The 128171-nt window shown below is 49.4% G+C and overlaps 33 protein-coding genes across 33 annotated transcripts in view; 15 read left to right on the top strand and 18 right to left on the bottom strand.

The window, feature by feature from the left end:
- Positions 1-260, bottom strand: part of BC939DRAFT_288477 (uncharacterized protein) — a 2829-nt gene extending 2569 nt beyond the window's left edge. The window contains exon 1 of the mRNA XM_051551273.1: positions 1-260. This exon is cut by the window's left edge and continues 244 nt beyond it. Within this exon, the coding sequence (XP_051408632.1) occupies positions 1-79 (79 nt within the window). The 5' untranslated portion in view covers positions 80-260.
- Positions 261-3779: 3519 nt separating this feature from the next.
- On the bottom strand, positions 3780-5258 carry BC939DRAFT_462392 (uncharacterized protein). The gene is made up of 5 exons (XM_051557127.1): positions 5136-5258; positions 4909-5013; positions 4367-4803; positions 4157-4269; positions 3780-4031 (listed from the first exon to the last, which is right to left on the bottom strand). Exons 1-5 carry the CDS (start codon positions 5150-5152, stop codon positions 3882-3884), a joined length of 822 nt encoding a protein of 273 aa, XP_051408631.1. The 5' UTR covers positions 5153-5258; the 3' UTR covers positions 3780-3881.
- A 1250-nt stretch (positions 5259-6508) lies between these two features.
- BC939DRAFT_462388 (uncharacterized protein) lies at positions 6509-10282 on the top strand. Its single transcript, XM_051557126.1, has 6 exons — positions 6509-6970; positions 7095-7471; positions 7566-7946; positions 8075-8355; positions 8498-8776; positions 8939-10282. The coding sequence occupies exons 1-6, from the start codon at positions 6835-6837 to the stop codon at positions 10212-10214; spliced, it is 2730 nt and encodes a 909-aa protein (XP_051408630.1). The 5' UTR covers positions 6509-6834; the 3' UTR covers positions 10215-10282.
- A 557-nt stretch (positions 10283-10839) lies between these two features.
- BC939DRAFT_462384 (acyl-CoA N-acyltransferase) lies at positions 10840-12548 on the bottom strand. Its single transcript, XM_051557125.1, has 3 exons — positions 11984-12548; positions 11686-11747; positions 10840-11436 (listed from the first exon to the last, which is right to left on the bottom strand). The coding sequence occupies exons 1-3, from the start codon at positions 12290-12292 to the stop codon at positions 10878-10880; spliced, it is 930 nt and encodes a 309-aa protein (XP_051408629.1). The 5' UTR covers positions 12293-12548; the 3' UTR covers positions 10840-10877.
- A 1322-nt stretch (positions 12549-13870) lies between these two features.
- On the top strand, positions 13871-15168 carry BC939DRAFT_288254 (uncharacterized protein). The gene is made up of 3 exons (XM_051551271.1): positions 13871-14482; positions 14599-14717; positions 14868-15168. The coding sequence occupies exons 1-3, from the start codon at positions 13906-13908 to the stop codon at positions 14907-14909; spliced, it is 738 nt and encodes a 245-aa protein (XP_051408628.1). The 5' UTR covers positions 13871-13905; the 3' UTR covers positions 14910-15168.
- Position 15169: 1 nt separating this feature from the next.
- On the top strand, positions 15170-16986 carry BC939DRAFT_288255 (uncharacterized protein). Its single transcript, XM_051551272.1, has 4 exons — positions 15170-15212; positions 15354-15825; positions 15973-16507; positions 16683-16986. The coding sequence occupies exons 2-4, from the start codon at positions 15360-15362 to the stop codon at positions 16933-16935; spliced, it is 1254 nt and encodes a 417-aa protein (XP_051408627.1). The 5' UTR covers positions 15170-15212; positions 15354-15359; the 3' UTR covers positions 16936-16986.
- A 41-nt stretch (positions 16987-17027) lies between these two features.
- BC939DRAFT_462378 (uncharacterized protein) lies at positions 17028-17670 on the bottom strand. Its single transcript, XM_051557124.1, has 2 exons — positions 17458-17670; positions 17028-17347 (listed from the first exon to the last, which is right to left on the bottom strand). The coding sequence occupies exons 1-2, from the start codon at positions 17663-17665 to the stop codon at positions 17037-17039; spliced, it is 519 nt and encodes a 172-aa protein (XP_051408626.1). The 5' UTR covers positions 17666-17670; the 3' UTR covers positions 17028-17036.
- On the top strand, positions 17671-19970 carry BC939DRAFT_462375 (PRP38 family-domain-containing protein). Its single transcript, XM_051557123.1, has 7 exons — positions 17671-17935; positions 18033-18079; positions 18417-18428; positions 18893-19007; positions 19123-19254; positions 19363-19521; positions 19625-19970. Exons 1-7 carry the CDS (start codon positions 17832-17834, stop codon positions 19863-19865), a joined length of 810 nt encoding a protein of 269 aa, XP_051408625.1. The 5' UTR covers positions 17671-17831; the 3' UTR covers positions 19866-19970.
- Positions 19971-21033, bottom strand: BC939DRAFT_462373 (uncharacterized protein). The gene is made up of 3 exons (XM_051557122.1): positions 20426-21033; positions 20204-20304; positions 19971-20094 (listed from the first exon to the last, which is right to left on the bottom strand). Exons 1-3 carry the CDS (start codon positions 20997-20999, stop codon positions 19978-19980), a joined length of 792 nt encoding a protein of 263 aa, XP_051408624.1. The 5' UTR covers positions 21000-21033; the 3' UTR covers positions 19971-19977.
- Positions 21034-21544: 511 nt separating this feature from the next.
- On the top strand, positions 21545-23500 carry BC939DRAFT_506389 (uncharacterized protein; the record flags this gene model as incomplete). The annotated part of the gene is made up of 4 exons (XM_051560779.1): positions 21545-21751; positions 21854-22251; positions 22432-22824; positions 22960-23500. 4 exons carry the CDS (start codon positions 21545-21547, stop codon positions 23498-23500), a joined length of 1539 nt encoding a protein of 512 aa, XP_051408623.1.
- A 1233-nt stretch (positions 23501-24733) lies between these two features.
- On the bottom strand, positions 24734-25205 carry BC939DRAFT_401187 (protein FAM72; the record flags this gene model as incomplete). The annotated part of the gene is made up of 2 exons (XM_051552593.1): positions 24734-24920; positions 25051-25205. Coding segments are annotated over 2 exons (342 nt in total), but the record flags the coding sequence as incomplete, so codon positions are not given.
- A 3594-nt stretch (positions 25206-28799) lies between these two features.
- BC939DRAFT_288013 (uncharacterized protein) lies at positions 28800-29400 on the bottom strand. Its single transcript, XM_051551270.1, has one exon. The coding sequence runs from the start codon at positions 29307-29309 to the stop codon at positions 28989-28991; it is 321 nt and encodes a 106-aa protein (XP_051408621.1). The 5' UTR covers positions 29310-29400; the 3' UTR covers positions 28800-28988.
- BC939DRAFT_462361 (uncharacterized protein) lies at positions 29366-30206 on the bottom strand. Its single transcript, XM_051557121.1, has one exon. The coding sequence runs from the start codon at positions 30043-30045 to the stop codon at positions 29566-29568; it is 480 nt and encodes a 159-aa protein (XP_051408620.1). The 5' UTR covers positions 30046-30206; the 3' UTR covers positions 29366-29565.
- Positions 30207-34559: 4353 nt separating this feature from the next.
- BC939DRAFT_287984 (uncharacterized protein) lies at positions 34560-35266 on the bottom strand. Its single transcript, XM_051551269.1, has one exon. It carries the CDS (start codon positions 35113-35115, stop codon positions 34678-34680), a length of 438 nt encoding a protein of 145 aa, XP_051408619.1. The 5' UTR covers positions 35116-35266; the 3' UTR covers positions 34560-34677.
- Positions 35267-45027: 9761 nt separating this feature from the next.
- Positions 45028-45450, top strand: BC939DRAFT_480196 (OPT oligopeptide transporter protein-domain-containing protein; the record flags this gene model as incomplete). The annotated part of the gene is made up of 1 exon (XM_051558916.1): positions 45028-45450. The coding sequence occupies one exon, from the start codon at positions 45028-45030 to the stop codon at positions 45448-45450; it is 423 nt and encodes a 140-aa protein (XP_051408618.1).
- Positions 45168-54681, bottom strand: BC939DRAFT_287965 (armadillo-type protein). The gene is made up of 9 exons (XM_051551268.1): positions 54308-54681; positions 54001-54199; positions 53706-53919; positions 53381-53605; positions 53181-53292; positions 52565-53086; positions 46883-52472; positions 46446-46774; positions 45168-46354 (listed from the first exon to the last, which is right to left on the bottom strand). Exons 1-9 carry the CDS (start codon positions 54459-54461, stop codon positions 45600-45602), a joined length of 8100 nt encoding a protein of 2699 aa, XP_051408617.1. The 5' UTR covers positions 54462-54681; the 3' UTR covers positions 45168-45599.
- Positions 54682-55269: 588 nt separating this feature from the next.
- On the top strand, positions 55270-61215 carry BC939DRAFT_287954 (secretory pathway protein Sec39-domain-containing protein). The gene is made up of 4 exons (XM_051551267.1): positions 55270-56423; positions 56511-59684; positions 59769-59928; positions 60034-61215. Exons 1-4 carry the CDS (start codon positions 55388-55390, stop codon positions 61139-61141), a joined length of 5478 nt encoding a protein of 1825 aa, XP_051408616.1. The 5' UTR covers positions 55270-55387; the 3' UTR covers positions 61142-61215.
- Positions 61216-66900: 5685 nt separating this feature from the next.
- On the top strand, positions 66901-69184 carry BC939DRAFT_462334 (uncharacterized protein). The gene is made up of 6 exons (XM_051557120.1): positions 66901-67320; positions 67424-67470; positions 67573-67779; positions 67863-68357; positions 68441-68556; positions 68635-69184. Exons 1-6 carry the CDS (start codon positions 66939-66941, stop codon positions 68789-68791), a joined length of 1404 nt encoding a protein of 467 aa, XP_051408615.1. The 5' UTR covers positions 66901-66938; the 3' UTR covers positions 68792-69184.
- Positions 69185-69685: 501 nt separating this feature from the next.
- Positions 69686-74266, top strand: BC939DRAFT_521930 (P-loop containing nucleoside triphosphate hydrolase protein). The gene is made up of 5 exons (XM_051561221.1): positions 69686-69979; positions 70083-70273; positions 70380-70719; positions 70791-71344; positions 71432-74266. The coding sequence occupies exons 1-5, from the start codon at positions 69692-69694 to the stop codon at positions 74244-74246; spliced, it is 4188 nt and encodes a 1395-aa protein (XP_051408614.1). The 5' UTR covers positions 69686-69691; the 3' UTR covers positions 74247-74266.
- A 10247-nt stretch (positions 74267-84513) lies between these two features.
- On the bottom strand, positions 84514-86461 carry BC939DRAFT_495784 (P-loop containing nucleoside triphosphate hydrolase protein). The gene is made up of 2 exons (XM_051559660.1): positions 85955-86461; positions 84514-85307 (listed from the first exon to the last, which is right to left on the bottom strand). The coding sequence occupies exons 1-2, from the start codon at positions 86399-86401 to the stop codon at positions 84522-84524; spliced, it is 1233 nt and encodes a 410-aa protein (XP_051408613.1). The 5' UTR covers positions 86402-86461; the 3' UTR covers positions 84514-84521.
- A 387-nt stretch (positions 86462-86848) lies between these two features.
- BC939DRAFT_480190 (ATP synthase regulation protein NCA2-domain-containing protein) lies at positions 86849-89445 on the top strand (the record flags this gene model as incomplete). Its single annotated transcript, XM_051558915.1, has 4 exons — positions 86849-87380; positions 87486-88381; positions 88477-88611; positions 88699-89445. The coding sequence occupies 4 exons, from the start codon at positions 86849-86851 to the stop codon at positions 89443-89445; spliced, it is 2310 nt and encodes a 769-aa protein (XP_051408612.1).
- Positions 89446-89898: 453 nt separating this feature from the next.
- BC939DRAFT_401222 (ubiquitin-conjugating enzyme/RWD-like protein) lies at positions 89899-91213 on the bottom strand (the record flags this gene model as incomplete). Its single annotated transcript, XM_051552595.1, has 4 exons — positions 89899-90048; positions 90173-90447; positions 90766-90836; positions 90948-91213. The coding sequence occupies 4 exons, from the start codon at positions 91211-91213 to the stop codon at positions 89899-89901; spliced, it is 762 nt and encodes a 253-aa protein (XP_051408611.1).
- Positions 91214-91486: 273 nt separating this feature from the next.
- Positions 91487-93162, bottom strand: BC939DRAFT_287858 (uncharacterized protein). Its single transcript, XM_051551266.1, has 4 exons — positions 93036-93162; positions 92844-92920; positions 92448-92745; positions 91487-92350 (listed from the first exon to the last, which is right to left on the bottom strand). Exons 1-4 carry the CDS (start codon positions 93048-93050, stop codon positions 91697-91699), a joined length of 1044 nt encoding a protein of 347 aa, XP_051408610.1. The 5' UTR covers positions 93051-93162; the 3' UTR covers positions 91487-91696.
- Positions 93163-93458: 296 nt separating this feature from the next.
- Positions 93459-96143, top strand: BC939DRAFT_414795 (gamma-glutamyltranspeptidase). The gene is made up of 5 exons (XM_051552985.1): positions 93459-93895; positions 94004-94093; positions 94250-95029; positions 95122-95603; positions 95688-96143. Exons 1-5 carry the CDS (start codon positions 93619-93621, stop codon positions 95955-95957), a joined length of 1899 nt encoding a protein of 632 aa, XP_051408609.1. The 5' UTR covers positions 93459-93618; the 3' UTR covers positions 95958-96143.
- Positions 96144-96481: 338 nt separating this feature from the next.
- On the top strand, positions 96482-99805 carry BC939DRAFT_462314 (uncharacterized protein). The gene is made up of 2 exons (XM_051557119.1): positions 96482-98468; positions 98570-99805. Exons 1-2 carry the CDS (start codon positions 96663-96665, stop codon positions 99686-99688), a joined length of 2925 nt encoding a protein of 974 aa, XP_051408608.1. The 5' UTR covers positions 96482-96662; the 3' UTR covers positions 99689-99805.
- Positions 99806-100701: 896 nt separating this feature from the next.
- BC939DRAFT_462312 (uncharacterized protein) lies at positions 100702-101224 on the bottom strand. Its single transcript, XM_051557118.1, has one exon. The coding sequence runs from the start codon at positions 101021-101023 to the stop codon at positions 100715-100717; it is 309 nt and encodes a 102-aa protein (XP_051408607.1). The 5' UTR covers positions 101024-101224; the 3' UTR covers positions 100702-100714.
- A 143-nt stretch (positions 101225-101367) lies between these two features.
- On the top strand, positions 101368-105099 carry BC939DRAFT_462309 (uncharacterized protein). Its single transcript, XM_051557117.1, has 10 exons — positions 101368-101579; positions 101696-101738; positions 101844-101906; positions 102033-102116; positions 102218-102332; positions 102444-102550; positions 102641-102750; positions 102854-104037; positions 104131-104243; positions 104332-105099. The coding sequence occupies exons 1-10, from the start codon at positions 101521-101523 to the stop codon at positions 105061-105063; spliced, it is 2610 nt and encodes an 869-aa protein (XP_051408606.1). The 5' UTR covers positions 101368-101520; the 3' UTR covers positions 105064-105099.
- Positions 105100-105146: 47 nt separating this feature from the next.
- Positions 105147-106454, top strand: BC939DRAFT_462307 (Metallo-dependent phosphatase-like protein). The gene is made up of 5 exons (XM_051557116.1): positions 105147-105290; positions 105417-105491; positions 105625-105741; positions 105894-106129; positions 106227-106454. Exons 1-5 carry the CDS (start codon positions 105288-105290, stop codon positions 106360-106362), a joined length of 567 nt encoding a protein of 188 aa, XP_051408605.1. The 5' UTR covers positions 105147-105287; the 3' UTR covers positions 106363-106454.
- A 101-nt stretch (positions 106455-106555) lies between these two features.
- On the bottom strand, positions 106556-114272 carry BC939DRAFT_506368 (uncharacterized protein; the record flags this gene model as incomplete). The annotated part of the gene is made up of 10 exons (XM_051560778.1): positions 106556-111496; positions 111587-111859; positions 111953-112315; positions 112416-112550; positions 112650-112760; positions 112867-113060; positions 113173-113449; positions 113551-113646; positions 113766-113891; positions 113994-114272. The coding sequence occupies 10 exons, from the start codon at positions 114270-114272 to the stop codon at positions 106556-106558; spliced, it is 6795 nt and encodes a 2264-aa protein (XP_051408604.1).
- Positions 114273-114515: 243 nt separating this feature from the next.
- On the bottom strand, positions 114516-118954 carry BC939DRAFT_462303 (Spc98 family-domain-containing protein). Its single transcript, XM_051557115.1, has 10 exons — positions 118789-118954; positions 117737-118696; positions 117413-117656; positions 117225-117332; positions 116927-117146; positions 116645-116849; positions 116145-116564; positions 115867-116061; positions 115545-115772; positions 114516-115447 (listed from the first exon to the last, which is right to left on the bottom strand). Exons 1-10 carry the CDS (start codon positions 118918-118920, stop codon positions 114584-114586), a joined length of 3576 nt encoding a protein of 1191 aa, XP_051408603.1. The 5' UTR covers positions 118921-118954; the 3' UTR covers positions 114516-114583.
- BC939DRAFT_462301 (cytosolic Fe-S cluster assembly factor nubp2) lies at positions 118955-120671 on the bottom strand. Its single transcript, XM_051557114.1, has 5 exons — positions 120063-120671; positions 119857-119966; positions 119685-119756; positions 119391-119584; positions 118955-119269 (listed from the first exon to the last, which is right to left on the bottom strand). The coding sequence occupies exons 1-5, from the start codon at positions 120284-120286 to the stop codon at positions 119066-119068; spliced, it is 804 nt and encodes a 267-aa protein (XP_051408602.1). The 5' UTR covers positions 120287-120671; the 3' UTR covers positions 118955-119065.
- Positions 120672-121608: 937 nt separating this feature from the next.
- On the bottom strand, positions 121609-122038 carry BC939DRAFT_287691 (uncharacterized protein; the record flags this gene model as incomplete). The annotated part of the gene is made up of 1 exon (XM_051551265.1): positions 121609-122038. A coding segment is annotated over one exon (381 nt), but the record flags the coding sequence as incomplete, so codon positions are not given.
- A 2114-nt stretch (positions 122039-124152) lies between these two features.
- On the top strand, positions 124153-127145 carry BC939DRAFT_462297 (Pre-mRNA splicing factor PRP21 like protein-domain-containing protein). The gene is made up of 6 exons (XM_051557113.1): positions 124153-124408; positions 124519-124689; positions 124793-124919; positions 125019-125332; positions 125429-125962; positions 126073-127145. Exons 1-6 carry the CDS (start codon positions 124162-124164, stop codon positions 127083-127085), a joined length of 2406 nt encoding a protein of 801 aa, XP_051408600.1. The 5' UTR covers positions 124153-124161; the 3' UTR covers positions 127086-127145.
- The last annotated feature ends 1026 nt before the right edge of the window (positions 127146-128171 follow it).

The raw sequence follows: 128171 nt of genomic DNA, 5'->3' as shown, positions 1-128171 counted from the left end.
TACTGCTGCTGCTGCTGCTGTTGCTACCCTGCTCGAAATGTGTTTGATCCATCTGATATTCAAAAGATAAGGCTGACATATACGTTCTTACTGTATTGTTGTTGCTTTTTTGCTTTTTTTCTTTTTCTTTTCTTTTTTGTTATAGTTATTGTTATTGTTACAAGTTTCGGTGGTTCTTTCTTCTTGTTGTCGCTGTTGGTTTCGATGTTTCGATAGGAGGGGGAGCGCTGTTTTCTGATCTTATATGGGTTCGACTCGAGATTCCGCTGCTGGCTGCCTATTTTTGATAGAGTGCGATTGGGGGGAGGGGGAAGGACGAAGGGTGATGGCAAAAGTGATTGGCAAAGCAGTGGGGGGGGGGGGGGGAGAGTATGTGGTGACAAAAGAAGAAGAAAAAAAAAAAAAAAAAAAGGCGAACGAAGCAGCGTAGATGATTGTAAAATGGGCGGTTAGTGAGCAATTCGACAGATACTAGGAGGGTGTGCAGGGTTCGATGGTACAAACAATGGCCCAAGTGGAGCAAAAGTCTAGAGGCATAGCCATCCAATTCATTCATTTACGTTTGTGTGCAGAGTCTGCTTAGCGTCCTTTTTGACCGGTAATGAAAATGGAAAATGAAAAATGAAAATGAAGATGACGGTTGCTGGTGATACAAAGAAAAGCGAAGATCGTAGGTCGGTGGGTGGCGACTGGAAGGGAAAGGGGGGGGGGGAATGAAATTGGACAAGACAAGAGTGAGAGAGAGTGTGTTGTTAGAAGATCAGAGCAGACAAAACGAGAGTTATAAAAAAAAAGTCAGGTGCATAGGACAGAAACAGGAACAGGAACAAAAAGTTCAGGTACTGGAGGAGGAGGGGGGGAGAGAGGGAAACTCAAGTGAGGGAAGAACCACAGAAAAGAAAAGAAACGAATAAGAAAAAGGAGGAACAGAAGAAGCGTATGAGAGGTGCGACGCAAGCATACAACAACAAAAAACAAAAAAAAAAATAGGTGGTTCCTGAAAAAAACACAAAAAAGGGATACACGCACGAACATGTTCCTGACAAAAGTCAATGTCTCTTCAATGACCACCCTCAACTCCCGCCATCATCATCATCACCACTCACCATCACCGCCATCTTTGATATTTAATTATTTTTTTTTTTTTTTTTTTTTGTCCTACAGCACGTCCAACAATTGACCCAAGGGGGGGCACACAGAAAACCAGGGAACAAGTGCATAGGGGAGGGAGGGAAAAAAAGGCCTGCATAAGCACAAAAGCATAGAAAGCATATAAGCAACCCCCGATCTGCTCGATATCCTCCTACTCCACACTGATTTGTGCGTGCGTGTGCGTGTGTGTGTGTGTGTGTGTGTGTGTGTGTGTTGGCAGTGGTAACAAAAACAGAGCCCAGGGGACGCGCGCGGTACACAACACAACACAACACACGTACCCTCCGTTGTCAGATCAACAACACTCGACGCATAGGGCACAGGGGAAGAATGTGGACCCACTTCACGACAAGCTACATATGGCTGCAAACCAGACAGGGAAGAAAGAAGGAAGGGTGAGGGGGGGAGGAATACCAGAGAGAGAGAGAGAGAGAGAGAGGAAGGGAGAGAACGAAAACAGGAGAGGACAAGGCAGGACAGGGTAGAAGACAAAAAAAAAAAAAAAAAAGGGTTGCCTGGTCAGATCGCACACTGACACCATAGGCACCATGGTTGTAGAAGGACATCTTTTTCCGTAAACTCTTTTTTTGGGACCGAAATCAAGGGGTGGAACAACAGACAAACAGCGTCAAGGTAAGGTATTATAGACAGGAAGACAGTGCAGTGCACACAGGCAGAAGGGGGGGGAATAGCTGTCGATGGACCATCTGGTCCTGTCCATTGTCTATGGTCCATTGTCCATTATCCAATTGTCGCTCTAAGGTTCCTGTGTGTATGTGCGGGAAAAAAAGGGGGACTTGAACGAGACTGGAAGACGAGACTATGATGAACGAACGACTACGCCATCAAGACGAAAGGCACGATTGACTGTTCTTCTCGCCTCTTTGGTCCCTGGATGTATGCGTGTATGCGTGTATGCGTACATGTGTATGCTAGTGGGCGTTGTATGTGTTTAGTGTGAAGTGTGTAAAGTGCGTGCCTGAATTTGAGGGATGATGTGCCCATTTTTCTTTCTTTGCCATGGATAGGTAGGTACCTGAAAAAGTGTATTTTGCGGGGGAGGGGGGGGTCAAAAAAAAAAAAAAAAACCGACAAAGACGGCCGATTTGCTTTGTTCGTCTTGTCTTGGTTTCGTTCGATTCGCCCGTCCTGGGTCAAAGGATCAGTCGTCAATGCGCAACCTCACCGTCAAAAAAGAGGGTTTGGGCGCGTGAAGAAAATATCTGGCCCAGAAGGTGCAGGTGCGCGCTGCATTCGTGCGTATTACATGCATCGGTTGGGATACAGGGGCATAACAAAAAATATGATGCTGTTGTTTGGTCAGAGTACTTCAATTCCATAGACTATTCAACCCTCTCTCTTACTTCTACTCTATCTCTTTCTGTTGGGCGGATATCTTTCGCGTCAACAGGGGGTATCGCACACACAGAGACACACAGACACACAAAAAAAAAAGAGCTAGGTACGAACTCATCTGGGGCTAGGATCAGGGGCGAAGGCGCCTTCCCGCCTCGACCGTTGTCCAACAAACAATTAAAGCACACCGGCAAGATGGCCGTATGATAGGGTGTGCAGCGCAGGCGAATTTAAAGGAAATCGAAATGGGAAGGATGGGTATCCAGGGCGGCTGCCGTGTTGAGTTTGGACAGAGTTGGATTCAGGGTTGGATTGGATTGGACTCTATTGCACTGTGTTGTGCTGCATTAACTTACTTGGATGGATTGATCCGAGTGTGCAAACTAACCAGGCGGAAGAGGGGTTCCACACGTTTAAAATAATCCGACTGCGGGCAGGGCAGTTCCTGGTTTTTTTGTGTGAGGAGAATGCGGGCGGGAGGTGTGCCCTGGAGGTCCGGTCGTAGGGGTAGGAGAGGTGATGATTTTGATAGTGGTTGGCGGTGGATGGGTGATGATGATGGTGCCTTGCAGGGCCGGGTTAACCTGGTAAATCAAAAAAGGGGCGTGTGTGAAAGAACAAGGACAGGAAGAAAGGAGGAGGAGGAGGAGGAGGAGGAGGAGGAGCAGTTGGAACACAACGCAACAGCAGACCGGAAATGAAAAACGAAAAACGAAAAACGAAAAACGAAACAGCGGGACAACCACAGCTGCCTTTTCTCTTGTGTTCTTGTGTGCTTCTCACAGACAGACAGACAGACAGACAGACAGACAGACAGACCGGTAAAGAAAGAGGAGGCAGTAGAAAGGACGCCTAGCATTCAAAATGGACTGTGCAGCAGGGGGAGCAAAAAGAGTAAAAGAAGAAAATAAAGGGCCGTCCTCCGCCCACGTACTTCCTCGCCGACTTTTTAGTCCGTGTGTGTGTGTGTGTGTGTGCGCGTGTGTAATGTAATCCTTTCCTCCTTTCCTCTTCAACGGGCCCGGTCTGGTCCAATACCGAACTGGCAAAGAAAAAAGTCTCCTCTCTCTCTCTGAGACATGGCCAGTAGCATTGCGAAAGAAAGACATACAACAGTCACCGCATCCTTGCATCCTTCCTGCAAACACCAACAGCGCACAATGCAAACTCTCTTTCTCGTTTTTTTTTTTTTTTGTACCTGAACAGTTGAGGTCATTTACGCGGGAAAACATATTAGTCCGCTATTCAACAACAACATCATCATCACCACCATCATCATCATCGTCGTCGATAGAGGGGGAACTATAGGCTTGGTCCATATCTTTACGTTATCTTTATGTCTGTTCCTTGCATAAAAGAGTCCTCGCTACTTCTCACTTGTCTTTCGCAGTCAAGACAATAGCATCGTCTGCCCCTCGGAACATGTCTCCCGTCTTGCGCGTATACTGCTTCGTGTTCACGGGTATGGTCTTTGATCCATTGAACCGACCCAGGCTGAGCTCTTCAGGCACATCGTCAATCTCCTGTCATGCACATGAATGAGAAAAAGAAACGAACTATTAACATTTGTCTTGTTTATCTTGTATATCAGGCGCATTCAGGAACCAAAAAAAAAAAAAAAAAAAGAAAAGAAAAGAAAAAAGCCCACCTCCTTGATCAACTCGATTGTCCTTTCGATTGTGTCCTCGACATTCACAAAAATGGCGCCAAGTAAGTTTTCGTCTGCTACAGACCGGCTGTAGACTAAAATCTCCTTGGCAACTATTTTCAATGATATAACTCTCGTTAGTCAATCGAAGATCAGTCGTCACTGCTGGTAATTGACTGCATACTAATTTAACCTCCGCATTCCTCTTACCATGGGTATCATTTGTAGCAGCAGCAGGCTGAGTTGGAGTACCTGTCGATACTTTGGGTGTCGTAGCAGGATTTGGCTGAGGGACCGGGGTTGAGACTGGAAGTCGTGGGTTGGACAGCACAAATGCCTCCTGGTTCAATTTAGCATCATCTGTCGAACCCTCAGGCAAGGACCATAGCTTTGAGAGGTCTGGTTGAGCAAGATACGCTGGTACAAATGTTGGTTTTTTGGAGCCCTCGCTCCCCTGTTCCTGTTCCTGCTGATCGAGTCCTGCTTCTGAGGGGGTTTTGCCATAGAGCTCAAGAATCTCTGGTTTCTTGGCTAGTTCGACGGGGGTCTGTCCCTTGTTGTTTTTCACATCTACACGGGCACCTCGCATCAGCAGTGCGCGGACAACGGGTTCATGGCCACGGTGAGTCGCCCAGTGTAGTGCGGTCCTATGAGACGAGATGTATATGATATGTGCCTGAATGATTAGTAAAGAAGTCCATTTGTCCTGACTTTGCGAAACATTGGTGTGAGATAGATAATGCGTCGCTTACCATCCGTTCATGGAATTCTGTGCATTGACGTTAACTCCACTCTGACAATAGTGCAGCACCGCCTTCAGGTTGCCGATCGCGGCCATTTCATGCAAGTCGTTCACTCTGTGGGATGTCAAGGAATAGTCAATCAGATCAGATTAGATCAGATCGAATCAGATCAGATCCATCCTTAGCCATGCTGCGGCAATTTCTCTTGGGCCGATCAGTATACTGTCTGTCTGTACCTTGCATCGAACTCCATGGTGGTTATGGTCGCTGTGTTGCTGTTTGTGAGTGTCCGTGTGGTGTCGCTGTGCTATGCTTGCTATGTTTGGAGGATATGAAACAGTGGGAATAGAAAGTCAACCTTCTTCTTGAGGAACCACTCAGGTGGGGGGGCTCTCAAACTGGCTACCGGGTTTGTGCGCACAAGCCACCTCCCCCCCGCAGCGTCTATTCGTCCTATTCGTCCCCTACGTGACCGCGAAGAAGCCCGTCCAACAGCTAGGGGCCAGGTCGTGGGACCAGGTTGCGCAACCAGCCGCAGCACTCACTGCAGGCAGATTACCAGCATTACCAGCATTACCAGCCAGCAGCAGCTACAAATCCTCTGCCGCTTTGTTTTTGCCCTTCACATCCTGTCTTCCCTTTCCTTCCCTTCCCTTCCTTTCTTCCCTTTCCTCCCTTTCCCTTTCCTTTGATTTTCACTTCACCTCTTCCTCCTCTACTCCCTCTCTCATTCTTACAGCCTGCTCCGCCGCCTCCACTTCCTCTTATTCCTCTTCCCTCCCCCTCCTCTCCTGCCCTGCCTCGCAATTGCTTCTCCTCCCATTGCTCCAAGGACGTTCTCCTCTGTCGTTTGCTTGCGCCACCAACCACCCTTTAACCCTTTTAGTCTTTAGCTCTCTTGACCCTTTCAACTCCTTGAACCCTTCCTGCCAAGTGTGTCATTTTCATTTCCTCCACCAGCTAGGCTGCACAGAATCCGCAGCGTAGCACACACAACAAATACCAAAAGGAACAGCTCATTTCCTCATTTCTACCTTGTCTTTGTCTTTCCTCCCTTCCTTTTTGCCCCCCCCCCCCTCCCCCCCATATCCCAATCCACTCACACCCCACTCCTTCTCTTCCCTACTAGTCCTCCTTCTCCCGTCCCTCTTTCTCATCCATCCACTGCCACTACCCGCTACCGCTACCGTCTACACCACCACTACCGCCCGTAAACTCTCTCTTCTTTCACTCTCTCTCTTACACACACACTCTCTTCTCTACTGCCTCACTAACTTCCATCCCTCCCTCCCAACAGTCTTCTCCATCGCATATACGGGCCACACCATCAGTCAGCCATGAACAGAATGGCTGCAAAGCTGCTGGAGCGGGTCTTTGTCAAGGTCCACATCCGAGCTGCCTGGAACAAGCTCCACAACATGACTGAACATAACGAGCTCTCCTCAGCTCTCGAGTCATTGATCCACCTGACCGCAACCGGTAGGTACATGCACTGCAGCATCCTCTGAAACCCCCTTCCCCCCCCCACGCAGGATGCACAATGATACACCCTTTCAATGCAATGCAATGCTCCCGCCATTTTTATAATCATCACTGTTATTATATCCACCTGCTCCCTATCTCCTTCCAGCCTACAAAACACACGAATCGATTGCTCTCTCCTTCTCCTTCTCCTTCTCAGGAACGCATTCAGCACACACGCCTCTATATCAGGGGCGGGGTACATCAGCTGGTCCTCCTTCTTCCCTTGAATACACACTCTTCGGCGTGGTAAAAATTCGATTCAAGCAACTGATACTGACAAATCATACGTCTGATTTACTGGGCCCCTTTTTTTCGTACTCCATTTTGTCAAAAAATATGACAATTCCATGATGCTATTGCCATGTTTGCTATGCTTATCCAGAATCATCATTCTGCGAACTACTGGGCGTCATGGTCGATATGATCTCAACGGACAGTCTTGGAATCGCAGCGCCGTTCTTATGCCACATCATCGACATGGCCGCATTACCCTCGCAGCAGACCACCAGGCGGTTATCTCAGCAGCTGCTGTCCAAGTGTGATCCAGGCAAGACATCATCGATTACTTCAGTGGCGTTCGCAATTCCGCTGCTTCTTTTCGCGGCCAGGAACTTACCTCTCGCCTTTTGCTCATATACTCTTGTCGCTCGTTTTATCTTGCGCATTTCTAGGTGGATTGGCTCGTTTGCGTTCAAAAAAGAAAAACAAGCCCGCGGCAGCATTGATCTGGAGTGTACTTGCAAACCGTTTGGCTGGAGAGATGAGCTCGACCTTATTCTCGGAGGCTGTATGCGAATGTCTACTCAACAACATCGAACATGACCCAGATATGTCTTGCAAAGTGTTCTCGATCATTGCGCTGGAAAAATTCAGTCTGACAGGACCCTGCAAGGCGCGCATCATGCAGACACCTATACGTAGACTACTGAGGGATGTCGCAAATATGTCTACCAATGGGCTGACAGACCAGAACGAGATCTCGGGAGTGCTACAGGCAAAATTCTGTGCAGAGTGGTCTCTTCGAAACATCTTTCGGGACATGACGGAGGTAAGGGTTCTTGTATTTGGCGTGCCAAGGAAAAAAAAAAATACAGTAAAGGCTCACGAGGCAAGCGCTTTGAACAACAATCGCTTTTCTATAGGACACTAAGGGTATCGCAGGGATGGACCAACGGGGCGATCTGAGCCCAACGATCTCTCAGGCAGTGGACGATCTTGCAGCCAGGATATCTCGGCCCCCCACACCAAAAGACAGCGTCATTAAAGCAGGTTCTTCAACACCGACAATCAACGTGATGCTCAACACACTGGATGCGACCATGCACTGGAAAATCTCTGGGGACGGACTATCGATTCGAAACGACGGCTCTACGTTTGAATCCATTCGCGCGACCAAGAGTATCTCTCAAGGAAAGTGGTTCTATGAGGTGACCCTTGTCACCGCAGGCATTATGCAGCTGGGATGGGCCACCGTCCACTGTCAGTTCTCGCCAGAGGATGGCACAGGTGTCGGCGATGACATTGTAAGTTGCAGCAAGAACCGAGACGTGAACAAACGCTCGGACCTGCTCTGGTATCATTGATAGGGATAGTGAAATAGGGGGAAGATGCTGATATATTCAACCATTGTTTATTTCTTTTCTTTCTCCAGTTCGGATTTGCATACGACGGATGCAGGAATCTAATTTGGTCCGACGGCGAGTCTGAGTCGTACGGTGGATCGGAGGCATGGAGGCCGGGGGACGTGGTTGGGTTCTATCTAGACATTGACAACGCCATCATGGAATGTTTCTTGAATGGCAGGAGTCTTGGAAAGGTGACCCCGTTTGAGATGGACCACTTTGGAGCCCAGGCCGTTTCGGGATACTATCCTGCGCTCTCGTTCACGTCCTTCCAGCAAGCGACCGTCAACTTTGGTGCAACGCCCTTCAGGTATGTTTGATGTTTGGGGATATCAATTTATTTCGGAGGGGTTTGGAAGGGATAACTAGACGACTAGATTTTGGTACTGACTTTTGTGAACTGTGGTTTGTGGTTCATGATTTGCTGTTTTTGTTATGGGTTATATCCTTAGGTACCCACCAGCACTTCCATGGAGGAACTTGAACGATCATGGAGCGATCACACCGGAAATGCGAGCGGCGATTGTGCGGCCAAAGAACGATAGTGTTTATGGGCGGATCCACGTCGACCCTGTCACTGGAATCCGGTTGCCGTCAATGCCAGAGGGCGATACCGAGATTGATTACAGTCTATTGTGTACGATCTGTTGTGACCATACAGCGACGGTGACCCTCCAGCCCTGTGGACATGATGGGCTCTGTGTCGAATGCGCGTATTCCTTGGATATGTGGTAAGTTGTTGGGTTGGTTTTGGAATGTTCTGTTCACGTATTGCTTGGCATTTGCTCCTCCTCCCCCCCCCCCCCCTTTTTTTTTTTTTTTTTTACTGTGTTGCGGTGTACTAAGATGAGATTGTTCTTTCTTTCGCTTCCACTTTCCTCGTTGTGCTATAGCCCGTTGTGCCGATCCCGTATTTTCCAGCGACAAATGTTTCCAAGCAGTGAATCCAAGGACGCAGGCTCGTCCGTGATCAATTGTATTGATGGGCTTGGAATATCGGGTTTGGGATCCAGCGATGAGAGCAGCGTCAACACCTCGGCCCTGGGCCTTTCGGCTTCGAGCACATTGACTTCTACGTGGTCTGCCGAGTACTGTGGCCCCGCACCGCCTGTCGTGAACTTGGGCCGAGCTTCTATGCCCTCATCAAGCAATACGACCACGACTACGACTACGACTGAGGATGTGACTACTGGTGACTCTAATGCTCATTCGGATACAGAGGCGGCGGCCTCTGTGGCAGCGGTGGTAATGGCCGCAACAGCGGCGCCGAACAGCGATCCACTACTGCCCCAACGTCAATCTCAACACCAACAGCATCAACAGCATCAGCCGCGACAGAGTGCCCCTTTTCCTTATACTCGTTCTCCATCGACAGAATCATTGTCTTCACGTCGGAGGTACACACTTGCGGGATCGTTACCGTCACCATCACCGGGACTGGCGGCGAATCGGGTTGCGTTGGAGGATGAGTGTCTTCAGGACCCGTTCTCGCCACCGTCAACGGCGTACTTTGCATTCTTGAATCGGCCACCGAGGATGCAGCGGAGCCAGTTACATCCGATGGATTTGGATGGGGATGTGGATCCGTTGGAAGGGCCCGTACGACAGTTACATTCACGGCATCCGTTGTCGTCGTCGGAGGGGAACGACCAGGCGAACCTGCGGTTCCGGGCGACATCAGGATTGTTGACAGGGAATAATAGGAGTGCGCCATCAGTGCCGTCGGTGGGGTTGGGTTTGGAACTGAATCCGTCTGGACCGGTTACGGATGATCCGATCTTTGCTTCAGCTGCCATGAGGCAGGAGGATTCGCTGGAGTCAGAGTCAGAGTCAGAGGAGGACGTGGTGTTGGTGGAGGAAGGACGGGAGGCGTCGGATAGTGAGGTGATGGAGCAGAGCGCGTTGGATTTCCAGGATGGACACTCGATCCATTCTCGAAGGAACAGTGTGCAGATCACGGCGGGAGCGTCTTTGGCACCGGCGCCTTTGTTTCCTCCGGCTATTCCTTCGTCTTTGACTGGGACGCATACTGGTGTGGGCGGGGCGATGATGCTGCCACCTGGGCTGATGATGTCGTCGGCGATGGCTGGAGGGGGTAGTGGGTCAGGTACGACGATGCGGTTTGGAGGACGACGGGCGTCGATGCCCAGTAATCGATTGGAGATGTAGTTGAAGGGGGAGGGGGGTCCCCCCATGAAACAGCACCACCGCAGAAAAAGAAAAGAAAAGAAAAGAAAAAAAGTTCTCGTTGCCTCATTATTATTTTTATTATTGTTATTATTATTATTTTTTTTGCTATGTTAGCTTTTCTTTCTCTTTCTCTTTCTCTTTTTTTTTTTTTTTTTTTTTTTTTTGTATGTATACACACCTGTAATTTGTAGATTCGCTTAGATCTTTTTTTTTATTCTTTTTCATTTACAATACTCGCAAACAAAGAAAGAAAGAAAGAAAGAAAAGAAAGAAAAAAAAAAAAAGACTCCACTTCAAGATACTTTCATGAACATTATTCCCATCTTACCCCTAACAGAGAAACAAAAAAAGACGATGAAAACTTGGGGCGGTTTATTTGCTGTGATATGAAACCAAAATAGACTAAAAAAAAAAGCAAAGCAAAAAGATAACAAGTTGGGGAGAGTGGAGAGAGAGAGAGAGAGAGAGAGAGAGAGAGAGAGAGAGAGAGAGAGAGAGAAAAAATCGACCCCAGGCCTTTGGGGGTCGAGTATGTGTGTGTGTGTGTGTGTGTGTGTGTATGAGAGAGTGTGTGTATGTATTTTGAGTATCTGAGGAGGGGGGGGGGGGGGGGGCGGAAGAGGAGGGGAGGGGTGTTTGTTTCTACTTGACGTAGATGGATTCCATGGAGGCGCCTAGTGCCTCCAGGGGCACACCATGGCCGTTTATAGATTTGGAGGACGATAATGGCGATGCTGATGCTGACACGGATGCGGATGCGGATGCGGATGCTGGCGCGGGTGCTGACGCGGGTCCTTTGCTGCCGTGACTGGTGGTGCTGTTGAAGCTGTTGGAGCTGGAGCTGGAGCTGGTGGTGATGGCTACGAGTGTGTTTTCGAGGAGACTGCAGTCCACGTTTGTTGTGTTGCAGATGGGTTCTGAAGCAGGCATGGCCATGTATTGCTTTGGTGTGTTGGAGATACTGGTGGTGGTGGTGGCGGTAGTAGTGGTGGCGTTGGATGTTGTGGAGAGTGAGAAGGCCTGGATCACTTCCTGTGAGGGTTGTGGCTGTGGCTGCTGCTGGTTGAAGTAGAGGGACATGTGGAGGTCCTTGCGGTGGAAGCCCGACTTCTCGTAGAAGGCTTCATTGGATTCGGAGCAGGTGAGGAGTAGTTTGTAGCAGCCGACGGTCGCACCGATGTGTCGCAGCTGGTCGATCAGTCTATGGGGGAAGGGGGAAAGCCAGAGACAAAGAGACAAAAGAACAAGAAAAGAAATATATAGATAGGGTCAGGAACGGAGTGGTCTGCTTACGATAATAAGAATAAGAATGGATATGGCAGCGCAGTGTATGTGTGTGGCATAGCGATTATGGGAAAGCTAATTTTTTTGCTTTTTGGGCAAAGCAGGTCGAGTGTGTGCTTTTTTTTTTGTTTGTTCCTTGTAGGACAAAAAAAAAAAGACGTTATACCTGATGCCAAACTTCTTTCCGCGCTGGGAATCGTGTACGACAATGTCCTCGATATGTCCAGCCTAACATGTTTCGAAAGGGAACCGAATAGGTAATGGTCAGTGACGGATTCAAGCGCCCTCCTCTCGTTCGGTATTACTCATGAAAACCAACCAACCCCCCACCTCCCTTAAGGATGTACTCATCCCATCTCCTTCCTTCCCTCCTCCATCTTTGGTCTCGTTTCGTTTCGTTTCGTTTTTTTTTTTTTTTTTTTTTTTTTTTGTTTCTTCTGCCTGATGGTGTTTTTCTCTCTTACCTTTGCACATCCTCTCAAGAACTTTTGTTCGACGATCAAGGTTCCTGTGGCAACAATCCGACTCTTTGCAAGCTCTTCGATCACGACCACATGATACACAGTCCGGCAACGGAGCATGGCCTCGAAGGCCTCACAGAAGGACTGTTCAGAGACCTTGCCGACGACGGTCAGGCCTGCCAGACAGTCATAGTAGCCTTTGGCGTAATCTGTGATCTCGAGTGGGCGCATCAGGTAGCCCTCGGGGAGCTGGGCCTGAACCTCGGGGGAGATGAGGGAGGAACTGAAAAGGGCTTGTGGTCTGGGGCTCATTATTTGTTCTGGGATGTGTGGGGTGTGTGTGTGTGCTTGTGGTGGGAGAGTGGGATGTATGAGTTTGCGTGGAGCCTTTGTGAGAAAGAAAGAGATAGAGAGTGAATGAGTAACTAGGAGATAGCGGCAAGAATGGCAATGGTAATAGCGGTGAAGAAAAGAATGAAGAAAGGTGTGAAGAAAAAAAAAGAGGTGTTTTAAAAGGCTATCGTTATTATGGTGACATACTTCACTCTACATGTAATATGACCTCGACGTCGATTCTATATTTATCGCGCTTTCGTCAATTGAGGATCTGACCGACTTGAGGATCTGAAATGGACAAGACAAGACAGGGCAAGACCCGCTTCGAGGACGGAAACACACACACGCACACACACACACACACACAGCCCATCTTTTCTTTTCTTTGCTTTACTTGTGTGGGCCACATACGAAACACGCTCAGTAGATTGGATTGGACCATCCCAGAATGCACCGGTGTGGACTGCGATCAGGACGAAACTTGTCCTCTCTCTCTCTCTCTCTCTCTCTCTCTCTCTCTCGCGCGCGCGCGCGTTGACGCTCCTTTCCCTCTTTCTTCCCTCTACCTCTTTTTTCTTTCTTTTGTACGCTCCTAGTTCGCTCTCTCTATTACTGTCCTGTGATGATCTTGGGTCGCGTTCAACTGCATGTCCAGATTAAATATATGTTTGTATTTCTCTCCGTCTTTGATCTCCTTCGACCCATGAAGAACTACTGGGTACTCGTTGAGCTGGTCGGCGGACAGAATCAAGGCATTGAACATACATACGCCATTGTCTCGTCTCAACGGAGATATAGCCACTTTATCATGTTACCCAATCATGGGCTTGGGTTGCATTGTTCGACGGATAAAAAAAGGATTTTTTTTCCAGCATGATTGAGTGAGCGATCAGAGTCCTTAGCCGTTTCTCCTCCTCTCCTTCCTCGCCCCTTGCTGCGTCAGTTAATATCTCCTGGGACGACATGCTTTCGCACGAGTGAAAAGTCAGAGACCGATGAGTGCAAAAGAGAAAGAGAGCACTAAGGAAGTAGGGGTGTGCAGGGAATAACAAATAGAATAGGCTAAACACATGGGCAACAGATCCACCTATTTTTTTTTTCATAACACAGAACCTTATTCAAGCAATTTGCGTGCCTGAGTCCGTGGGCAGGATTCGTGCAGCGAAACCCTTGTAATCCGATGGAACACACACATACATCAAACTCAATTGCGAGTCTGCCCTCCTTATTCTCATTGGACGGTATTTTGTATACAAACCTCATTCCTCCTCCTCCTCCCCCGCCTGTGATTCCAAGCATCGATCCCATGGACCAGAACCATCCCTCCATCTCGAAGCAGACGCGATTCGTCAACTGGCTGACAGAGAACAATGCCCGCTTTCCGAAATTAGAATTCCGTGATGGTAAAATAAAAAAAGAAATCTTCTCCCCCGCCTTCTTTTTTTTTGGGATCTATGGAGTTTTGTCCGCACTTGGCTCTTTTTTTTTTTTTTTTTTTTTTTTTTTTGTGGAGAAACCAAAAAAGACAGACCAGAGCCCTCCCTCTTGGACCATATCCATCATGGGACACACATACATGTACTAAAGAAATGAGGAGAATGACCTCACATTCGTTCAATTACGCTCTAAAAAAAATAATAAAAATAAAACCACCCCAATGTATCCTAGACGTCCAAGGCTGTGGAAGTGTCTACTGCTCCGAGGACATTGCCGAGGACGAGGTCTTTCTCTCGGTCCCATCCTCACCTCTCGTGCTCACGGAGGCCATCGCCCGTGACAGCCTGCCTCCCTCGGCCCATGCACTCGACGGCCGCACAGTCTTCATCCTCTTCTTGATCCAGCAGTCGCTCCTCAAAGAGAAATCGTTCTATCATCCGTACCTGGATATGATTCCGGAACGCATCTATACGGCCCTGGATTTTGATGAGCGCGACATGGAGCAATTGAGGGGAACGAATGCATTCCTGGTGGTTCAGGAGCGAAAGTCGGACTTGAGACAGAAGTATGAGAAGACTATGGGGATTGTTGGAGAGGACTTGAGGAAGGAACAGGGATACACGTGGGAGAGGTTCTTGTGGGCAGAGACCGTGCTCTCGTCGAGGGCTTTCCCGGCAACCTTGTTTGGAGGCGGAGCTGAAGGCGAGATTGTGTTGATTCCACTTGGAGGTAAGAATAACTATGTGCTTTGCAGGGATGATATAAAGGTAGGATTTGTCAAAATATAGGAAAAAGAGGATCTCACTGGTTGGTTTTGTCCTTTCATGTCTGGTTGCTGTGAGTAGACATGTTGAACCACAAAGGCCGACAAAAGCTGACGTGGATGAAGACGCCCCAAGGATTGGAAATGTCTGGCAGTGCCGTCAGTAAAGGAAACCAAGTCTTTAACAACTATGGTCCCAAGGTCAGTTTTTTTTTTTTTTTTTTTTACAGATGTCTTTGGTCATTTCTATTTTCTTTTTTGTACGTTCCAGCAAAAACGATCCGCCCCAAATCTCAAATTCGCGTGCTAATATGGGAAAGTGTATCATTGACCTTCTTTTTTCTCATACAGTCCAATGAAGAATGTAGGCATATCTCTTGTTCGATGCCCTGATACTGCACATTCATACTGTTCTGTTCTACATGACATGTATATTTTCGACCGCAACAAGAGACAATGAACGAAAATCTTCAGGATGGACTGGACATAAACTCGACGCTTTTTTTTTTCTTTTTCTTGTGTGAAAAAAAGTCTTGAATGGAGCACTGCGCATTCTTGCAGGAGGCAGCACGCGCGCTCTTAATGCTTTCTGATATCTCGTAGGAAAAACAACAACAACAACAACATTTGTTCACTCTTTTACGAATATGATTTTGACATTCTTTAGTACTCGTCGGCTACGGATTCTGCATAGAGGTAAGCACCACTCTCGATGGTTTACAAAAAGCTGTTCTCGTCGTCATATAAAAGTGCTGGTGAATATGCATATGTTTAACAATACCGTTTTTTGTTTTTTCGTCTCTCTCTTTTTTTTTTTTTTTTTTTTTTTTTACTTAGAATAATATGGATGATCTAGTGATGTTAAAGACGAACTTCTCGCGGGACCCGGAGCAGGAGCGCAAGACCGAGATCCTCAAGCATGTCGGGATCACAACACAGACGGTCCACTATCTTCGACACGACTCTATCCCCACCCCATTGCTCGTCACTATGCGCGTCATGGCCATGAATCCTATGGAAATCGACCATTGTTTCCAGCTTATCCAACAACAAGAACAGCAACACCAGGTGGAAGAGCAGGAAATGGAGCAAGAGGAGGAGCTGGAGAACAGGCTGGAGCAGACAGAAAGGGCTATCGCCATGGCTCTGAAGCAGGAACTCGAGTTTTTAGGTCTCCGTAATGAGTTTGCGATGTTGGATCTGTTGGATATGTTGTTGGGCGTGAAGTTGCAGGGGATTCTGGAGTGGGATGACAAATTGGATAAGCCTCAGAATCAGGCCCAGGAGTTTGCAAGGATCTATCGTCAAGGTACTCCATGGACATCCCAGTGAACAATCGGGATATGTCTATTCATATATGTCTCTCTCAGGTTCTGATGGTTAAAAAAAGAAAAAAAGAAAAAAGAAAGAAAAAAAAGTACTGACAGAAGTCTGCCTCTTTTCTACGTCGATATAGGCCAATCGCAAGTCCTGCAGGCGTGTGAGGACATCTGCCGGGGAATGTTCTCGGTACTCCTGCATGAATCCAGCTCTGCAACCCTCTCCTTGGCACAGGCGGTCTTTCTCGACACCTCAGGTGAGCGCGAGCAACAGCTTGAGCAGACTGCCCAGAACAGGGTCCTTTCAGGTCTTGAGCGTAGAATCGAATCCCCCGAGACATATGATACGCCATATTTCAAGGCCAAGGCACAGGAGGAAATCAGGACCATGTCAGAACTGAAACGCGATGCGGTGCAGCAGGTGCTTCTGACAGCCAGAGGTGTCATGATGGAGCACAGGGATGGTGTGTTTGGCGAGGCCCTGGGCTCTGCATTCCCTGAGCACGGCTGGGGGGATGAGACCTGGGTAGAGGAAGACCAGGACGAGGAAGAGGAGATGGCGATCCAGATGGAACAGGATGCGATCTTGACATGCTTCCTTGTCTTTGAGAACCAGCGACCGGTTCGGTTCTGCAATTATATCACTGCGGCCAAAAAAATGGATTACTCCAGGTATGAAGATAAAAAAGGTGTCTTGCGCAAGCGGTCGCTTTTATTTGAGAGAAAATCAACCTTTTTTTTTTTTTTTTTTTTTTTTTTTGGATACTGTGGTATTCAATGGCTGACAGTGTTTTTGCTTCGTTTTTTTTTTTACTTTTTGTGTGATATGGCCGTCCCGGGTTACAAGTCTGCTAGAGGAGGATATGAAGGAGGATGTGGAGGATCTGCGCCAATCACTTCAGGAGCCATTGGAGGCAGTCAATCCGGAGGCGTTTAATTTCAGCAAGACGTTTACGAGAAAGGCCTTTGTCTGGGCAACAGGCATCTTGGAGGCATTGTCGCTGAGTCTTCATATTGATGGTGAAGTCGTTACTGGCGTCCTTGCACCACGGGATGTCACAGCGATGGAAAGTGGTCGAACCAAACGAAAACATGAATAGCACCATTCGACTTTGCAGTAACCACACTATTCTAACCACAGAATGTAATGCGATGAAGTTACTGGTGTAATATCGCCTTGGAAAAATAATAAATAGCTTATTTATTGAAAGGCCTTATGCTCAGGCGTGTATGATGAAGCGACGGATGGTGCAACGGAGTTGGGAGGCGCTCTTAGCGAAGAGATTTTCCGTGCTTCTGTGGGCAAGTCAAGCGAATCCTCAGCGTCCGATGTTGATGAATTGGATGTGGGCGCAGCGTCGTCGTAGTCGATGTCATCGTCTTCCTGGTTCAGGTCCAGGTCCAAGTCCAGCTCCAGCTCCAGGGAGTTAGCTTCGGTGTTGGCGTATGGGTTAGGTTGAGACTGGGCCTTGAGCAGTGACATGATGCTTTCCCTCAGCTTATCGGCGCGTCCTACAGATATTTATTGAGGAAGAAAGGATGTCAGAAAGAGCTCTCAAAGGTAGTTTTTGACCATTTAGTTTCTTTTTGCGCCCCCAGGTCCTGTTATTTTTAGTCTTTACCGTCCATGACGTCGAGAGCGAGGTTGGCGGAATCGATGTCCTTCAGGATGGTGGAGATGTCCTTGACATCAAAGTCGCCGGCGTCCTCAAAGTCAGGGTCGGTCATGGTGGTTTGAAATGCAAAAGGGAAGGGGGGCGAGCAAAAGAGAAAGAAAGAAAGGGTTGTCAGGCAGCTTGAAAAGGCCAAGGCTCCCTGCCGACTGGACATCACGGGACATTGCCGCCAATAATGTGGGTTCGTTTCTGTCTGGGGCTGATCAGCATGTTCAGCATCCATCCCACTTCTCCTTCTCAGCCCATCAGCACCATCGAATCGAATCACAAAGAACAAATAGAAAAGGAACAACGGAAGCAAGCAAGCAGGATACACAACCATGAGTAGCAACCAGTTGGCAACCCATGGCAACCAGAGGACCATGAACCTCAATTCGATCATCTTTCAGAACATCGTGGAATCGCCCTACCTCAAGACACTCGGGTATGGACATATCACGTCCTTGTTCAACTGCAGTGGTCATTTTGTTCCACGATATCCATATCAAATACTGATATCAGTTCATAAATGAATCTAATAGCGAATTGTCGAACTTTCAAGAGATCGTGAACGAGGCACAACGAAACGGTAAGTTCCTGCGTTGCCCCTGCCAATGTTTTTTTTCAATGGCTCCATGCCCAAAGAAAAAAAAAAAGTGCGATATGATTGCTGTGCTGCTTCTGCTTCCACCCCTCCTCGTCTCTAGTCTCGATGGATATTTCGCAGGAGGGACGAAAGATCGGGCGGACGCATCCTGGCTGTACAATCTTGCTTGTTTCATTTTAAGCTGGAGATGTCTTATCTTTCTCTCTCTCTCTCTCTCTCTCTCTCTCTCTCTCCCTCTCCCTCTCCCTCTCCCTCTCTCTTTTTTTTTTCTTTTTCCTTTACTGATGCTAATATGACATTGCTCATTTATATGATTTAGTGAAATCCATGGGTAAGCAACGGACTTGATTCAAGAAAAGACGGGAACGACAAAAGACAGCTTTTCTCGAACACAGGAACTCCAAAAGAAAATATTGGGCGCACACGGATATCAACGGAAAGGAAAGAATGCGACCAATGCGATATGTCTCTAGCCACAGCTCCCATCTCAGCAACAGCGACAGCAAAGAGATAAAAAAACCGACACAGGAGCTGATGGTGTTTGCGACGACAGATACTCAGTAATGTTCACAAACCCTTTTGTTTCCACACTATTTTTTTTTTTCTTTTGCCCATGTTGCACTGCTTGGACAGGTCCTTGCGGCTTAATGATTGATCGCGAAAACATTAACGTTAATAACAAGTGATTTTTGTAATACCATTTTCCAGATTCTTATTAACTTTTTTTCTCTCACCTCGTTTCGACTCTTATTTGTTTCTGTCGCGACAAAAAAAATAAAAAAAATAAAAAAATAGAGCCGTATCTGAAAGGAAGCACTCCGTCAACCGCTTGGGTGGTCATGTACAAGTTCTGGACGTTGCCTCTGACGGTCCGACAGCTTGAAAACTTGATTGACCATCCTCACTCGGTGTAAGGATACAGTTTTTTCCACGTTAAATCAAGGAAAAGTATTTGGACCGCATTTATGACAGCAAAGAGTCATGGAACTCACATTATTCCTGTTTCGTTCTGCGATGGCTTTTAGATACCTGAGAGGCATTGGGTTCCTGTACTTGAGATTCGTCTGCAAGCCAGATCAGCTGTGGGACTGGCTCGGAGCGTACCTCGAAGACGATCAGGAGATTATGCTCCAGAGCGGCGTCAAGCCCGTTTATTCGTAAGTCGGGACCCCCTGGTATCAGTTGAGTTGCTTGCTGCATGGATTGAAGAATCCCAAATATTAATCCTGCTTCCTTTTTCCCTCTTAATCTATATGTGTCTGCAGAACCATTGGTAAGATGTGCTACATGCTGCTGCACGACCAAAAGTTCCTAGGTCAAATCCTGCCAAGAATCCCTGTCCTAGTAATGCGGGATCTAGAAGTAAAGCTGGAACCGTATGCCGATGCTGGACGCGCTAAAACTGGCCAGCGCGACCACCTCAAGTAGGTGCACAATTGCATAATGTGACAAACATGAACGTCCCAGCCTTGGCTTTAAGTCCTACTTGTTCCACGGGTGCTAACCGTTGATGTGATCTGTCAATAGAAAAGAAAGGCCCGATCGAGACCGTGGATCAGGCAGAGGTAGGGATCGCGAGAGGGATGATAACTATCGTGGTCCCAGATACGATCGCGATCGATCAAGATCAAGAGAACGAAGCAGGGATCGAGGCGGTCGTGGTCGGCGCAGCTACAGCAAAAGTCGCAGTCGCAGCCGTGATCGCTACCGCGACCGCCGTGATGATTACCGTCGTCGCAGTCGCAGTCGAAGCCCAGCCAGACGTTGAAGTTGAGCAAGTGGACCAACTTCAATGAGTTACCATCCTGGTAGAGATTTACCTTTGTGACCTCCAACGTTTGTTTCGTGCATCGTATTAAATTTCTGATGGTGTTTTTTTATTAATGATGATTGCTGTTGTGGATGGTTTGAACTGTTGATGGCTCGAGTGGTAAGAGGGCAGCAGCGACCTCGCGACCTTCTTCTGCAAGCATGTTATATGTTGCTGCTGCGTTGGCCTAAGCGCGTCAATGTCAGATCAGATCAAAATTGAATATTCAGAATGTCAGTAAGGACGAAAAATCCATAGAAGAATCATTCATGAGAGTTTTGGTTATAGCTACTTACGGTGCTCATCATATCGACCTGCAGACCTAATCTGCGGATGACGGATCGGACAGCAGGACTCAATGGTGCAAAAGACTTTCCGGTACCGATAATTAAGATCTCTGATGGTTGAAAATGAAAATGCGAATGCAAAAAAAGCATCAGTTACGGTCCTCTTCTTTTGCCCTGACAAGTCCAGGGACAATTTCTCAACTAAATGGTTGATCCATGCTTCTTGATTACCTGGGCGTGGGTTCATGAGCTCAAAGACCTTGAAGATCTCTTTTGCTGTGTCTTCGTCCATGGTCTCAAATACAGAGCGTGTGGGCAGAGTGGTGGCTCCAGTTCCTGATGCTCCTGATGCTGATTTTAATGCGTCTGTGTTCTTATTCAGTGCCTTTCTCACCGCTCCGGAGTCTCTGAAGATATCCCAGAGAAAGACCTGCCCACCGATACAGAGGACAGGGCCTTGGAGGGTGATGGCCTCCGTAGTGACAAAGCCATGTTTGGTGCAAACACTGATGGATACGGTTCGGGATTCTTTGTCGTTGAACATATTCATGAACCCAGATATGGCGCTGTCGGCATCGTCGTTCGTGCCAGCGAGAGGGACATTCCTCTGGCGGAGGCCTTGTACGGCTTCACGCTGGGATGGTGGCTGTTGGAGGTTATGTTGTGAAGGGGAGCAAAAGGAGGTGTGCAAGTGGCGGGAAAGGAGTGGTGAAGCGAGTCTACCGGGGGAGAAGGATGAAGGAATGGCGGTGGCGAGTGTCGAGAGCCGTGGGAGGGCTGTCCTCCGAAGAGTTGATGCGAGCATGGTAGTGAAGATGTGGAGGTGAAGAGGTGTGAATCAAAAACTTATTGATGTGTGGGTTCGGAGCAGTCGCGAGCTGCTTTTTGATCTGCATGCTGATCTAATATGGATTTCCTGTAAATCCGGACACTGGGAGCAGATCGGGTGTCACATGTTCTTTCCCATCGGTACCATCGAGCATCGATAAGGGCAACACGACCAAATGCATATGGGGGAGGGGGGACGAGGCCAGCCAACTCCTCCCTCGCTTTGATCACTCTCACTCGACCACTCGACCAAGTTCGTCCGCACCATTGAACAAGACTCCTCTCCCTTCACATCTCCACATCTCCACACCTCCACACCTCCATCGCCTCCATCGCCGTTTCTTTTTCTTTCTTTTCTTTTCTGTTCTTTTTCTGTTTACTGTCAACAACGCAGCAAGGAGGGTTGTATTCTTCTTTCGGCCAAGGTCTCGGACAAGTGCTTCGCTCCATCAGCCTCGCTTTTTTGCATTTGACCGCTCAGCAAACACAGTACATCAAACTACAAACAACTCCTCTTTCATCATGGACTCGCTAACGGTGATCATCAGCTCGCCTGGCCACAGTCCACACAAGTTCTCGCTCTCGCTCGGCCGCGAGTGCTCCATACTTGAGCTCAAGGAGATTATCACCTCCCGACTTGACACCAACCCAGGGATCGCAGACCAGCGCCTTATCTACGGCGGACGCATCCTCGACGACAAGGATACCCTCGACCAGGTCTTTGAGAAGGTATGAGAGCAGAAGAGAAGCCCTTTGATGATGCTGTCTCTTGCTGTCTTGCTGGGCGCACTTTCTTTCCCACTAACCCCCTTTTTCTTTCCTTGATGTCAGGTCGACTGCTCTGACAGTGCACCGACTATCCACTTGGTAGTGTCACAGCGACAGCACACGAGCACACCACCATCACCCTCACCACTCCGTTTCCGCTTCACTCCAGAGTCCACAGCTCCACCCGCTGCTAGTGCGACTAGCACAACAGCAGCAACGACAGGAACTGCGCTGAACACACGTAACACCATCACAGCATTCACTGCCAGCACAGCAACCGAACAGGACCGGACCGGGAGCAACACAACCACCACTGGGACCAGCACCATGACCCCAAGTGCGAATGACGCCACTTCGGCTCCATTTCCCGCCACGGGCATGGGGATGGCTCCAGCGTTTGCACCTTTTGCTGCCGCACAGTCCCCAGTCCAGTATCAGCCCCTGCAATACGTGTTTGTCAAGTAAGTTATTCCCGTCTTTTGACTTTGACTTTGACTCTATTTCTCCGTCATAGGGATGAAAGAGGGAGAGAACGAGCCCTTGCTAATATTAAAGAGATAACAAATAGAATTTGAGCACGTCGCATAAAAGGATTCTACTGGACTGACAAATGCCTGTTCTGTGCTTTTTAATGTAACTAGTGGCATGCCGTATCTTGTGCCAGCAGCATATCTACCGATGCTGCAACATCAACACTGCATGCAGCAAGCACACCAATTCTCAACGCCTCATCCTTACTTTGGGGCTGTTATGATGAACCCTGATGGAACACCCTATTTCCAGCATATACCAACCGTCATGATGGGTGCTGCAGGGATCGGGGCGGGTGCGCAGCAAGGCAATACAGCAGCAGCAGGACCAGGAGTAGCAGGAGCGGTGGATGGAAATGCACAGGACAATGCGGCCAGGGACCAGCGCAGAGCTGCATCGCTTTGGTTGCTGATGAAGCTGGCGTTTGGAGTGTATCTATTCAGTCAGAACGGAAGTATTGAGCGCATTGTGCTCCTTCATATTGCTGCACTCATTATCTTTTTGTAAGTTGCGATGATGGAGAGGCTATTTTTTTTTTCTTTATGGGCGGGGACGATTGTCGCTTGAGTGTATCTTGGATCATGATCGGGCTTATCGATACTAACTGACTATTGTCCATTTCATTCTTTTTCGCATAGACATCAAACGGGGCGGCTCCGGATTGTGCGCAGGATTGGTCACCCTCCAGGTGACACACCACAGGATGGTGCTCCAAATGCGGGGGGACGGCAACAGAATCCAGCAGGACCTGCTGCAGCGCAGACCCAGCAGACGACAACAACGACCACCACGACCACCTTCACATCCTCAGACAACAACAATAACACATCAGACGAAAACAGGCAAGAGTCATCATCTAGCTCTAGTAACATTACGACCATGAACAGCAGTGGTAACAGCAGCAATGGCAGCAACAATACTCAATCTGCACAGGAACAGAGCCATTTGACTGGCGCCGGTGCAATTCCTTCTGCAGACGGACAAGGAGCGCAGTCAGCACAGACTCAGGAGGGTGCATCGCAACAGCAGCAGCAGCAGCAGCAACAGCCAAGACTGTCGACATGGCGAAGCATAGAGCATGCGTTGTTGACGTTTGTGACATCACTCGTTCCGGCGCCTCCACCCGAGATCGATCCCGCAGTTGCGAATGCGGCAGCAGCAGGCGAGCGGGGCATGTGATGGGCACGACCCTTTGCCTCCGCCTCCTCTGTCTGTCTCTTCCACCTCCCTTTTGTTCTTTTTTTGTTTGACAACAAACAGGCCGGCTACGTTGGACCTGATCTGCACATAACATATTTTATATAAATATATCCTTCCCTTCCTTTTCCTGTCTTCAACGCACACACACACACACACACATTTTATTTTATTTTTTTATTTTTTTTTCCCCTTTCAAATGTTCTCGGGAAAAATACAGATACAAGTAGCGTTTTACCTTGAATTCAAATATTCAAATATCAACTGTTGTTGAGGCAAAATATCTCTGAGTACCAGTAAAAGAAAGATAACAACAACAACAAACGAACGAACGAACGAACGAACAGAAAGTAATGAAATGCTTTTGGGGGTGTGGAAGAGAGTTTCCTTTTATCAGGATTGAGGGCGATAATCTGCAGTGGGTCCAGCTTTGTGGGTTGACGGATTGATTGTCTGCATAAAATGTGCGGGCCCATGATCGTGGTCCGGCTAGATGGGCTTTCTGTCGTCGATGGTTCAGCGACATAATCGTTCGTACTGGTTTAGCGACCGGTCCTCGTCCCAAAGCATCATGCTGGCGTTATTGATGGCGGAGGAGATCATGCTATGGTAGGGGGAGCCGACCGTTGGTGGGCTGATAGTCATGGCTGACGATATGGGCTGTTCGTGTTCTCGTTGTTCTTGTTGTTGCTGTTGCTGTTGTTGGATCATGAACTGATGCTGCATTTGTTGCAGGTATCGCTCTTCTTGGGTGTGCAGTGCAGCCCAGAGCATCACCTGAGGCTCCTCCTCGTCTTCTTCAGAGTCTTCTTCATTATTATCGAGGAAGGAAGATGAAGAGTTGGGATGTTCGCCAGATGCAGAAGAAGAGAAACGCGTAGTAGGAGCGTGTGGACCGGCACTGACGGCGGTGTTGTACTCGATATCGTGGATACTCGTGCGTCGCCTGAACGAGAGATCTGGGTCCTGGATGGTTGTGTCTCCTGTCCTTCGTGCTCCTGCCCCTGCTCCTTCTGTCACTGCTGCTGCTAATGATGACGACGATGACGATGATAATGCCGATGATGCTGGTGCCGATGGTGCTGATGCCGATGATGCTGATGCCGATGGTGATGATGATGATGGTGGTGATGATGGTCGATAAGAACTTGACGCGTCCCTCGCTCCCCTAGTTCTGCTTTTCCTCTGCGCGGCCGAGGAGGTCTTGGGGATGTACCGCTCAGTGCACGATACACCATCCGAATGAAACATCCAAAAATGTCCATTGTTACAGGCCTCGAGGCACGATTCGCAAGGCTGGGTGACGTGGTATCCGAGGGTGCTTCCGCAGCCGAGACAGGCGATATCGCGGATCCGGCATTTGCAGTTCCGGGTCCTGTAGTCATCATATACCAGCTGCACTCTATCGATTTTTTTTTTTTTTTTTTTTTTTGATGCGAAGAACATGAAGGGTTATTTTGCGTTCGGGATCGGTCTGGTTTGGGTTTTGGGTTCTGGGTTCTGGTTTTTTGGTCTAGTTATTTTTTTTTTACCCTTTCGGTGGTCGATCTGTGGAGTAGAGCTCAATTCTCGCGTCGGCCAGGAGGATGGCTTTCATCCCACGCATGCATACGTCCGAGAGACAACTCTTGCACGTTAGCCTGCACACGGCCTTTGCCCGGAATTGTGGATGTAGCGATGGTGACATATTATTTCTGCTGTTACCGTTGCTGTTACTGCTGCTGCTGCTGCTGCTGCTGGTGTTTGGAAACTGACCATGCCGCGTCGGCTGCATCGGCTGCGGCTGCAGTTGTGGATGTTGCTGTTGGTGGTAGTGGAAACGCGCTTGCTGCGACGCGAAATTCGAAGGCGGTGGGGCACTAAGACCGGGCACTGGTGCACTAAGACCGGGCGCTGGTGCAATCGGTCGTAATCTCTGTGTTTGATGCTGCTGTTGCTGTTGCTGTGGTTGCTGATAGTGGCGCTGGAGATGCTGGGGTTGGGGCTGTGGCAGGTTGGCGTGATAACTTGTCGAGGCCACGATCAGATGCCGATACGAAGCATCAGCAGCTGCCGCAGCCGCAGATCTCGACCCTTGCTGGTGTCCAGTGGATTGGTACTGGACCCTCGAATCGTACCCTGCGCTGTGATACTGCTGCTGTTGCGGGGGATACTGGTGCATATGCATCTGAACATTGTTTACGGGCAAGGGCCCGCCTAGTTGGTGCTCGCTCGCGATAAGGGATTGTGGCCGCGGGCGAGGGTCTTCTGTAGATGGTGAGGTGTGGAGGTGTGAGGATGGTGCGTTGTTGTTGGAGTGGCGGCGCTGAGGAGGTTGCGAGAGGTGATGAGAAGGCGGAGTGCTTATGGTTGATGAGAAGGAGGAGGAAGAGGGAGGGAATGGTGATGAACCATGGAGAATGGCGGGGTCTTCAAAATGTCGCGGGGAAGGCATGGGTGCGACGGTAGGATAGGTGGAAGCGGGCATGGCACGATCGGCTAGAGATGGTAAATGTGGTGGACGGGATGGTTCAAGGTGGAGCGGGGGACAAGGAAGTAGCAGCTTTTGTTGACGAAACAGGTGTCTGAACAGCAAACGCGAAGAGGGGACAAGCAAAGTTGGTCAAGCGATGGAGGCGAGCAGGTGTGAAGAAAGGAAGGAGAGCGGGGATGGGCCGACAGCTTTAAAGGACGACAGCGGTAAGGTGGAGGATTGAGAGCGAGGGAGAGAGAAGGTCTGGATCACTATGTTTTGCTGCAGCTCGAAAGCAAACGAAAAGTAAAGGTCCGAACTAGAAGTGTTTTGGTGCTTCGAACAGCATTTGTGGGCGAAGCACAGCGCGCTCACCTTCAGTTGACGCGTCCTATGCAATAAGGAAATTGCAGCACAGGCCGACCTATGACAACGGTGCATGAGCAAATCGGGCTGTATGTAACTGGATATGACATACAGGTCGTATACTGCTTCAACCCCGGCTCCACTTCATGGGCTTTTGTGTGCCCTTCTCGTCTAGCGGCCCGTCAAGGATTCCCAAATGAGTGCGTCTTGGACTTGGACAACAGCGGCGCGACGGAGAATATGCAATGTGTGTCGCGTGCGCGTGCGTGTGTACGAATGCACAAATATGCATGCGAACTATGTATTATGTCTGTGAGGAATGAAGATAACCTAAGGGCAATCATCGTCAACGGCTGTTTTGAATTGAGCGAAAGACAGAATATGGAATCGATGGACGTCATGGGAAAGAAGAGTGTACCTGGTTTTTTTTTTTTTTTTTTTTTTTTCAGGCCGTTCGTATTCGGATGCCCATGTTGGAATAAACGTTTCCAACGGGGTGCAAGGAAATCGACGAGCTCACACTGCTTGCTCGCGTGGCATTCCTCATCTTTTCATCTTTTAAAAAGATCGATCATTTAGCCGGCCAAGTACGAGAAATCTAGGACACAGGTATCGCGTGCGTTGCTGACCACACATATCTAGTCTGGAACCAACATTTTGGAGATCGACACGGCTGTCCTTGAATTGTAATCCATCGGCACCTGAAGCAGAACTAATACAGTAGGAGGTGAGGTGAGGGCTCCCAAGAGGAATGATTTCTGAATGAACCTTGTTTCACCCATCGGCGGACCAAAGTCGTAACCGAGCAGAGGATATCAGAGCGAATGTACCTCCACATCCGCCATGCGCGGATGATCACCGTTCATTCTAAGGTTTTTTGCCTACGTAGGCAGGGTCGGCTTCCGATTGGATGTGAAATTGGTGCTTGAAATGAAAACTGCCCTCGGTAAGGCTAGCATCGAACTATCGTATTGAGCTTTAAGGAAAACATGAGGTCTTGTACCGCGGTTTTCTACGCATCATCCCTTCATTCCATCCCGCTTTTCCCTAGAAACGTCCAGAGAAAAAAAAAACAATTTGTCTCCAGTCAGAGTTACTCAATCGGATGTGTTTCCTTGCCGTCTCTCGGGATTCTGTCATCCTCGAATACAAAGAGAACGAGGCGGTGTAAAATGTTTTCGCGGCGCCTCCTCAGAAAAAAAAAAGTGTGTACAACTGACCATGACATTGCAGTCAATTTACTATGACGGGTAAGAACTTGACATAAGCAAAATGATTTAGACAAAGATATGAAGCATATTCTTGTTTACCGCATGAGGTCCAAGGACTGAGTCTCTTGCATGAGAGAGAATTATGGCGCCTTAACCGTAAACATCTGCCACTGTCTAATAAAGCTTTATATTGCAAAGCCTTGCATGGACGAACTAATAGGGCGCAGTTTGTGTTTGTGCCCAGGTACGCCTGAGAAAGGAAGGCCAAAGATTGGACCGGACTCTCCACGGACAAAGGGTTACTCAGTATACCCTTGCCCAGGCCCACAGTTCGTCCATGCAACCTTGGCCGACGTGCTTGTGGTTTGCTTTTGAGCACATACTACACTGAAGTAGAGCGGGAGCCAAATAAGTTCAAGGTTGATGGAGGAAGAGGGGAAAAAAGAAGCCTTCAAATAACGCAGGTCTCATGTATCTCTGTTTTCCACAGTGGAGAATACCACCACCAAGGCTAGCTACCCCTGCCGAGAATGTTTGTGGGCTCAGAAGACAAGAGTGCAGCCATACTCTAACGGAGAATATTTGCGCCATTCAATCGCATCGACATTCTTAGACTAAATGCACTAAGCACCTTTTTGTTTATTTTTTTTTATTAGCATCTTTGAGGATCTCTTTCTGCTGTTTGTTTGGGAAAGCTGACCATCTCTCAAGAGAGCTGCAGAAGCAAGCGTACATGAACGGATACCCCTCCGTACTCTGTAAATGGCATCTGCTCTTGGCTATTAGTTGTTCTTCCAACCAATCGGTAGTCTTTTTCTTTTAACGTTTACAGAAAAGAAGAGTACACAAACAAACACCTAACAGCAATGCGAACGAAGGGTAGTCGTAAAGAATCACTACGAACGAATTCTCCCGGGATTCGTTGTCTCGCTAGCACATCGAAGACACAAACACTGTGAGCCTCGGTACAGTCACCAATGCTGCTGAGCTGATCGAATGGTCTGTTCTTCCCTTGTTCCCGGGTTGAATGCCACAAACGCCATGCTCACTTGTGCTCTTTCCCTCGCTTACTGAATTCTGCTCCCCATGCCCTTGTTGGCTGAGTTTGTCACATTTACAATTGCAGCTGGAAGGTGAATACAAAAGGGAGCCAAAAGAACTTAATCCACAGAATCCTGTGGTTGTGTACCCGTCCCTCCCTTCCTATTTGTGATTACCGGGGACAGGGATAGGTGATAAGAACGGTACTAAGTCATGCTACATATCATGGAAACTGTATTTTTCGTCCCTCAAAGCGCATAGACTAAGCGCCCTCGCTGACCCCCTCGCTAGGCCACACTTGTCCTCGCTTCAATCGAACCACCCAGGCCTTGAGAAACAATGATTTTCAGGACACTGCAGCCTGCACCTGCCTGAACATCCACGGCGTTGTGCACTCTATCTATCGCTTGTTGTTTGTTGCATGCAACTGTATGCATATGCCACCGGCACTAGTCCTGCCATCAATCAAAACAATAGATACACGCGCAAGAGCTTTCCACTTTCTGTGGTCAAAGTGTATAAAGACCTCGCTATCGCCAGCACCCTGCCGCCCTTTTCTTTCTTTTTTCTTTCTTCTTTGTCGTGAACCAAAGTCCGCTCGCACCACCACCATTTCCCCTTCCTTTCCCTCACACCTTCTCCCCTGGACCTCCCTATTCCCAACATGGATAAGGAAGAAGCTACCCACGAGAAATACGAGTACGAATCCGAGAAGCCCCATCACGATGATGTCGAGGGTCAGCTTGAATTGAACGAGGAGGATGACTCCCCTATTGAGGAAGTCCGTGTTACCGTCCCCAGTAAGTACCACTCTAGTCCTCCACCTCCTATCCCCATATTCCTGTCATCCACAGCTATCGCAGCCCATCCTCCCTCTTCTACTCTGTCTGTTTTCTGGCGACGTTCATATCATAATGCCTGTTTCCCCAGCCATGTTCACTTTTCACATCCATCAATATCTGCACATTCCACACCATCTAACATAACACCTCCCTTCTACAAAATGTTATACAGACACGGATGACCCATTGATACCATGTAACACCTTCCGCATGTGGTTCCTTGGTCTTCTCTTCACGGCCGCCGTCTCCTTCGTCAACCAGTTCTTTTATCTCCGTCAGACCCAGATCTCTATTGGTTATTCTGTCGTTGCCCTGATTTCCCTCCCACTGGGCCACTTCATGGCCAGTGTCCTGCCTATGGGTGAGTTCAGCCTCTTTGGCTGGAAATTCTCTCTCAATCCTGGTCCCTTCTCGATCAAGGAACATGTCCTCATTGGAACCATGACTGCCTGCAACACCAGTACCGCTTATGCCGTCGACATTGTTATCTTGCAGAAGGTGTTCTACAACGCCGAGAAGCCCTTCATCGCCGGTCTTCTCTTGGTTCTCACAACCCAGGTCACCGGTTTTGCCCTTGCTGGTGCCCTTCGCAAGGTCCTCATTCGCCCCGCACATATGATCTGGCCCTCGACCTTGGTCACGGCCTCGCTCTTCCGCTCGTTACATCACGTTGTCGATCGTGCAGAGGACCATGGACGCATGTCGCGCATGAAATACTTCCTGCTTGTCACACTCGGATCCTTCATCTACTACTGGTTCCCTGGCTTCATCTTCCCCACCATCGGTGTGATTTCCTGGATCTGCTGGATTAACCCCAAGAGCGTCATCCTTTCCCAGTTGACCGGCTCCAACGGTCTTGGAATCGGTACCATCGCCTTGGACTGGTCTGCGGCCTCGTATTATGTTGGGCCCTTGGTCACTCCCTGGTTCGCCCAGGTCAACATCTTGGTCGGTTTCATTCTCGTTGCCTGGATCATGGTTCCTTGGGCCTACTACGCCAACCTCTGGGATTCAAAGAACTACCCCATCTTGTCAGCTGGGCTTTACAGGGGCGACGGTACTCCTTACAACAAGTCTATGATCTTGACCAATAACATTCTGGATCAGCAAAAGTACATCGATTATGGCCCCATGCGCATGGATTCCTTCTTCGCCCTGACCTACGGTGTCGGCTTCGCTGGTCTTACTGCTACCATCGTTCACGTCGTTCTGTACAACGGCAAGGAGATGCTTCAGCGCTGGAGATCTGCTCGTGAGGAGAACGAGGATATCCACTCTCGTCTGATGCGCATCTACCCTGAGGTTCCTAACTGGTGGTATATCTCCCTGTTCGTCCTCTCCTTTGGTCTCAGCTTTGTCACCTGCATTGTCTGGGACTACATGCCTTGGTGGGCTGTCCTCCTCGCCATGGGTATCGCCATCGTCTTCGTTCTCCCAGTTGGTATCGTTCAGGCTGTCACTAACCAGCAGCCCGGATTGAACATCGTCACTGAGTACGTTATCGGTTATATGCTCCCTGGACATGCCATCACCAATGTTACCTTCAAGACCTACGGTTATATCGTCAACGTCCAGGCATTGACCTTCACATCGGACTTGAAGCTCGGTCACTACATGAAGATTCCCCCACGCATCATGTTCATGGCCCAGATCATCTCGACTATCATCGCCGGTGTCATCAACCTTGCGACCGCCACCTGGTTGCTCAACACCCGCCCCAATATCTGTACCCCAGAGGGACACCCCTTCACCTGCCGTTCGACCAACACCTTCTACTCTGCCTCCATTATCTGGGGCGCTGTCGCTCCCGCGCGTGTGTTCGGTAGCAAGGATGGTGCGTTGTACTCTCCTGTCCAGTGGGGCTTCCTCGTTGGTGCCGCACTCCCCATCCCATTCTGGTACGCCGCAAAGAAGTTCCCCCACATCACATGGTTGAAGTACGTCCACTGGCCCGTGTTGTTGGCTGCGACCTCCAACATGCCCCCAGCTCTCCCTTACTTCTACACCAACGGTCTCTTCCTCGGATTCATCTTCATGTTCATCCTGAGACGTTACCGCTACAACTGGTGGGCCCGTTACAACTACCTGACTTCGGCTGCATTGGATTCAGGAGTGGCTATCTGTGGATTGGTCATCTTCTTCTGCATCCAGTCGTGGAATGGTGAGATGCCATACTGGTGGGGTAACCCTGAGGACGGCAACTACGACCACTGTGAGTTGGGTTATGCCAACTACTATGGAGAGCTGTACTAAGGAGACAGGATCTTTTCGTTGTATGTATCATTATTTTTATCCTATCTATCGTAATAAATAGTCTATAGCCGTCCTTCTGCAATGGAAGCATGGCTCTTCCAACAGGATGACAAAGAAGAAGAAAAAAAAAGCTATATTGCTGCGTATTCTAGTCTTTCTATGTGAGACGAAATATCGTGAGAAATATATATAGACATGTAAGGCATTCTTCCAGAGTTGCCACGCGACAGAGAGTGAGAAATCCCACATGGCCGACTTTCACATCGATATTTCTGTGCATCCGCGAATTCAGCCATGACGATGCATCCTGGACAGTCTACCATTCGCTCGTGCAGGCAGGAGGAGCCTGCCTGGAATACAAAAACAAGGTTAAGCACTAGACTAAAACTGTTGCTGTAGGCACATTTGTATGTACTTCGACAAGTAAATTTGATGGCTGGCAAGCTCCCGGCCAATAGGAAGGTTTCCATGCCGTTTTGAGCTTGTGTTCATTGTTCTTTTAATCACACCACTCACCATCCACACAAACATCTTTTAAGGTCCAGCCTAGTTTCCCAAGCCAAGCGCTCGGGATGTAGGCTGGGTTCCGTAGGAGCTCGTCGCTGCTCATTGGACGCCATCCGTCCATATGACTCTACACAACGCTGACTAGCGGATGAGTAATGTTGGTAAGAGAAATAGAGGAGGACGTGTGGGATTCTATCATTAGTAGCTATCCGAGGATGGTGCCTTTCATTGGCTACTTGGGTAAAAAAAAAAAAAAAAAAAGAAAGGCGAGAGGGCTCTGCTGCCTGTCCGTCCTCCGCTAGACTATCTCTCACTGTCCTTGGTCGTTATCTCACCCTTTCGATACTTACCAGCTCTTGGGCGCTCATCACGACCTGTAACAAAACACTGCTGGCCGAGTGAAGGAGGAGAAATGGGGGACACTCTGCGCAGGTGCGCGCGGGTGAAATTCAGTATATTGTAAAAACTGACAGACAAGGGTTGTATAAATTGGATACTACTTTCCCTTCGCATGTAAACGACGAATGTCATGGTTTTGCTCTTCGAATTCGCAGCATCAACAATAAACAAAGAAGCAGACAGGAAACAGAGCCAACGAACAGAGCGAACGGAACATGTACCAGTGTAATGAAATGAGAAGTACTTACTGCATGTAGACTATGCCAAAAAGAAAACAGAAGGCGAGAGGCGGCGACCTGCTTTGAGTTCGCCTCCTCCTTCTGTTGTATTTTGTACAACAACAATTCACCAGAGTTCAGTTGCCTGCACATAAACAAACAGACACCAGTTGGAGTGGAGGTACTTTCTCAAAGTAATTCGGATGGAAATTAACAAAAAGTGCATAAAGGACATGGGAGGGCGGGGTTCGAGATCTGCCATTGGCCCTACGTTTTCTCACGGAGTCCTGAGAACCTCAGAGACGAACGTGGGTGAGGTGAAGGGGATATATAGTCCAACCTTGGGGCCGCTCATTGTTTCGCTAGACCGCGTACCATATACACAATCTATGGAAAGATCTGTAAGCCCCCGGAAAGGGACAGTGGATTGTACTGACCCACCCAGCAACAGTTTATGAAAATAACTCTGTAAGCTCACATTGCAATCCTAGTTGGGCAGCAAAAAATCGAGAGGAGACGATGTGCGGGACAGACCTGCGAGAGAGAAAGTGCGCGTCGTGTAGATGTCGGCTTAGTAGTCTGTAGAAATATAACCCAACATTATGCCAGAAAGTGATAGTGTGTAGCAATTCCGTAGACAGCGAGCGGTATAGCTAAGAGGGATGTTATGGGGGGACTTTGTCAAAATCAAAGAGGAGGGCCACATTCAAACATCTCGACTAGTCTCATCCGCACAGTGTGGATAAAACCTAAACCGCGTCGGGGCTTCACGCGGAAATAGGTCCGAGGAGGAAATTGGAGGGATTCACCTGTTTCCTGTTTTGTCTTTGATATAATCGTAACGCCGCGATCACATTTCATAGTTCGTAAGCATTATTTACTTCACACATACTCCCCCCACCACTGGGTCAGCATCAAAGAGCTATCGGTTTGCTCGATCACTGCTACCAGTCATTTGCCTGAAGTGGATCATTGCCGTAGAGCAGGTTTACGCGCGGCTGAATTTAGCGGCCTAAATGTTGGTGTACCAAACGGTTGCTTATCTTATTCCTTTGCCATCCATGGTCTTGTGCTCCAAATGCAAAGTGAAGACAGAGAGTCGGTTCCCTGTGCTGCGCCTGCGTATTTTAAAGCGTGGGTCCCTGATGTGGAAATGAATGTACTGTACAAGGAAAGGAGAGGTTGGTTGCTACGTCCATGCCACAATGTTCGTTCCCTTATTTTTCTCATGCTGCGTTTGGCGAATGGGCGCTGAGCGTCGAGAAGCAGGAGGGATTGCGTCTGGCGAATGGCAATGAGGTAGCCCCTCTATCATACCAGGGCTCGGTGGGGCTGTGCAGGACAGGGCACTCTTTCACAGGAGACGGTACTCATCCAGACGCTGCACCTCATAAAGCAAAGGCTGGTCGAGAACTCTTTGAATAATAAAACGCTTAACATCCCCCCTTTGCTCCCGTTCCTGATTGGGTCGAATTAAAGTTCAAGAGCGCATGTCCTCGCCCTTCCTCTTTTGCTTATTAAAGTTTCGAGCGCACGCCTTCGAGGCACCCTTCTGCTTTATTTCTGTTTCCCTGTTTCCCTGTTTATCCAGATTTGACGAAGACGCACCGTATGGACAGCGAAGGACGGGCTAGAAATAGTAATGACGGAGGTCAAGTGGAGTCGCTGAATAGAAGCTCATTGTTTGTCTCCCACGCTTCCTCTAGTAGAAGCATCTCTCTGCATTGACGATAATTCGGCGTTACATCCGTTCACAGGACGGGCCCATTTATCCAATGGAGGTACTCCGGCATTGTTCGCTATTGCATCTACAGCGTGGGCAAAGATGAGATGCAGGACAAGGACAGCGATTTAGCGAGCACATGTACTTCTAGGTCCAGTATTCTATTAAAAGCATGGAGTGCGATAAATCAAATGTCATTTGTGCTGATACACTCACGATTGGAGACAGGCAAGGCAGTTCCGAGAACTCAAGTTTCCACATAAGCATTGGCCTCACACACGCTTTACGTAAAAATCCGTTCCTTCGAGAAACAATGAAATGAGGCAGAAGGTCCTTACCGGATAACGCTTTCGTAACCTGCCCTATGAATGCATCCAAGCTACCAACGACAATGAAATGAATCCAGCAGGAATCCTCCTGTAGTATGATGCTTCCATAACCCGCTTTTTCTTTCGGACACATGAACAGTGGCGGGGTCTGAGGGGTGGTGTTCGGACAAAGGGCCGGCTTGATAAGCAGAGCGAGCAGGTCAAGAGCGCATGCTGTTGGATTGGAAGCGTTCCTATTCGTGGACAATACAAACATACAAACGACTCTTTAAGCACGCAAGGCCTTCTTATGTTTGCGTCTGAGTTCCATGCCACGAGCGGATTAGCATCCGCGGTGGTGTGTGTCTTCGAGTGTTGGTGTCCCTCTCATTGGCCAGCCTTGGATTACATTCTGGGACAAATTGAGTCCAGACGGAGTGGTCCAACTGAACAACATGAGCCCGATGCGCATAGTGAGGAGCAATGCAAGGGTGAAATAGCGTATCAGTAGCAGCGGTGCTAGGGTTAGGGTTAGGGTTGAGGAGGGGGACGACAGGAGAACACCTAATTGGGCGAAAGATGTTCTTCCGCAGATGCTCGTTCCAGCCATTTGTGGTCCATGGCCCTGCGGTCCACCTGTTTACCCATTGTTCTGTTTGGATTCCTGACACCTCATCCAGGCGTCCTTGGCCAGTAAGGAGGCGCTTTCAAAGATACCACCCTGCCGACTCTTCCCATCAGCACCTCGGCGACTTGGCATAAATACGGGGCACTTCTCGGGAGCAACACCCTCTCTTCTTTCTTCTTTTTCCCCTCGTGCCATTTCTGTGAATCCACCCTAGACCCTCCCTCCCCTCGCCCCATCTCTGTCTTCGGACTATATCCTTCCCTCCTCTTTTCCCTCCCTTCCGCCCCCTTCCTTCCCTCCTGAAGACAACCCACAATGGAGAAAGAAGAATACGCCAACGAGAAGCTGGAAGAAAAGCGCTATGACGATGTCGAGCACCAGGTGGACCTCGTCGAGGAGGACGACTCTCCGATCGAGGAAGTCCGTGTCACCATCTCCAGTAAGCGATTCGTTGTCCATTCCCCAAAGTGCCATCCTGTCCTTTCCCGCTCGTCTTCATATCACTGATCGCTGCTCTCCTTTTGTTCCGATCGTTCTTTTACCCCATGAATAGACATCGATGATCCCTCCATCCCATATAACACCTTCCGCATGTGGTTCCTGGGTTTGTTCTGGACCTGCATCATTTCATTTGTGAACCAGTTCTTCTACCTTCGTCAGACCCAAATCTCGATCGGCTACTCCGTCGTCGCCCTGCTGTCCTTGCCCATGGGTCATTTCATGGCCCGTGTCCTGCCCACGAGTGAGTTCAGCCTCTTTGGCTGGAAATTCTCTCTCAACCCCGGTCCCTTCTCGATCAAGGAGCACGTCCTCATCGGAACCATGGTTGCCTGCAACAGTGGTACCGCTTACGCCGTCGATATCGTTATCCTGCAGAAGATCTGGTACAACTCTGAGAAGTCCTTCGTCGCCGGCATGTTCCTGGTCCTGACCACCCAGATCACTGGTTTCGCCATCGCTGGTGCTATCCGTCGCTTCCTGGTCCGCCCAGCCCACATGGTCTGGCCTTCGACCCTCGTCGTTGCCTCGCTCTTCCGCTCGCTCCATGCTCAGCAAAGCGAGGATGACCATGGCCGCATGTCTAGGATGAGATACTTCCTGCTCGTCTCCGGTGGTATGTTCATCTACTACTGGTTCCCCGGATTCATCTTCCCTACCATTGGAACAATCGCCTGGATCTGCTGGATCAACCCCAACAACGTCGTCCTGTCCCAGATCACCGGTTCCAACGGTCTCGGTGTTGGTGTCATCGCCCTCGACTGGGCCGCCGCCTCTGCCTACGTCGGACCCTTGGTCACCCCTTGGTTCGCCCAGGTCAACATCTTGGTCGGTTTCGTCCTCGTCGCCTGGATCATGGTTCCATGGGCCTACTACAGCAACTTGTGGAACTCCAAGAACTATCCCATCGTCACCGCTGTCCTGTATCGAGAGAACGGTAGTTCTTACGACAAGTCCCAGGTCTTGGATGCCAGTGGTCTCCTGGATGAGGCTGCTTACCTCGCCTACGGTCCTCTTCGCATGGATTCCTTCTTCGCCTTGACCTACGGTGTTGGTTTCGCTGGTCTCACTGCCACTGTCGTCCACGTCCTCTTGTACAACGGAAGGGAGATTGTCGAGCGCTGGAAGTCTGCACGCGCCGAGAATGAGGATATCCACTCTCGCCTGATGAGCGTCTACCCTGAAGTTCCTGACTGGTGGTACGGCCTCCTCTTCATCGTCACCTTGGCTCTCAGCTTCGTCACCTGTGTGGTCTGGGACTATATGCCTTGGTGGGCCTTGATTTTGGCTTTGGCCATCGCTCTGTTCTTCGTCCTCCCTGTTGGTATCGTTCAGGCTGTCACTAACCAGCAGCCTGGATTGAACATCGTCACTGAGTACGTTATCGGTTATATGCTTCCTGGCCATGCTATTGCCAACGTTACCTTCAAGACCTATGGTTACATCGTCAACGTCCAGGCACTCAACTTCGTCTCGGATTTGAAGCTCGGTCACTACATGAAGATTCCTCCAAGAGTCATGTTCATGGCCCAGCTGATCTCGGCCGTCATCTCCTGCATCATCAACTTGGGCACTGCCACCTGGTTGATCAACACTCGTCCCAATGTCTGCACCCAGAAGGGATACCCCTTCACGTGCCGTTCGACAAAGACCTTCTACTCTGCCTCGGTCATTTGGGGAGCCATCGGACCTGCTCGTGTGTTCGGTGACAAGGATGGTGCGTTGTACTCTCCTGTCCAATGGGGATTCCTCGTTGGTGCTCTCCTTCCCGCAATCTTCTGGGCCCTTAGCAGGAAGTTCCCCAACGTCAGCTGGTTGAAGTACGTTCACTGGCCCGTGTTGTTGGCTGCGACCTCCAACATGCCTCCTGCCCTACCCTACATGTACACCAACGGTCTCTTCCTCGGATTCATCTTTGCCTTCATCCTGAGACGTTACCGCTATGACTGGTGGGCCCGTTACAACTACCTGACCTCGGCTGCATTGGATACTGGTGTCGCCATCTCTGGTCTGCTCATCTTTTTCTGTATCCAGTCCTGGGACGGTGCATTCCCCTTCTGGTGGGGCAACCCCGAGGATGAGAACTTTGACCACTGCGCTCTTGGCTCTGCCAACTATTTCGGCGAGTCCCTGTAGAGGCATGTTCTTGTGCGCAATGCATTGAATATAGTGTGTTTCTTCCAAACTACAAATAAAAACGCTTAATCATTATCTTTCATGATGAATGGGAAAGAATGTCTGTTACCTTTCGGAAATGGCGTTCCTTAGAGTAAAGGAGGTCTATTTGAAATTATCTGGTGGAATTGATGTGTTAGACTATCCTGTGCTGAGCTATGCATTTTTTTTTTTTTTTTTTTGTGTCGCGTGTTTTGAGATTGAGGAGTATGTGGATCTCAGAGAGAGCTAATCGGTCTAGAAGAATGAAGAATTGCTGTGCTGGTGAACAGGAACGACGTGATTAAAGACCGAGGTATGTATGGGTGGGCTGGAAAAAATCGTGGCGAGATGCCTTGCGTACTTTGCGGATGCTTTTTATATCACAGATGAAAAAAGTAATTAGCGCAAAAAAAGCTTCGCGTACATAGTGCATGGACAACATGGATGTATGTATGCCGCTCCAATGTAAATAATCTCTCAGTCCGTGGAGACGGATTCTGTACGTGAAGTACCTATACGTCGTATGATTGGCCGATCTAGGGAAATATCAGGTCGCACGATCTACTGGCTGGGACGGAGGACATGTCCGAGGGCGACCTGCAGACCCGGAAGAGTGTCCGATTGAGTGTTGATATACACCTACGGGTTCAACGCCTTGATGGGACTATCGGCGGGGACAGAATGGGGTGAGGCTGTCGTTTCTGCTTAGAGTTCCCTTCATTTTAGGGTTAGTTTATTGTTCGCGCATTATGAGAGGAATATACATTTTTTGTTTAAGGGAAGAAAATGGCGCATGGACAATATGTAACCAATACAACACGTAAAAAATGAGAGTCGACAAACTATATAGCCTGTTCCATAGACGACCAAAAGTAGGCAATGCGCCCTCCGCCCTTTCCGGTCATGGAAAGAGATCCCATTCGTTCAGACCCCTGGCTTAGCGGTATTCGCTTCCGGGTCCACTTGCACACGGTCTGATATGAAAGGCAAGAGCACACCGCCGTACCTTGTGCTGGCGTCCTGGGAATGACCTTCCGTCGCCTCAAACACACACGCATACGGTATTCGTATTCTTCAATGGAATTGCAACTATTATAAATACCATGGCCTATCCCCAAATCGTTTTTTTTTTCTGTGTGCATTTTTCACCAGATCCATCCTTCACCTACCTTTTGCCCATTGGACAGCCGCTCTCCGTCTTCATCCATCCTCCCTTCCTATACCCATCTTCCACCCACAATCGTCCCTGCATAGTGTGCCAGTATACTCTCGCACCATGGAGAAAGAATTGTACGACAACAAGCTCGCGCTCGACGACGAGAAGCGGACCGACGAGGAGAATTCTCAGCTCCACCTTGATGAGGAGGATGATTCCCCTATTGAGGAAGTCCGTGTTACTGTCCAGAGTAAGTAGAGCCAGACAATTTCCCATCGCACATTTTCGCACCCTCTTTTGCCATCGACGTGGACAGATCTTTAATTACTGCTACTCTTTCACAGACACGGATGATACTTCGCTCCCATACAACACCTTCCGCATGTGGTCCATCGGTCTCTTCTTCACGGCCGTGATCTCATTCGTCAACGAGTTCTTCTACCTCCGTCAAACGAGCGTTACCATCGGATACTCTGTCGTCGCCTTGCTCGCCCTTCCCATCGGTCACTTCATGGCCCGTATCCTGCCCACGCGCCAGTTCAGCCTCTTTGGCTGGAAATTCTCGCTCAACCCCGGTCCCTTCTCGATCAAGGAGCACGTCCTCATCGGTACCATGGCTGCTTGTAACACTAGCACAGCCTATGCCGTCGATATCGTCATCCTGCAGAACGTCTTCTATGGAGACGAGAAGCCATTCATTGCTGGTCTCTGTCTGGTCCTGACCACCCAAATCACAGGTTTCGCCATCGCTGGTGCTATCCGTCGCTTCCTGGTCCGCCCAGCCCATATGATTTGGCCCTCAACTTTGGTCTCTGCATCCCTGTTCCGTTCGCTCCATGCTGGTGTAGAGGAAGGCGACCACGGCCGCATGTCTAGGATGAGATACTTCATGCTGGTGACCGGCGGAATGTTTATCTACTACTGGCTTCCCGGTTTCATCTTCCCTACCATCGGAGTAATCTCCTGGATCTGCTGGATTAGTCCCAACAACATCGTTCTTGCCCAGTTGACCGGTTCCAACGGTCTTGGAATCGGCACCATCGCTCTTGATTGGGCTGCCGCTACGACCTATGTGGCACCCTTGGTCACACCGTGGTTCGCCCAGCTCAACATTTTGGTTGGTTTCATTGCTGTTGCCTACATCATCGTTCCATGGGCCTATTACACCAACCTCTGGGATTCCAAGAACTACCCTATCATCAGCGCTGGGTTGTTCTTGTCCAACGGTACCGCTTACGACAAGTCCAAGGTCTTGGATGCTAGAGGCGTTTTGGATGAGGCTTCTTACCTCGCCTACGGTCCTCTTCGCATGGATTCCTTCTTCGCCTTGACCTATGGTATTGGTTTCGCTGGTCTCACTGCCACTGTCGTCCACGTCCTCTTGTACCACGGAAGGGAGATCGTCGAGCGCTGGAAGTCTGCACGTGCCGAGAATGAGGATATCCACTCTCGCCTGATGAGCGTCTACCCTGAAGTTCCTGACTGGTGGTACGGCCTCCTCTTCATCGTCACCTTGGCTCTCAGCTTCGTCACCTGTGTGGTCTGGGACTATATGCCTTGGTGGGCCTTGATTTTGGCTTTGGCCATCGCTCTGTTCTTCGTCCTCCCTGTTGGTATCGTTCAGGCTGTCACTAACCAGCAGCCTGGATTGAACATCGTCACTGAGTACGTTATCGGTTATATGCTTCCTGGCCATGCTATTGCCAACGTTACCTTCAAGACCTATGGTTACATCGTCAATACCCAGGCACTCAACTTCGTCTCGGATTTGAAGCTCGGTCACTACATGAAGATTCCTCCAAGAGTCATGTTCATGGCCCAGCTGGTCTCGGCCATCATCTCCTGCATCATCAACTTGGGCACTGCCACTTGGTTGATCAACACTCGTCCCGATGTCTGCACCCCGAAGGGATACCCCTTCACATGCCGTATCACAAAGACCTTCTACTCTGCCTCGGTCATTTGGGGAGCCATCGGACCTGCTCGTGTGTTCGGTAACAAGGATGGTGCGTTGTACTCTCCTGTCCAATGGGGATTCCTTATCGGCGTCGCCCTACCTTTGATCTTCTGGGCTCTTAGCAGGAAGTTCCCCAAAGTCGGCTGGTTGAAACTCGTTCACTGGCCCGTGTTGTTGGCTGCGACCTCCAACATGCCTCCTGCCCTCCCCTACATGTACACCAACGGTCTCTTCCTCGGATTCATCTTTGCCTTCCTCCTGAGACGTTACCGCTATGACTGGTGGGCCCGTTACAACTACTTGACTTCAGCTGCGTTGGACTCGGGTGTTGCAGTGGCGGCGCTGGTCATCTTTTTCTGTATCCAGTCCTGGGACGGTGCCATGCCATTCTGGTGGGGCAATCCCGATTCAGATAACCCGGACCTCAATGCTGGCGCTCAGGACCACTGCTACTACGGTGGCACGAACTACTACGGCAAGTAAAGAGCCGAGCAATGCCTGGTTATTTAGTTTTAGATCTGTGTGCGTCGTAATTGAGATTTATTTGACAATTAAATATTGAAAGCGTCAGCTTTTGGGCCGTGTTCTTATGATTGAAATCTATTTGCTGAGTGCACGATGACATTTTTAGCAATAACTGCAAACAGGAAGCGTGTTAAGTAGTTCAGCGAGAGGCGTAGCTGGATATATGTTTGCGATTGAAGGTGCTTATGTTTAAACTCAGATAAACGCGTGGGCGGTGGTGTGTGTGCGCCGAAAAAAAAAAGGAATGTTGCGTAGAAAGAGAGAGTTCGATTCTTGTAATAAAGTGTGTTCGCCAAAGGGGGAGACCGTACTTTTTCCTCAAACACCGACTGGATGCCTTGCAGATTCGACCAGCGAGCCTCGCACTCTAGTGTAAATGGACTCTTCTTCAGCGAGGGGCTTGTGAGAACGCACACACGTTTCTCCATGCGTGGCTCGAGTGTCCCCACATTATTGCCGATTATGTTTGTTATTGGATGAATGGGAGTTGCCCACAGGGCACAGGGGAGCACTGAGGAAACGCTCCTTCATCGCTCAATGAGCGTGGGGACAGATTTTGAGGCGCTATTTATTCTATTGGCTGCAGATTGTCGTTGTGCACCCTGACTCAGCTTAGCCAATAGGAAGCATGCCCCGTTCCTGAATTTGGATACCAAAACCAGGTACGCACACAATGACAGGGGAGCAAAGGAGACCGGCAGTAGTCATCGAAGTGTGCTGACATGGATGCTTGCGAAGAAAAGGGAGAAGCATGCCAAGGTGTTAAAGGACCAGGCCCATCATCCTAACCGGGATCTATGCTTTCTATTTCCTAAAAAAAAATTGGTTCTTTCCTCATCGGCAACCGCTTCCGAGGCCAACTCTAATTCGTTATTTCTCGATACAATTTGTTTGTTGTTGTGCGCATGCATTGTACTGTACAGCCATTCCCAAGTGCGGCTGTCGGGAGTGCGACCACACGGCTGTCTATCCGTAGGACACTAAGGGGGGTCTGCTTTCTTTTCCTATAAAGGATTCGTCCTTGTGCATCCCTCCCCAGTTCTCTTTTCCGCCTCTCTACCTCTTTCTACATTCTTCTTCCTCCTTGTCGTCCTCTTCTCACCATACCCCATGCTCTTTGTGCAGTTGTAGTCGGAGGTTCCTTCTACACTCGGACCGTCGTCGATTGATTGCCAACCACTGTTCAATTTCGTCTGTTCTCCCTTCCACATCCTGTACTCCATCACACATCCTCATCAACACACTCGCAAGAAATGGCCAAAGTAGACGGGTACCATACCCAGCGGTCGCCTGTATTACCACCGCAATGCCTGTCATCAGAGCAATACATCTCAGACGAAAAGCACGGCATCGACGACTTGGAATGGCCCCCCATAAACCTCGCTGAGCTGGAGAGCGACTCGCCCATTGAGGAAGTCCGTATCACAGTGTCAAGTAAGGCTATCAAAACACATTGACGACAAAACGGCATACTTTCCCATGAAGAAATAGTGTGTGTTTCACAAGCACACTGGGCCCAAAAAACAAAAAAAAAAGACGCTCTCTAAATCCCCCCTTTTTTTTAATATTTTCTGCTGCAGACCACGACGACCCAACAGTGCCCTACAACACCTTCCGGATGTGGTTCCTGGGCCTGCTCTTCACCGCCATCATTGCCTTCGTCAACGAGTTCTTCTACCTTCGGCAGACCAATATCTCGATCGGATACCCCATCGTCGCCCTCATCTCCTTACCCCTCGGACATTTTCTCGCCAAAATCCTCCCCACGCGGGAGTACAGGATCTCCCTCTTCCCTGGATCACGGCATGGATTCTCATTCACCCTCAATCCAGGACCCTTTTCTATCAAGGAGCATGTCCTCATCGGAACTATGGCAGCCTGTAACACCAGCACAGCCTATGCCATCGACATCGTTATCCTCCAAAAGATCTATTACCATGCAGAGAGACCCTTTCTGGGAGGGATGTTGTTAGTGCTCACAACACAGATCACTGGCTTTGCAATGGCGGGAGCAGTAAGGAGGTTTCTGGTAACACCTGCTCAGATGGTTTGGCCCTCAACTCTGGTTACGGCGTCGCTTTACAGGGGTCTGCATGCGCAGGCGAGCGAGGATGATCAGGGACGGATGCCGAGGATGAAGTACTTCTTGTTGGTCATGCTCGCATCCTTCATCTACTACTGGTTTCCTGGTTTCATCTTCCCGACCATCGGCGTGCTTTCATGGGTTTGCTGGATTAAACCCGACAACGTGGTTCTGGCGCAGTTGACGGGATCGAATGGACTAGGCATCGGGACAATTGCTTTGGACTGGTCGGCAATCTCGGCCTACTTTTCCCCATTGATCACGCCGTGGTTCGCGCAGGTCAACATGCTCATCGGGTTCGTGTTCCTGGTCTACTTTTTGATCCCGCTGGTGTACTATACCGATCTGTGGGGCTCCAAACGGTTTCCCATCATCTCGGCGGGCTTGTTCAGGGAAGATGGCGGCAGTTACGACATTTTGAAAGTGTTGAACCAGGATGGTATCCTGGATGAGGAATTATACGGGGCCTATGGACCGCTTCGAATGTCCTCGTTCCTGGCGCTTTCGTACGGCATCGGATTCGCAGCCATGACGGCGACCGTCGTGCACATGATTCTTTATCACGGCAAAGACATGATCACCCGGTGGAAGAAGTCCTTCGCGGGCGGCGGCGATGTGCACTCGAGACTGATGTGCGCGTATCCAGAGGTGCCCAACTGGTGGTACGGCTTGCTCTTCGTGACCATGGTCACTCTCAGCTTCATCACTTGCACCGTCTATGACTACATGCCCTGGTGGGCCCTGATCCTGGCGCTCCTCATCGCGATATTCTTCATCCTCCCCGTCGGTATCGTCCAGGCGATCACGAACCAGCAGCCAGGACTGAACATCATTACGGAATACATCATCGGATCGCTCCTTCCAGGCCACCCCATCGCCAATGTCACATTTAAGACCTACGGATATATCGTCAATGTCCAGGCCCTGAACTTTGCGGCAGATCTAAAGCTTGGCCATTATATGAAGGTTCCCCCACGGATCATGTTCCTCGTTCAGTTGGTCTCTAGTATTCTTGGATGCATTATCAACCTCGTCACCGCAACCTGGCTGCTCAACACTCGCCCGGATATATGCACCCCTGCAGGCTATCCCTTCACCTGCCGCTCGACTAATACCTTCTACTCCGCGTCTGTGATCTGGGGCGCCATCGGCCCAGCTCGCGTCTTTGGTGACAGGATCGGAGCCATGTACTCTCCTGTGCAGTGGGGCTCTCTCATCGGCGTGTTCTTGCCCCTTATCTTCTGGGCATTCAGCAAGCAATTCCCCAAGATCGCCTGGCTCAAGCTTGTTCACTGGCCCGTCTTGCTCACCGCCACATCCTGCATGCCTCCCGCACTGCCTTATTTCTTCAGCAACGGCCTTTTTGTCGGCTTCATCTTTGCGTATCTGCTGAGACGCTACCGCTACCGCTGGTGGTCGCGGTACATCTATCTGACGAGCAGCGCACTTGACACCGGCGTCGCGCTTGCAGGCATGGTGATATTTTTCGGGATCCAGTCATGGGGTGGCCGGATGCCTCACTGGTGGGGAAATCCTGACATTGAGAACGGCGACGTAAACGCCCGGGCATGGGATCATTGCGGACTCTCTGCAGCCAGCTTTTCTTAGGTGCAGTCGGTACCTGCACCTCCTCTTCATTATATACCAAATAGTGCCACATGTAAAATAATATCAAGTACAGCATACACCAAACGTGCGTTTTGAATTGTCAAATTTAACGAAAACTATCTACGCCCATATCTTTCTGACGCCTACTCCTACTCGTCGTCATTCGTCCCGAGATTCAAACCGCCAACAGCATACACCTCCGCATCCTCTTCAATCGCCTCTGCGTCCTCCTGTCCATGCAGCTGTTCCACTCGCGCTCTCTCGTTGGCCGCCAACTTGGACAAGATACGACGGTTGTAATCCGTCAGCGCCTTACTGGCCGCCATATCGATCGTTCCCAGATACTTCTGGTATACAGAGTCGTCTTTCTGCAGTTGCAGAGTAAACAGCAAGGCTCTCTCCGCAGCCAATTTGATAGGAATGACGCGTTCCCGAACCGATGCCATCATTAGTGGAACAAGCTGGCTCAAATGAGGCTCCACCAGCCATGGCGACTGTCTCGCCACGGCGCGAATACACACCAAGATTAACCGCTTGGACTCGAGGTTAATATCCTGGGACAAGTGTAAAGCCAGCTTTTTGATTAGCTCGCCAATCAGTTCCTGGTCCACCTGATAGGCCTCGTTGGTGATCATCTTACCGATCACCAACACGGCCGCCGTGGAACTGCTCTCAACGGAGTTGGAGATCGCAGTCAGTGCGGCGTTGGCAACCTCCTGGACATGACCAGTCTCAATGATGAGCTGAGGCGACTCAACAAGCACAGAATTCATAGCAAGCATCGACGCACTCAGAGGCACAGTATCACCCAAGATCTGGGTCTGGATTAGGTAAGAGGCCTCCTCTGTGCTCTGGTGCTTGCAGAACGCGCCCAGCAGCTTAGCAGAGGTCAACCACATGGATTCTATGGAAGAAAGGGTTGAAGGAGGAGCTGTGTTAGAAGAGTGTCCATAGAGACAAGGCAACTGAGGTAACTAAGATGAAAAGTTCCTTACCGGTGTTGCTGGCTTCCATGCCCTCTATAACAACGCCAATAACAGCGCGCTTGGCGGCGTCGCTCATGCCAGCACCGATCTTGCTGACGACGTTCTCCAAGGCACTCATGACAGTTTCCTTGACACCGGGCTCGCTCGATTTGATACCTGCCACCAACTCCGTGACCAAAGGATCAACTCTGGACTGAAGCGAGATCAGGATCGACAGTGCAGCCGCAGCGCGAACACGAACAGTTGTAGACGTGGGGTCCGTCAACGACTTAATAAACGTACGCTGCAACTGAGGCAAGAAGGGTTTCAGATGAGCAGGGACTTTCTGGAGAAGTAGGCTGTAGATTTGTGAGTAATAATAAAAACATATTAAGAGGTTAAGAGGTTAGTAAATTGCACATAATAACAAAAGTGAAGAAGCCATTAACAGGATCCGATAGATGTACCTGAGAGTGCTCAAGATAGCGCTCTTGACCTCGCCAGGATGGCGATCACCAACAATACGAATCAGAGGACCGGTAATCTGCGTGACAAAGGGCTTGAGAGCGTCGGCGGATGTGCGCTGTATCAGGTCGCTAATACCCAAAGCAGAGGCTTCACGGATCGAATTGGAGCCGTTCATTAGACCCTGCAAGAAGATAGGCAGCAGGGGAGCAATACCTTTGGGCAGACAGAAACCAGGCAAGTCCACGCCAGGAGTGCCAACAGCACGGACCGAGCGACGTACGGACTGAACCAGACCCTCCAGCTCATCCTTGCGGACAGTGCGCGTAACAGCGTTCAAGGCAGCTAAGGCACTCACGACCACAGATTGAGTACGGTCATCCAGCAAGTTGATCAGGACACGAATCCAGTCAGAGACATAGCGAGAGATATCCTGGGTCGACTCGGCGCAGAAGGTCGCCAAAATGTTGCATCCAGAGGAGCGCTTCGAAGGATCTTCGGACTTGACGAGCTCGAACAGCATCATCATCAGGGTATGAGCACCATCCGCATTGTCGATCGACTGTAGCAGAGCACAAATAGTCGTCTCCAAAGCCTCGAGAGTGTCTGGATCCGTTTCGCTGACCTGCGACTGAATAAGGGCAGCCAAAATGTTTGTCAGACGGCGATTTAAGGCCGTACCGGCAACAGAGACCAGGGACCCCAAAGCACGAGCGTTGAAAGCAGTAATTGGCTGAGCAATCAACGTGGGAATCAGCACAGGGAAAACAACATTCGACCGGACGGCCATAATCTCCTTGAGACCCTCCAAAGCGTACTCGGACTTGTCGCCAGTATGAAGGTTGGCCAACAAGGAGGGTAGAATCTCGTCGATGGCCTTGGGTCCGACGCACTGGTGCAAAGTATCGAAAGCCTGAGCAGCAGCCTCTCGGACGTCGGGAGACTCGTCCAAAAGTGCCTTGCGGACAGCGGGAATAATTGAGTCGACATAGTCCGTAACGTGAACTTTTCCAGCAGTGGCCATGATCTCTGAGAGACCGATACAGACACCCTGACGAGTATCGCTTTCGGAGCTCTCGAGACCAGCTTCGAGAATGGGGATAATCTCTGAAAGAACTGCTTCGCCCAGCTTGCGAACCAGGTCTCCCAAGGTGCGGGCTGCGACCATACGGCGATCGTACGATGTGGAGGCCAAGTTGCGAATAATCATCGACATGATCGTGGGCAGAATCTCTCTCAATGTACGAGGAGTATTGGTGACCAGTGACTTCCAGACGGTGAGTGTGGCCTGGCGAACAATGGCCGAGTTGTCGGCACGAACAATGTACAGCGATGACAGAACACGGTCTCTGCGTTCGCGGCCAAGGACCTCCAACAGCTGTTTGCGAATGTTATCGGACCGACCGAACTCTTCAGGTTCATCTTCCTCACCCTCGTCATCAACACCAGCCTGCTTGCTGGTGCCAGTGATACGGAACAACAAGTCGCCCATGAGTTGAACAGAGGACTGACGAATACGCCAGTTGTCATCAAAGAGACCACGCTCCAACTCGGGCAGGAGCAAGTCGACAGCCTTGGTGGCATAGTTGTTGATGATCATCTGACCGGCCTTCAACGAAGCCTCTCTAACGTATTCAGACTCGTCCGCAAGTCCCATCAGGATGGGTGGGATAATGCGACCTAGGTAGGGCTGGAAGCGCTGACCAAACGTAGCGGGAAGATATACAAGCAACGAAATGAAGCCTTCGCGAATGTAAGACTTGGGTGAATCTGTGTTGACAATGATCTCAGGGAGCAGGCCTTCCAAGCGCTCTAAACCAAGGCCAGCGAGAACTTCCGAGAGACCCTGGGCTGCTCCTTGGCGATCGACACCAGAAGTATCGGATTTGAGAGTATCCAAGAGCTCATGGACTAGGTCGGGGAAATTGGATTCGCCCAGTTTCTCAACCAATGTACCAAGGGCCTTAGCAGCGGTCGCACGCGCATCGGGAACAGGATCGATCAGAACCTCCTTGACTCCAGGCAAGAGACGTGGAAGGTAAGGAATGAGGTCCTTCTGGTCAGTCAAAGAGGCCATGTTTCCGACAATCTGAGAGGCCTTCTTCTTGATATCAGTAGCACGCTCGCGGAGACCACGCTCCAAAATAGGCATGACCAAGGCCAGAGAAGGCGAATCAATATAGTGGACAAACGAGGTGCCCAATAGAGCGGTCAAAGCAGGATGGGTCTTGGTGTTTGGATCACAGAGAGCAGCCATCATGATAGGGACAAGGTCCTGGATCTCAGGATTAGAGATGACTTCACCGAATTGTGTCAGAGCAAGGCGGGCGGCATCTTGGACAGCAGTATGAGAGTCGGTCAAGACATCCGAAAGGCGAGGAATGATGGTCGGCAGAGAAATCGATAGCTGCTTGGGAGCACAGAAGGCCATGGATCCCAAGAGTTCGACAGATCCTTTCTTAGTGCGCCACTGGCGGTCGTCCAGACCAGCGAGGAGCGAGGGCATGATCAGCTTGACGCAGTGTCCCGAAAGTTTGCCCATGATGGCACGCGCGGTATCCGAGGTCGCCTGACGGACATCCATTACAGGGTCACCAAAGCAGACCAGCAAAAGCGGTAAGATCTGGATGACATACGGCTCGAAGAGACGACCGAGAGTTTGCGACAATGTCTCGAATGCAATCATGGCACCTTCACGCGCATGTGCATCCTTCTTATCATCGACAGCGGCCTTGAGAGAAGCCATGACGGAGAATTCCTTGAGAGCAGAGATACCACGACCTTTGATAACACCAGCGAGACCATAAGCAGCGCCACGGCGCTCCGAGTACTTCTTGGAGTGGAAAGCTTTGTCCATCAAAGACTTGAGAAGATCCGGGACCTGGTTGGGAATGCACTTCACCAAACCAGGCAAGCAGTTGGCGACAGCAACCTGGACAGGCTCCGAGGGTGTGCTCAGTGTTTCGATCAGTTTCTGCACAGCGGAAGGAATCTTGGGAGAGGAAGGATCTAAGTGACGGGCAAGAGCACCGAACAGGATAACGGCGGATTCACGGATACGGTCATGGGTCTCCGAGTTGCGGGCAGGTTCAGAGAGGTAGTTCTCAAAGACGGGGATCAGAGTGTGGACGTTCTCAGCGCCGTGGGCAGTGATCATAGCTAAGCCAGCATCCAGCATGCCCTGACGAACATCTGCGCTTCGATCACCTAAAGCATCCTGGTGGATCAAAAACTCGGCAAAAGGCTGAAGGTCACTGGCTGTCATCAGGGGAGCAATATTCTTCAGCGCCATTGACAAGCCAAAGCGCTGGTCAGAGGGATCCTGTCGGTTCAAGGACTCCTGGATGACGAGGCCGTACTCGTTATACTGAGGAACGATTGGCTGGGCCTTCTCGTGGTACAGAATGTAAATGGCGTTCAAAGTCGCAGTAACAGTGTCGGGATACAGCTTGACGGCACCAGCGATGGCCTTGGCAGCGGCCTGGCGAACGAAGCCATTCTGGTGAACAACATAGGGTAGCAGGGCATTCGCATACGTGGGCTCAACTTCCATTCCGTTGTCTTCCCAGAGTTCAAAGGCAAGCTTGGCATTGGTGGGATCCTCGTCATAGCAGGCCGTCCAAAGTTCGCGCGAGAAGTCAATGACGGTCAGTTCCAAGGATTCAAGAGCGGCAAGGGCAGCTTGTCGAACCAGAGTCTCGTTGTAGAGCAGACCTCCAAGAAGGGTGTTGATCTCGTCCAAGGAAGCAGTGTCACCCATAGAATGTGTCAGGTCTCCAAGCGAAGTCCTGGCTATCTTGGCAAGTTGAGGATACTCCTTAATGATCGACAGTAAAGAATGGATCATCTCCTTCCGGGGCAGCGAGTCCGAAGCTCCTGAAAGAGCATGGAACGAGACAATGTCGACAGCGATCTGTACTTGTTCCTGCGATGCTTCCTTGGCATCTGCAGCTGACTTGTCAGAGCTGACAATGCCGCCGTTTTGAAGAATGTTGTGGATCAAAGGGAAGCAGTATGCAAAGCTCGATGGAAGCAGAGGCTGCTTCTCAGTGACAAAACGAAGACGGTAAAGGACACGGGAAACAAGTCCGTCTAAAGGCTCCTCCAACCAGTTCTCGGGCACTTCCTTAACATCCAAGCTGCGGAGCGTAGCCAATGCCAACGGCTCACGAATGGAGTCGAGACGATCCGACACACAGCGACCCAGCGCCAAGTAGGTATCCACGGCAACGGTTCCAACCAAAGGACCTCCGCGTTTCACAACGCCGTTCAGCAAGAGTCTCACAAGCTCCACCAGTCTAGCTGTCAGCTCGTCCGAGTTGCCGTTAATGAGTGCACGAATCGTTGCCAAACCGCGCATCAAATGGTTGTAGGTGTTCTGGACAGATTTGCGGATCTTGGACTCCTTTGTGAGTTGTGCGTCGACAGATGCCTGTTCATCCCTGGTCAATTTTGATGCAGAGGCAGCAGCAGAGGCAGCAGAGGCAGTAGGGGCTCTCTTTGTTGAGGAGAGTGCCTTCTTAACATCACGGTTGAACTTTTGCTCGTCAAAAGCAGGACGACCGCGCTCGGCTCCTCCTTGCTTCTTCATGCCCTTGAGGACATCAACAAACAGTTCACCTTCGGGATGCTTCCAGATACCGATCTCCTGTTCGCCGATGTTGTCCAGCAGCTTGGCATCCAGGTCTTCCTCAACATGGCTCAGAAAGATAGGAATCATGGTTGAGGGAGCGATAAAGACAAGACTTGAGATGGTAGACATAGCGGCCTTGTACATCTGTGGCGAAGTCGATTCCAAGCTGGCAGCATCCATGACGAGTTGCTCGATACGGTTCTGGTAGTCTGAGACAAGGCGTCCGGGATCCAGTCTCGCGCGTTGCACCATGCTCATCCAGTCGTACTTCTTAGTGGGCGAAGCAATGGCCTGGTGGTGAGACAGCACGATCAGCTCAGTTGCAACCTCGGCCATGACGGTCTGATCGCCTTCTGCGTTGTGTGTTGTGATGGCGGATAAAATTTCTGAAAGACGGTATGCAGAAATATGAGGGTCGGTGGAGATAGTAGAAGCGGCGAGGGCGGGGGTAGAGTCTTTTACAGGGGTCTCAATAAGCGAGACCCATCGTAGGAGAGCCTCCCTAATAATGGTACCAATCTTCCTAGCATCATTCTTTGCACTGCGCTGTAGAGCATGGAACGCCTCCTTACGTGCATCCGCGTATGGTGACGCTGCGGCAGAGTAAATGAATCCTGTACCGATAGCCATCCTTGCGTCCTCTTCGATGGTCTCCTCCGCCACCAGTGCCTCGAGTGCATGTACGAACCACACGCCCTCTTCGGCCGTGGTCAATTTTGTGTAGACCTTATCAAACAACACAAGGGAAGGCTTTGGCGATGCTACGAGTGCTGACTTGAGAAGTTGACGGGCAGAGCCATCACCACTCTGAGCAAGGCGATAGGCGGCGCTCACTGCAACATAGCCCTCCAATGGTCCGTCCTTGTAAGTCAGTGGTGCCTTCTGAATGTTGTTGTAGGCGGTAATCAAAGGAGCCATGAACAAAGAAACGTTTTTGACAGATTCTGAAGAATATTCCGCTAAAAGAAGTAGAAACGAAAGAAGTTGTTAGCCATCTTAAGTGGTAACTGGTGAAAGTGCAGAGAGTAAATTAAATGTATAGCCAACTTACAGTTCCAGATCAATGCACCCATGCCACGTGCCCATGTCTTGCGGAGGGAGGCACGGGGGCTGGCAAGAGCAGTAACGCCAGCTTTGATGCTTGTCGCGACCTCAGGAGTGTCCTTTCCAGCTGCCAGGAGAACCTGAAGATGCAGGATGGTGGCGTCAATACCAAAGGTAACAGCAGTCTCGTTCGACTCCTTGCCAGTCATGGTGATCAATCCCTGAAGAGCTTTAGTTGAAACAGCCTCTGACTTCGTTGCTGCTGTCCTTCCAATGCAGTCGTAGAAGATGCCACGGTGGTCAGGGGACGACACCTTTCCTGTGGTGAGCTGCTTTGTCATCTCTGTTACCACCTTCAGAACGTGCTCCTCCTCCTTGGTACGCTGGGCGAATTCTCTGAAAAGAGCGATGGCCGATGTCCTGACCGATTCTGAACTCGAGCGCAATCCGTTCAATAAGGGGTCCTGAAGTGAAGAGCTGAAAATGGAGGAAGGATCAACCGAGAGAGCCTTAACGAGGTGGACTAGCACTGTTCATATGAAGAAAAAAGTGTATCCTATTCAGCCGGTTTTGCTCAAACTTCTTACGTCCAGACCCAACAATATACGTGCATGGTTTCTTACAGGCAAAGACAATTTCTGGCGCACGAAGGCAAAGACGCTCAATAGTTGGTAAGAAATCCGTTTTGAATAGCTCGAGGGTCACATAGTGGTGAATGAAATCGTTAAAGGCCACCTAGTTGAATGCAAGTTAAAAAATGATGAGATGTCAATCCACGATCAGCGTGCAGATATTATCGCAAGTGACTGAGTTGGCCACTTACAGCGCATCGTGTAGGCACGGGTTGCTTTGATGAGATCAGGTTGGTAAGGTAGAATTTGACGATGGCATCCCGATGAGCAGCAATATATCCCTTTCCAGCCTCAGCGTTATGTCTCAATCGAAGAGCGACATCCACCACGGTGCCCATTAATACAGAGTTCAGATATGTGGGTGCGGTCGTTCCTGTCGTCAGATATTCCAGAAACATGGGGATCGAATCCGCGTTCTGTGTGTAAAAAAATTAATTAGACATCAGAATTGATGGTCAGTTGGCGCTTCGAAGAGACAGGTGAAGGCGACGTTGTGCGGCGCAGGCGTTCAGTTACCTTGCGAATGCAACGACGAACATCTGCAACGGCTCCGTGGGCAATGCTCTTCTTTTCCGTATCCACCAGTCCATCAATGAGAACAGCCTGCGATCCAACAAGAGGTTTGATATATGGCGATGGGCTGTCTCCTGAAACAGTCAACGTGCAGTTGAGCAACACGTTGATCCAGTTCAGGACCACAAAGCGATGAGCAGCTGCTGTAATATAAACGCTGATCAATTAAAAGAGACAGATTGTGTTAATGGTATCGCTTTGGGTGCCTGGTGTCATCCAGACCTTGCACTATGCTTACCCATCCGTGCTCTTGGCTGAGAGTCGTTCGGTCTCCTTTTGCATCGCGGGCACCATGACCTTCAAGAACTCTTCCGAGTTCCAGGCATTGAGTTCCGTGAGGATCTCAAGGACCGTCAAGCGCGATGATCTGTCATTATAGCGCGGGTATGAGATGAACAGGATATGGACCAGCGCTGGTAGTAGCTCCACCGGCAAGTCTATAGACGACAATACATTTTCGTTGTTAACTGATGATAATCCTCTGAAGGCGTTCAAAGTGCAAGTTGATCAACGCACACACACAGACAAAATCTAAGCTATCCTACCTTTGCGTTTAACACGAACAAGGAGCAGGTGAAGAAGCTGCGTGCGCTCGTTGATAGACGCGGTTGTAATGGAGGGCAGCAAGGTCTCCTTGATGTACTCTTGCCAGGTGTTTTCAGAGGGGTCGTGCGACCCCATAGAGTTGTCAGCCTGCATCAGTAAGTAGATCACCGACTGTTGACTTCCTGCTCGGCGAATGTCCTGTGAAGAGTCGTGAGGGAAGGGAGAGGACGATGACACCTTTTGTGGGGGAGGCGGAGAGAAGGAAGGGGCGGTGGAGAGTATGGAAGGAAGCAGCAGGGTGGGATGGGTGATCGAGATTCACCTTTGCTGCGTCTTTTTGTCTGTCTTTGTTTTTTTCTCTCCAATAGCTCCAACTGGCACTCATTCAATTGAATTGTCAATTTAAATATTTGAATGGACCTCAGAACTCACTCAGCCACGAGAGAACGCGTCACTCCGTCATTTATGCAGCAAAAAAATGAAGCTGTTTGGAGCATTGGAGCCGCAACTCGTCGCTTCAGACTACGCCTCCCAAGACCATGAGTGTGAGATTGGCAGTTCCAGGCGGTCTCTGCGTTGGCTCCCGGAAGGAGAAGCCAATTTGCTGCTCAATGGATAATAAGCTGACCTCTCTCGCGGAGCAATTAAGTTCGCGGTGTTAGCTATCTTCACGTACTGAAGGAAAAAGTACCGAAATTGGCGGTATTCCATTTACTAGGTGGTTCTTCTTCAAAGATTTCTTTGCCGACTTTTTAGTGAACCTCCATGGTGTCAACATCTCTTCGATTTAATGGAGTAGCTTCATATATATTTATAGTGCCGTCCTTGTACTACTGGTTGATGCCATAGATATCGTGACGGAAAGGAGCATGGTACAGCGTGGGCCGGTGGTAACAGTGACAAGTGGTTTGGTCAAGTTGAAGGCCGGTCACAGTGCATGGCTCTACTCTTGGTTCCATGGTCCCAGAGCGCTTTCTAGTCAACTTTCATCCCATTCATCTTGCAACAACAACAGACTGTCTTGAGATCGAATGAACTGCCAGCGGACACAACAAGAGTGAATAGATCAATACCCCGACATGGAGAAACAACGGCAGCTGTACGACGTCGACACCATCGCTATCTGGACGCCTAACGACAATGCAGACGCGTCGCTGACCTCCTCATCAAATGCCTCCTTCCCGACTTCGGGCAACCTGCAGCAACAGCTTGACGAGTTTGACAAGGACGCTAAGCGAAAACTTGCTCGATGGAAGCAGTGGTTCCTTCGACGCGTTGCCGCCAATATTTCGCCCCTCTTCCTTACCACCACTGTTCCCTCTGGGATTGCCTCCACGCTCACTCCGATAAAGTCGCCGTGGCAGATCGCGCTAAGTCCTGACAGTCATTTCCTAGCAGTCAATCATGAGGACAAGATCGAATTCAGAACACTTAACTCAAGTTATCAAATCGTTCACTCTGTCTGGGGAGCAACCAGCCAACAAGACCTGTACCCAAAGTGGAGGAGGATCGCGTGGAGTTTCGATTCGAAGCTAGTGGCAAGAAGTTTCAGCAACGGTACAGTGGAAATTATTGATACGAAAGGAAGGCTCATCGGGTCGATTCTGCCCAAGATTCAGCAACAGGATGCACCAGTAGAGGACGAAGGGGTCTCGAGCGGTGGCACCAGTCAATTGTTTGTCGAACCCCTGTGTTATCTTGGATTCGTCAATACGAGGAAGAGCAAGAATGAAGATGGTTTTGGAGTCAAATTCAACGGACACAACTATGCATACGAACTCATCACGATCACATACGACGGCGCCCTCAGGAGCTATCTCTTCAACACGCCTGAGGCATTAGGCCAGTCCGACTCCACGCCAACGTCGCCGTTAGAGGATTATCCTAAAAGAAAAAACCTCCAGCACCGAAGGTCGTTGCTCGCAACGCAATCGCTACTGACACCAAGGCAGAGCTCATGGGCAAGAGAGGGCTATTCAGACCCAGGTTTTTTTTGTCCCTACCACACATTCACCTTTAAGGATACTTTCAGGACAGTAGCATGCGCCAGCATTGATGAACATAACGGCATTCTGTGCGTCGGAGGTACTCCGCACCAGAGTAAAGAACCAGCAGGTAAGTCGGACACGATGTTTATGTTGATTATGTTGTATGGGTCGTTCAAAGGTAAATCTACTAATCCGGATAATTCACATATTATAGACAATTCTGGCACACAGGCGGGTGTACAGTTCTGGACGATTGAGCGAGACTCGCCATACTATCAGAGGTATAACACAGATGGTCAACTCCAAAGTTCAGTCGATAGTGTCTTGGACAGAACGCCTCAAGCATCGGACGCAATAAGATACCCAACAGGTCTCTCCGCGATCGGCCCGACTCTTCAAAAACTGTTCGAGCGCGATGTCTATCTCACGAACCATTCCGTTCATACGATTGTTGTCCACGAAAAGTACGGAGCGCTTTCATTGGACAGCTCAGGGTCTCTCACCAGTTGGACATTATCCAAGGAGCGCGGCGGGGTGTTGAAGATGACATGGAACAGCGAGCATTTAAACTACTATGCCAGATCCGAAGAGCACAGCACGCTTTCCTTTCAAGAGTTTCAGGAACTGGTGAAGGAATACCAGTCCAACGGAACATCGACACATTTGATCGGAGTGGCCAATGGACGGTGTGTCTCGATGCGGTTTTGGGCTGAGGATGCCATTCTACTGGGGTACGAGAGTGGAGCCATGATCGTCCTTCAAATCCCAGAGTTGATCAATATTTTGGGTCAGGAGCCCAAGGTGTTTGCCTCATGCCTCGAGTTCACTAATTCTGGATTCAGCGCGCACGATGAGCAGGTATTTGTCATTGAGGAGATCACCAGGATGATTCGTGCTCGTGTGGTGGGGGACCGGTGGATCATGATGACGGACCAGGAGGATAAGGCCATGGGCGAACCAACCGAGCAGGAGATCGCACAGATGATGGGTAATGAGCGCCTTCTCTTCAAGTGGATTGCACAGCTGACAAAATATTTTGGGTCCAAGGACGCCGACGAGCGCCGAGCCAAGCTCCAAAGACTGATCCTTGTCCCCAAGCGGACCTTGAGCCTATACCGGATGCTTCGCGTGCCACCGGAGGAGCTGCTATATCGCAAGTTGGAAGGCAGGGACTACTCTTCCGCACTAGCCATCGCTACAACTTATGAGCTGGACACAGATGTTGTCTACCAGTATCAGTGGAAGCAACTCTCTCATATCAGTGCAGACGTCGTGTCGAACTTGCTGGACAAGATCACGGATAAGCAATGGGTTCTCGCCAACTGTCTTGAAAGCGTTACGGAGGACCACGAAGGCATCAGGACGCTTCTTGAATACGGTTTGCAGCTCACCGATAGCCTTATGGACGACATTATCAGACGATACGAGCTAGGTACAGAGGTTAAGATTGACTGGATTCGAGCCGCCGCCTCAGGAGAGCCCATGAGAGCCAAAACAAGCGAACTACTACTCGCGGTTCAGTTAGCCGAACGGGAAATGTTGTGGTGCAAGTATCGGTGGTATTTTCTGAAGTACCTTAATCGGCTCTCAACTTTTACTGAGTTAACCATCATGGAAAAGCAGTGGAGGACGCGTGAGGAAGCCAGGATTTCAAGGCTGCTATCAAAACATCCCAAGACTAAAGATCCGTTGGACCCACTCGGTATTCTATACGATGACGCCGCGGACCAGAGAACTCCTCCATTACCGCTTCTCACTGGGTCGTACAACACGTTTAAGGACATGGATCTATCTGCTCTGGCTCGAATTTATGCAGAAGCAGAGTTCATTGAAGGCGTCAGGATCCTCTTTACTCGGCACAACCGGGAGACGTGGCCGTGGAGGATGACTACGCTTAACCGCATTCCAGAGACATGTCCGACGGAGGCGTACAGGGGCCTTTTGCCGCGACTCGACCCAGCAACGAGAGTGGAAAAGCCATGGGCGCCGGATCATCCATGGAGAGAACTTGACTGGGCGGAAATTCCAGAGTTAAGGACACTGGTCTTTGGATCAGCAGATCACGAAATGGATGCATATCTACACCAGCAGGCGTTAGCTCTGGAAGAGCGCAAGGCCGCCCACGGAGGGAATGAGGCAGTATCGCTGGATATGGTGGCCATCAAGCAGGAAGCCGAGGAGATTCTGCCGTCACCTCTCCCATTTCCTGCTTCGGGTGAGGACCTCTCGCACTGGTATATTGATCGAGCACTGGAGATCGACAGGAATGCAGGACAAATCATCGAGCAGCGACGCCTTATCCAGTACGGCACCGACAACTATATCCCACTACTGGAGACGATCAGCGAGGATCTGGAGATTCTTTACAAATTGCTGTACGAGATTAAGCCTGATAACCGCCGACCAGAGGCAAAGGCAATGTGGGCGGATACGGTTCAGGATCTTTCGCTCGAGCAATTTTCGCTTATGAACCCGATGGAGGTGGTTCAGCTCTGTCTAGGCATGAGTGATGAGCATACAATCGTGCAGGACATTCGACGTCTTGTACTGCCCTATCTCACAGTTGTTATCCCACGACGCTGGCAGCGAAGCGACCCCGTCCATGTTCCTGGGCAGGGCCTACCCGCTGGACAAGACTCTCAGAACCCCATGTCGTATCTGTATGCCTTTCTTCTGAGACAGAGCCCAAATCACCTTTCATGGGTTGGTGCTGTCATTCAAGCCTCGAAGCCAGTGTACGAACCGGATGAGCGTATTATCAGCAACGATATGGAGTTGTCTTGGCTGACGATGTCGTGCATGTACGGCTGCAGAACCGTGGACGAATGGAAAGTGATGAGCGACATGATCGTCTGTTTGCCAATGTTTGAGCAGACGGAGGACGTGGACGAGACCATTGACAAGGTCCGCCGAGCAGAGCTTCGCAAAAACATCTTTGTTACCTTTGGAAGCGATCTCAACACCTCTTCGGCGCCGGCTCAGGATCGCTCTCGGATATCCCAACAGTTGGATCCCCTCAATATGTATCCTGCCTTTGTCAAGTATGCGCCAACGCAGGGACTGATGCAGCACGCTCTCGATACCCTTGAGCAAAATTTGACTGCTGCAGAGACACTGGCGCGATACGACCTTCCTGTGCAGCTCTCCTGGTTCCTGGAGAACTCGGACTCGGAGGCAAGCCAGCTGCAGATGGTCACCAAGATGGCAAGACTCGCTAGTGGAGGACCGGAGAGAATGGGTGAGCGCTTTGAGAGCGACGACGAGTGGATGTTGCTTTTGGAGGATTTGATCCGATTACGCGGAGGCGAAAAGGGAGGTGGGGTGTTGGGTCGGGTTTCCGAACAAGATATTTACAGAGAGTACCTGGCTGGTGTTTTGAGCTGCGGAAGTAAGTCTTTGAAAGTTCTGCTTATTTTGATGTATCATATTTTTAAATCGACACTGACAGCATCAAACTTGATGACCCTGCTAGAATTCGAGCTCGCAAGGGCGATTTTGTTCCCACCAGGAATGCTCCCACCGGTCCGGCTGGCGACAGCTGAAAAGCTGGTCATCGATTGCTCGAATGAGATGTTTAACAATGCGACCTCTGGCAACAGACATCAGGGACTTATGAAGATGGCATACGATTGGTAAGGGCTTTAGTTCCTCACTTGGATTTTTTAAGTTCGTAGGCGGCGCACGAGCAATTTGGGCATTAACAGAATTTGGAATATTTTATTTATCATCTGTTGTAGCTTGAAAGTTCTTCCAGAGACCACAAATATTCGGAAGGAGATGGATCTGATCGAGGCCACCAACTTCATGACTTCGACGTACAACCTCACTGCCCCAGGAAGTAGCACTACGATTCTCCCGTTCCAGATCCGTGCGACTGAGAATCGACTCTCGTTGGTGCGACGGTTGATTATGAGCCAGGAGAACGCCTACCGTGATCACGCTGCAATGCTCGAGCTAGCCATCAAGGTCACCGGTATCGGTCAAAAGAAAACATTACGGCAGCAAATCGAGATCCAAGTTGTGGGCATGCTCATCGAGGCAGCTCTCAAAGAGAAGAATCACGTTTTTGCGATCCAACAAGCCGAACGACTGATGGAGCTGCTCAGAACCTCAGGAGCGCTCGATATGAATGCAGATGGATCTCCAAGGATGAGGCGGGTTGTGAAGAGCAACAGCTTCGTTACTGGTGGTGGGGGCAACAGTGAGGACAGCGCATCGACACCTTCGCGACCAGATTCTCCTTCGTCGTTATCTTCCCGGCCAGGATCAAGAGCTGGGACGTCATCTGGGCCCTCTACCGCGGCACATGGGCCGTCATTGCAAGGACTTGGTGATCCTGATGCCAGGAACCCATGGGAAATATTTGTCCAAGTCGCAACGGAATCTGTAGGACGAGAGTATTCTAAGCGAATGGCTGTTGCTGGATACGCGCTTGCTTGTTGTCCTGCCGACAAGATTGAGAGCGTGTTGGAGTTGTGGAGATCACTCGAGATGGAATCTGTACACGCGCCGGTACCGGAAGTCGATCCTCGTCGTGGTGTGGCTGGGTTCATGTCGACCATGATAGACAGGTCATCGTCTGGATCCAATGGTATGTCAGCGCCAGGGCTGGGCTATGGGACTGGGTATAATCCCAATAATGTTATTGTCAGTGGAGCCGGAACGCTGGGCGGAGGTGGGGGTCCGTTGGCCGAGATCATTGGACGAGTAGGCACAAACAAATCGAACAGCACGTACCATGACCATACTCGGAGAGAACAGAGTATGAACAGCCATGCTGAGCAAGAGGGGGGACGGAAGCGGGACAAGCTCAAGTCGCTGGTAAGCTCTATCTGGGCACAATAATATCAATATAAAAAAAGCAATCTAGGGCTCTGGAGCCAGAAAAGTATAAAATAAAAAAATAAAAAATCTTTTTTCTGTCTTTCTCTCTCATTCACTCTCTCTCTGTCTGTCTCTATCACCGATGCCTACCACCATCCTACTCTGAACTCCCTACAACATGCCCAAGCGTGAAAAGTGCAAGAAAAGCCACGACCGCCAGACCTACTACGCATGCCCGAAAAGGTATTTCATGTCACGCTCATTTCACACCGCAGCAGCCAGAGTGGGTGCTACAGTGGGTGCTTAGTCTAAGGTATACTCATCTCATTCTTCCTTTTCTTTTGTTTGCACCTTACGAACCCAGCCGTGCTCTATCAAGTGCAGTCCTTGAGATTGGCCAGCCAACAATCTCGTTTCCGGCGGTTCGTGCATCTCGAACCAAGCGACGTCCCGGAGGAGAAGAGGAGCCCTGTTGTTCGTGTTTCCCCAAGGACGCAACAGAGGGCTGTCATTTCCGAAGAGAAGGATCGTCTAGTCCGCACATATACAAGAAAGCGCAAGAACATTGACGCCATCCCGGAAGTGGAGGAGATTAAGCCCTGGAAGTCGGATAAGCGCAAGCGCCAGAAGGTGGATAAAGGCAAGGGTCGGATGGTCGAACTCCACCCTATCCCTGAGATCCACGGCCCCGTTCCTCCACTGCCGAGTCTATTTGGATCTGCCTATAACATCCAAATACACATGCAGGTCTTGGGAATGGGGATTGCCTCTCGAGGTGAACCAGCCAATGGAGGATGATATAAGTATCCCTGCGGATGACTCTGGCCTGGATAACATCGATGAAAGTATTTTCACAGATGATTTTGCCACTGCATGGGACCACAAGATGAGGCAGCCAGTAGAGGACGCCGTGAGCATCTCTGCGGATGAGTTTGATAGCCTGGGTAACATCGACGAAAGCGTCTGCACGGATCGGTCGTGGTTCGAGGACTTTGATAATAATTTTCAGTGCTGATAAGATGGCAATGCTCTTTCTTTTCGAACAGTAAGCTCTCGATGGCATTGCACTCTCTTTATTGTCAACACAACTTTTGCTTTGTTCAAAATAAGCTTCTCTCACATCCACCATAGCCAAACACCCTTTATCCTTACACGTTCACTGCTTGACCCTTATCACTCAAAGTCATTCCCCTTGCTTCTCCCCAACCGCTCCATCCCTCTTGAATTGACTATCAAGAACATAGATACAACGTGGAGACAAGCGTATGTGAAGTGTGCCCATAGTTCTTACTACATCGACATTAGTCTCCATGCTGACTCGACACGAATTATCGAATCTATAGACCTGCTGCTGGACCTGTTAGGGCACCTCGAGTATGTAAATGTGGTCAATTTGGCCACTCCAGAATCACCTTCAAGGACTGCCCTGAGAATCCCAATAGCACGCCCGAAAGGGAGGTTCTTTTTATTCCTCTCACCAGACGCGCTGATTTAATTGCCGCTTACAATCGCCAGCATAACGCATTGGATTTAGATGCTTTACCCCTTGCATGGTGGCCTTTCAATGAAGATTTGGTGACAGGCGTTGATGTCAAAAATAACCTAAATGCAGATATTGTATGGCCCAAGGTATGAATGCAGGAGCGGCGCAAAGATACTTCCAAGGGAAACCCCAAGTTCACGCTTTACTGCTCGGAGGGTCGCATTGTACTGCTCCCGGTATATCCATGCAAAGAACTACTCTTAATCATCCTGTCTAATCACCGTTCTTCAAATCTATTATTACCATAGAAGAGGAAGGCTTCGGAGGAGGATGCACGGCCACCGAAGCGCGTCAGTCCTTGTCCAACCGATGGTGATAAGGGAATTCATGCACAGACTACAGGGAAGGAGGAGGATGAGGGAAGCGAGGCAAATTCTTTATCTGTCTCCAGCATTAGCCTCTACGGCGAAAGCAAGGTTAAAACCAAGTTGGATCTGAAGGTTCGTCAGCTTAGAGTGGAGGAGGCGCGAATCGCTATGGAGCGGGTAAAATGGGAGGCCAAAGTGAAGAGGGCGCAGCTCGGTCTAGAGCGGACAAAATGGAAGGCGAAAATGAAAAAGGTCGAGCTTGAGAAAGCAAAATTACTTTTTCACATATTAATCAGCTTTCAGTGGACTAGGATTATAATTGTGATTGCGAGAAATGTAAGGATATCTCCCATCTTAAACCCCACCACTATGGGAAGTATATCAAAAAAGACGTAGCATTGATAGATACAGATCATAATTTGAATAGCATTGAAAACCGATATTTGCATATTCTTGTTCTATATGGCTATCGCGAAATGTTGCTATTTTTGTGTGTTGTTTCTTGGGACTTGAAGACTTCTGTTATACTGGGCAAGAGAGCTAGCGCGTTCCATAGCATTATTAACTATCAATATGCCAGAGAGAATCCTCTCTTCCAGTGTTGCTTCTTTAGCTCCTAATATCTCGCTCAGAACCTTGTAAATCAACCATTTTTTGAACACATAATGGTTCCTCAGCACCGGGTTCCGTTCGTTGCGTCAGGATTTCCTGTAAGGTTTGTTCATACTCCAGATAGATGGTTTGTCGGGCAGCTCTTCAGAGAACCACTTCTCCCAATGTGTATCAAGGTCAACACTGCGAGGTTACGTTCCAAAGACAGTGCTAGTCGGTGTGATTTGAAGCCTAGCGCGTGCTATTTCGTCTGCAAGACGTTCCAGCTCCAGCTTTTCGTTCTTTGGCGCCGCAGACGTCGGTTATCCATGCATCTATGGAATTGACTCGGGTAACTGCAACAAATGTCCCTGCTGCTGTAGCCCTTCCTCTAGCTCCTCGTACAATTCTTGTTGTGGCTCCTACTGCTGCTGCTGTCGTTGCAGATCTCGCAGATAATGCTGCATTTACTGCTCCTGTTGTCGATGCTCGAGTGACGCCTGAGTCTCCGCATTGCCAAAGACCAGGCTGGCATTCTTTGTGATATCGTGGAACGCGTGTGTTATGAATATCATCTGGTGGCCGAGTCCTTGATTTGGCCTCTATATTTGGCGTTTGACTGATCGAATCTCATTCGAATATGTACCTCCAGAGATGCTAGGGCAGTTTTTATGGTGCGAAACTCTTGCTGGATAGCTGGCGCATTAGCGGTTAGATTGTCTGATAGAGGTGATTTTGCCATTCGCATGCTCTCCTGTAACCGCGAGCTGAATTCCTGGAGCAACGTGGACGTGAAGGCCGGCATCTTGGTGAAGGCATTATGTTGACCACATAGACATAATGGGTTGTCTGTAATATACATCAGAGCAACTGCATCCTGCAGAGTGTTCTTGCGTAAGTGAGCCAAGATAAGCATGAGTTGCATGGCGGAAAATTACGCAGTAGGGTAGTCGATTTGATGGGACTCTGGCCTGTTGAACTCTTCAAGGTTATTTAGCATAACGTTGTCGACCCATCTAGCCCAATCGCTGTTTCTTGGAAACAGGTTCTCAATGAAGGGAAAGCTTTTCCTCTGGAGTTCAACTTTCGGGATGATGGTGTTGCGTTTAGCCAAAACTCTCCGTTTGAAAGGGTAAAACCGGCCATCCTATACGGAACCTCCTTTGGGACTGAGCTCAAGTAATGTGTAACAAGACGACGATGGTTATACCACTTATTAAATGATATATACATAGTACACATAACACATACTATCTACAGCTCGAGCAAATAGAACGCGAGACAGCTCACAGGACATATTTTCACGTCCTTGTTGCGAACGCGACACGAATATATCGTGTGGTCTTGGTTCATCTTCCCTTGAGTGATCACAACCGCAATCCCTAGTGCAAACTGCCTCCCTTGCTCGCGGGTTGCATCCTGGTGTGGATATATGTTGGACAACAAAGTCTCACGCACACTCTGGCCGTGGGTAGTCATGAAGTAGTTCCATGGAATAGAAACACGATCACGGGCTCCGATGATTTTGAGGGTCCTGGCGCCGCCGTTTTAATGCTTATAATTTCGAGTTCAAGGTGACTTGAGTAATCGCTTCAGGATCGGCAGACTGTATAGTCAATTGCGTGATTTTTTTTCCACTTGTAATGCCTGTAAAGTGGAGGTCCGGGACAAAGGCAAAGGATGACCAGTGTTGGAGCGAGGCACAACGCGCTCAGAACCGCCACATTCATTATTATGCGTAACGCTATTGTGCACAAACCGCAACTTGTATTTCGTTACAACCGCACTGATTTCCTGGGTGTGCAGGGAGGTTTTCTCTGGCGCGATAGAGCGGCCAGCTATAGACTTTTGTTGCTCATAGAGATGAGCAACAGCTTTCGTATGCGCATCAATGGTTTCAGGGGAAGGGAGGTCGCCCTCATACATACTTTTTTCTCTTCCCTTCTCTTCACTCCCATCCGCAATTATTATCCTTCCGCACAGTTTACTACGCGAATCCATCACTTTTTTTATCGTCTCTGCACCTTCTTCTTGCCCACGATGACTTCACGCTTCGTTGACCTTAGTCGTCCTGATATCCGTAAGCCACGGCGTCGTCTTCCTTTAACCGTGGACCGTGTAAATACGGCAGACCGGCTGCAGTCGCCGCCACCACTGCAATAGACTCGTTTTGTCGACTCCTCGTCGCTGGCGGTCGACGAATCGTCCTTTTCACAAGCACCGGCGGGCGGTCGATCGCCCTCCCCACTTTCTTTCGACAGCGATAAATCGGTGGTTGTCAAAACAGAGCCGACGTCTGCACCATTCACGAGGTCCATCCGCAACCCCATCCTCCTGCGGCCGGATCCAAGGCCCTATCCATCACGGCGGGAGCGTCGGGCAGCGTTGTCTGTCGAGTCCGATTTTCAGGAGGCGGCCATGGAGTGCATTAGGAAGCGATACAAGGACGTTTGCGAGACGTTGAAGGGGCTCGAGGAAAGGCTTCTGGCGGATGTGCTCCTGAATCAAGAGGAGGGGTTCAAGTGTATGTACCAGCGCGCGTTGTACAACGAGTCGTCGCTGCGCGCCGAGATGCGTACGATGCAGCACGGTCCGGAGCAACTGCTTGAGCAGTTTAAACAGATCTTGGACCGTATTTATCGCACGGACGTGTACCCGGAATAGATGCATCTACTAAAGCTGTTTTTTAAACATATCGAATTGAACTCGGTTATCCTGCCTGACTGGAGTAACTTGAGGTGGTTTCACAGTCGACCATGGTGCTGGATTGATGATCCTTAGTGTAGTTGATAGTAGGGATGAGGATCTACCCACAGAGACGAGTATTGACGAGGTAGGAATAATAGAACGAGTTGCTGGCAAGACATGTACAGCGCGGTCGAGACGGAGGGATAGAGTCATGAACAAGCCCGATCCTGTGGTTGACGGCTCTCGGTGGGGGCAGGATTTTCGATTTTCGATTTTTTGGAAAGGGTGGAAGAAGTGCCGGTAGTTTAGTGGCTCTGTGGGCCAGTGGTTCGGGGATTCAGTAGTGCGAAGGTTCAATGGGTCAGTGATTCGGAATTCAGTGGTTCGAGGTGTCTCGGACCCCGTGGCGTGTGCCGCGGGCAGTTCTCCTAGTTAATAATATGCGTATTCCCCATTCCTCTGAATTGGACGCAGACGTACTGGTAACAATATAAAAATTCTTCACGAAGGCTGTGTGAGGTTTTCGGAGCTGCTGGGGAAGGATCCAAATCCATTGGGCGGCAAAGTCGCGAAGCTGCTGTAGTAGAATTTGCTGTAGCTGTCTCAATTAACTAGGTGTGCTCAAGTCGCATACAAAAGCACTGTATTGAGCAAGAACCAAAAAGGAGACTGTGCTTGATATGTTGTGATGCTATGGATGGATTTCTTTGGGGCATCTTCAAGGAGGGTACCTGTATCGGTCACGAACCAGAAAAGAGGCACCCTCTTATCTAAACCCGGCCCTGTTAAGGGTTACCAGTATATAATCATCATCCTTTCTCCATCGTGTCCTCAGTACATCGGACAGCACAACGCATCAATGGACAGGACAGCAGAGTTTAAGGCTGCGGTGAATTCGCTGCTGAACCGAGGCCACATCCAGACACGCCAACAACATCATTACAGCAATGTCAACAGTTCTGCGCGCAAAGGAAAGGAAGCGGCGGCCTATGCGGAGTTCTCGCGACTGGCGGTTTCTATAGGAAAAGACATCGCGGAGACTTCTATCAAGCTGCAAAAGTTGACCAAACGCAAGTGCGACTCATATTTTATCTGCCATGCTGTCGAGACAAGGGGAGCGTGTATATTCTAACATAGTCATTACTCTAAAAATGGGCAACCTTTTAATAACAGTGGTCAAGCGAAAAGCACTCTTTGACGACCGGCCTGTCGAGATCTCGGTAAGTGAGATGGGCGCGACACTGCATTATGACGCTGAGTACCGTCTATCTTGCAGTTATTGTCCGCACTAACATTGCTTTCTCGTTTTTACTCACTTGCAGGAACTTACGTACGTGATCAAGCAAGACCTCTCTCGACTCAACAGCCAAATCCTTGCTCTCCAACAACATGTACGGGCCACAGCCGCGAAGGCCAACCGATTAGCACGTCAGATGGATGAGCATTCGACCAACTTGGTCATTATTTTGCAGTCAAGGCTTGCCAACATTAGCATGGGTTTCAAGGAAGCACTGGAGATCAGGACAGAGGTATGTACTATGAGGAAAGTTGTACTTGATCATGAAAGAAAACATATGTTTAATCTGTCTGTACTTACATGGCACTTGGATAGAGCATGCAAATGACAAAAAAGAGACAGGATCAGCTTTTGGGTTCTGGTCAAGGCCATCCTTCGCAACTCCAGCAGCAACATCAGCAACTAGGACCAGGGATGACGCAGCAGAAAACGCTACAATTGCCACAGACAAGCATACTTTCATCACTCCGCAAAACAACAAATTCGCCACTCGGTCTCGTCCCCACATCGGCTTCGCCATCCCAACTCCCTCATCAGTACGACAACAGTATACCCCACAATGATAGGACTTCACCATTCATACAGCCGTCATCCAGTCGTGCATCCCCGTCGCCAGCTTCGTATCCGCAGCAACAGCAGTATTCCAATGGAGCGTCGGACGTTGACCCATACGGCAGCAGTGTTCATAGGAGGAAAGGAATCAACGGCAGAGCAGACAACTTTCATGGGCAATACGAAGATGATTCGGAGGCCGCTGGTCCAGCATCTATGCTATTTCAACAACAGCAGCAAGCACCGCACGTCGATCAGGTCTGTAGAGCATTTGCTTGACATGAGTTTTCATACACAGCACTATGTCCAACGTCTTGTAAACTGACAGAACTCTTCAATAGTATACTCAAAATCGATCGACTGCAATTGAGGCAGTGGAGTCAACTCTTCAGGAACTTGGCGGTATCTTCCAGCAATTAGCACAAATGGTTGCGGAACAACGCGATACGGTTCAAAGGTAAAGGCACGGTTGCTTTTTTCGTGGACGATAGGCGTATATTAGATCTTTTCTTTTAACCATTCTTTAAAACTATAGGATTGAAGCAAACACAGATGATATCGAACTTAATATCAGCGAGGCACAGAACCAACTCCTGCGATATTATCGCAATATCTCGTCGGACCGGTGGCTCATGATTAAGATCTTCTTGACCATCATCTTTGTGTTCCTGGTCGTCTCGCTGGTTTCGTAGACCACAGGAAGTTTCTCGTGTTGTTCTGAAAAATAATATAGAAATGACTAAAAAGGAAAGTGTGTTTGGCGGTTCCTGAACGAGTGACGGACACTACGCAGAATAGAAAGAGCGGTGCCCACGATAGCCTCTTGTTTTCTTATTTTTTTTTCTTCTGCTATGTTTATTGTCCATTCTCAATACACTTAATCCACTGACCCCTTTGATCCACGTCTCGTTGTACACTCAATACCTGGAGCAACTTTACAAATCTCTTTGCATAAGTCGTAACACACGCGCTCAAATATGGCCCTTTGGCACTGTCAGTCTGAAGGCACCTGGGTACTCTTCACTCATGTCGATTCAAGATGCAGAATTCATTCCTTTTCGAATGAGAATCAGACCACGTTGGAGAAATTCCTAATATCCTTTGTATCGTCGTCTTTGGTTCTTGTAGGGTCCATTTGATCCCAAATGCCCTGCCGATTTTACTCCGTGCTTCGAAGACACCATCATGAAGGCGGTACCAGCCTTTTTCCTGCTGCTTGCTGGCATCCCTCGTCTGGTCAAGCTATCAAAGCGATCGACCTTGAGACATCCTTCTAGAGATTGGACATACATCGTGAAGGCGGTAGGTGATCTACTCTGCTGATTGCTATTCTTCCACTCCCATCCCCGTAACCATCACCGACTACAAGTGGAGGAAGGAAATTCCATTTTTTCTATCTAATCTCCCTTGCGCCGTGTGTTATCTGATCCTTAAAACGAGGGGCAACAATCTGATAACCTTATTTCTTACTTTTCCAGGCAGGAATAATTCTACTCTCTGCCCTCTCTTTTGCACACATCTTCCGGCAGCGTCATTCCCTATTACCACATGCGCAGCACCTTGAAGCTGAGTTCTGGGCGTCGATTGTTGACATGCTGGCCCTCAACCTTGCCTTTTACCTCACCGTGGTCGAGAATAGAAAGGGCTATTTGGCCTCGAACGTGCTGCTGCTCTTCTGGTTGCTCTGCATCATTGTTACGGGTATCAAGTTCCGCACACTAGTCTCGGACTGTCCTGGCGGTGGATCCTTCGCCACTGGAATCAGAGGACGGCTGGCTGAGGAAGGTATTGTGGGCGCTAGATTGGCCCTGCTTTTTGCAGTATTCGCACTCGAGTGTGCCAAGAAAGATTCGCAGATTCGACTTAGAGAGGATAGTCATGTAAGGATTATTATCACTCATATTTTTGTCTATGAAGAGACACCATACTGCTGTGACAGTATCTAACAGTATGACTTTGCCTATGAATGCAATGCACATATAGGAAAAATGCCCAGAGGAAGAGGCAAACGTATTCTCGATTATTTCCTTCAACTGGGTGACCGGTCTGATGCGTAAGGGATATGCCAAACCTTTAACTATGGATGATCTCTGGCAACTCAGAACCGACGACCGATCTAGCAACGTCTCTGCTTCTTTCGCAGAGGCCTGGGATAGTGAGCTTAGGAAGGAAAAGTACGCTAAGCGATCGCGCGCTTACCTGTATTTGTTCTGAGCAACTTACACTGGTCAGTTATTTGAAGCGTATCGTCTAATAGTAGCTATTGGCCTCTCCTCGTAGTTCAAGTCTCTCGAAAGCGCTTGCAAAAGCGTTCGGAAAGCAGTTCTACATAGCTGGCATCTGGAAACTCATCAACGATACTCTCGGATTCATGCAGCCATTACTTCTGCGGAGAATGTTGCTGTTTGTCATGAGTTACGACACACCTGAGCCTCAACCGTTGTATCGTGGCTATACACTAGCGTGCCTGATGTTTGTTTGCAGTTTGCTTCAGACAACCGTCGTGCAACAGTATTTCCATCTGTGCTTCAGGACCGGGATGAACATCCGTGCTGCATTGGTGACGGCAATCTATCAAAAGTCCCTCCGTCTCTCAAACTCGTCTCGACAAGACTCTACAGTGAGTGCAACGCCTTTTTTTTTTTTTTTACTTTTTGGCATACTAATGGCGGACATTTGACCTTTATTTAGGTCGGTGAGATAGTAAACCATATGTCAATTGACGCCCAGCGCATTCAAGACCTGGTCAGCAATCTCCATAGCCTCTGGTCCGGTGTCTTTCAAATCGCAGTGACTCTCTATCTCCTTCACGCGACTATGGGCTGGGCCATTTTTGTGGGACTTGGTGTGATGATCTTGATCATTCCGCTCAACGCGCAGCTATCCTTGGTCATGCAGACCTACCAGAAAAAACACATGGAGTACAAGGATTCGCGTATTAAGCTAATGAACGAGCTATTGAATGGCATTCGTGTGGTCAAGCTGTACGCCTGGGAGAATACCCTTTTGCAAAAGATTCTCACGGTCCGCAACGAATTCGAGCTCAAGATGATGAAAAAGATGGGATATATCTCTTCTGTGCAGATGTTTACGTGGGCCTCGACGCCGTTCTTGGTCAGCTTGACCAACTTTTCGGTATATACGCTGATCATGAAGAAGACGTTGACGACCGACGTATTGTTTGCTGCGATTGCACTGTTCAACCTGCTGCAGTTCCCTCTGTCGATGCTACCATGGGTCATCGGGTAATGGATCCTTTATTACACGCTGATCCACATGGGTCTTTCATCTGAAAGCAAGATACTGACTAAGAGTTTAATCTCGCATTTTAGATCCTGCATCGAGGCTCGTGTTTCCATCGATCGAGTATACAAGTTTTTGACGAGTGCCGAGGTCGATCCTAATGCTGTCATCACGGAAAGTCGAACTCCCGTGTCAGCTACCTCGGACGCCACGGACAAGTACGCTCTGCTGGTTACCGACGCATCCTACAGCTGGTACAAGCATTCTTCGCCTGTCATTTCGGACATCAACCTCGCCTTGAAAAAAAGTTGCCTGCTCAGCGTCATTGGCCGTGTCGGATCAGGAAAGAGCTCCTTAATGGCCGCATTGTGCGGGGACTTGGAACGCACTTCAGGGGAAGTCCGTATCCGTGGCTCGGTTGCATTTGTGCCTCAACAGGCATGGATCATGAACGACACGCTGCGCGCCAACATCCTATTTGGCAGCCCTTACGATCCGGTGTTTTACCGAAAGACCGTCGAGGCATGCTGCCTGTTGCCAGACTTTTCGATGTTGCTTGGTGGCGACATGACGGAGATTGGCGAGCGCGGGATCAACCTATCGGGTGGTCAGAAGGCAAGGATCTCGCTGGCGCGTGCTGTTTATGCTCGTGCGGATGTCTATCTGTTTGATGACCCTCTCTCGGCAGTCGATGCACATGTGGGAAGGACGATCTTCGACAAGGTGATCGGGCCCAGAGGACTACTGGCGGATAGGGCGAGGATCTTTGTTACACACCAGATTCAGTATCTGGCGCAGTCGACCACGATTCTCATGCTACGCGATGGCAAGATGGTAGAGCAGGGCAACTTTCAGGAGCTGATGGCAAAGAAGACGGAGGTCTATCAGCTGATGACTGAGTTCGGCAAGGAGGACCATAGGCGTCATCATGAAGGCAAAACCGCTGGTATCCTCATGGAAATTGATGGTCAGCAAGGAGCCACGACGGGCCCTTCCGCTCGCCGCGGTAGCGTGCACAGCATTGAAAGCGTTGGAACGCTACGTCTCTCATCTACGGACGGGGACAACCAGGGGATCGATGCAAGTAAGGACACTACTACAGACGACGCCCTTAAAAGCAAGAACAGCATCATCGTCGAAGAGGACATGAGGCAAGGTGGCGTCAGTAAGAGCGTGTACTGGGCTTATGCTAAGGCCTGCTCTTACAAAGGTGTGCTCATGTACATTTTTTCACTGGTGTGCTCGGAATCCGCTCTGGTGGGCATGTCGCTCTGGCTGACCCATTGGAGTCGAAGCAACGACGGCAGCAGCAATGGCAACCACGGCGCAATGTATTACATTAGCATCTACGCGCTCCTGGGGATTGTCTTCTCGTTGCTGACGGTATTTCAATCGATCGTGAACACAGTGTACTGTGGTATCCGCGCGTCGCGCGTCTTACACGAGAAGATGCTTAGGAGCATCTTGAGATCACCCATAGTCTTTTTTGACACCACACCAATGGGACGTATTTTGAACCGTTTCAGCAAGGACCAAGCGACCATTGACGAGATTTTACCAAGAACCGTTGCTGGCTATCTTCTCAATCTGTTCCCGGTCATCGCCATCTTGGTTGTGATTATGGTATCAACGCCGACCCTGGTTTTTGTGATCGTGCCATTTAGTTTTCTGTACATGCTGCTGCAAAGATACTATCTAGCTACGTCTCGCGAGATTCGCAGATTAGACTCTGTTTCTCGATCACCGGTCTTTGCACATTTCCAGGAGACTCTCGGTGGAATTAGCACTATCCGCGCTTACCGTCAACAGGACAGGTTCATCAAGGGTAATGCGTACCGGCTGGATCAGAACTTGCGCGCCTTCTATCCCGGTATCGCAGGAAACCGCTGGCTCGCGTTTCGTCTAGAGACCTTGAGTTCACTCATCATCTTTGGAACCGCTTTTCTCTCTGTGCTGTCGTTGGCCAGACATGTCGCTGTTGATCCTGGACTTGTGGGTCTCTCGTTGACATATGCGCTCAATATCACCCAGACCTTGACCTGGATGGTGCGTAATTTTACCGACGTTGAATCCAATATCGTGGCTGTTGAGCGCCTTCAAGAATACGTCGATCTCAAGCCTGAAGCCTCAGAGATCAATCCCGCCAATCGTCCACCACAGGAATGGCCAGCTCAGGGACGCGTCGAATTCATCGACTACGAGACCAGATATCGCCCAGGGCTCGATCTTGTCCTCCGCGGCGTCAACTGCTCGATCAACCCTCATGAGAAGATCGGCATCTGCGGCCGAACAGGAGCAGGCAAGTCCAGTTTGACCCTGTCGCTCTTCCGCATCATCGAGGCCGCCAAGGGACAGATTCTTGTCGACGGCATCGATATCTCGACTCTGGGCCTGTACGATGTCCGCTCTCGGTTCTCGATTATCCCCCAGGACCCGGTCCTGTTTGCTGGTACTATCCGGTTCAACCTGGATCCCTTGGGGACAAGGCCCGACGTCGACCTGTGGCAGGCACTCGAGGACTCGTATCTCAAGGAATATGTCTCGGCCATGGAAGGAGGACTCAATGCGATGGTGCTTGAGGGAGGCGACAATTTCTCGGTGGGCCAAAGGCAGCTGATCTGCCTTGCACGGGCGCTTCTCCGCAAGACCAGCTTGTTGGTCCTGGACGAGGCAACGGCGGCGATTGATCTGGAGACAGATGCGCTGGTGCAGGCGATTATCCGGCAAAAGTTCCGCGAGTGCACGATCCTGACGATCGCGCATCGAATCGACACAGTGATGGATAGCGACAGGATCATGGTTCTGGACCAGGGACGGGTGGCAGAGTTCGACATGCCAGCGGCATTGCTTGCGGACCAGAGCTCGATCTTTTACTCTCTCGCCAAGCAGTCTGGGAACGCGTAGAATAGCATAGCAATAGGGATACACGACATTCATAAAGCGGCGTTGTTTATTCCCATAGCCCAGATGTGTGCCCAGATATGTGCCCAGATGTGTGTTCAGATGTGTGTCCACACGCCTGCTCAAATGTCTGCTCAGATGCCTAGGTGGTATGTCACGCGCAGTGGACACCATTTTACCGCTGTCGAGCGCCTTTTGTCTGTGGACGACGCCCAGAACTGCTTGCATGCGTGCCAGCATCGGAGCTTGCTTTGCCTCCAGCAGAGGTCCCGGCCTCAAACGGAGACATTCGATCGTCCGGCGACTCCATATCCGAGAAGACATGCTACCCCGGTTGAGGATCCTTTTCTGCTTGCTTTCCTTAAGCGTTGTCCAGGACTCACGGAAGTGACGCTTCTGGCTGTCCCTGAGACTCGCGCAAGGAACTTACTACAGCTACTCGCGTTCCACTGCTCCAAGGTCGACTCGATACAGTCCAGCAATGGTTTGGATGGATGCCAAGGGTACGGCGTGGAGTCAGCTTGTTTAGTAGAGATGGCCCTGCTACATAGGTGCTAGCAGTTGTGGAGGTATGTGTTCGCTATGGAGGTATGTGTTCGCCATGACCAGGAGTCGAACCCGGACGGACAGATTGCAAGTCAATGGCTCTTACCAACCTGGCAAAGAGCCGTGCACGGGTATAAGAATCAACTGAATTCTTTGGTTTCCACCAATCATAGTGATTCATGTGTCGAGGGGGTCTACACCATGTCTTCTCGGCTAAGAGGGTTCTGGGTTATGTGTTGAAAATGTTAATGCGAAAGGCCTGGTGCCCCTCGACACATCTTTTGACTTTTTCTTCCATGTGCTATATCTTTTTTTTTTCTTTTTTTTTGGCACCCGTTGTGACACAGCGGCTACAGGAACCAGCTGTGTGGAGGCACCTAGCAGCAGCGAATGTTCTGTGTATTGTATTTTAGCTTGATGACTGAGGCAGCTATGCGTGGTCACCTGAACCTTAGAAGAGAAAAGTAGGTGCTACACGGCGCTAAAGTCGGATTGGCACACCTGAGCTCACATCGATCGACTGCCGTCGATGTTAGATGCTGCCGCCGATGTAAGGTGCTGGCCGAGACAGCAACAGGTCGAACCCTTGCTGGGAGCCCATCCCCTGCAACTAGACATACATCGTAACAGTGAGCTGCAGCATTTGGAGCGATAACTAGGTATGTTTGCATTTGGTGTTGCAAAAGCACACCGCGCAATGTGCGTTGTGCAGTGTCCGTTGTGCAGTGTCCATGCATTGTGTAACGTCCATGGATCGACGTACTCTACGCATAACTCTTGCACGGGCTCTTATGGCACAGCTAGAAATCTGCAGTCGGCCGTCAGAGTGTCGCACTTGCCCCCAAAGAAACCAAACCGAGAGCCAGCTTGGACGGAAATCAGTACAGGCACCTCGATGTACTGCTGCTGCTTCTACTAGCGCCGGTGCAAGTGTACCAATCATCTTCAAAAGGCCTACATCCTGTCCTTCAGTTACATCGCTGTCAACACCTCCAGCACAAAGCGAGCATGTTATCGATCGCACAAGGCAACTGTTGGAGCAAACAGTAGCTGCTTCTTTATTTTATTTCATTTACTTTATTCCATTTCTTTATCTTTACTTTGCTCTACAATTTTGTAGGGAGAGAAAGGAAAAAGAAAAAGGGAAAGGAAAGGAGGAACGGAAAGGAGGGAAGGAAAGAAAGGGAAGGGAAAAAAAAGAAAAGAGAAAAAAGAGAAAAGAAAAAAGAGAAAAAAAAGAAAAGAGAAAAAAAAGAAAAGAGAAAAAAAAGAAAAGAGAAAAAAAGAAAAGAGAAAAAAAAGAAAAGAGAAAAAAAAGAAAAGAGAAAAAAAGAAAAGAGAAAAAAAGAAAAGAGAAAAAAAAGAAAAGAGAAAAAAAAGAAAAAAGAGAAAAAAAAAAAACGGCTTGCCATCGGTCGACCTTACTCAGAAGAGTAAAGGCCGTGCAGGGCACACCTCGAGCAGGTTGCAAGCCATGGTGCCCCAAAAAACCACGAATGTGGGAAAAAAAGAGTGGATCTCACGCAGCAACTCACCAACCCCCGCTGACCCATCTTTTTTTATTAGCCCTCGAACCCCATGTGCAACCCCCAATCGCGCAGAACAATGCCCTGATCATCACCGGCACTAGACCTACCAGGGTGTTCTTGGCAACACGAAGCCGCCCCGTCAAGCGCAGAGCAGACCACATGGGTCACAACAACAAAAAATGGCGAAAAGTGTTGCGCTCATTGCTGTTCAGAACGGAACTGCTGTTCAAGAAAAATGCAGAGAGGGGGGCCCGCTCTTCGCCGCCCACTGGTAGCCCTAGGCCTCAGAAATGGGGCCGCTCATCTTTGATTTTTTGTTTTTCGATTTCATTTTCATGGTTTTTTCGTGTTCTTCGTCCCGGTGATGAACAAAAAAAATTAGAAACGAATACGGAAAAAAAAAATACGGGGGAAAAAAAAACAACCGAAGCAGAAAAAACAGAGAACCCCGCTGTGTGCTCGTACAGTTGACTTTGCGGTGTACAAAGTCCAAGAAAGCTCTAGGAAAGGTGGGAAGAAGGGGGAAGGAGAGCGACAGAGAGAGAGAGAGAGAACAATGGGGAGGTGAGCGACGATATCAGAGTGGAGGTGCAAAGATTGGAGGCACAAAGAGTGTAGGCACAAAGAGTGTAGGCACAAAGAGTGTAGGTACAAAGAGTGTAGGCACAAAGAGTGTAGGCACAAAGAGTGTAGGCACAAAGAGTGTAGGCACAGAGAGCGCAGGTGCAAAGAGTGGAGGCTCAAAGAGTGCAGGTGCAAAGAGTGGAAGCATATAGTGTGGGGCTGTGAAGAGAGGAGTGAAGAGAGTGCAGCTGTGAAGAGAGGAGTGGAGAGAGTGCAGCTGAATGTTAGTACTTACCTTGACGTTGAAGCAGTGACAAGGAGAAAAGAAAGAGAAAAGAAAAGAAAAGAGTGAGGTACAACGGCTGGTTTACATACCGCCAGCGCCACCATCAGCGCCACCATCAGCTGGAGCCATTTACGGACGAGTGCATTGCGGAGGCGCATGCAGAGAAATACCCAGCACCGATAGCTGTATCGGTAGCAACATCGATTGCAGCAACACTAGTGGACGATACTGCTCTCAAAACGAGACAAGAATAAGTAATAGTAACAGCAGGGAAGAAGAGCGAGGGCAAAGAACGCAGACACGCACAGTGGAGACAATGGTGCTCTTTCGCAGCAGCACGCTTGTAGGCAGTGGCTGCTGAACACGTCTCAAAGCGACTCTTATCTGATCGGATCAAACTATCCACTTTGGAACACACCTTGCTGAATGGGCCCCTTCAATAGCTGATTTACGATCCATAGTTTAATGCTCCTGTGCCTGGATCAAATAAAGGAATATCACCCACTGCAACCGCTAGCGGGTGACAGACTGGCACAAACCCTGTAACGCACATCAGTAAATACGCCAAAAGAGAATGCTACAAGTAACAGCACCCGCGGGGACCTAATAGAGCCGCACCGCTAACACCCTGCAGCGTCTTCTGCAGTGCAGCCCTGTGTGATCACAAAAAATAAACCACCGATCCCAGGATCAGAGTCATCAGCAATGAGGATCGCGGCAGGCGGCAATGAGCAACAGCAGCCCTGCCGCTCTCCATGCTAACACAAACCAAGGTATTCTGCGGAGAGCAAGGAGCGGGTCCTATCTCTGTCTTCGGGCCTTCTGGTCACTGTGGCCTGACCAGGGTGGTCTAACCCTGTGCGCTCCACGCGTATGTGGCCCATGCATTTGATTCTTGATGTAATTGGAGCTCTCTTTGTTTACAGCCTAAATTTGTGGCCCAAGCACTGCACTCCCAAAGAGGCTGTGGATTTGGTTGGTGCAGCGACCATCATTGGGCTGCTGATACTGCCTCACCTCATTTTGCTCCTCCGACATGGTAGCGGTGTTCTGGGGTCCATCCATCCTGGAACACTCCATTGAGGTGCTGAAGCGATTGAGGGTCAATGCCATGTTTGAACACTGGTTGCGCTGCGAATGCTGCTCTGACGAGCTGAACGAGGCGCATTAGACAAAAGTAGTGCTTCCTCGACGGGAAAAGCATTGGTACTGACGATATCCTCTTTAGGCGGGCGTTCTACTTCACCGGCGGCCCCTGGTCGCCTGCTTCCGTAAATGCGTTGCTGCTGGCGCAGCTTCTAAGCTCAGTGATCGGTTGATAGGCCTCTGCTTTCTTTGTCTTCAACTGCTGAAGATTACTCTGCTCTAACTACCTTACCATTGCCCGGCATCAGAACCGTAGACAATTGTGTCAGCTTCTGTATCTGGTATGTAACAAAAATCTCCGTCTTGCCTGCCAGTAGTTTCCTGGACAAGGAGCCTTTCCATTTCGACCCGCAGGACTATTTGGCGTAGCGAAATCAAGATAGTCCCACAACTACAGCAACCGTGGCCAATGTAAAAAAGAGATAAAGATGCCTCATCTTCCCCCACACACACATCCATAAAGGTCTCTCGCTCTGCGCTCTTTCCTGTCCTCACATTCTCGTCTGTCGTCTTTATCCTACTTCCTCGTTTACTCTTTAGCTCACTATCCACCCTGCATACAACGGCGGCATCATATCCCGTAATCCTATTGTACCCCACATTCAACGTTCGCCCTATAATCATTTTAAAGTCCGGCCAATTTGCGCACAACACTATCGTTAAAGCTCACTTGTGAGTATTGATCTCGTAAGATTCGCTAGACCTTGTCGTCTTCCCACGATCCTTTGCTCACCTTAACTTATTCACTACTGTACTATCATTAGTATCATTGCCTCCTCCTTGGAACAGCTAAGTTTCTTTCAATATACCGTCTTTCCGCTCCTGCGAGTCTCGTAAGCTCACAACTGTGTCGCCTTGGCGTTTCGTCGGTGGAGTTAATGGACCAATTGATGCGTATCACTCTATTAATCTCGGACCACTGTCACTTGTACACTTGTCTTTATGTGTATTAGCGATCTACTCGATTAAAACGGGGATGGATAGAGCCTTTAGTATTTGGTCGATATGATCATTGAAAGAGGTTAACCGATATGAAAGCCATTAATTCGTTCATGCATGTTGATGTAATGTTGCTGCGCTAAGGATACGTTGTATTAACCAGGTATCGGTCCTGTATGATCCCTACAGGGAGAGAGCCTGGGCTTGAAATCGAGCAGTAGCTGCTGTCGCCCAGCAAACCGACGCTCAGCTGAACTCGGGGGCCACTGATGCGATGGTCCATGGCCTCCACTGCAAACTCTCCGAGATGTCTAATCACAGCACACAGTAGAGATGTCTGTTCGGCCTTTTCTGAGAACGTCGAGTATAGCACAGCAAGTTTTATGAGATGTGTTTGTTGTCTTTCGGTAGAGTTGGCATGGATGAACACATTTCCCTGCCAGTTTCGGCCTCGTTAGTCTCACTACAGACACGTCTATAGGAAAATTGCAACCATTTTCATTGTCATGTAACGCAAGCAGCGCGTCGTGTCCATACATTTTTCTCTTTTCAACTCGCCAACAATTGAGCAGCCCAGATAGAAATGGCTGTTTATATGATGGATGGAGTTAATTGCATGAGTCTTTCTAAATAAAGCAATGTATTCAATCCTAGAACGAGGACCTGTAATTCCGCAGACAGTTTTCTGTTTTCGACTCTAATCGTACCATGGACATCATCAACCTCAAATGTATAACCATTTGCGCTATTGTTGGGGGAAGATGAGGCATCTTTATCTCTTTTTTACATTGGCCACGGTTGCTGTAGTTGTGGGACTATCTTGATTTCGCTACGCCAAATAGTCCTGCGGGTCGAAATGGAAAGGCTCCTTGTCCAGGAAACTACTGGCAGGCAAGACGGAGATTTTTGTTACATACCAGATACAGAAGCTGACACAATTGTCTACGGTTCTGATGCCGGGCAATGGTAAGGTAGTTAGAGCAGAGTAATCTTCAGCAGTTGAAGACAAAGAAAGCAGAGGCCTATCAACCGATCACTGAGCTTAGAAGCTGCGCCAGCAGCAACGCATTTACGGAAGCAGGCGACCAGGGGCCGCCGGTGAAGTAGAACGCCCGCCTAAAGAGGATATCGTCAGTACCAATGCTTTTCCCGTCGAGGAAGCACTACTTTTGTCTAATGCGCCTCGTTCAGCTCGTCAGAGCAGCATTCGCAGCGCAACCAGTGTTCAAACATGGCATTGACCCTCAATCGCTTCAGCACCTCAATGGAGTGTTCCAGGATGGATGGACCCCAGAACACCGCTACCATGTCGGAGGAGCAAAATGAGGTGAGGCAGTATCAGCAGCCCAATGATGGTCGCTGCACCAACCAAATCCACAGCCTCTTTGGGAGTGCAGTGCTTGGGCCACAAATTTAGGCTGTAAACAAAGAGAGCTCCAATTACATCAAGAATCAAATGCATGGGCCACATACGCGTGGAGCGCACAGGGTTAGACCACCCTGGTCAGGCCACAGTGACCAGAAGGCCCGAAGACAGAGATAGGACCCGCTCCTTGCTCTCCGCAGAATACCTTGGTTTGTGTTAGCATGGAGAGCGGCAGGGCTGCTGTTGCTCATTGCCGCCTGCCGCGATCCTCATTGCTGATGACTCTGATCCTGGGATCGGTGGTTTATTTTTTGTGATCACACAGGGCTGCACTGCAGAAGACGCTGCAGGGTGTTAGCGGTGCGGCTCTATTAGGTCCCCGCGGGTGCTGTTACTTGTAGCATTCTCTTTTGGCGTATTTACTGATGTGCGTTACAGGGTTTGTGCCAGTCTGTCACCCGCTAGCGGTTGCAGTGGGTGATATTCCTTTATTTGATCCAGGCACAGGAGCATTAAACTATGGATCGTAAATCAGCTATTGAAGGGGCCCATTCAGCAAGGTGTGTTCCAAAGTGGATAGTTTGATCCGATCAGATAAGAGTCGCTTTGAGACGTGTTCAGCAGCCACTGCCTACAAGCGTGCTGCTGCGAAAGAGCACCATTGTCTCCACTGTGCGTGTCTGCGTTCTTTGCCCTCGCTCTTCTTCCCTGCTGTTACTATTACTTATTCTTGTCTCGTTTTGAGAGCAGTATCGTCCACTAGTGTTGCTGCAATCGATGTTGCTACCGATACAGCTATCGGTGCTGGGTATTTCTCTGCATGCGCCTCCGCAATGCACTCGTCCGTAAATGGCTCCAGCTGATGGTGGCGCTGATGGTGGCGCTGGCGGTATGTAAACCAGCCGTTGTACCTCACTCTTTTCTTTTCTTTTCTCTTTCTTTTCTCCTTGTCACTGCTTCAACGTCAAGGTAAGTACTAACATTCAGCTGCACTCTCTCCACTCCTCTCTTCACAGCTGCACTCTCTTCACTCCTCTCTTCACAGCCCCACACTATATGCTTCCACTCTTTGCACCTGCACTCTTTGAGCCTCCACTCTTTGCACCTGCGCTCTCTGTGCCTACACTCTTTGTGCCTACACTCTTTGTGCCTACACTCTTTGTGCCTACACTCTTTGTACCTACACTCTTTGTGCCTACACTCTTTGTGCCTACACTCTTTGTGCCTCCAATCTTTGCACCTCCACTCTGATATCGTCGCTCACCTCCCCATTGTTCTCTCTCTCTCTCTCTGTCGCTCTCCTTCCCCCTTCTTCCCACCTTTCCTAGAGCTTTCTTGGACTTTGTACACCGCAAAGTCAACTGTACGAGCACACAGCGGGGTTCTCTGTTTTTTCTGCTTCGGTTGTTTTTTTTTCCCCCGTATTTTTTTTTTCCGTATTCGTTTCTAATTTTTTTTGTTCATCACCGGGACGAAGAACACGAAAAAACCATGAAAATGAAATCGAAAAACAAAAAATCAAAGATGAGCGGCCCCATTTCTGAGGCCTAGGGCTACCAGTGGGCGGCGAAGAGCGGGCCCCCCTCTCTGCATTTTTCTTGAACAGCAGTTCCGTTCTGAACAGCAATGAGCGCAACACTTTTCGCCATTTTTTGTTGTTGTGACCCATGTGGTCTGCTCTGCGCTTGACGGGGCGGCTTCGTGTTGCCAAGAACACCCTGGTAGGTCTAGTGCCGGTGATGATCAGGGCATTGTTCTGCGCGATTGGGGGTTGCACATGGGGTTCGAGGGCTAATAAAAAAAGATGGGTCAGCGGGGGTTGGTGAGTTGCTGCGTGAGATCCACTCTTTTTTTCCCACATTCGTGGTTTTTTGGGGCACCATGGCTTGCAACCTGCTCGAGGTGTGCCCTGCACGGCCTTTACTCTTCTGAGTAAGGTCGACCGATGGCAAGCCGTTTTTTTTTTTTCTCTTTTTTCTTTTTTTTCTCTTTTCTTTTTTTCTCTTTTCTTTTTTTTCTCTTTTCTTTTTTTTCTCTTTTCTTTTTTTTCTCTTTTCTTTTTTTTCTCTTTTCTTTTTTTTCTCTTTTCTTTTTTTTCTCTTTTCTTTTTTTTCTCTTTTCTTTTTTTTCTCTTTTTTCTTTTCTCTTTTTTCTCTTTTCTTTTTTTTCCCTTCCCTTTCTTTCCTTCCCTCCTTTCCGTTCCTCCTTTCCTTTCCCTTTTTCTTTTTCCTTTCTCTCCCTACAAAATTGTAGAGCAAAGTAAAGATAAAGAAATGGAATAAAGTAAATGAAATAAAATAAAGAAGCAGCTACTGTTTGCTCCAACAGTTGCCTTGTGCGATCGATAACATGCTCGCTTTGTGCTGGAGGTGTTGACAGCGATGTAACTGAAGGACAGGATGTAGGCCTTTTGAAGATGATTGGTACACTTGCACCGGCGCTAGTAGAAGCAGCAGCAGTACATCGAGGTGCCTGTACTGATTTCCGTCCAAGCTGGCTCTCGGTTTGGTTTCTTTGGGGGCAAGTGCGACACTCTGACGGCCGACTGCAGATTTCTAGCTGTGCCATAAGAGCCCGTGCAAGAGTTATGCGTAGAGTACGTCGATCCATGGACGTTACACAATGCATGGACACTGCACAACGGACACTGCACAACGCACATTGCGCGGTGTGCTTTTGCAACACCAAATGCAAACATACCTAGTTATCGCTCCAAATGCTGCAGCTCACTGTTACGATGTATGTCTAGTTGCAGGGGATGGGCTCCCAGCAAGGGTTCGACCTGTTGCTGTCTCGGCCAGCACCTTACATCGGCGGCAGCATCTAACATCGACGGCAGTCGATCGATGTGAGCTCAGGTGTGCCAATCCGACTTTAGCGCCGTGTAGCACCTACTTTTCTCTTCTAAGGTTCAGGTGACCACGCATAGCTGCCTCAGTCATCAAGCTAAAATACAATACACAGAACATTCGCTGCTGCTAGGTGCCTCCACACAGCTGGTTCCTGTAGCCGCTGTGTCACAACGGGTGCCAAAAAAAAAGAAAAAAAAAAGATATAGCACATGGAAGAAAAAGTCAAAAGATGTGTCGAGGGGCACCAGGCCTTTCGCATTAACATTTTCAACACATAACCCAGAACCCTCTTAGCCGAGAAGACATGGTGTAGACCCCCTCGACACATGAATCACTATGATTGGTGGAAACCAAAGAATTCAGTTGATTCTTATACCCGTGCACGGCTCTTTGCCAGGTTGGTAAGAGCCATTGACTTGCAATCTGTCCGTCCGGGTTCGACTCCTGGTCATGGCGAACACATACCTCCATAGCGAACACATACCTCCACAACTGCTAGCACCTATGTAGCAGGGCCATCTCTACTAAACAAGCTGACTCCACGCCGTACCCTTGGCATCCATCCAAACCATTGCTGGACTGTATCGAGTCGACCTTGGAGCAGTGGAACGCGAGTAGCTGTAGTAAGTTCCTTGCGCGAGTCTCAGGGACAGCCAGAAGCGTCACTTCCGTGAGTCCTGGACAACGCTTAAGGAAAGCAAGCAGAAAAGGATCCTCAACCGGGGTAGCATGTCTTCTCGGATATGGAGTCGCCGGACGATCGAATGTCTCCGTTTGAGGCCGGGACCTCTGCTGGAGGCAAAGCAAGCTCCGATGCTGGCACGCATGCAAGCAGTTCTGGGCGTCGTCCACAGACAAAAGGCGCTCGACAGCGGTAAAATGGTGTCCACTGCGCGTGACATACCACCTAGGCATCTGAGCAGACATTTGAGCAGGCGTGTGGACACACATCTGAACACACATCTGGGCACATATCTGGGCACACATCTGGGCTATGGGAATAAACAACGCCGCTTTATGAATGTCGTGTATCCCTATTGCTATGCTATTCTACGCGTTCCCAGACTGCTTGGCGAGAGAGTAAAAGATCGAGCTCTGGTCCGCAAGCAATGCCGCTGGCATGTCGAACTCTGCCACCCGTCCCTGGTCCAGAACCATGATCCTGTCGCTATCCATCACTGTGTCGATTCGATGCGCGATCGTCAGGATCGTGCACTCGCGGAACTTTTGCCGGATAATCGCCTGCACCAGCGCATCTGTCTCCAGATCAATCGCCGCCGTTGCCTCGTCCAGGACCAACAAGCTGGTCTTGCGGAGAAGCGCCCGTGCAAGGCAGATCAGCTGCCTTTGGCCCACCGAGAAATTGTCGCCTCCCTCAAGCACCATCGCATTGAGTCCTCCTTCCATGGCCGAGACATATTCCTTGAGATACGAGTCCTCGAGTGCCTGCCACAGGTCGACGTCGGGCCTTGTCCCCAAGGGATCCAGGTTGAACCGGATAGTACCAGCAAACAGGACCGGGTCCTGGGGGATAATCGAGAACCGAGAGCGGACATCGTACAGGCCCAGAGTCGAGATATCGATGCCGTCGACAAGAATCTGTCCCTTGGCGGCCTCGATGATGCGGAAGAGCGACAGGGTCAAACTGGACTTGCCTGCTCCTGTTCGGCCGCAGATGCCGATCTTCTCATGAGGGTTGATCGAGCAGTTGACGCCGCGGAGGACAAGATCGAGCCCTGGGCGATATCTGGTCTCGTAGTCGATGAATTCGACGCGTCCCTGAGCTGGCCATTCCTGTGGTGGACGATTGGCGGGATTGATCTCTGAGGCTTCAGGCTTGAGATCGACGTATTCTTGAAGTCACCCTAAATGTACATGGCGTTGCTTTGCCCAATGGTGTTGGTATGCTCGCTTTGATCGATTTTCTGAAACAAGTGATGATTCGTGGAGGAGTGTGGTAGCGCGATGGACTGATACTTCCTTCAGCGCGCTCTCCAGGAGACAGAAGTATGTAAGGATGGCAAAGAAACGGCAATTGGATGCTAGAGCAGAGCACAGAAGCTAAACGTCAGTAGATTGCAATGCGGCCAAGTCTACGGCTGGAATAGGGCGAGTATTTCAGATCAGAGAAACAAGATGAAGACTTAGCCGCTCGTTCCTCCTCAGGCTGGCTAAAGGACCGCTGCCTGTCGCTGAATGAGACGGAACGGAGGTTATTAATGGCGCCATACAAGGGTCAAATCCACACCGAGTCTTTAAGCTTGATCCCGCATGTTAGTACTCGATTCATGGATGGACAGTTTATTTTTCATCCGGGTATCATGTTCCATTAAACGCAAACAGCAAAAATATCTGTGCACTTGCAGCATATATAAAGTGCCGTGAAGGCAATAGTTCGCTCGTCTTTATTTGATGAGGGCTGGTTTGGGCATGAATGTCTTCCTCTTATTTCCAGACTGAGGCTTGCCATACATCAATTCAACATAATCCAGTCTTGGCTTCGTCTTGTCTAGGTTCTCATTTTTCTTCTTGTTGGCCTGTGCTGCCTTGCTGCCGCTGCCTGTACTGCTCTGATGTGTCGTGGTATCATGGTCCTCATCCATATCCTCGTCCTCAGACTCGAGTTCTACATCCTCCAGAATCTCTAGATCCTTGACCGCCTGCTTGACCCCTCCGTTCAGCTGCATCTTGTATGCAAGCGAGGCTTTGGGTGGGTGTGCTCCTGCTGAGGAGATAGTCGACTTTTTGGCGATGGTAGGGTTGGCAGTCACGGAGAGAACGTCCTTTGTCTTGCTGTGTCCTTTCTGCCCTCCAGTCGTTGTTGAGTTGCTAGAGTCGAATAGGCTGGTCTCGGCTGTACCCTTTGTCAATGACATGACAGCCTTTTCCTTGCGTGTCGGACGCTTGAAGAACTTTGCTGACTTTCCCATAGTTGTATATATGCGACTGGAATGAGTGAGGTGTGGGCGTGGGATGAAGAAGGTGCTTTTGAAGTGCGCTTCAAAAAAAAAAAAAAAAATCTTGTTTACCTTGCCGAGGTGACTGTCTCCGTAGAATTGCACGCCGGCACTAGGGAACGCGCCTGGTATGCGTACTCCGGACTCTAGTGAAGCCAATTGCTTCCGCTAGCAGTGCCCTACAGCAGGGAGAGGGCGCCCAACACTCTGTGGACCTGGTCTCCAAAGGGTCCTCATTTTTGGGACCTGGCCTGTCAAAGATAGATCTAGCTTAAGCGGGACTGTTTTACAGCTCTAGCCAGTCTATGAAGCGATCATGACGATTTTGAACTTTGACGCGAAATAAAAGACGTGCGACTCTTCCCCTGGTCAGCTCATTCTCCTCCTTCACAATTGCCCTCACACACCTGTTTTACCGTAATGGGGACCTTCATCACAGACCGGTTGCAACACCTAAACAACGACCTCGTACAGCTCTTCCACCTCGACAGCCAGCCGCTCATCGACAACCACCACCGCCACCACCGTCAAATAAACCCACGCAGCTCCCCAGGCACCGACAGAGCCAGCACCACCACCAAAGAATCCAACACCATCACCAAACAACAGCAGGATGATGATACCGTCACTGAAGAATCGAATCTGGCTCTCTTGAGGGATCTTCGAGCATCTATTGAAGCCATTGATCTTCGTTCAGGCGACCTTCCGCCCCTAGAACGCGTATTCCTCGAGATCGAAAAGGTCGAGGGATTGTTCGCAGCCGCTTCTGAGTGTCGTCAGACAGCCGAGGTCTCGAAGTTGGAGCACCTCTTTGTGGCAAAGTGCACAGTGGCAGTGTACCTGGGTCTGTTGAATGTTATCTTGAATGCAACGTTGCCCCTGGCCAGCGAGATCAATTACTGGCAGTCGTTGCTTGATAACCAACCGTGGAGATTGCTTTATATTGTTCAGAGTAAGTGTCTTTGCGTAATAGAAAAACGAATGTGCGCTTTACTCTGGGGCTATTCTTCTATTTGCTATATGATATTGCCACTGACATTGTGCATGTAATTTTCAGCCTCGCCACACCGGCTCTTCAACTTGACAAGATCCGTGATTGCCTCCGCACGCGAGCATATCGACTCTTTGATCGGCCCAATCCAAGAAGCAGACCGTAAAAACCATCTTTTGCAGCTGCTCCAGTACTTCCCAACCTTCCTCAACAAGCACATTATCTCTCAGCAAGTCTCTTTTCCAGTCGCTATCCACTACGAGATCACGAGCCACCGCAAGCAGCTGCAGCGGATCAAAGAATACCAAGCAGAATGCCTTGGACTACTTGCAGAACAGGGTCTGAATCTCGATCCGGAACACTTTGAGGACTCGTTTTCTGCGTCATCCCCATCTTCTTCTAGTTCAATCATCGACGTGGAAAACTCGGAGCATGCGGAGAAATTTGTTCAGGAACAAATCTCAAAGACCGTTTGCCTCATGGAGCGCGTGCTCGACAAGGCTTCCAAGGATACGCGTCACCTTACGGACCCTCATCAACAGAAGGTTCCTTCTCGACACGCGGCTCGATCTCTGACGATCCTTGGCAACCTTCAGGACGTTTCCAATCTGAGCAACGACGAGACTATGAGCCGTTTAAAGAAGCTGATCCAGGTGTATATCCCTCGCTATGTGGATCAGACCGAGAGCCAAGCGCAACAGTTTTTTCGTCCATCGTGGTTGACCCGGATCTGGATCCCGGTATTGATCGGATACTTTGGGCTGAAGTATGGAATTCAGTATATCAGCGAACATCGCGCGGATCTGGACAGGATGCTCGAGGAAGCGTGGGATACTGCCAGACGGTTCGTCTCAGATTGGGTGTGGGAGCCCTCGATGAGGATTATGGCTATTATTCGACACACGGACGACCAAGGCTCGCTGCAGATGCTCGGTAACGAGAGTCTCAAGTCAGATATTGCCGTAAGTTTCATCACGGATGCTGAAGTACGCCTGTATGATATCGAACACACGATTCATTTCTAATTTTTTTTCTCTTCTTCGAATGACCTTAACAGAGCCTTGAGCGCATGGTGCTTGATTTTGGGAAGGAACACTACCGCCTCGGAGCTGATGATCTCCAGTCGCTCTCCCAGGCTGTGCATAATGGCGATATTTCGATGATCATGCGTGCGTACGAGCAGGAGCTCAAGGTTCGTAAACTCACATCGCATGGCAGCACTACCATCTTATTTCGGTATCTCATTCTAAACTCTCTCCTTTATATTCAACCATACTAGACCCCACTAAAGGGCGCCATTGTAGGAAACCTAGTCCAAACGCTCCTGATCCAGGTCCAAAAGACAAAGGTGGACGTGGAGGTCGCCATGGCAGCACTAGACAAGCTATTGAAGGCGAACGAACTCAACTTTGCGTTCCTGGCTGTCGGTCCCAGTTTGCTGCTCTTGTGGGCCATCTCTTCAAAGGCCAAGAGCACCTGGCAACGGATGGCAGGTCGCAACTTGGGCGTGGTATCGCTCCAGATGAGGAACTCGTTAAGACAGGTCGAGCGATTGTTGAACTTAGCTTCCGCTTCAGGCGATGGGCACCCCAAGGCACAGGAGACAATACGTGTTGCGCTGCGTCAGGATCAAGGTAACAGTCAACAAGAAAGTGAACTAAGACTTTCAGAGGAATACGATGACTTGTCGTCAAGTTCTGCCACCGCGCCCACGACTGAATCAGCATCACTGTCGTTGACGCCATCAGCGGAGCCACTGTCAAACACATTGCAGATGGCCACGGAAAGACTGTCGAGGATGAGGGCCAAGAAAGGCATGGTTCCATACAAAACCCAAGGCTTGATCTTGTGCGAGGTGCACCTGCTTCGAACGTTTGCTGCTCGACTGACACGACAGGAGGGCCTGCGGGATAAGGTCATGGAGGATCTGCGCGAGATCGAAGAGAGTTCATTGACAGTTCACCAACGTCTCAGAACGACCAAGCGCATGTATAGAACGTATGGGTTCCTGGGATTGCACCATTGAATATTATGTAGCCCCGATCCTTGAATACAATTACCATAATCGGTTGCGGGCTTTGAGGTACGCAGAAGGAAAATAAAGCAATGGAGTATATTTTTGGCTGAATCCGCTTTAATGCGGGTTTGTTGCATCAAAATTCTGCTAATCTGCCAGACGACTCATCGACTCTAATGACGCCGAGCGCATGTCTAAGTTCAAGGTTGAAGTGGAGGCACTAGTCGACAACTATATGAAAATGAACAGGAGACAATATTCATAGGATGGTTAGACAAGATACTTCTTGTGGATGAAATTATTAGCGACCAATAAGACGTCCAATATGAACAGGGAACTTACTGCACTGCCCATCATCTTTTGCTTGATATCAACTACAGGAGTAACGAAAAGGAGATACAGTGTTGGGATGAGCAAACATGGTCCGAACAACTCTTGGCCTCCAACACAGCGTTTCCCATATCATTTGAAGATTGGTAAGCACTCACCAAACTCCTCGTCACTGAGCGGTGAAAACTTGATGGAGTTGTTGGACGGATAGTTATCATAAAGACTCGACTCTGTGATCGAGAGCTGTGCTCGCTGCTGTGCTAACTTTGCGAAAATCTTGTTCTCATGCCGATACCTGAAATTCACATAAAAAAAAAAAGGTCATTAATACAACTCCTGCGGTCTGCATAAACTAAAATCCTGGGTAAGTGCTCCTGACTTACATCCGATAGGCCTCCTTGTTCACAGCTTGCTTCTCCACAATCGTATCCAGGACGCACTTCTTAAAGGCCGCCTTGACAAAATGTAACACGTGGAACAGGTAATCCCGATGAGGTCGCCACTGTGGGAATTGATACTGTAGTGCCAATTGGCCCTGGTTATCGATCAGCGGATGCCACATGTCACTCAAAAAGCGCACTGTCGGCCGACGATCAGGGTAATCAGCAGGGATCACTAGCTGGAACTTGAACACTGCATTGCGGTAGTAACCCTTGTGAATAAACAATGTTCCGAACCATACTATTCGTTTAAGAATCGCGTGAAAGAAAGATTAGCTAGCTGTTTGTCTCCAAGCAAAAAGAGGGAATAGGTCGGTCCCATGGTATGGCCAAATTTAAAAAAAGAAGTGGACTGGCATATCGCGTGGATCACGTAAGGTCAGGTCAGGCATTATCAGCTCAGAGGAGTGGTTAAGCAAACAACGAAAGCACCGTCTTACTGCCCATCACAAACAAAGAAGGTACGCAGTACACCCCCTTACGGTCAGCCCGAATAGAACATCATGGCTAAATAAAGCGAGCCCAGTGGCAGAAGAGGAAAAAACTATGTCGAACTTACAGTTCATGTTGTCGGCAGCGGGCATCACATAGAGTCCAGACGGGCAGTGGTGAGGATTCCGTAGATTGGTACTATCAGACATGGCAATAAAAAAAAGGGCGGAGCTTCAGTACATATAGCATGTACCGCGATAGCACGTCGAAATGCGAAAAGTCAAGGGGGTTTTCATTCGCTGAACATACAATTCAATCATGAGTTCATATCGGCGAAAAAAGTCAGAAAATAGCTGTGGTCGTGCTACTGCTGAGGGTCGCGCGGAAGGATGCCTCTGGTTCTGCAGTGCATAGTCCTGGTCTATGGATTTGCCACCATTACTACTGCCGCCGCTGTCCTGTTGCAGCAACTGTGAAGACGACCCCAGCGAGGGTTGATGGACAGAGAGAAGGCGCTGCTGCTGAGGCTGTGGATGGAAGAGCTGGTGATGTTGCGTGGGCGCGTTTGCACCCATGACAAGGCTGTTGTTCCTGGATCTTGTTTGAAAGAAACTCATTGCGTTCGTTTTGCTTGGTGTTGGATTCGAGTATGAAGAAATGCAGCGGTGTGTCTTGACTTGGTTCAGATGGTAATGTCGAGGAGGGTCGGTGTTGGGTCCTATTTTTTACTGAGAGCTAGTTCCAAGAAGGATGTCGGTCGTTGATGGTGTCGGTGGTGGCGGCAGAGGACTTGAAGGAAAGAGCAGGAACAAAGATAAAAAAAGAAAAAAAAAAGGAATAGGAATAGGAAAGAACATGCTGAAGTACCAGAAGAATACTATTCAGGGACAGGCACAGGCACAGGCACAGACACAGGCATCAGCATGGCTGCTCGTTTTTAAGGTTCGTGTTCCAATGGGCTTACGTTTTTGTAAAGCGAGTTTCTTTTCACTGCGCAAAGCATCGTCCTAGTAGTCTAGCTTAGCCCATTACACGATGAACACGACTCCGCTCAGCTACTATTCCAACTCGTCCACAAAGCCGACTTTCTTCCTATCGTCTCTTTGTGCCACTGCACTCGTCTTCACGTCCTCAGCAACATCCATACCGGTCGGTGCTACTGCTCCGTCCTCGTCCTTTTCCATCTTGTATTCCCTCGCAAACCGCTCCAAGTCCTCGTGGGGATTGTCGTGCTCTAAATATCTCTCCTGCACATCCTGTACTGCATCTTCCCATTCAGACCCTGCCCGCATGGCCGTCATGAAAATACTCTCGTTCGCCTCTTCCAGTCCTCCAAAGACATACCCTCCAGCCTTGTCAATCGCCCGTACGACCCGTGTGACCGATTCCTTGTCCTGAATGCACAGCGTCTCGAAGCCGACCAGCCCAAAATCCTCGATTAAATCACATAATGCCCCGTTCAACTGCTGAAAACGTTTCATAAACGGATCCTGATTCAGATGATACTGCAGAAAGCTCAGGTCCGCCACATTGGTGTAAAAATCCAGCGACATCGGTAGCCGACCATAGGTCTCGATTAAATCAACCTTTGATAAAACATTGACATGTGGCAACTCGAGTTGGAGCATGGTCTTGAGTGAGAGAAGTAATACAGAGATGTACTTTGCGGCATCCGTGCAGTAGTGAGAGTCCACCAAATGTACACAGCAGAGCTATTTCGTGAAAACATCATAGAAAAAGGAGTCAATAAAGTCCAAAGAGTAAATGAAGTTTTTTTTTTTATCCGCAGCAGTTTCGTGAATGGCCTACTCTGTATCCCAACTTTTCTAGCCTGCTCAAGATCCGCTTCATGGCATCATTATGGGTGTACAGCTCCACCTGTCCCGGACAATCAAACACAATATAATCGTCTCCACAGGCCTTCAGTTTTTCCTCAAGCCAATCCATGTTGTCGGCAAGATACTCCATGCAGTAGATGATGCCACCGTTCGGCCCCAGCTGGAGATTTTCCATGGTATCCTCTAATGAAATCAGTTCCAGAATCGAGATGTCGGTCGGATATGGAAGAATCTCGTTGGCAGGATCGAGGTTGACAATCCTCGTTTTCCTATGGACAGCAATGCAATAGGGATCAATCCAGGACAACGTCAGTATCTCATTATTCCGTATCGAGGTACAATTGCGAAAAAAATCGATTTTTCATACCTTTCCATGCCATTGAGAAACTGGTACATTCCATTGCAGTACGTCGTCTTGCCTGATCCTGGAGGGCCGATTACTACCTGCAGCAGAAAGTTACAGACGCGGTATCAAACTCGATGTGAGTACTGTATTGTAGAAACTCATTCTGGACAGGCAAATGTTCCTCCCTTGTATCGAATGTTCTTGGTCATGTACCTGTGCGAAGGGCATTTGTGTGGCTGTATCCTTTAATTATAACCTGTTTCTGTCCTTCTCGGTTGTTTCCTGGGTGTTGAGCTGGAGGTGCGATGCAGTTGTGATGCCAAACAAAGTCTAAACGATCGAATGGCAAGGAAGGATCTTCGAGGGTGCCACTCTATTAGCTGAGTATACACGTGATTTCAATTGCGCCCAGACGAAAAAAAAAAAAAAAAAAAAAAACGACTGCCCCCTTTGTAACCAGCCCCCTGTTGCACTGTGCGCGAAGGAGGGCAGTGCAAAGGACAACATTGGGTGGTACAGTCCGTGGGCATTGGTAACACTCCCACACCCCCTTGGATCATTGGCTGCAGTCCGCCAACCCCCCTCCTTCCTTCCTCCCCTCCCTCCTTCTTTCCTTCCTTCCCCCCCCCCCCCCCCCCCCCCCTTCCGCTCTTTTCTTACCTCTTGCTGGCGGCCATCCCCGTCCGTCTCTTCGTCTTCTTCTTCTCGTCCTTGTCTCCCTCCACCGCGCTACCTCCCCATACGCTCTCTTTCCTCATCGACCCAAATAGGAATATCACTTCAAACACGATACGCAATGACAAGCGGGAGCCTCAAGAACCAGCGCGACGGTCTGTCGTCTGCAGAGCTCGGACAGGCCAATCCATTGCACTCGATAGATGAATCGGAAACAGCGGCCCTTTTGAACGACCGACCTCGCGCCTCTGCTAATAGTGCCAGCAAGCGGCCGAGCTCAAAGAGGGTCCTGCCTGAGCATGCAAGGAAAACCATTATTGTCATGCTCATCTCCATCTCTGGCATCCTCGTCATCCTCCTGGCTGTCACCTTGGTCTTCAAGGTCGGCAGCGCACCAAGTATGGCATCCGTCTTGTTGCACACCGTCTTCAATGACTCTTGAACTAAGTTGGCGAAGAGTATGGCCTGGCTTTAACTTACAATTTCCCTACTCAAATTGCTGCCAGTCATTGAAAAGAACCCACCGGTGCTGATCAAGGCCAAGTATGGAGCTGTTGCTGCGGAGGAGATCCATTGTTCAGAGATTGGTGTGGAAGGTATATATTAGGCATGGGCATGGGAAATATTCGTTAGTCTATGTTGACGCCAATTGATGTGAGCAGTCAACTAACCTTTTCGTTTTCTATGCTATGGATAATGCCCCAAACCGTCCATTTCACACCCCGCATCGTATCGACCTCTCCCTTGCATAGTTTTAAAAGAGGGAGGAAATGCCGTGGATGCGGCTATCGCCTCATGTCTCTGCATCGGTACTGTGAACTCTTTCTCCGCCGGCATCGGTGGAGGAGGATTTATGGCCATCCGCCTTCCCAACGGCACAGTCGAGATTATCGATTTCCGAGAGACGGCCCCCGCTGCGTCTTACCTGACCATGTTCAAGAAAGATCCCATCCTCGCGCAGCGTGGTGGACTCTCTGTAGCCGTGCCTGGCGAGATACGTGGACTTGAACTCGCTCATAAGCGATATGGCAAGTTACCATGGGAAAGACTGTTTGCTCCATCGGTCAGGATGGCGAGAGAAGGGTGGACTGTTGGGCCCGAACTGGCGCGCCGAATCCAACTGGTGAAAGAGATGATGGAGACAGAGCCTGACTGGTCTCGTGTCTTTGCAGCGGACGGTCTGGCACTGAGAGAAGGACAGCTGATTAAGCGAGAGGCACTCGCGAATACATTGGAGGCCATTGGAAAAGAGGGGGCGGATGTATTTTATACAGGAGAGATTGCCAAGATGATCGTCGACCATGTGCAAGAACACGGAGGGATTTTGACGATGCAGGATATGAAGGACTACAGGCCGTTAGTCAAGAAGCCGATGGTAGGCTATTACCAGGGACGTAAGATTTACACCTCGCCAGCACCGACCAGTGGGCCAGCTCTGATCAGCATTTTGAACATCTTGGAGCGCTACAATGTGGGCAAGGTCAAGGACGATGCCAACCTGGACACGCATCGCCTTATTGAAGCCATGAAATGTAAGCGTCTGATAATCGCAAAACATGCATGCTACGTTGAAATGGTACGGCGTTGAGGTGGCTGACACTTCAAGCCTCTCTCCCTTGCATAGTCGGATTTGCACAAAGAACCGAGCTTGGCGATCCAGATTTCACAGACCTTGAAGCCAAGATTGAGAATATGATGTCGAAGGACACGGCCGCTCAGATCCGTGCCAATATCTCCGACACGCGCACTTTCCCTGTGGAGTACTACAATCCGCACTGGGGTGCGATCGACAACCATGGTACAACACATCTCTCAGCTGTGGACAAGGACGACATGTCCGTAGCATTGACTTCGACTGTCAACTTGTTATTCGGGTCAAAGCTAATGGATCCAAAGTCCGGTGTGATCTTGAACGACGAGATGGATGACTTTTCAATCCCGGGTCGGGCCAATGCGTTTGGACTGCAGCCCTCGCCCTACAACTATCCTGAGCCTGGAAAGAGGCCTCTGTCGTCGTGTGTGCCGACGATTGTTGAGAAGGACGGGCGGTTCGAGATGGCTCTTGGTGGAAGCGGAGGATCTAGGATTTTGACTGCAGTACTTCAGGTACAAACCGCGCTTTTGTTTTATCTGCCACGTGGGATTTCATGCATTTCAATTAATGGACACTCTTTTTTAAATATATGTCAGACCATGTTGAACGTGTACAACCACGACATGAATATCATGGATGCGATTGAGGGCCCTCGCATTCACCACCAGCTAATGCCTAATGTTGTGGATATCGAGGCCGGGTATTCGACAACAGAGATTGCATTCCTAAGAGGAATTGGACATAACGTTACCATCTTTGATCGTGCTTTGGCCAAGGCTGAGGTGCAGGCTGTGATACGAGAGACCGATGGGTACATCTACGCGTCAAGCGATACGAGGAAGCACGCCATTGCAGCCGGATACTGATGGACGATCTGCTTTAATACTTTGACATGCACAGGGAGCGAAGATGCAGCCAACTAATGCAGTAAAACTTATCCATACTACCGCTGCGATTAATAGCACGAACAGGAAAAAGAAATATGTATAGCCATGCTACTACTGTTTTATTGTTTGTTGCATAAATGAGAGCATTCTCGTGCTCTATCATCCACGCTCGTAGAACAGGGTATTGTGTTCACATACTCAAATCTCATCATCTGCTTTTGGAGACACAGGACTGGCGGGATGGACATGGTGTGGTCCTTCTTCTGTAGAGCTGACCTGTAGAAGATGACAAGGTCTCTGTTCGTGTGCCCTACCCGTGCAGACTGTCAGCAGAAGGAGCAGAAGACGGCGTGCAGGATAGACCATAGTCGATGCTGTCCAGGGTGTGCGTGCTTCGTGCTTCGTGCTTTGTGCTTCGTGTTTTGTGAGGTTGGAGGGAAAAAAAAAAGGAAGACACGCACCCATGTGCTGTATTCGGTTTTCCCTCCCTTTCTCTCCCTATGAAAAAAACAATAATAACAGCGTGCTGGTCACGTCGAAACAGAAACCTTCTCTTCGCACCCTGTGCCCCATCCTTCCTCTTCTCCTTCTTCTCCTTCAGCTTCTTCCATCAACATCTGCCATCACCCCATCCGCATCCACACCCTCACCCTGACTATCCTTACACACAAGAACCCGCCTGCAATGGATAAGCCCATCAATGGCGACAAGTATATTCGCACGCTTTCGCACTACCTCCGCTCCAACCAACGGCGACTTCTACCTCCCACGTTGGCCCCGCCGCAAGAAGCCCCAGAGAATGCCACCAAAGCTACTTCAGTCGCCTCAGTAGCAGCCGCCAATGCCCGCCCTTTCCTCACCCCAGGAGACCCCATGGCCGCGGCCTACCAGGGCATGGTCTCGTCCCTCTGGAACGCTACCTCCGCCGTCGTCAACTCCATCGCCCCTGCCTCGCTCATCGGCGACGACTCAAAACCGCGTGGAGCCGACAGAGATATCTACAACGGGTCATGGGACGGCACAAGCGCCATCCTTCCAGACTCCAATCCAGCTGAAATCCAGCTCTACCAGCAGGCTCAGCTACGCGCCCCTATCTTCCCCTTGGATCTGTATTATCTCCTCTATCTGCTCGAGCGGTTTGAGCAGGTCGGCATCGAATTTGAGGGATGGGAGGGAACCACATCAAGTACTGTTGGAGATTCTAAACCCCGCGTTATTCCTTCAGCAGGACAGGGTGCGAAAACAGGAAGTGGCATCCTGAACCCTGCGAGTAATTTGTTATTTCCGCCGTCAAAGATACCCACAACAGGTGGTGGTGGCACTGGAACAGCAGGAGCAGGAGGAGAGGCTTCGACACGGCCACAGTCTATCCGTTCGTTTTCATCGACGGCAGTCTCCACTCTCACGCTGATCACTGGATGGAAGCAATGGTCGACCGCGGCATCCTTCAACTCAAGCAGCCTGACCGTCACGGATGATATCCACTTTATTCGCAAGTTTCTGAAACACGTCCCAAGTCTACGTCTGGTTGCCAAGATCCCTCCGGGGGATCACATCCGGGGCAAGGGCAGGATTGAGGGCTTCAATGCAGATACGATCCTTACGCTACTCAACCATGGACAGTCCTTGGAGACGGATGGGGAGGCCACCAATAACAAGAAATCATTGCTACTGCTACCACTCTCAGCCACGTTTCCGGCCCTCACGCACCTGGAGCTGCACAAGATACCACCAGACTGCATCGAAGGATGGGAGACATTGATGAAGCAGTTGAGATCTTTGGTCATCATTCAGTCTGGGATCGAGGACGTGTACGATGTCATCGTCACTGCAGTCGTCAAGAGCGAGAAGAGACGTCGACTGAGGGTTTTACGGGAAAACAGTAGGGCAGTCCAGATCAAGGAGGAGCAACAGGAAGCGCTCAAGGACGCCGCGTTGACATCACAAGAACTTGGGTACAGTGTTACTGCGGAAAGAGGTGACAGTAGCGGCGATGGCAACGGTTCCAATGGTTCTGTTACACTTGCACAGGGGCGAGAGATCGAAGAAGATGATGCTATAATCCTGTCGTCACTAAAGATGTGGCCGGTCCTTCGCCACCTGTCCCTGTCCGACAACTCGTTTCCATCCTTAGCCCACAATGACACGTTTTCGCACACACAGTCCGTCACCAGCCTGGACCTTTCGCACAACCTCTTCCTCTCGCCACCCTCTGGGCTGATTCATTTGCACAACCTCAATCAACTCAACCTGTCGTACAACATGATCTCGGGTGTACAGTCCATCTACCAGATCCTGGGCAACATTTCTGTCCTGGACTTGCGCGGAAACCGTCTAGAGAGCCTTTCGGGACTAGAACGGCTTTGGAACCTAGAAAAGGTTGATGTTAGAGAGAATCATTTGGACGAGGCAGCTGAGGTTGGCCGACTGGCGGCTCTTCCTGGCATTCGTGAGGTCTGGTCTGAACGTAATCCTTTCTGTGCTATTCAGGTAGGGCGCTAGCGATGCTAAAAGATACCAAAACACGACGTCAAGCTGCGAGGACGCTCCACTTTAACTTGGGCCTGCATTTACTTTTCAATATTGTATAGCCCAAGTATCGTCTCGAGATATTAGTAGTCTTCAAAGCGAATGGACATGATCTGCTACTGGATGGATCCTTTGCCTCGTTTGTGGAGAAGCGTGCTCTCGCCAATATGAGCCCTTCATCCTTTTCGACGACCATCTCCAGCATCAACAACGTGGCTAATATACCCGCAGCCTCCGCACCCGTCGCTACATTCGCACAGGAACTCTCGCAAGGCCACGATAACCATAACCACTTACTTTCGCAATCCGTAGCGGAAGAGGCACTCAATGCTGCTACCTCTCCGGGTGTAGGGCCCAACGCACCTATCAACAAACTAGTCAAGAAGAAGCTAGTCAAGTCGACAAAACGCGTCAAGAGAGTCGTGAATCTGGATAGCGATCATGAGGACGAGCATCATAGTCTGGCGCATGCGGATGTGGACGTGAAGGATTTGGATGCACTGCATGACGATGAGGTCGCAGCAATTACAGCCAAGACGTCTGGAGCTGCCCTTGGGCCCTCGGCGGGTGTTAAGGAGAAGAAAAAGAAAAAGAAAAAGAGCACAAAATCAACGTCGTGGCCTACAAGTGAGTCGCCAGGCCAGGCTGAAGAGAACGGGCAAGCGGTAGACAACGCTAGTAGCAACGGACGTAACGGCCACGGAAAAGGAGACGAAAAGGAGTCCATCAAGGTCAAGAAGCGTGCGACAAAGAAGAACACGGGGGTTTCGAGCGTCAGCTTTGCGGGTGACGAGGCACAGGAACAACATGACTCGAATGAGGACCACACACTTTGTAAAGATGGACACCATGTGCACCGACACCGGCTTGCATCCCTCGAGCGGTCAATGACATCGCTGCAGCTCGAGCGTTCGGGCAATTCTGTGGGTGCAGGTGTGCATTCAACTTCAGCTCACCAACATGAACCTTCCAGGAAGATCCTGAAGAAGACGAGAACAATGCCCATGAACAGTGCGGTCTCGCCGAGGTTAAGACCTTCGTCGCCGATTGGATCGTTCTCCTCGGATGATGGTGGAGCGGACGGGTACAGGCGCAAAATCGAGGCCATGCGTAACGAGGCCGGAAAGAACTGGCTGATGGTGCTTGCAGAGATGGATGGGGACTCAACTCAGGGTCAGTGAGGTGGTTTTGTTTATCGGCTGGATATATATTACTATGCATAGCCTATGTACATATAGTCTTTATACGAGAAAGTAGCAATAATATGCGATCCGCAGCAGGAATTGCTCATTCAAGCTAGGACGGATAGATGGTTCAAATGGCGGTAGTATTGGGATCTAGGAGACTGCACAGACTAACGGTACCTCGACAAAATATAAGGGACGGTTTGGGCCCAAGCAAATCGCAGCCCAGTATGTCATTGGTCACTACACACAAGCGCAGCCGACCTGAGCTAGTGCTCACAACATGTAGCACATAGCACTTTGTTTGCGACATGAAGGTCCTTGTACCGCCAGTGTCCCCCAAACCGCTGCCAGTGCACATTGGCCGACCTGTCCATAGTGGGCTGGTGCGATGTTGTATAAAGGATCCGATGAGCCAATGACCATCCTCGCCTTCGTAGTCCATTCCAAGTCCAAGCCCACAGATATCACAGACGCCGTATAAATCACACGCACCGCACGCATGCATCGCAGATAGCACTTGCAGCAGCCGCTCCATCTGTTGCAGTTCCGGAACAGGTTACCTTTTGAACATTTGCTTTATTGAACATTCGATTCACTGACCTTACGTCTCTGAAGAAGACAAAGAAAAGAGAAAGAGGAAAAAGAAAGAAGAGAGGAAGGAAGAAAGGAACCATACTCACTCGCCTATCGACCGGTGAAAACTGTCATCACTGCAGGCTGCAGCAGAAAGAATGAGACTGAGTCGCCTTTACACCTTGATAAAGAACGATAGAAAGCAGCGATACAAAGGTATTTGGCCACTGATCTGTCGAGGACACGAGATTATACAAAGCAACTGCGTAGCCTAGCCTGAACAGTGGCATCCTCGTTATCGCTGCAGCTGCTCCTCTCTCTGTCACTCAGAAAGATGATAGCATGCTGCTAACGGGCCATTGCAAGCAAGCAAGCAAGCAAGCAAGCGTGAACGAGCACCAAATGAGATCAGTGACCAGAATAAATGAGATTTGAACGCATTTTATTTTATTCTTGGTCGTTTCCATGGGGCCCCCGTGAATCACAACGAATAACGATGATCTCAAGGTGGCCGCACACAATCGTAATATAACCAAGCATCGATTGACCTTTCCGACGCCGCCCTTCGTTCTCACTCCAATCCCAGTCCCATATTTGCTTTTTGATGGAATAAGAAGTAGAACGTCTCGGAGGACGTTGCCAAAAATTGGGTCGACCCAGACAGCGAGCCGGAGCAAGCCCCGTTTGAATAACTCTCTGCCCTAATAGGCCGACCACGTAATAGGGTCTTTTCACAACAAAAAGCACTCCAAGCATTCGAAAAAAATAAAAAAGAATGCCCGGAACTTTTCTGGTTCAAGACAACTATTCCTCTTTAACAGAGTCCAGCGCTGACAACTCTCGGAAATGTCCTCATGAAGTTGCCATCACCATTTCTAGTTGTCCCAGATCGTTCTCGGTTCTTTACTTTTTCCTCGGCACATGTCCTTTAATGCGAAAAGGCAGTTTGTGTGATGGTCTTTTTTCTAAGGATCGAGCAAAGATCGCCGCCACGAAAATTTTTATATGAGCACGCCTGCCGTTAAAGCCTGGCATTTTGACCGCAGCAGTAGACGTCATTTTGGATAGGATATACTCAATAATTCAACTCACTCAACCGCGCCCAGTTCTACACGTTCACTCATCATAACCTACCCCGCCCTAACTCAGCATTTGCCCATTCCACTCATTCACACGCAAAGGCGACTGGAAGATAGGCGCGCGAGCATAAGAACGGCAGTGGGCACAGGACACAGCGTCGAGGGATACTAGCCATGAACGACTCCGAGGAACTCGCGGAGAAGTACCACAAACTCTTTCAGGACTACACAAAGTATGGACAGAGGAGCACGCGACGACAGACTAGAGTCATGTCATTCTGAGATCGAAGCACTCCTAATACTCGCATTGATATCTTCTGCATGCCCTCATCTGGACCTCCTCAAACAGAATCAAAGCACAGCATCTCGTTCTGAGGAACAAGTTTCAAAAAGTAAGGCGGACGATCGTTACTTGAGCCAGGCGATTGGTACACCCATTTGCATCCAAGTGACGCCGCTGACTCTCCCATGTACTTTAATGCTTCGGAACAATTTAGGAGCAAACGGAAAATGCAGCAATCCAAGCAGCCCTGAAAGAAAAGGAGCAAGAAGTGAGAAAGGTACAGGATGATCGAAGCTCAACAGTATGATACGTAGTATCTCTGGCCAAAGGTCTATAATCTGATGATATTTCTCGACGGCTTTTGGCCATTGTGCTGTACACTTTTTAAAAAAAAAAAAATTAGTCGCTCCAAGATCTGGATCTGCTTTCTTTTCATAATCAGCGGCTGACGAAACGCATCGAGAACTTGCAGAATCAGGCATCAGCAGTATGTACTCTCCCAACTGTTATTACATTTTCAGTCCTGTCTTACTTGAGTAAATGCGACTCTGAAGTCATTTCTGAAATTCGACCGCTCTTATACGATAGAAACCAGGAGGGTCATGGTTAATGGGTGGCGCATCCGTCAAGAAGGAACTAGAGAAGTCACAGTCGACACTCGAGGCCGCCACGATAGATCTCCAGGCAAAGATTGAGGAGAATGGTACAGCTTCATAACCTTTGCATCTCTGAACTGAAGAGATTTTTTTATGATTTTGTGGATTTGTGGATCCGACCTGACAATCCCGCCATGGCACCTGGATTATATGAATAGAGAAATTGCATCAACAGCTGTATGAGATCAATGCATTATACCCCAGGCATGTCACGGAGCTCCAGGGCAAGATTCAGGCATTGGAAAAGCAGAATCAGGAGCTGCAGGTATTTTAATGGAGCAATCGCATGAGACTTGGTCACCAGAAATATCCAGGCTAGGAACTGACATGTTCTTTTTATCCCCTTTGTCCTTAGTTGGATGTTGAACGTGCAGGAGTGGCCAACGAGGACACGATTAATTTGATACGCAAGGAAAAGGATGCCATTGAAAAGGAGCTGGGACTCATTCGGGATGTTCTTGCAGGGTACGTCTTTCAACGCCAAGGCTCATCAGACATCGAATCAAAATGCAAATTGCGCTATCATTACTTATAAGCATCCTTTATCTTTTGCTTCCATAAAAAAAAGGGAACTTAAGGATGAGCAGCGGGCAAACCAATCTCTGCGCGATAATGTCCAGCGCCTCGAGACTGAAATCGAACGACTTTCGAAGGCCGAACTCGAGCTAGAGACCCTTCAGGCAGAACATTCGAAACTCCACAGCGAACTTGAGACTTTCAAGTGGATTTCGACCGAGCTCTCGCAGCTTCAGCAATCCTACAACGCTCTCGAGCGGGACAAAGCACAGCTTGAAAAAGCCCACGCACAGCTCTCACAACAGCACGCAACGCTCAAACAGGCGGATGAGAACTTAAAGAGAGCTTTGGTGCAGGAACAACAGAATCTGAAGGCAGCTCAGGAACAAAACGGCCAGCTGAACAGAGATTTGGAACTAGCACGTGGGCAGGCTACAGAGCAGGAACGTGGGCATATCAATCGCATCGGACAGCTGGAGTCGGAATTAGGAAAAGTCAAAACAGAGCAGGAACAGCTCCAGTCACAGTACGAGCAACTGAAGGCGGCTGAACAGTCTGCGAAAGAGGGCGAGTCCCGCACAAAGGCTGATCTTGCCAAGGATCTTTCAGAAATGAAGTCGAATCTGGAGAACACAGAGACGAGAGTCAAGGAGCTTGAACAACTCAAGAAAACGCTTGAAGAAGAGCTGGAAGAAACGAAGAAATCGTTAGAGGAAACGAGGACCAGTCTGGCCGCTGAGCAGGATCGGAGGAAGGCCGCGGAAGCTGCAAGTGCTGAGAAGGCCTCGGCCAAGAGGGAGGAAAGCAAAGTCGAAGACGATTCGAAGATGGCAGAAACCGAGGACGACCATGCCATGGAGGAGGAGACAACGGAGAAGGAGAAGGTACCGCTTTCAAAGAAGGCCAGGAAAAAAAAGGCCGCTGCCGCCGCTGCTGCGGCTGTTGTTGCTTCTGAGACAGCAGAGGGGTTGAGCAAGGATAGCACTGACCAGACTGAAACCAATGTCGAGGAAACGCAGGAAGGCAAGAACAAACAGGATACTAAGGAAAAGGAGGATGCAGAAGTAAAGGCTAAGGCCGAACTGGAAGCTGAGGAGCTCAAGCATAAAGAGCAGGAACTAGCGTGGAAGACTGCAGAGGAAGCCCTGAAGGCTGATATCGAAGGCCTCAAGGCACAGATCGAAGCAGTCCAGCTGTCGAGCACAAGCAAACAGGAAGAGCTGAGCGCGGCGCAAGGTAACGTAAAAATCATCCCCAACAGCTTCATTGCGGGACTACTAGGCAATTGTGGGTAATGACTAATCAGATATACATTTGTGCGCATTTTAGCTGCATTGGATAGTGCTGAGGATGATAAAGCCTCATTGTCGAGTTCGTTAGAGATGCATGTCGAGCTCACTCTTCAGTTGCAGCAGGAAGTCAATAAGCTGAAAACCGTTTTGGTAAAACCCACACCCAATATCAGGCACATTTGACGATGCGGCTCGTTTATAACTCGTTTCTGACGTCTTTATACTATTTCTATTGCAGGCCAAGAAACAAAAATATAGAGCAAATGGGGCCGTCGCAAGCGACACATCTTATGCAGGCGAGGAAGCACTGATAAGGACGCAGCACAAGGATATAAACGGAAAGAATGGTGATCATACACCCCAGCGCGCCATGAATAGTCCGAAGGACGAGTCGACACAAGTGGATAGGGTCGACTCTTCAGATAAAGCTGTTCAGTCAGACCATGTCGAATTAATAGATGAGGGCACGCAGGCAGATTTGACAGAGACGGCAGCCGTTCCTACCATTGCAGACGACTCGAAGGAAATCGCGGAGAGCAAGGACGGTAAGGACAGGGAGATGAGCGCTTCAGCTGGACGGCCGATCGACAACAAGCCCTCACGGCGGTCGATGATCGGGGACGAGATGGATGGTGCGACGACGGCGTCTGCGAATGTGAACGCAAGTACGACAAATCAATCGAACCGCGAGTATCTGATCAAGAAGCACTATGAGACCAAGATACAGAATGTCACGGAACAGTTACAGTTCTCGGACGGGCGGTATGTGCGACTTCACAAAGAGTTTGAACTATTGAAGGAGCTGTTGCTGGAGACCGTGCAAGATAAAGAGAATGCGATTAAGGAATCTGAACAGCTCAAGCAACGAAACTTGCATCTGCAGGAGGAGTTGACGGTGGCCAAGGAGGATTATCGAGCGCAGGTAGAGACGATGACGAATTTTATGAAGAGCCTTGACCAAGGGCGATGATCCTTTGATCCTTGTGGCCAAATAAAATAAAAGTAGAAAAAATATTTGTCGCGTAACGAGCTTTTGATTTAAACACGTCACCCACAAAACGTGACAGACTGCCCGCGCAGCATCTTGGACGTGCCTGGACAATCGACACTCCTTCAACTCATCGCCCCACGCTCCCCCTCCCTCGCTCCTACCTCTCTCTCCTCGGCTTTTATTCACAGCGATAACTCTTCATCATGGTAAACGACCTGCAACACAGAAGAGGTTTCGACGCAGGAAAAGGAACCAACCTGGATACATCGCAGCAGGAAAAAAAAAAAAAAAGCTAACAAGGCATTTATGCATCTCTCCAACAACGACATCAGCTGGTTCTCGTAATAGGCGATCTTCATATTCCCAACAGGGCACACGACCTGCCTGCAAAGTTCAGGAAGCTGCTTGTAAGGAAAAATCCTCAAGGAGCTAATATCAGTGGCTCTACGCGCGCCAGTTTGGTACTAGGGTGTGTGTGACGAGTCAAAAGGCCGTACTTTCTCACCCATGAGCTCCAATTTGGCATTCGTGGCGATATAGGTCCCAGGAAAGATTCAGCAGATAATCTCTACAGGAAACATTTGCGACAAAGAGACGTTTGACTACCTCAGATCAGTTGCAGGAGATATCCAAGTTGTCAGAGGAGATTATGACCAGGTAACAAAATCAATACGGCCAGTTAGAGAGGACTCAAGGATGGCTGTTCTGAATCTATCTACCGGAGCAAATCTCTCTAATCAACATCCTTCCCTTCCTCTCGCTCTCTCTACGCCCCTTCCCTCGCTTGTGATTTCTCCAAACGCCTTCAGAACCCATCTTGGCCGCTTTCAAAGATCATCACGCACGGCCCAATTCGTATTGGTGTTGTACATGGACATCAGGTCATCCCCTGGGGCGATACCGAGGCTCTCAATATCACGGCGCGCCAGATGGACGTCGATATCTTACTCACCGGACACACACACAAGTTTGAGGCGTTTGAGCACGAGGGCAAATTCTTTGTCAACCCAGGGTCGGCCACTGGAGCGTACCATCCACAAATCGAGTACGCACTTCTAAGGTCTTGCCTTGTTTCGTTGAACAGGATTTACCTTCAAGATGCAGAAACTAACGTTTCCTAACATTGAAATTCTTCTTCATAGGGACGTGATACCGTCGTTTGTGCTGATGGACTTGCAAGGCTCGGTTGTGGTGCTCTATGTATATCAATTGATTGATGGCGAGGTTAAGGTCGAGAGGATCGAGTATCGAAAACCATTCGATAGCCGCGGCGTGTAAACCTCCAACATCGACTCTCCGTCCTCGTCCTTTCGCTACTTTACCACCAATCTCATACAAAAAATAAATAAAGATATATCGATTGAAGCTGCTGCAGTGATTCAGGGTACCAGTGAAAGTTAGCGAAAATCTCAATAACATGCTCCTCCTTGATCATTTTTATTATACATCTCAACCACGTCCTGACACGACCCTAGTTATTTAGTGTCCACGAGACAATCTCCTTGAGTAGCGAGAGTCCATAAAACTCTGCAATATTGTCAAATACTCTCATCTTCCGCAAGTACTCGGTCCTGCCCAGAACAGTGACGAACCGACCCGAGCACTCGCACCACTCCCCTAAGTGATCGGCCTTGACCCTCCTGCACTTGACGCACTTCAGATCCTGCATCTGGTACTGGTCCAACATCCTCTCCACAATCGCTACCATCGACTCTTCGATCGCCTCACGGTCGTATTCCTCCTTGCACTCCTGGCACCTCCACGCGCCTAGGATAACTTCGCCTGTATCCTTCTTGATCTTCGGCAATAAGTACGGATCGCGGCAAAAATCCAGATCCTGACAATAGTTGCAGTACGAACAAATCACCCCCCGAAGGACAAAACTTTCGCACGGGTTCTGAAAGATCGACTCGGGAGAGAACTCTCTGATCTCTATCAGATCTAACAAATTCTTGCGCATCACCCGGACTTCTCGCTCGATCGACGTGTCGATGCCAAATACGGCTGTGATAGACTTGATCAGCTCCAGCGCAGGATTCGTCATCTGAAGATGCGAGCCAGGCTGTCGAGGAAAAGCATACATGAAAGCAAGCTGCGGATCCTTAAGCGAGTCTCTCCTCTTGGCTAAAATCTCGGGAAAGACCTTCAGCAACCGTCTCGAAATGTGGTGCGATACCAACTTCTTCTTGAATGCGACTGCCTCGAGATTCTTCTTGTCCGCCTTGGTTCCCCCGTTCGTCAGCTTAGTGCCTTCGCCATCGTCATGTCCATTCACCGTACCATCTGCACCATTCACCGAACTCTTGGGCGTCACAAGCTGCTTCTGGTGCCGGAACTTGTACACCTGATCGATGAATTCTCCGATGGTCACCAGGAACTCTTGGTGAAGTGCCATAGGTAGATACTGCTGAATATTCCACTGCATATGGATATCTCGATTAGCCTGTGTCAAGAGCGTTGGTTGATCTTCTTCCTGGACCTCATCTGGGTTTGGACAAATGATTCCTCCATAGTTAGCGGAGTCCATCCAGAGCAATTGTTCCCAATAGTGGACCGGGATCAGATCCATCGTCATAAACAGTTGCTTGGATTGAATGTGGCGAATGATCCAGCTACAGTAGGCGTATGCGTTTCCGACAGACGCCTTGGACGTGGCGATCGTGAGTTTGTTGAAGTTGCCCAGGATAACGCGGGACCCCAGTCTCTTGAACTCCGAAACGAGCTGTAGGAACACCTTCTTCATCAGGCCGTGTACGAGTGCGTACATACATGGGTCATACAATTTTGAGCTCGAACTGGTCAGCCAGCGGTGGAAATGGCCCATCATGCTCTCCGCAAAGAAGTTTTGGGTCTCTGCTAACTCGATCGCCCAGCCCCTGACCATATTCTTGATGACTGCAAATGCTTGGGTCGAGGCGGTTCCTGTACCGAATGAAATAATGCTCGAAACCTTTCCAGAATTGTAATCATCCAGCGTATGAGACGCGTCCAACGCAGTCTCAGTCCCACCCTCGAGTTCATTAATCAGAGTCGACTGCAAAAGTGTGTTGACCGCCAAGTGAAGCACGTCCATTTCCAAGCATACAGTCTCATAGTGTCCTGGCACGTTGATGTTCGGATCCTGCAACTCTTCCATGCCAGACAAATTCTCGTCGTCCTCTCGACCACCTAGATCGGGTTTGCTCGAAGGAGACCACCACAGCAGCATGTCATGCCGCTGAAGTCGGCGTGCGAGCAGCACATCCGTCACAAAGATGGGCGAGTCCTGCTCGATATTGCAGAGAGGCACATCCGCGTACCGTGCCAATGCGATCTGCTCCGTGACCCATCCCCCCACCGTCAAAAACTGGGCCAACATACGCTTTGTTGCGTTAGTCTGCCACGCAAGTGCCTGAAATGGCTTTGTACTCTTGGAACATGGCATAGAAATCAGCGGAAATTCTGCTAGGATACTCATGCTCTCAAGCAGCTTCTGCTTGGGTCTTGGTGAATGTAAAATGACCGCAGTGGGTCCGCGGCGTTCGTCCTGGTACTTACTCAAACACTTGACCAGACCTTTAAACGCAGCCTTCTCGTTCGTCACGTACTCGACATCGAACTGGAGCTGGCCAAAATAATCCCAGGCCTTGTTGGTTCTGCGAGTTGATGTCGGCATCTTCTCGATCTCAGCCTTGACCGCCTCATAAGTCCTGGACATATTCGGCATCTGCCCTTTTTGTCCTGGTGCATCAACGACAAAGACAAAGACACGGTTGTGGACTGAAGAGTAGAGGGCAAGAAGGTGTCGGGTATCCGTAGTAGCGTGATATAAATAAAGGTAGTGAAGCGACCGGTCCTCCTGCAGATACGGCATCTTGTCCATGTTTTCTGCCTTGAGATCAGCCAGCTCGAATCCCTCGTCCAGTCCACGTTTGGCACGGTTGCTGACCGAACAGACACAGCTCAAGTTGATGATGGCGCGGTAGAGGAGCGGTAGCTGCGTCTCATAAACACCCTCCACGTCGGGATGACTGAAAAAGCTGGACAAGTTTTTAGATTCTCTTTGATAGAGGTTCTCCGACATGGTGAACTGGTACAAATGTAGGCACGAATGGGCACGGGGCAGCGTTCGAACCAGCTTTTGTTTCGGGAACAATCTTGTCTCGTTGTTGGTGTCCTCGACTCTACTGTTCACATAAAAGATGCGGGGGACCGATAGTCGGATGGAATGCAATGTCTTATCAATCAGAATCCAAAGCCTGAACTCTCCAGGAATCTCTGTCTCGACAATCTGGATGATCTGCCAGAACTTGGTCAAGATGTTGGTAGACTGCTGCTGAATGAACCCTGAGAGCGATCCCGCAGGACCCTTGGCTCGAGATTGTCCCAATGCCTTTCGCTGAGCTCGCTCAAGTCGCTGTCGCTTCCACTTGATCTTCTGGTAGGCCAAGAATCCATGATAATCTATCAGCATGTCTGGCATCTCCTCAGGCAACTCAAGCTCCAAGACCTGTGCTTCGATCGATTTTTGTTCCTTCTGTCGTCTCTTGTCCTTGGTACTCTTCATGATCTTGTGGACTACAGGACGCGATAGTCCTCCCATGCTTGTCGAACCAAAGTCCTCCAGATCCATGACTCCATCGCCGCCATATGCTCTCTTCTCTGCAGGTTTGAAGGCGTCAGTGATACGGTGTTGCTTGAACTTATCGTCCATTGCCATGACACGCTTGAACAGCCAGTCGGGATGTCGAACACGAGGCACCGGGTTGGTGACTTTTTGCATGGCTGCGGGAATGGTAATCAACTTTTGGATGACTCCGCCGAATCGCTCTAAATAGTAGTGCCAGTCCAGGATCGATCGGATATCAAAGTCCTGCAAGCTGCTGTCCTTTAGCCATTTCCTTAGATAAAACTTCATCACTGCTGGTTCGGCCGAGAAAATGGCGACCGGAATGGCTCTCTCCGTTACGGGACTGCCAGCAGGCTGTGCCGCAATAATGAATTTGCAGTTCAGTCCTTTGTCCTTGACCATCTGATCACCCAAAAACTCTCCTAGACGCTTTGCTGTGCTAATGGCGGTCGATTTCTGTGCACCGTATTCCTCTAGAGATTTGGACATGTTCCTGTTCTCCGAAATCAGATCAAACAGCTCGTCTTCCTCTAGATCCACGGCCTTGCTGTACAGAACATCGAGCCATTGATTCGCCACCCTTGCCACAGCCGCATAACACTCCTCGAGATCCGATCCTTCCAAGAAGACTTTGAACAGCTGCGACTGGAAATTTTTGATCATCTTGAGCTCTCCACGACGCTTGATCTCGAAACCCTTCAACTCGGCAATTGATCCGTCCTTGTTGAACACGGCATAGCGTTTCTTGAGCAGTTTGTCCTCTTCTTTGGACGAGGGCAAGATCATGGCGTGGTAGGGACCATCGACTTCGAAGAAAATACTGTTCTCCTCGATCGTCTCGTACTCGTGCTCCTCGGGGTTGCTGAGGACCTTGTACTGCTTGTTTGTGAACTTGTCGTGGACCAGATGGTTCAGCATGGTACAGGGGTATGAGATTGGGAACTTCTTGCCGTTCTTGAGCTTGAACGCAAAATTCTCAGGGAATGTCTGCGGAAAAATGCACCAAATGCCGTCCGTATCCAACTCAAGAGGTCGCCCCATCTGCTCGACAAGCTGACGCGCCAGCTGAATGATCCTAGCACCCGTCAGACACACAATCCCCGCCATCTCCATCGAGTACCATCGGGCTCCCTTTCGCATAACGTATCCGTAAAACGAGTTCAAAATACACTTGTGCGCTAGCTGCAGAGAGTCGTACAGCACGACCATCTTCTTAGCATTCTCGATCTCGACTAGGTCTCCAGAGGCAAGGGCTGTCTCCACGTTCCCTTTCCATTTCTTGTGCAGGCCCTTATATTCGTATCGGCGGTCACGAAAGGCCTTGACAGTATCGACATAGAACGGGTTCTCCCTCTGGCAGACAACAGCTTCTCTTTCCATGACCTTGGTCTCGTGGGTCTTGCGATAAACCTTTCTCGAGTACTCGGCGATACGTTTCTTGATCAGTAATGCTTGCTCCGACTCTGGAAGATTATGGAATGACAGCGGTTCGTCCCAAGATTTCTTTCCAGGGAAGCGTTCGGCCTCCAGCTGGTTTCTGATCATGTTGTACTCGCTCTTCTTGGCTGGGAAGTATTCTCCGCGCCAGGACCAGGTCATACGTCGGTCACAGTCTTTCCCGACCTTGTTGAAGTCGCAAGCGGCACAAGTGGACTCCTCCACGATTGAATCTGGCTGCAGTCGGTTGGTCAGAATAATATTTGGATACATGGCGGCGACATCCAAGTGATAAATACTGGGATTCTCCGTGCGATTTGGCCGATCTCTCAGGTCCATGAGTGGTGCGGCAATGGCTGCTTTGACCTGTGGCACAATAAAGACGGGTCAATCAAACAACCTTACTCATTACTACGTTGGATATGACATACGTAGCACGGCAATCAGCGCACATACCTCCTCGTAATTGGTCACGTCGCCCAAGCTAAGTTGACCCTCGACTTCAATACTGAACTTCAAGGCCGCATCTAAATCGTCGATCAGCTTCTGGGCAGTCTCGGGGACAATACTGAATTGATTGGGAATGTCACTTCTGTATACGCCTGCTTGCAAGGCCTCCACGTGCCCTCCGACATACGTCTCGCTCTCCAGTAGATGTCCATCATGCATCTTGTTATAGGACTCTGTATGCTTGTTGGGCATAATGATGTTGCCTTGGTATGCCTCGACCTACACAGGATAATAAAAACAAGTGCCGATCAGTTTGCAGTACAGTACCTCATAAAACTGTACATAGGATGGAGGCAAGTGAAAATAGCGTACCATGAGCAAAGTCTCGCAGAGTGTTCCTGAACCCTTTCTCAAGACCTCGTCCGGATTCATCGGGATAATGTTGCACAGCGAGAAAATGAAAGGGTGAACGTACTTCATGTACAAGTAATAGGTGGCAACGGCATCAGAAACTGAGTACTGGGCCAATGTCTGCGGCCGCTCGCTTGCAAATCGTGTCATGTCTTCTGGGTCTAGCTCCATTGGATTGTAGCCCAACTTTTCCTTAGTGACCGACTTCAGACCCTGACTACCCATGGGGAGATAAGAATCACGTTTCACCCATCGAAAGGCATCCATGTGGACAGCTGTGTTGGATTTGTATTCGTCCTCGTCGTCCTTCTTGACACCAATTTCCTGTAGGAATAGAGGTATGAGTACCTGTATTAGTTATCGCCTTTGATGGCTTCAATTATATCCATGATGATCAACAGTAATTGAAAGCAAGGCCCCCTACATGGAACATGTCGATGCCATGAATCTTGGCTCTTGTTTCCATAAACGGCCAATCGAAAAAGTCTCCGTTGTATGTGACAAACACGGTGGGCTTGGCTTCCTGGACGTGGTGGAAGAACCGCCGAAGACACTCTTCCTGCACTCACAAAAGAAGGAAAAATATTTGTCAGATTTCTGCATAAAACGTTCGAGAAGTGCCGTCTCGTGTTAAAACATCGACCTTTTCAGGTCGTACCTCAGTAGGCTCGTTGAAAATTGTAAACAAGCCCTCGTATTCAGGCTTGGGGGTATATTCAAAGTCATCAATATCTTGAGAAACTACTTCGCGATTTGTGATCAAGAAGCCCTACAGCGTGCAGCAGTAGAAAATCAGAATTTCAGTACATTATTGCTACGACGATAAATGATCCTTGTCCTGAATCCTTAGATGAACAACGATCGCCGTTACATACCTGTCCGTCAATCATATATGAAATCATCATCACGGAGTCAATTGCCGCATCAGGAAACTTGAGCGGCAATTTTGTCGTCTCGATATCGAATGCAAAAACGACTGGATCCGCACGAGCAACCCTGTCCATCTGCCGCTTGATTTCCACATCTGTTGGCGTTACTTTAACTGTGTACCACAGACCAATACGAATGTCTAAAGGGTTACCCATCGATAAGAAACAAAACCAAGTGGTATGTGTAAGAATGGCAGTAATAACGGATTCAAAGTATGGTTGTAGCAAGCGATTGCTTTCGGTATCTGTTACCTTTGTCAATAGCCACACGGATAGTATATGGAACATCATATTCGCGAATGTCCACGATATTATCCAGCCCATCGCCTCCTCCGGCCCTTGATGCAATGGGTTCGTGGTCCATATCTGCTGATGCACTAATAACCTCCGCATATGTATCCAGAGCTGACATTTTCGCTTGATTGGCCTTGGCTGCTGGAAGAATAATTTTGCGTACAGAGAGCAGATCACGTACATTTCTGAATGCCAATTTGATGAGCGTGCGAGTGTTCCCAAGAAGGTGGTTTGGCTAGTGGAGAAAGAATGGCAGTATCTCATCAGAATCCTATTTTATGGCATTACGACGGTGTCGAATGCGTTGTACCTGTGATGAATGTTCGGCTGTCCTACCAAGTCCAGATCTTCCTTTTGTACTCTAGACATCTTCTCGACTGTGCTCTCAAACTTCCTGCGGATGTACTCCTCGACATCTCCTTCGAGTCCAACCTAATATTTGGATAAAAGTATATAGATCAAAGTTGGTTAGTGCCTTGATTATGGCAACAAAAAGACATCCTTTATTGTCAACTCTTCAGGCCCAGCAATGGGTTCAAAGACAAGCATACCTTAGGTGCAATGTAGAAGTATGGACTATACTTCACAGTCGTCTTAAACATCTCTCCGTCATCCTGAATAAAGTAGTAGTCGATTGCCGATCGACCCGTTGGCCAATCCTCGTCCTTTACGAGTGTCTATACAGTTCAATAAAGAGTCGCCCATCTGCGAATTAGCCTTAGGCATTCAGCAATTCCAACGAAAATTGGTCTGAACCAAAGCAGGAGTCCCGTCCATACCGCATGCTGATTAATAAGCCAGCCCAACTTCTCGGGTCCCTCCTGGAACTTGAAGAATCCCAGCTTCTCATCAATTTCATCCTGCAATGCCACGTCGTCGAACCGTTGCTCAATATGTGTTCCCTCGTCCCCTGTTGCTACAAAGGGCTGCGCAGACTGTGCAGATGGTGCTCTGTATACTTTGCCTCCTCGTCCACCACCTCGGCCGCCTCGACCACGGGATGCGCCACCACGGGCAGAAGGCGGCATAAGGCCGAATGTGGTCTTTTTGAATCCCATTGCTGTCTTCTGCTGGTTGTTATCCCGGTTGAATGAGTTATTAATACGGCATATAATAAAAAGGAAAGAAAAGAAAGGAATGAGAGTCCGAAGATGGAGCAGAAGATTAGCAGGGCGGTTTAGTAAACACAGCTCAGACGCGACGGTGTATAGAACGCGTCCTGTGATTGTTTTGAATTCGTGAACACAGTCCCGGCAATTTATCGATTCAGGAACGGGCGAAGCATGACCATGTTGTGTTACATTTCAGGGTAGACGTTTATTACTATTTAAAGGGCTGCAATGAGAGCGATGAGATTTTAACAAAGGGATTATGACGAAAGGGCAAGGATTAGGCCGTCCAGATAGCTCGAGTCACCTTCACCCTGTCGCAAGTCTGCAACATCCCCACTCCGGGTGGCATATCCTCGAGCCGCATTCGAGCTGACCACGACCCTCAGGCTCTTGGCTAAAAATTCTCTGCTTCGGTTGAACTCGTGCTCAATTTCCTGTAATTGTTGTTTAAACGAACTTTGATGATTCCAGTTCTTCCGACTTGACGGTTTATGGTCCTGTGGATGATACATCTGATACGTCAAGCCTGGCTGCGCTAATCCAGAAAACTCTGTGCCGACCTTGGGTCTCTTGACGCGACTAGTTCCCTCTCCAGCATCCATTTCTATGTCCTCATCGTTGTCCAAATAATCGGCATCGCCTTCATCGCCAAAGAAAATGTGTGGAGGACTCATCTTTCTCTTGTCGGCTCCACCGACAGATTTCTCTTCGTCTCCATCGTGTTGTTGATCCAAGAATTCACTATCGGAATCTGTGCTTATCCCCTCGTCGCCCCCATGAAAATTGCTGCGCCACGATGGAGCGCTCTGCATCGTATTGAAACTCACTCTCCGCCCGCTCCGACCTACGTGACCTTGAGTAGGCAATGGTATACTTTGTAGTCCCCCCGGCTGTCGGAACTCCAGCTCTTGCTCGTGGATAAACGCCGAGAACAGCGCCGAGAACTTGAGAGCGAGGTTCAACATCGTTACAAGAGACCGATATAGGGGTATCGTCCGCTCCTTCAAAAAACAGCGTTCGTAGCACAGATTAATGAACCGCTGTGATAACTTGATGATATCGTCAAGATCGCATTGTTCTTCAATCTCGGCTTGGAATTTCTGGATCTGTACATCCAAAACCTAAATATGTTTCAGGAATGGTTCAAGAACACCTTAGGTTAGGTCCAAAACCACCCAGCATCTACATTGCCGATATTAAACATTTGCTCCCGCTTACAGTCATCATGAAATAGCTCCAGAGATCATTCATTGCGCTTAAGAATCGCAGCCTCAATTTCCAAAACAAGCCAAGTTCAGAGCTTGGCCGTGGCCTCGACTTGAGGAATGAAGGCAGCTCCATCGCATGCTTTGCGATCTTAACCTGCAGCAGCAAGCAAGAGATGCGGTTATACATATACTTTACGTTTTCTGATGAATAAACCACACCCCCTAGCGGCCATGGAAGCTGAAAGAAGAAACCGCACTTGTTAGCTGAGCTACTCCGCGGATCATAAGGATAGCCAAAAGTTCTATTTCAGCATCAAGCTTTGCGAGCGTACCAGATATTCGAATTCGATGTTGTCTAGTATCTGGACTTTGAGGCCAGGCAAGTGTGTCTGAGATGTCTTTTGTCTGTGCTGATCATTCACCCGGATTTTCACAAACTTAGCGTGGCTCCAGTTCCCGAGCGATGCAATGTTACTGAATGTAGATCCTAACACATAAGAGTCATACCATGGTCTTTTCCGTTCCATCTATATATGGGAAATGCAATCCAGACAGCATGTTATTCATAGATCAAATCGTGCACCCGTACACTGAGAATGAAGAAGCCTACCTTGCTGAAAATAGTTGCGCTAAACGTGTGCATCACTTCGCCCTGCATCATGAAATAAAACTCGGTCATGCCTTTCAGATGCCATAACAATCGCGACTGCGTAAATAGCATGGACTTAAGCAAAGAATTGGCCGCCAAGTACTGTTCCTCGATAGATTTAGCGAGTTCAAACTCCATTCTCCACTTGAACCCGACAGTTGCGCTGTAATTGGTTGGATCCGGCGCTTCGACTATCGAATGTATCGAGGACGGCGTCGATGACAGCGGGTATTGATGCGATAATATAATTTCGTATCTGGGAAAGTTTCTCTGGAAATAGTTTTCCAGCCTTGAAGTGCCTGGGCCAATCGACGCGCGCTTTTGAAATATTTTGCAAAAAACGCTTGATGCGAATGATTCTATTTGGGGTAATGGAACAACCTAGAAATGAAAATAGGGTTAAGCAAACACGCTATACAAAGTACCAGAAAGAAGAAACACTGAATGCAATGTCAAGGTACCTCTGTAGCCAATAGCGCCTGGGTAATCCGAACGGCTTTTCCGGTGTATATTATTTGTTTAAGAGACACTTCCGTCAAGAAACAAGGCGATATTTGCAGCGTTGATGCGCTGTTGCTGCCGTCGCCAGCATGATCCACGATTTCTGTACGGATATGATAGCCATCAGACCAGAATGCGCTGGAAAAGAGGTCGATATTTGAAGTTCTATATGTTGAGAGAGAAAGACACATTAGTGTCTGATATTGAAAGCATGGCCAAGATAGGATCATGGGCTGACTTACGCCTGTATCAGGAACTCAGATTCAGAGTCGAGCGGCAGTCCAGACAGCCAAAACTCGACGTTGAGTAGAAATGGCCGGATGCTCCGTTCAAGTAACCGAAGGAATGGCCTAGAGTTGCTCGAATCACCGCTCAGCTCTAGCTCGCAAACACTCATATATAGGCTGGACAAGATGTCGGTTGCATAGACGCAGGCCAGCTCGGTGTTATTGGGCTTTGCCTCTAAAAAGTTTCAAGCGAAGTTATCGGCGTCAAGTTTTTGTTCGGTCAGGGTGCTAAATGCATAGTAAAGCCGCTTACCATAAAATCGACGTTCATTCAAAAAGGTCAAAATCACATGCACTATCTCCAGTTTTCCTGACAAAGTCGCCTGCAACTCGATTAAGGACGCCATACGCTGCTCATATCCTATTCGAGTGAAACAATACAATACAGCTCAGTGTCTAACTCAACTCTCACAGTATTCATACTGGTGATTATGTGGTTACCTTTCTTAAAGCGCTGGTAATGCTTCTGCGTCTCAGCCAGAAATACCCTGAGACTGAGCAACTCTGAGTGAATAGCCGATGCAAAAGTTTGGACGACATTTCCGTAATCTTCTGCTGGTGCGGAGCAAATTTTGTCGACTGCAGACTGCAGTTCAAGTATCTCGCCGGCACTACCCAAGAATGGCTGAAGAGTTGACTCCAAGGCGCCCGGTGACAAGTGCGATACAGTTACTTTTGTAGAGTACTACGGTCAAAGAAGTGCAAGTTAATTTCATGTCATTCGGATAGGCCAGTAGCAGCAAGTCGCATGAATCTTAATCTTACAGTCGCTATGCCGTCCTTAAAAGTGAAGATAATGGTAGGAAGTCCTTGAAGTAATAGAAAGATCTCGTTAATGATGTCGATTTCGTCCATTACAGGAGTGCTAAGCGCAAGCACATAATCCTTGCAGTTATAAAGGGCCGAATTTAAATCTGAAGAGCGCTGAATGTCGAATCCTTCCTCTAAGCTTGACGCCCCAGAACTCCTCTCCTTCGAAAAGATCTTGTCGTCATGCCAGTACTGATGTTGCTGTAGTATCCTCAGAGACATATGAGATGGTGCTTTTGTGCCAGGTCGCTGCATCCAAAGATTCAGTCCGCTAAGTGGTTTACTGCTTGACAGATTGCTGTCCTTTGCTGAGTCACTGCTGCCCTCTTGACTTGTCTGAGGCTTCTTGGCGTCGGGCGCGGCGCGTGGGTTGATATCCATATCTTCGAAATCGCTCCCGCCGTTGTCCTGGTCACCGTCGTCGGCTCCAACGTCCCAGTGCTTTCCTACCAACGGATCTTCTTTGAGGATGGCCTTCCAGAGCTCTCTGTCCAGGTCTTCCTGGCTCTTCACGCCCTCTTTTGGCTCCTTCAACGCCGCTGGCACTGTGTACACATTCTCGCCCCTTCGAAGAGCAGTTGGTGACTCTGATAACTCGAGTAGCATCAAAAGTACAGACGACATGACGTTCTGAGCGCCTTCCTCCCGGTCCATTTCACTAGTTGCTGCAATCATCCTAGCTGCATCTCCTCCGCCGAATGAACGAGCGAACCGCCTCAGCTGACGAAGATACGTCCTGAGTGCCTCTGCCTTGCTGTCCTGACCTTTCATCGAAAATTTCTCTGCCAACCCCGTCAGTCGCATGTTGATAGTCTCATGATCGATAGCCTTGTTGCGGACTCCCCCTATGCCGTTGACGTCGAAGAGGTGGAGGCCGACATATGCGGAGCAGGTATCAAAGTATTTGTCTCCTGGCTGCCAGATCAAATGAACCAACGTTAGCGGCCATTCATTGGTTTATGGTCGAACAGCATTGTCACCAAGAACATTTTGCAAAATGCCATTACTTGGAATCCTGTAAGGCGGCTAATGAGCTCTCTCGCGGAATCTGGCAGCGCCGCGCGTTGTCTCCTCGACATGGACATTGAGCGACTGATGTTTCCTGAATCTCCAGAATTGAGCGAGATGTTGCGGAGCATGCCTGCTTCTAGGAACAATTTCAGGCTTAAATGACCGTCAATGCTCAACTTGTTCATTTGAGAAGATCGTTGTATTTTACAATTGAAGGCGCTATGTATCTATACCATGCGGCTACGACTAGGCGTTCCTGTTTGCTCTATTCCTCTATTGCGATCGAGTGGCATGCTCCTCGACTCTTTCAGTGATCTTCTCGAACACAGGGAACAAGGACGATGTTGGGAACTGCTTTACGAGGTCGGTATCCATTGCTGTCAAGGTCGGATCGATTGGGACTCTGCCTAGGAAGTTAAGTCCAAATTCTTCCGACATGGCCTCTCCCCCTCCAGCCGAAAACAAGTTATTGCATTCCTGTATATTGTCAAGCGGATATCCGGTATGCATTTTTCAAAAAGAGGGCCATGTAAGTGACTAGACCATATAGAAAACCATGAAGGTAAAACGAGAAATCCAGAGGGATGGCTGCACTTACAGAGCAATGAGGACAAATAAAGCCGCTCATGTTCTCAACCAGTCCGAGAATGGGGATGCCGACCTGTCGACAGAAGCTAACCTGCTTGCGCACATCTGACAGAGCCACTGCCTGCGGTGTTGTTACGAGAATGACGCCGTCTGGGTTGTATGCCTTGAGATGTTCTACAATGGAGATGTTTTCATCCGAAGTGCCTAGTTCAAATTCGGTTGATGCGCAGCGTCAGATAATGAATCGGCCGGAGCCATGGCATTTGAAATCACAAACAACTGAAAACTTTAGGCGATGAATTACCTGGTGGTGTGTCAATAATAAGGTAGTCTAGTTCTCCCCAGCAAGTATCTGTCAAGAACTGGCGGATCATAGCTACAGCGAGAGAAAAGAAAAGAGGAAGTAAGTTTCATGCTGATGCCTGATTGTTCCAAAATGGCTGGAGAATAGAGGTATAGTCTATAATGTGCCATACCTGTCTTCTTGGGTCCACGCCAGACTACGGAGTCATCCTTGTTCTCGAGCATGAATCCGATCGACATGCAACACAACTGCTTCTTTTCGTCCGCATATACTGGCACCCATCTAGATCGATAAGAACAAGAATGATCGTCAAGCCAATGTCCAGATCTCGATCAATGCACACTCTGTTAAAGAACAATATCTCGGGCCAAGACATACCCTGCAGATGACTGATGAATACCCCTGCCGTCGAGACCAAGCATACGGGGGATCGAGGGTCCACAAAGATCGATATCGAGCACACCGACGGTCTTTCCTCTGGCGATGAGCGACAGGGCCAGCTGGGTAGTGACGGACGATTTGCCCACGCCGCCCTTGCCGGACATGACGAGGATGATATGTTTGACCTTGTCGAGCTGAGGTGGTTGTTGCATGCTAGCCATGATGTGAATGAAGAAGTGAGTAGGTGTAGAATGCAAAACAGAATGAATAAAGGAACAGAATGTATTATTCAGCTGAAGTAGGAGATAAACTTTAATTTCGAGAGATCATGACTGTTCTCTGTCATTGGTAGGCGCATCCGGTGGCCATGTCTGTGTGCGCGCCCTGATTACCGTTTTCACCAAGGCCAGGGTAGTCCATCCAGTACCTTGTGCCAAATCAATGGCAATAGAGTATTTTCGATTCCTGGCCATGCGTGTGGTATAATGTTAAGGATATTTACTACTGGCTAGCTTCTTTACTCTGGGTCCGTCCTGTATGTCGTAGCTATATGTCCAACTTATACATATTTGCTTCTGTTAAACGTTGCAAACGAGAAGACTTGGGTGGAGAAAGAGTATTACTGGAGTTGAAATAAAGTCTTCGTGCACTTTGATCACGGGTCGAATCTTCCTGGATCTACTCCTGTCGAAAATAGACGCGCTCTGCGACGCAGCCGTTTCCGATAGATGCGGCTTGATGCTCGACTGAAACCTCTCCAGGGCGGAGTGAAATCCTAGTGATGCGCGACAGTAGACCCTCCATCGTCCTCTCAGCATCTATGCCGATGAAATCGACTGCCTTTTTAGTTTTGATCAGCTCTATCAGGCTGCAAATAGATACCAACTTTTCGGTCCAAGCTGGTTGATATTGGAGCGTTTCAATAGCTCAGACACTGTGGAAAGGTGAATCTATGGAAGGGTCAAACGGCTGACTACAAGGAGGACTGACCGAACCTTGGGGTAATTGTGCGAAAGGCAGAGAATAGAGAAGATGATAGGCTGGGGGAAGATTTTGAAAAACATGCTGGTAGCGACGGTAAAGCTGATGTTAATGGAGAACTAGCAATGGATTATGCCCATTCAGCTCTGCTGACTACGGTGCGGATGAGAGGGGTAGTAAGAAGCGCTTATCTGTTGGGGAGATAAAGAGGAAGATACCCTGAGCCGTATTGCAAGCGATGAATGCCATTATCATATCTGATCAACCGCAGCGGCTGCAACTGCTGGGCATGATCGTGCTGGCTGGAAATGCGTCATGAAAGGGCCCTGGAACGCGGGGTATGAACGTCGTGTGGAAGCAACTTTATTTGATTTTAGGTAATTGAATCGAGCTCCCACCTTCCAATCTGGGAATACCAGTGAGGGGCTACAAAAACTGCCCTGGCTAGTGTTTTCGTTTAAGCACTGCGTCGCGTCTGCCTACGATAGAGATTGGCTATAAAAACGCTGAATGTCAATCCTCCTCTCGCTCTCTCTCTTCTCTTCTTTTCTTCCTTCCATTCACACACCAAATAACACGCCCTCTTACCTCCTCTTTGCCAATCCACCCAATCAAGCCAACCATGACCAACACCACCGAAATCGAGCCCGTTGTCGAGCAGAAGCACCAGGACCCCAAGGCCTTTGTCGATCTTGCTCTCGAGACCGCTGACCACCCGTACCCTCCTCAGCCCATTCCCGCCGGAGGCTCTCACTCTGCCGCCCAAGCGGGCGTTGCCACCATCGGTGTTCCCCATTACGACGCCAAGCACCACCATGAGGGCGAGCACAAGCACCATGAGGGCGAACATGCGCATGAGCACCACGAGCACCCGGACGCGTTCCACGCCTATGGCGACAAGCTGGTCGGACACAGCGAGAACGCTGCCGCTCCCATTCATAACCGTCCCGTCGCCTAATCGACGAGTCGCTTGTAGTCGAGAACAATGTTATCCCAATTTGTAAATAATAAAGAAAAGAGTATGATGATGCCTTCCTTTCTCTATATTTTGCCGTGTCCTTGGCCTCTGTGAGCTTACGGTTGCTGAGCAGTGTTCTGCCTGTCTACCTCCTCGTTCTCCACTCTTTTTTTACGTACTGTACAAGTATCATGAACAACGGGGTAACTGAGAATGTGAAAGGGCGGAGCGGGCTCACGACAAGTTTAGAGGGATGAGCCATGTATATAAAGTATGTAATGATCAACGTTGTCAAGAAGAGCAAAACGCAGGGCGTGGACACTGTTTTGTTGTTTTTCACACGCGTCGATAGTGTGGACGAATCAGCGATCACTACTCTTTCTCATTCAGGAAAAGAAATGGGACCATACCATTGATTGAGCCTTTGTGTTCCTTGTACCCCTTTCTCAAATGAGGTGAATGACAGTCAATAGCATAGACTGTTCATGAGCAAAGGAGGCTGTCGTGTTGCCAGATCGTTGCGCTCTCAACAACTTAAAGTTACTCTTTGGTCAGGTTCTTCCAGCTTAGCCGGAATCCTATCTACATATCTGGGTACTGCGCTTGCTCGGTCTGTAAAGTCGCCAGAGGTAACGAATATTGCGCGTATGCTTGCACACAAGACGAATCCAAGGACTAGAGAAAAACGTGCTCATCGCATGAGGGAATAACACGCGACACTATGTTCACTGTTTGCCTTGGATATTTGTGTCCTTTTTCCGACCGACATCCACCCATCTGCGCTGTCAACAAACGGTTTTACCTTGGGCGAGCAACATTCACCAGATACAAGGACCACATGCAGTCTAGGCCTCTGCAGCTGTACGTTTTCGATGCGCTGAAATGCATACCCATACACGTCGATCACGATCACGCCGTGTGGAAGCTGCCTGGCCAATTACCTTCCACTATCGTCTTCTCACCAATCGAGAAAACAATCCGAGTAGTCTAAGTATGGCAGAATTTGAACTGGATGGCCGCGAGGAGCGTTGGCTTTTCTCCACATATCTCACAGCCATTCTAAAGTATGAGTATGCTATCAATAACCTTCGAATCCATATTGACGGCGCTGGTCCTTTTAGTTCTTTCGGGTATAATCTACTACATATATTTGAGGATGTGCGCCGTTCTGGGTCTCGCTCTCGGCCAAGCCTATGTAGTCGAGACCAGCGTATTGCTATTAAAGAATGATGATTCCGGCAGTACGACAATGGCGCCTGGAGGCAAGGATGCTGATGTCGATATGAGCAGCTCTTTCGAAGACACAACCCCTATTCCCGTTCCTTCCACCTATTACAATTTCGCAGTAAAGCAGAAGGCTGTGTACCAGCCCACGTTCAAGCACAGAAGATGGATGGAAGAGCAAAAAAAAAAGCATTGTACCAGGCGACGGAATATAATCCATCAGCAACATTGAGACTAAGCTGCCACCACTGCGCGGTGAGGGAGCCAGCTTTGCGAACTATGCTACGGAGCTTGAGAGGGTAGAGGGGCAGCTGAATGAGTTTTACAACGGCAACAACCGGTTCAAGAAGCATAAATAGGACGCGAAAGGGGTCATAGATGCGGAGTGTAGACTCATAACGGATCGCCTATTCAAGTGGGTCGAAGGATTGACCGGCGGAAAGAAAGAGGAAACCAACAAGGTTGTGATTGGGATTGGTCTGGGCAAGCTTCCGACCAAGACGAGACTCTTCTTTTTACCTAAGTCCTTTCAGTCGTACTTTGTTCAGAAAGTAAGAGCATTATCACTTGAGAATCGAAGTTATGTAAGACCGTTTTATGTTTTTATTACTTTGTCTTGATGTTTCTAGGCCAGGTCCCTAGGCTATACTTCCCGATGTGCAGGTCTGCGGCACTTTCATGCACTGCCATTTACTTCATCAACAGCGACCGCTCTATCTTCAGCCAGTATATAAGGACGGGCACTACCCTTGGATGCAAGATGCAAGACCACACACAGAAGCCGGGGGCAGCAGCAGCGGCAGTAGCAGTAGCACAGAGGGGCAAGCGAGCAGCCTCACCCTTGGAAAGGATGAAAACTCCTGGCGCCAAGCGACTATAGACTATGTAGATTTGTATGTGTGTCAGCACACTCTGCAGTACTTTCTTGCAAAGATGCGTTCTGTGACGTATTTGAGCCTGAATTGTTTGAACAACGACTTCAGCTGTTCACCACCTTCAGCTGTTCACCTTCAGCTGTTCACCTTCACGATGTCGATCGCACCTCCACCATTGCCATCTGCCATCAGCGGCTTTGGGGTACAGAATGGAACCGAGGACAAACTATCAGCACAGGACACTGATGCAACTATGGAGGATGTCGCATCTGTAGGCATCATTTACCCACCTCCTTATATTCGAGGTACAGCAAGCAACAACCCTGATCAGCAAGGTCGCAAGGAGAGCAGGATTAGCATGTAACATTCGAATAGAGACTAACATGTTTTCGTTCTCTATTGCGTATTGGATTAGAAATCGCCGACAAGACGGCCGCTTATGTGTCAGGGAGCAATTCGGGAGCATTGCTGGAGGAGCGTCTTCGACAGAGCGAAAAGAACAACGCCAAATTTTGTTTCTTGAACCCAACGGATCCATACCACGCTTACTATGCATTTAAAATCAAGGAGGCCAAGTCTGGGAAAGGTGTGTATTTGAAATCCAAATACTTCAGTATTGTTGCTCGACTGCCATGGGCTAGATCCTAGTGTACTAACGGACTTGTTATTGCTCATTGTATTTCCCTTAGCACCCAAGGCAGCGGAGATCAAGGCTGAAGTGGAGGCCAAGGTGGAGGAGGCGATCAAGCCACCCCCAGAGGAACCCCCAGCGTTCGAGTTCATGACACCCATGCCTTCTGTTTCTGCTCAAGATTTGTAAGTGCTTTCTCATTAGATTCCATTTATTGATAAAAAAAGGTGATATTAAGTGCTCAAGATGCTAACAACTCTTCTTTCTTTCAAAACATCAAACAGAGACGTCTTAAAACTGACTGCACAGTTTGTCGCTAGAAATGAGAGACAATTCATGGTGTCATTAGCTCAGCGCGAGGCTCGCAACTACCAGTTTGATTTTCTCCGACCCAACCACAGTCTGTTCAATTACTTTTCAAAACTCGTGGAGCAGTACTCTAAGATTATGGTCCCATCTTCCGACATGCTGGAGCAAATCGAATCGAGAGCCGCCAATAAATACGCCGTGCAAGATATTGTTATGAGACGAGTCGAATACACAGCTTACCAGCAAGAGCTCCGGAAGAAGAGGGACGAAAAAGAAGACGCTGAGAGACGTAAGAACCAATTTGGAACGTGCCTAAGGAATATGTGGAACTATTGGGAATGCACCGTGCTAATCACCATCCCTCTCTTTTTTCGTTGTCATTCAGAGGCGTTCCTGAGCATTAACTGGCAGGATTTCGTGGTGGTACAGACGATTGAGTTCACAGAGGCTGATGACGCTGTAGAGTTACCGTTGCCCAAGAGTTTGAAGGAGCTGGAGACCATGTCATTGACACAGAAGCGCATGATGCAAGTCTTGGCTGAGACAGAGGCTGCACCGGATATGCCGCAGGACATTGAAATCGACAACGATGATGTGGACATGGAAGATTCGGACGACGAGCAGGAGTACGCTGCACCACAGGCCCGCGAGGAGGTGGCGAATGTGAAGGAAGTCGTCATGACAGCACCTCAACTTACAGCGCCAATGAAAATCAAGGAGGACTATGTTCCAAAGGCATTTAAGGGTCGTACCGGCGCTGCGTTGGAGGAGGCAACCCAGACTTGTCCTCGCTGCGGTGAGCAGGTCAAACTATCAGAGATGGATGAGCACGTCCGCGTGGAGCTGTTAGATCCCCGCTGGAAGGAGCTGCGCGAGCAAGCGGAAGCCAAGACCAAGGCCAGTAACATGGTCAGCGATGGTAATGTGATGATATATCCTTTCAATGATTTTGGGAGTAGTGAGGTCTCAATGTACTTGAAGCTAATATTTGTGCAATATTGCTGACTTCGTGTTGATTTACTTGTATAGGTACGGATGTCGCAAGAAACTTGAGCATGCTCAAGGCTCATCGCACAGACATTTTCAACGAAGAAGAGCAAACCACGAATGCAGAGGAGGAAAGAAAGCGGCAGATCGAGAAGGAAATGAACGTCTGGGACGGTCAAACGGCGACTGTGGCGCTTACGGCGCAAAGAAATGCTGCCGCTGCCGCCGCTGCAGCTGGTACAAGCGGTCCAGGATATGGTCTGGATGTGCCAAGGCCACCAGAGTCCAATATCGGGCCGCAGTTTGGTCAACCTACCGCACAGCCTCCTCTTTACCGCCAAGCAGGAACATACAATCAGACATTCCGTGTACAGCCCGGAGGACCACCACCAATCCCGCCGCCTGGCATGATCCCACCACCAGGCATGTCTGGAATCCCTCCGCCTCAGTTTGGACAGCAGCTTCCGCCTGGTATGCCTGGTGCTCCTGGGTTCTATCCCAATGCCCCCGGTGTGGGAGCAGCTCCAGGACTGGCACTACCGCCTGCTTCAGCCAACCTGCCTCCGCGGCCAACACCTATTCCAACTGCAGCATCATCAGCGCCTGTTCCAGGCGTCATGCCGGCACAAGCACCCCCTACTGGACGCCATCCCGAGGACGATGTTTCCATGTCGGACAGAGATCCGAAGCGTTTCAAATCCGAACACAACTCACCACTACCGCAGCCGCCTGCTTTTGCCGGGTCTTCTGCAAACGCCATACCGATGACTTCAGGATCTAGTTGGATTACGCTGGAGATTCAATTTGCAGATGCGGATGAGATTAAGCCAGAGTGGAACAGGGACAAGGTGCCGAGTGTAACAGTCGAGAACCTTGTGAATGGCACGATGATCTCGACCGTAAAGGACAGGATTTTCGCAGCAACAGGATTCCCTGTGGGCAAGCAAAAGCTGATCCTAAGCGACGGCACAGTTACCAAGAATCAGGCCACACTTGGAGAGTATGGGTTCAGGATCGGCCAGCGTGGTGAATTGCGTCTTGCAGTCAAGAAGTAATAATAGTAGCGACTTTAATGGAATAAAATGTAAAACTTTATGGAGCATGAATCCTGTAAGTTGTTCTACCAAACCGCAAAGTTGTTGTCTTTGAGGTCTTTCGGCTCACAGTGAACTCACAAATGATCTTGACCATCTTGCTGCCCCTGTTCCTTTCTTCCTGTGCTTGGCATTTGTCTTCGAAGCCGTGATCGACGCTTTGTATTCCTGGTCGATAGAGGAATTGGATCGCGTACCATCCAACTGAGGATGTTAAAGGACGACAGGGCAAGGGTTGACTGCAAACCAAGAGAGTTGGTACGGTTCCCTCGTGGCGACTTCATGTGACAGTGTGCAACTCGGCCGAGAAATGGATTCCCCCTCTATCACACTTTACCTCGCCCACAGCTCCACCCGCCTCGTATTTTTAAGAATAGGGCGTTTCTTCTCTTTCTCACTTCTCCTCCCTCTCCTCTCTCTCTCTCTCTCTCTCTCTCTCTCTCTCTCTCTCTCTCTCTCTCTCTCTCTCTCTCTCTCTCTCTCTCTCTCTCTCTCTCTCTTTCCCTCCCCACTCTTCCCTCGCCCGAAACTCATCTCGGTACATTCGCTCGGACAGGACTCGCATAAAACTCAATCGCCATGCCACCCTCGACCATGAACAAGATTCTCCTGCGCATGCCACCGCCCGTGGTGCAGCACGCCGCCAACTTCATCTCCTTCTACTTTCAGCACGTCCGTCCCCACCAGGCCATGGTTCGTAAACACCTCCGTCGCCTGATCTTGCTCGTCTTTCTTCTCAACTTCAAGTCCCTGCCTGGAGTCTTCCATGCCAAGATGGGTCTTCGTATCGCTGCCGTGCAACTTTATTCGATCCGGCACGGAAAGGGCTTCAGGATCAAGCCCACAGACACCAGCATTGTCCGTGAGCGCGTCTGGGTCGACGACCTGGATCTGAACTTCCACTTCTCCAACAGGTATACAAAAAAAAAAAGAGCAGCGTCCATGGTTCAGCAACGATCCATGATTGCAGCGACAAATAAGACGGGGGGTGCTGACACTTTATGATGCATATCTTTAATTGTATAGTTCTTACGGCAAGAACTGTGA

The sequence above is a fragment of the Gamsiella multidivaricata genome, assembly GCF_025024155.1.
Source record: "Gamsiella multidivaricata strain RSA 2152 chromosome Unknown BC939scaffold_71, whole genome shotgun sequence".
In the NCBI taxonomy this organism is placed as follows: Eukaryota; Fungi; Mortierellomycota; class Mortierellomycetes; order Mortierellales; family Mortierellaceae; genus Gamsiella; species Gamsiella multidivaricata.
This window is presented reverse-complemented; position numbering and strand designations above follow the sequence as displayed.

Excerpts from the sequence above, each read along its gene's own strand:
- BC939DRAFT_462392 (XM_051557127.1), bottom strand. Across the intron at positions 4,804-4,908 it reads CAGAATTCCATGAACGGATG|GACCGCACTACACTGGGCGA; the intron begins GTAAGCGACGCA and ends CTCGTCTCATAG. Across the intron at positions 4,270-4,366 it reads TGCTACAAATGATACCCATG|TTGCCAAGGAGATTTTAGTC; the intron begins GTAAGAGGAATG and ends CATTGAAAATAG.
- BC939DRAFT_462388 (XM_051557126.1), top strand. The coding sequence starts at position 6,835 with ATGGTCGATATGATCTCAACGGACAGTCTTGGAATCGCAGCGCCGTTC. Across the intron at positions 6,971-7,094 it reads GCTGTCCAAGTGTGATCCAG|GTGGATTGGCTCGTTTGCGT; the intron begins GCAAGACATCAT and ends GCGCATTTCTAG. Across the intron at positions 8,356-8,497 it reads TTTGGTGCAACGCCCTTCAG|GTACCCACCAGCACTTCCAT; the intron begins GTATGTTTGATG and ends TTATATCCTTAG.
- BC939DRAFT_462384 (XM_051557125.1), bottom strand. The coding sequence starts at position 12,292 with ATGAGCCCCAGACCACAAGCCCTTTTCAGTTCCTCCCTCATCTCCCCC. Across the intron at positions 11,748-11,983 it reads TCTTGAGAGGATGTGCAAAG|GCTGGACATATCGAGGACAT; the intron begins GTAAGAGAGAAA and ends GAAACATGTTAG. Across the intron at positions 11,437-11,685 it reads GGAAAGAAGTTTGGCATCAG|ACTGATCGACCAGCTGCGAC; the intron begins GTATAACGTCTT and ends CTTCCCCCATAG.
- BC939DRAFT_288254 (XM_051551271.1), top strand. The coding sequence starts at position 13,906 with ATGAGGAGAATGACCTCACATTCGTTCAATTACGCTCTAAAAAAAATA. Across the intron at positions 14,483-14,598 it reads TGTGTTGATTCCACTTGGAG|ACATGTTGAACCACAAAGGC; the intron begins GTAAGAATAACT and ends TGCTGTGAGTAG. Across the intron at positions 14,718-14,867 it reads TTAACAACTATGGTCCCAAG|TCCAATGAAGAATGTAGGCA; the intron begins GTCAGTTTTTTT and ends TTTCTCATACAG.
- BC939DRAFT_288255 (XM_051551272.1), top strand. The coding sequence starts at position 15,360 with ATGGATGATCTAGTGATGTTAAAGACGAACTTCTCGCGGGACCCGGAG. Across the intron at positions 15,826-15,972 it reads TGCAAGGATCTATCGTCAAG|GCCAATCGCAAGTCCTGCAG; the intron begins GTACTCCATGGA and ends ACGTCGATATAG. Across the intron at positions 16,508-16,682 it reads AAAAAAATGGATTACTCCAG|TCTGCTAGAGGAGGATATGA; the intron begins GTATGAAGATAA and ends CCGGGTTACAAG.
- BC939DRAFT_462378 (XM_051557124.1), bottom strand. The coding sequence starts at position 17,665 with ATGTCCAGTCGGCAGGGAGCCTTGGCCTTTTCAAGCTGCCTGACAACC. Across the intron at positions 17,348-17,457 it reads CGCTCTCGACGTCATGGACG|GACGCGCCGATAAGCTGAGG; the intron begins GTAAAGACTAAA and ends AAATATCTGTAG.
- BC939DRAFT_462375 (XM_051557123.1), top strand. The coding sequence starts at position 17,832 with ATGAGTAGCAACCAGTTGGCAACCCATGGCAACCAGAGGACCATGAAC. Across the intron at positions 17,936-18,032 it reads CCCTACCTCAAGACACTCGG|CGAATTGTCGAACTTTCAAG; the intron begins GTATGGACATAT and ends TGAATCTAATAG. Across the intron at positions 19,522-19,624 it reads GGCCAGCGCGACCACCTCAA|AAAAGAAAGGCCCGATCGAG; the intron begins GTAGGTGCACAA and ends ATCTGTCAATAG.
- BC939DRAFT_462373 (XM_051557122.1), bottom strand. The coding sequence starts at position 20,999 with ATGCTCGCATCAACTCTTCGGAGGACAGCCCTCCCACGGCTCTCGACA. Across the intron at positions 20,305-20,425 it reads GCTCATGAACCCACGCCCAG|AGATCTTAATTATCGGTACC; the intron begins GTAATCAAGAAG and ends TTCAACCATCAG. Across the intron at positions 20,095-20,203 it reads AGGTCGATATGATGAGCACC|GCCAACGCAGCAGCAACATA; the intron begins GTAAGTAGCTAT and ends TGACGCGCTTAG.
- BC939DRAFT_288013 (XM_051551270.1), bottom strand. The coding sequence starts at position 29,309 with ATGGGGCTTCTCGGATTCGTACTCGTATTTCTCGTGGGTAGCTTCTTC.
- BC939DRAFT_462361 (XM_051557121.1), bottom strand. The coding sequence starts at position 30,045 with ATGTGCGGGGCGAATGAGGACCTTGCGAAGGGCACCAGCAAGGGCAAA.
- BC939DRAFT_287984 (XM_051551269.1), bottom strand. The coding sequence starts at position 35,115 with ATGTTTGTATTGTCCACGAATAGGAACGCTTCCAATCCAACAGCATGC.
- BC939DRAFT_287965 (XM_051551268.1), bottom strand. The coding sequence starts at position 54,461 with ATGCAGGCTGACAACTCTATGGGGTCGCACGACCCCTCTGAAAACACC. Across the intron at positions 54,200-54,307 it reads TGTTCGTGTTAAACGCAAAG|ACTTGCCGGTGGAGCTACTA; the intron begins GTAGGATAGCTT and ends TGTCGTCTATAG. Across the intron at positions 52,473-52,564 it reads GGGTGCATTGATCTGGAACT|CGGAATATTCTTCAGAATCT; the intron begins GTAAGTTGGCTA and ends TACTTCTTTTAG.
- BC939DRAFT_287954 (XM_051551267.1), top strand. The coding sequence starts at position 55,388 with ATGGAGAAACAACGGCAGCTGTACGACGTCGACACCATCGCTATCTGG. Across the intron at positions 59,685-59,768 it reads TGGTGTTTTGAGCTGCGGAA|AATTCGAGCTCGCAAGGGCG; the intron begins GTAAGTCTTTGA and ends TGACCCTGCTAG. Across the intron at positions 59,929-60,033 it reads ATGAAGATGGCATACGATTG|CTTGAAAGTTCTTCCAGAGA; the intron begins GTAAGGGCTTTA and ends CATCTGTTGTAG.
- BC939DRAFT_462334 (XM_051557120.1), top strand. The coding sequence starts at position 66,939 with ATGCTATGGATGGATTTCTTTGGGGCATCTTCAAGGAGGGTACCTGTA. Across the intron at positions 67,471-67,572 it reads ACCGGCCTGTCGAGATCTCG|GAACTTACGTACGTGATCAA; the intron begins GTAAGTGAGATG and ends ACTCACTTGCAG. Across the intron at positions 68,557-68,634 it reads CAACGCGATACGGTTCAAAG|GATTGAAGCAAACACAGATG; the intron begins GTAAAGGCACGG and ends TTAAAACTATAG.
- BC939DRAFT_521930 (XM_051561221.1), top strand. The coding sequence starts at position 69,692 with ATGCTGGCCCTCAACCTTGCCTTTTACCTCACCGTGGTCGAGAATAGA. Across the intron at positions 70,274-70,379 it reads AGTGAGCTTAGGAAGGAAAA|TTCAAGTCTCTCGAAAGCGC; the intron begins GTACGCTAAGCG and ends CTCTCCTCGTAG. Across the intron at positions 71,345-71,431 it reads ATGCTACCATGGGTCATCGG|ATCCTGCATCGAGGCTCGTG; the intron begins GTAATGGATCCT and ends CTCGCATTTTAG.
- BC939DRAFT_495784 (XM_051559660.1), bottom strand. The coding sequence starts at position 86,401 with ATGGGAAAGTCAGCAAAGTTCTTCAAGCGTCCGACACGCAAGGAAAAG. Across the intron at positions 85,308-85,954 it reads CGAAGCCAAGACTGGATTAT|CCTGAAGCCTCAGAGATCAA; the intron begins GTTGAATTGATG and ends GTCGATCTCAAG.
- BC939DRAFT_287858 (XM_051551266.1), bottom strand. Across the intron at positions 92,746-92,843 it reads TTTCTCAATGGCATGGAAAG|GAAAACGAGGATTGTCAACC; the intron begins GTATGAAAAATC and ends TGCTGTCCATAG. Across the intron at positions 92,351-92,447 it reads TAGAAAAGTTGGGATACAGA|CTCTGCTGTGTACATTTGGT; the intron begins GTAGGCCATTCA and ends TTCACGAAATAG.
- BC939DRAFT_414795 (XM_051552985.1), top strand. The coding sequence starts at position 93,619 with ATGACAAGCGGGAGCCTCAAGAACCAGCGCGACGGTCTGTCGTCTGCA. Across the intron at positions 93,896-94,003 it reads CAAGGTCGGCAGCGCACCAA|TCATTGAAAAGAACCCACCG; the intron begins GTATGGCATCCG and ends AATTGCTGCCAG. Across the intron at positions 95,604-95,687 it reads TTTTGACTGCAGTACTTCAG|ACCATGTTGAACGTGTACAA; the intron begins GTACAAACCGCG and ends AATATATGTCAG.
- BC939DRAFT_462314 (XM_051557119.1), top strand. The coding sequence starts at position 96,663 with ATGGATAAGCCCATCAATGGCGACAAGTATATTCGCACGCTTTCGCAC. Across the intron at positions 98,469-98,569 it reads ATCCTTTCTGTGCTATTCAG|CCCAAGTATCGTCTCGAGAT; the intron begins GTAGGGCGCTAG and ends AATATTGTATAG.
- BC939DRAFT_462312 (XM_051557118.1), bottom strand. The coding sequence starts at position 101,023 with ATGCTTGGAGTGCTTTTTGTTGTGAAAAGACCCTATTACGTGGTCGGC.
- BC939DRAFT_462309 (XM_051557117.1), top strand. The coding sequence starts at position 101,521 with ATGAACGACTCCGAGGAACTCGCGGAGAAGTACCACAAACTCTTTCAG. Across the intron at positions 102,751-102,853 it reads ATTCGGGATGTTCTTGCAGG|GGAACTTAAGGATGAGCAGC; the intron begins GTACGTCTTTCA and ends CATAAAAAAAAG. Across the intron at positions 104,244-104,331 it reads ATAAGCTGAAAACCGTTTTG|GCCAAGAAACAAAAATATAG; the intron begins GTAAAACCCACA and ends TTTCTATTGCAG.
- BC939DRAFT_462307 (XM_051557116.1), top strand. Across the intron at positions 105,492-105,624 it reads CAAAGTTCAGGAAGCTGCTT|GTCCCAGGAAAGATTCAGCA; the intron begins GTAAGGAAAAAT and ends GTGGCGATATAG. Across the intron at positions 106,130-106,226 it reads GCGTACCATCCACAAATCGA|GGACGTGATACCGTCGTTTG; the intron begins GTACGCACTTCT and ends TCTTCTTCATAG.
- BC939DRAFT_462303 (XM_051557115.1), bottom strand. The coding sequence starts at position 118,920 with ATGCTCCGCAACATCTCGCTCAATTCTGGAGATTCAGGAAACATCAGT. Across the intron at positions 116,062-116,144 it reads GCGCAACTATTTTCAGCAAG|ATGGAACGGAAAAGACCATG; the intron begins GTAGGCTTCTTC and ends TCCCATATATAG. Across the intron at positions 115,773-115,866 it reads ACATCGAATTCGAATATCTG|CTTCCATGGCCGCTAGGGGG; the intron begins GTACGCTCGCAA and ends TTCTTCTTTCAG.
- BC939DRAFT_462301 (XM_051557114.1), bottom strand. The coding sequence starts at position 120,286 with ATGGCTAGCATGCAACAACCACCTCAGCTCGACAAGGTCAAACATATC. Across the intron at positions 119,757-119,856 it reads GCGTGGACCCAAGAAGACAG|CTATGATCCGCCAGTTCTTG; the intron begins GTATGGCACATT and ends CTCTCGCTGTAG. Across the intron at positions 119,270-119,390 it reads TTATTTGTCCTCATTGCTCT|GAATGCAATAACTTGTTTTC; the intron begins GTAAGTGCAGCC and ends GACAATATACAG.
- BC939DRAFT_462297 (XM_051557113.1), top strand. The coding sequence starts at position 124,162 with ATGCGTTCTGTGACGTATTTGAGCCTGAATTGTTTGAACAACGACTTC. Across the intron at positions 124,409-124,518 it reads CCCACCTCCTTATATTCGAG|AAATCGCCGACAAGACGGCC; the intron begins GTACAGCAAGCA and ends GTATTGGATTAG. Across the intron at positions 124,690-124,792 it reads GGAGGCCAAGTCTGGGAAAG|CACCCAAGGCAGCGGAGATC; the intron begins GTGTGTATTTGA and ends TATTTCCCTTAG.